Here is a 141,942-nt window from a genome sequence, read left to right on the forward strand (position 1 = left end):
CTTGCTACTAGTTGCCAGACTGAAAGATCAGCCTTTGTCTTCTGTAATTGCTTGAGCAAATGATCAGTAGAGTCATCTTCGTTATCATTTGGTGTGACAACGTTGGTTGGACCATTTTGAGTAGTGCTTTGATATGGACGCCCCGAACGAGTTAGGTGGTCCACATCTTGGTCTTCACCATTTTGGACTATTTCCTTGACTAGGGAGTTTTCAATGAGATACTCGTCTTCGTCATCATCGGCCCATACTCCATTGATTGTAGCTAATTGCCTCATTCTTGTGATCTCGTCCTCCAATCGTGTGATTTGGTCGACTAGTTTATCAACCACGGTGACTATTTCTTGCATAGTAGCATTTTGAGAGAAGGTTAGTGGCGCATGTTCTTTAGGTGTCACATTGGGGTCATGTAAGGTTGTCACCATATTTTCCAATTCCCAAACTTGCCTATCCACACTCTTTGCCCATGTGATGAAGTCGGAAATGGTAGGGGAGATAGTAGAGTAGGACCCTTCATTCTCGATTGCGTGGATTTCATCTTCAAGTGGATAAATGAGGTGTGAAGAATCTAAGGTAGACTCTTCACTTGTGATCACTAGAATTCCAAGAGGATTCTGAGTGTTGTTGGGTTTACCTCCCGGCGGTATTGGTAGTCGACCATCTTCAATCATGTCTTGAAGTACATTCCTCAATTTGTAGCATTTTTCCGTGTCATGCCCCTTACCCCTATGATATTCACAGTACGAGTTCTCATCCCAGAACTTGGATTTCTTTTCGGGCTCGGGAGTAGGTCCTATAGGTTGGAGTTTGCCTTGCTTCATTAACATTTTTAGAGCATTGGAGTAAGTGTCCCCAAGATTTGTGAATTTCCTTGGTGGGCTACTCTTCTTGGATGGCTCGAGGAGGTTAACTTCGTCGGTCTTGCTAGTGGAGCCGTAAGAACGACTTGTTGAGCCTTGATATCCTCGACCTACCGTTTTGGACAAGAGCCCTTTACGGATGTCATCTTCAATCCTTGTTCCTAGTACGGTTAAGTCCTTGAAACTTTTGATGTTTTGATATCTCAAATGGTTGGCATAGATGGGCTTTAGGTTGTCCACGAATTTCTCCACAAGGGTAGCCTCGTCCGGACGTTCAACTAGTTGGGTACTAGTCTTCCTCCACCTACTTAGGAAGTCGGTGAATCCTTCTTTGTCATTTTGGGTAAGAACCTCTAGAGTGCGCATGTTAACTTGGATCTCAGCATTATCCGCGTACTGTTTAGCAAATTCGATCGCGGCATCATCCCAAGTAGCAATCTTCTTGTGTTCTAAAGAGTAGAACCATTGCTTTGGGATGGTGTCAAGAGATGAAGGAAAGATCCTTAAGAACATCTCGGGTTTAATGCCTTTGATAGACATGTAATCCTTAAAAGCACGGATGTGGTTCAATGGGTTTTCATGCCCCTTGAATTTAGGGATATCCGTCATGTTGAAGTTGGTTGGCAATTTGGAATTTACGGCTTCATACTTGCGATTATTTTCCCTATAAATGTCATCCCCTTTTAGATACATCAATTGCTCCTCTAAGTATTGGAGTCTTTTCTCAGCTGCAGTCATACCCATGGGAGGGTTTTCGTCCCTGAAGTCATTCACGAAGTCATCGGCTACTTCACTTTCCCGAGGAGGCAACCTCGTTTCTATGGTGTACATTCGGCCTTCGATTGTATCGAGGCGGTCATACATTTGGTCTTGAGACACTTGGAGTTGAGCTAGCGCGGCTAGGATTCGATCATTACCATCTTGAAGTTGATTGAAGTTCACGTCGCTTGTTTCAGGCATCTTGGAAACTGGATAAGAGATCGGCGATGAATCAAAACACGATCGACCATTCTAACACACTTACTTGAAAAGAAATGTTTTGACTCGTGAAGTGGGTGTGTGCCACTTGTGTTGAGTGCGTTTTGAAGAAATGACAAGATTTGAAAATGTTGGTCCTAGTCAACTATAGTGTAGTTGTAGGAGTGGACTCGAAGTGAGGTTTTGAAATGGGTTTGGGCCCGAATTTTGACTTGACAAATGGACAGAGTTTCGACTCGGTTTTGCGCTAATCATGGGCCTTTTTCGAAATTTACATGTTAAAAGGGATTTTGATTTTACAAAAATCGTCATGGTTTCGTTTAGAAATGGTGATCACGTAAGGTACAAACATTTATACAAGCATTATAACGAGATGCTGAGTGCATTTAAAAGGGTTTTGGTTTAAAGGGTGGGTTGCCATACCGAACAATCAAACCCGAAGTCTGTGGAGAGGCTCGTACCAAACAAGAGTAAGGCCGATTCCTAGTCCATTTCCTCAAGTAGTGAAGGTCCTTGATACAAACATGAGTAAGCATCATGGTATGGATGATGTCAATCGCTATTCATCCTTAGGCCCAAATAAGAATTAGGACCGTCTAGATGGGACGATTGGTCGAATGGGTTGGGTTGGGCCTAGGAAGGCCGAATAAAACGATCTAGGAAGACCGAGTTATGAAAACCGACAATTGTCTTGTACAAACTATTCCCTAACCTTGTTCAAGTTTCACCCTTTTGGCTACACGTAAGTGTATTATCCCCAGCGGAGTCGCCAAACTGTGGACAATGGGCCCACGGGGGCGCTTGGGAAGAACACGCGTTTGCATTTGTGGAGTCGCCACCAATTTTTATGGGAAATTGGAACCGTTCGAATACCTCGTGTCATGTCAAGACACAAAGTAGTGACATGAACACTAAGCAATCGTTACCCTTAGCATTATATGTCTAGAATGACTCTCGTGGATGCCAATGAACACGGATGTTCACAGAGATATGGAGTAAGGGGTGAGGGTACGTATTAGGAAGCTCTTTTGATCGAACACCCAATCCCGCCCGCCTCGATAGCGGCCTCTAATAATGATTAGGGAAGTTATTCGTACTCGATATATCGTCGATTATATGCATGCAATGCAACATCCAAGTTTTGATCCTAGCATGTGAGAATTAGACTAAGTCGGTGAACAATTAATTTATCATGCAATTAATGTCAAAGTAAAGATTTAAGTTCAACTACATGTGAAAACATACAAATGCGATAAATATTACAATAATAGAAAATTACAATAATAAAAATTACAATAATTACATTGGATTTGGTGATTTATGTCGAAAATACCTTTAAAACGGATAATTTGAGAAAAAGAATAAAGGAATGAATTAACGAACAGAAATTAAGGCGATAATACGGATAATAGTTAATTATACGCAAACTAATTAATTAGGTCAAGGCAGAACGGAAGTTCATAGACAGAAATCAACCTGGAACAGACGCAGCATGACTGCGCCCTTTGGAAGAGGCGCAGCAGACGATGCGTCTGTTCCAAGGGTGAGTTCTGGCTGTGAAGCCGGAACTGCAAATCGTTAATATTAATTGGTGAATTTAAGGATTGATTAATATATTTAACTCAGATGGAAGTGATTTAATAGGTTATTTAAATATGAATGAGTCATAAAAGCAATAAAACACGAATGAGACGGATGTAAATGAATTATTTACATGAACGAAAGATTGATTAATGACATGGGTGAAATAAATAAGTTAAATATGACGAATTAATGAAGAATTAATGATGAATATGACAAAAGACAGATGGAAATATATCAAAGATCGAATTCCAGAAACTCAATATGAAAGAATTGAATTTCTACAACCCGGATTGAATTTAATGACGAAAACCCGCAAATATGAATTATTTGGGATTTAATTCGGGAATTAATGATGAATTATATGCGTTAATGATGATAAATAATGTACATGTGAGATTATTACGCTACTACGTCAAAGATTGAAGAACAAACGAAAACAAATAAGAAAACAAGACGGAATTACAGAGGACGAAGGAAGAAGAAAGGAAGCAGGAACTGCGGCAGCCTCACGAAGAGGCGTAGTAGGCACTGCGCTCCTTCGAAGAGGCGCAGCAGTTGCTGCGTCCTTTCTCGACGGTTGTCTTCTGGCAATCCGTAAAAAGAGTTTAAAGCATGGTTTTGTAAATCGGTTTTAATAATACTTTCGACATAAACCTTACATTAGTGATACAATAAGATAAAATACAATAAATAAAGAAGGATTTACACCCTCAGACTTACATGTTTGACGAAACGAGATGAACTAAGTTATCGATTAGTGATGCTCGACTCGAATGCAACGAAAGTGCCCTCGTAAGAGGAAAACGATTAGATTAAATTAAGTTGATTATTGTGGAGTTGGTCAAATTGGTCGGTCATGCAAAACGAGGCTTGTACTCAGAAGGATCCGAGCTTACGTGGTCGAAAGTTCAAGCACGTAGACGCCAAAAAGTAAGAACGTAGACTTACAATGCAAAGGGAGAAGAGAAGGGCGGACACTCGCGTGAGAAATATGAGGAGCGAAGGCTCCTATTTATACTAATCACGTGAAGGAATAGGTGTAATACTCCCTATTTATGAGTCTTGGGGTACTCTATCGAGTAGGCCTTACTCTGTCGAGTAAGGGAGTTTTGCGAAATAAAATAGTTTCTGACCTGTTGGGTACTCGATCGAGTAACTAGGGTACTCGATCGAGTAAGGGGGTACTCGATCGATTAGCCTTGGGTACTCGATCGAGTAGCCATTCTGAGGAGTTTTTCTCGGGTTTTGTTAATTATGCGATTAAGATATATAACCTTCCGTCATTGTTTCTAAATCACTTTTGCAAAACCTAATTTACTGTTTAAGAGAGAAGGCAAGTTTGTTCTTAATCCTAATCGCATTGTTGACAAATCCCGGAGCTAGAGGTGTCGGATTTTATTGTTCTTGGCATCATAGTGTTCCTTGCGTCAAGGGTAAGTCCTACATACCAATTTTATAGCGTTTGGTTGACTTTGTTTAACCCTAATTTTGGGATTTGGGGTTTTTATGATTTGTTAAGGTTAGATTGTGATTATGTGATTATGTGATAGGAGAAGGATTTGTAAAGGAGAGGTTTTGAGACAAATTTGATAGATCGTCGATGATTGTGTTGCTTTCCGGGTAGGATTTCTACTCGCATTAGTCCCATAATGGGATATTGGTGATGTGTTGTATTTGGTTGTTTGATATAATGATTGTCTTGTGTTTGTGGTTGTGATTGCTTTGTTGATGGTTCTCGAGATGCGTTCTCGGGTGAGTGGGGTCACTTGCGGGAGTGACTTCACGCCCTAGTTTCGCCCTTCGTGGAACCCGCCACGGAAGGGGATGTGCACATTAATGGACAGGGTTATCGCTCGGTATGATGAGCGGGGCTTAGGTGGGAACGGGTCCCGGTCCCCCATCGCGGGTAGTCCAAAGTGGACGATCGAGGATTGAGATGATGGGAATTGGTGGTGTGTGTGTGTGACGATTCACCGTTGTCTGTTTATCTTATTGTGACATGTATATTAATTGTGTGATTAATCTTGACCCGTTTAAATGTTTTAAAAACGTGGTGATCCATTCGGGGTGGTGAGCGATTGATTGCGGTATATCTTGGATACGCGTGGGATCTAGTCAGGATGGAGTCATCACATATCGAGTCTTTAGTCTTCCGCCGTGTTTATTAGAAATGATTCCTTTCGATTGGTTTATAGTTTGAGAACAGTTGTATTTTGCTTACAGTTGGTTTTGTAATGTAATCACTTAAACTTATTTAATAAAGTATGTTTCTTCATTGTCTTATGATTATCATGCCTCGGGTAACCGAGATGGTAGCATCCTTATACCTGAGTGGACCTGGTAAGGCACTTGGAGTATGGGGGTGTTACAAATGGTATCAGAGCGACGATCCTGAAACCTGTAACCAATAAATCTAATGAATCTAGGGAGTCAATTAAAATGAACCCGGGGTAAAGGTTGTAGGAGCTAATGCAAAGACTTGGGAGACGTCCTAAAGTCGCGAACTCGCCCTACAATTTTGAACCGGTCACCATGGGATATGTGTCGGGATCGTTAGGTGCATATTGTGTGCAGTGTGTATCTATGTAGTAGTATGTTGCATGAATTGATGATGATGACGTGAATTGTATGTTGATTGATTGTAAAGCATGAAAGTATAATGATTGATACATGTAATTTGGCATGTTATAATTATGTAAGGAAAAGTGTTCTGTTTATATATATATAAAGCGATGCGTAAGTATACATGTTGTTGTTGTCGTTTTGAGTAAGAGTACAGAAAGTTGGGAGTGTGAATTGAACATGTGTTGGGTGAATATGTTGAACGAATGTGGTGGATAAATATGTGGCATGATGGATGAATTAGTGGAAAAAGATAAATAATCGTTGTATGATAATATGATTTATGATTAAGCATGTTATATAATGAAAGTTATTTTATAATGTTATTATGCTAGTAACATGTGAATAGGGGACTTGATGTCATGTATTTGTGATTTTGTTTACGAAAAGTGATAGAATAAAAGCATGTGGGAAGCCATGATTGGCAAGTTAAATGAATTATGTGCATGACAAATGTTATTGTTTGGCTTTTTGTAGGTCGTAACATGTGGTTAGGGATAGTGGTTTTACAAGTATTGAGTCGCTTTTATTCGCTTTGTTGATGTTTAAGTTGTTTGAAAGAGAAAATCGAATAGTTATGTCGTCTGATTACAGCAAAGTTGTCTTTAAACTGTTATAACTTGAGATGCGTAAATGATTTTAATGTGATTCCAATTGGAGGTGATAGCTTGTTCTTTTACGATTCTAACGATAGGTCACACGCCCAAAGCGACCATGAAATGAGTGAGTTATGGCTGTTTCTGGCCTGGACGATGATCTTGAGAAATGCGTAGGTACTCGATCGAGTTGCCTTGGTACTCGATCGAGTAGGGGTACTCGATCGGTCGTCGATTACTCGATCGAGTGTCCCTGGTAATTTGTTTTACGTGCTTCTGATCTTCACCTACTCGATCGAGTAAGTCCCTTACTCGATCGAGTAGGCTATACTCGATCTAGTGACCCCTGTTTTGGGTCATATGCTTATCTTTTGACTTCGTTGCATATTATGTTTAATTCAAAGGCGTTATTTTGCTTCTTTATGCATTGTTTTACATGTATGTTGGTCTTGACGCGTAAGTTACCCAATTTTGTGGTGTAAAGAGTGGCACCTATGATGAGTATGAGTTTGGTGGGGAGGACATGATTTATATGTGTTGGGATTGGTAAGACTTAATTGAGGCATAGAGCATGTTGTGTGAGACGAGATGAGTGACATGATTGTCTGTTGAGTAATGAAAATGTAAGTGAATGTGGGCAAGGCATGATGTAAGTTTAAGGAACGTGAGAATGAAAAGATTGTAAGAAAGGACGTGGATAGTAGCAACCTGAGATGTATAATAAATTATGGAGGGAGATGGCTAGAAATAGTGTTGAGTAAGAACATATGTAATGAAAGGTCGTTTGGAAATAGTGGTATATAGCGAACTTAATGGGACATGTCGCGACGTGGAGTTGCAGGTGGTGACTGAGTTTGGAAATTTGTGTTATCGAGAGACGAAACTACGGTGTGATTTCCTTGGGTAATTAACGGTATTAAATTAATTCTGATTTCTAGAGATGTAAAAAGGGAGATGCAATTGTTTGAACATTAAACGTTGATTCTATGGATAGATTAGTGGCAAGTGTGAGTGAGAGCATAATAAGAGAAGATCCATGGTAAGAAAGAGTGAGATGATGTCGGTAGAAAATAATGGAATTTGAGTTTTGGAGCAACGAAGGGGTAACTGGATTTTTAAAGAGTTAGCTAGAAGAAACAAGGAGTTGAACTATTAATTGGTATTATTGAGTGTAAAGAGAAAAGAGGGATAAAAGTAAGCTAAGGAAAATATTCACCGGAGTTATGTGATATAAAGGTAAGGAATCAACGACATGTGTGATAGTATCACGAGGATGTTAGCTAATGGTTATATAGGAGTTTCAGGACAACATGATTGATAATGAGTTTCGAGGAACTAAGGGAGTAAGAAGTTGGTGGAGTATTGGAACGATACGAGATATTTGGTGGAGAGTTGGATGACAATACAAATAAGATAGTATTGGGAATAATGTTGAGGTAATTTTGTTGATGGGTTTGATATTCGTTGTTTGGGATGTTAACCAAAGATAGGAAATAAATCGTGATGTTTAGAGATGAGTGAAGAGGTTTGATGTCCGGACAGTGGTAGTGTTATGGTTTATGACTAGTGGTTAAGGGTGACGGTATGTTAGAGAGATGGTAATTCTAAAGAGGCTGATTTTGTAGAGACTGAATTGATAAGTATGGTTGTGAGGAAGTATAAGACATAGTCTTGGGAGGTCAAGCTCATAATGAGTGTTAGCTGTATGGTTATGCATGGCAGAAGGTGTTGGGTATGCGAATGGAAGAATGTGATGAGGGGCATGCGAGTTAAGCTCGGGTGACAGGTAACCTTGGTTGAGTGGTAACTTACGTGGTCAGGATTGACTAGTTGGTTGTGATTACGGGTCTATGATATGTGTAAATGTTTGTGTGAGGTTCTGACCTCACAAGAAGTGGTATGGTGTGATAATTATAAAGTTGTTTTATGAATGTTCTGTAATATATATGTTGGACACGGTAATTTAATTGAATGATATCCAAAAAGGTAATAATTTGATTAATTTGACATGGTTAGTTATAATTTTATGTGTATTAATAACACATGTGTATTCCGTGAAATGGTAGAGATGATGTTCATGAGATGCTTATCTGTTTATTCATATAATATGTTGCGTTGTGATTGAGTAAAGTGGATTTGAGTAAGTTTCCTTGTCCGAAAGGTTATTTCCGAGTCAGTATTTATGGAATTGTATGTAGTTGTGATGTCTATCGATGTGGTTGTGGTACCTCGAGTGGTGATCCGGGCACGATATTTAGAGTTGTGATGCGGGTATTTTCGCACTACGGTGTGGCTGTTGGTGGCGGTGTTGTGATGCCGTCACCGGTTGTGGAGGAGTAGGCGGGATGATTATGATTCGAGTTTCGAAAGTATATACCAGTTATACATAGTTTGTTGTTTTGTTTGATGTTGCTCCCTGCGAGTTTCAGTTTCTGCAGATAGACAGTTGTCTTATTTATTGATGTTTTCTTTACCAGGTTAAGTTGGGAATGAGGGTAGAATATGATATGGAATAGAGTTGTATATGTCTTCGTTGTTGTCATGGTATAGTGATATTCTGTTGATGGGACACGGTTGTGAGAGGTTGTTACAGTAATTTTGATCTTGTTCTAAATAAGGCTTTAGTGGACATGATAATGGCAAGTGATCCGTAGAACATGTGTGGTAATGATCTGAAAGCTGCAGGTGGTTCATAATCTTTTGTTGGGGCAGTGAGTGTAGGGTGTTGGGGGAATTAGTGTCATATTAAGTTATGTATGAGTTTTGCGGTAATGAAGGAAAGAACTTGAGGATCTGGAATGAGTGCACGTAACAAGTGTGGATCGTGAGTTATGCTTTTGATGATGGGAGTTTCATATAGTTTATATAGAGAGGTATGTCATGTTGCGGTAATGTGGAAAAGTTGAAGTTTTGGGTTAAGATAAAGATTTTGAGGTATAGGTTAGGTGGTGTGACGAGTGAATTGAAGTATGAGAATTGTTTAAGTAAGAGAGCCTTGGATACATGCATGACGAGTGTTTAGAGTATAGGTGGTTATCTATGACATGTGATGATGATGAGAATAATGGGAAGATATAACTAAGGATATAGTATTAGTAGGTTACGAGGACGTAACATTTATCTTAAGAGGAGTAGGATGCGATAAAAGAGATTTTGATGATTGTTCATATGGTAGTATATTTGGAAGTAGAGTGTTGGTGTAGCATAAGATATGGATTTGTATATGTTGTGGTTGATAGTGTTAAAAGGTCACGGACGTGCTTGTAGTAGTTTGATGTTAGGAATGCGAGAATACTTCGATAGTGTTGACAGTTGGATGATGAGATTATGAGTGTGAGTAAACTTCGAGGACGAAGTTCCTTTTAAGGGTGGTAGAATGTAACATTCCGTTTGATGTCTATGAGTGTCTTGATTTTGGATTTAATAGTGGATGATATTATGGAGCTAGCAGCGTTAGAGGATGGTAGTTGGTTATGTATGGAGTGGGTGTCGTGAGAGATATATATGTGGTGGATACGATATCGTGAGTCATGTTAGGGAAGAAAACATAGTTGGTGGAGTGGGTGTTAAAAGTTCATGTTTTATGTTTGGTCGAGTTTTTGAGTTCTTAGTCACGTTGTTGTGTCTTGATCGAGTTAGTATGTTTGTTTTTATGCATGGGTTGAACTTCGGGGACGAAGTTCTTTTTAAGGAGGGAAGACTGTAATACTCCGTATTTATGAGTCTTGGGGTACTCTATCGAGTAGGCCTTACTCTGTCGAGTAAGGGAGTTTTGCGAAATAAAATAGTTTCGACTGTTGGGTACTCGATCGAGTAACTAGGGTACTCGATCGAGTAAGGGGTACTCGATCGAGTAGCCTTGGGTACTCGATCGAGTAGCCGGTTTACGGGGAGTTTTTCTCGGGTTTTGTTAATTATGCGATTAAGATATATAACCTTCCGTCATTGTTTCTAAATCACTTTTGCAAAACCTAATTTACTGTTTAAGAGAGAAGGCAAGTTTGTTCTTAATCCTAATCGCATTGTTGACAAATCCCGGAGCTAGAGGTGTCGGATTTCATTGTTCTTGGCATCATAGTGTTCCTTGCGTCAAGGGTAAGTCCTACATACCAATTTTATAGCGTTTGGTTGACTTTGTTTAAACCCTAATTTTGGGATTGGGGGTTTTTATGATTTGTTAAGGTTAGATTGTGATTATGTGATTATGTGATAGGAGAAGGATTTGTAAAGGAGAGGTTTTGAGACAAAACCGCTAGATCGTCTGATGATTGTGTTGCTTTCCAGGTAGGATTTCCTACTCAGTATTAGTCCCATAATGGGATATTGGTGATGTGTTGTATTTGGTTGTTTGATATAATGATTGTACTGTGTTTGTGGTTGTGATTGCTGTTGATGGTTCTCGAGATGCGTTCTCGGCTGAGTGGGGTCACTTGCGGGAGTGACTTCACGCCCTAGTTTCGCCCTTCGTGGAACCCGCCACGGAAGGGGATGTGCACATTAATGGACAGGGTTATCGCTCGGTATGATGAGCGAGGCTTAGGTGGGAACGGCTGCGGTCCCCCACTGGCAGGGCTGGTCCAGTGGACAGTCAGGATTGAGATGATGGGAATTGGTGGTGTGTGTGTGTGTGACAGTTCAGCTGTCTGTTTATCTTATTGTGACATGTATATTAATTGTGTGATTAGTACTGACCCCGTTTAAATGTTTTAAAAACTGTGGTGATCCATTCGGGGGTGGTGAGCGATTGATTGGCGGTATATCTTGGATACGCGTGGGATCTAGGCGGGGATGGAGTCATCACATATCGTAGTCTTTAGTCTTCCGCTTGTGTTTATTAGAATGTTCCTTTCGATTGGTTTATAGTTTGAGAACAGTTGTATTTTGCTTACAGTTGGTTTTGTAATGTAATCACTTAAACTTATTTAATAAAGTATGTTTCTTCATTGTCTTATGATTATCATGCCTCGGGTAACCGAGATGGTAGCATCCTTATACCTGAGTGGACCTGGTAAGGCACTTGGAGTATGGGGGTGTTACAATAGGGTTTTCGGAGAAACTTTGGAAGTGAATCTCGAAAAGATATGAAAAAGATACGAAAAATACGCAGAAAAGGACTTGGGAAGAGGCGCGGCAAACATCTGCGTCCCTTGGAAGAGGCGCGGCGGCTGCTTCGCGTCTGTTCCCAGTGGTTTCCTCTGCGGAAGAAAGATTTCCGTGTTTAAGTTATGGAATAACGGGATAATTTGGTTTTCCTTAATATTTTGTATGAATATTACGGGAAATTGTTTACCAAAGATTAAAAGATTGTGAAATATTTATAAAATATGGAATAGAAATATCCGGAACATTCCAGAACATTCTGACTCGGGATTTAACGGTTATCAGGAAATGAAGACGGTTTTAGGCCCGGACTCCAAATGTACTCTAATTACTGTCAAAACGACCGTATCGGCGCATAGATGACATCTAAGAGGTAGACATTAATGTTTGAGCAATCACTTGACGATAAACTTACGAACTGTCACAAATCGTTCCGCGTACCAAACATGCGGCCCAATCATCACCGGGTGGCTTGCGGGAGGTGCAGAAATGAGGTATCTACAATATCGAGATATTGACTAATAATAACGTATTTCCCCTTTAACTTTATTTTTACGTTTTTGTGGAGGGGAACATTATTTACTATCCATATAGCCATGTATGTTGTATTGTTGTGACCTGCTGGTCCGGGTTTGGATAGAGCAAGAGTAACTTTTATATTTTACAGTTTCACGGTATCACAATTATATAATCTTTTTTTTTTTGGCAGCTGTGAAAAAAGAGTTTCACAATTATACAATTATATAATCAACTAGTTTTAAACCCGTGCAAAATTGCACGGGTATGTATTTAGGTCGGTATGAATGTTTTATTAATGAATATTTCTTATTATGTATCAATTGGGCAAATAAACAGATATTGCACAGATATGTATTTAGTTGTATTTCTTATTATTCTGAGAAGATATTTCTGAAAATTATAATTTATATAATAAATTACTCCGTACTAATTAAAAGAGATATGTCTCATATAAAAATATTAAATAAAAAATCCCATTTTAAAATTGGAAACATAAATGTTCATCTACCATTTCTTACACCTATCAAGTCCTTGATCGGTCCCGTTATATGTGTAACCCAACCCGTATACGAATTGACTTGTATGATCGGACTCGAGACCCAAGTATAGACCAACCCATTTGACATATATCCCTAATATTTGTGTTCTTATATGCTTGTTGCTTACCCGTCAAAAATACTCGTAATCTCTATAATCTCTATATCTTTGTGGGTTCAATACATATTGTAAAGAATGACCCAATAACAAATTATGCTCATTACCCCTTAAACTTAGCATTATAGAGCAACCCATTTAATAGCTACAAAACCTAGCTCTTTTGAGTTCTGCCCCCAACAATGCTCTTTAATTGCCCAATCGTCTCTTCATAGTTACACACAAATGCTCTTGAATTAGCATTTTGACTTCAAATCATCCTCTTCAGAACAACTTGAATGGTTATAAGTTATGATAAAATTTAAGCATCTCATCAGTTTTATATTATGATAATGTTGCTTTATTAATTTTGATAATTTCATAGAAATTTAAAATTTTATATGTGGAGTAATATTTATTTTACCTTAATTTCATAGTATTTTATGCATGCGTCTGATATTATGGTAATGTTGCCTATATTAATTTAACAACTAAATATGCTTTGTTTTTAACATATACGGAATTTTCAGATTTTCTTACATTCATTTTTAAAGAATTATTAATACCCCGAATACATTAATATGGTCCATGGGCCCAAGTCTTATATATGGCCTGAATTTGGTAAATGGCCGAACATGCTAATTTAAAAAAAGGCCGATCCACGAAATCGACTCACACAATCCCTAAAAAATCCCTAATCACATGGCCATATAATAGACTCACTCATCAGAGTCATCACCCTCATCCTCACTCAAGCCTATCTTTCCACCTCCATCATCTTCACCCAACTCATTTCCTTCTCTCCCTAACTCTGTCACTTGCTTACAAACCCAATCACAATCACCCATCTACCTAATCCTCACTCAACGTGTCTCATTCTCTCCCTCTCAATCAATTTCAACATCTTCTCATCACATTCTCAACAAATCTCAAAATATCGATATTATAATTGATGAACTCAGATCTAATTGACGTCCTCAAATTGGAAAAAATCGATGAAGGTGAACAAATGGAGTGCGCAAAAAATATAGATCAAGTAGAAGAAGGTACACAAATTGATTTTCACCCTTTTTTAAACAACATGCAAAACAATTTTAGTATATTTTTTTCTACATGCACTGATGTTTTTTGATATTTTTTTAATATTTAAATTGGTTCCTTTTGTTAATTTAATTTATACGAAATTTTGTGATATTTTTTTTTGGCGATTTTAATTATCACAAATGGTGTTTTTATTTTACAAATACGTAGATGTATTCTTTTAACATTCTAATCTTACCATATTTGCAATTTTGGGTCTGACCCGACCCGAACCTCATATATTTTTCTTATTTTCTTAATATTTTATGCAGATAATGAATTATGTAGCTCATTTCTATACTACTATCACAAAGATAAGTATGCTAATATCCTGATTTGAACCTTTTTTGCTATTTTCAAACAAATACAACCTTTTGATCTGAAAATGATATAAATGATACAACCACATGAAAAGTAATCAACGTTTCCAACTTGTTTATAATTTTTATACAGATAATACTGACCGTTCTATTTATCTTAATTTCAGGTCTCTAACTAATAAGCAAAATTGTTATAGTTGTATTTTGATAATTAAGTGTTTTTTTTTAAATTAAGTGCTTGTTTTTTATAGATTGTTGTACTTTGTTTGTAATAATTAATTTCATAAATTTATTGTTTTCGTTCCAAATATATGTAATTCATTTCCGTAGTGTAATGTAATTTATTCTCGTAATTATGTAATTTTATTATTAATTATGTAATTCATTCCGATTATATGTTGTTAATTTCAATTATTCCGTAATTCATTATGTAATTCATTCCCATAATGTAATGTCATTCCTTCTCGTAATTATGTAATTTTATTATTATTTAATTTTGTTTCAAAAATTATGTAATTCAATTTTATTAAGTCCCATTTGTAATTCATTCTGCGTATATGTTATTAATTTTATTTACACGGAATGTATAAAATTATTTCATAATATTAATTCATAGAATTTTTTCATAATATTATTTCATAGAATTTGTTGCAAGACGGAATTTATCGCATGTTTGAAAAGACGAAAATCTGAAGAAATAAATACATTGCACACTAACGGGTCCCACCATAACATGAATTTCCAAAAAAAAAAAAAAAAAAAAAAAGAGGTTGCATTAATGACGTGGCGCGCTGAGGATTGAGTATTGTCTTTTATATTAATATAGATAAGATAGTGGATTTATAGTTATACTTACGGTCTGATCTAATGACGTATTATATGGCTGACGAAATTACGATAAAGGAAATTATGCAATGTCTGGTACTTTGTAGATGCGGGAAATATTGTTCCCTCCATCCTTTTTCAAGTGTGGTGATTTTTTTTGTTTTTTAATTTCACGCGTTTAATACCCATGCGTTTAATAATTGTCCGATTTAGTTTACTAAATAATTTAATCAAATATAATATTACCACACTAAAAACTAACAAAAAAAAGTCTCTTACTTAACTTTAAATTACTCCCGTTCCGGTCCATTTGTTTACCTTTGGTTCTACCACAAAGACTAAGAAAAAAGAGGGGTCATTTGTAAGTGTTGTTATTGAGTGACAACTGACAAATAGATAATAGGTTACTTTTTAGGGTAAATTGATAACTTATACCTTGAATAACTCATTTTTTCAAATCTTATACCTAGGATAACTTTTTTTCAAAACTCATACCAAAAATACTATTTTCCTCCAAAATTGATACCAAAACTTAAAAAAAGACGTAAAATGTCTGTTTTGCCCTTACTAATTAAAGGTAACCACTCTTTCCTCACTCCATTAAAACCATTAACCAAACATTCACCATAACCATCACCACAAACCATCAGCACCACCATTAGTGCCTACGCCGCCCACCCACGATTGTCCTCCTTCCGACGAACCATCCTACTTTCACCCTTAACCTATAACGACCATGTCTTATCTCCTTGCAGTGAAGTTGAAAACGTCGTCATTTTCAATTCATTACATTAAGCTAAACTCATAGATGTAAATCAACTTCAATAAAAGATTGGTCTAATGCATGTGGGTTGCTGTTTTCTGGCACCAAAGCATTGTTGGAGGGCCCACTTGTAGAGTTTTAGGTGTTGGAGGAACAATTTGTCTTCGTATTTGTTTTGGTAGAAATTTACCGGTTATGAATTAATTATGTGAGTGATAGTGATTATTCTTAATGCCAATTATGGTTCAAATGCAACGATAGGAATAACGAAATAAAGACGAATGAAAAGAATGACACAGAGGATTTTTGGTGACGCGGAAAACCCGGTGTGGGAACAACCGCGGGGGGATTCGAAATCCCGCCAACTTTTGCACTATAATCGATGTTAAGCTCTCAAGTAAGGAAATACAATGATTAATTTGCTAAAGAATTCTTGCCAAGTGTAGACGGGATTTTGAGAAATGATATGTTGCTTGAGATGATTTCGAATGCCTTGAGTGTTGCTCTCCTTGTCCTTATATAGTTGCTGGAATCAGAGCTAGGGTTTTTGAGCTGCCTCTGCGTCTGTTGCTAAATACCAGGTCAACCCTCTAAAAAATAGGGGTTTGTTGATTGACTTGGTTGGTGGCCCCATTTTACACGTGAGTTTCTTAGTTTACCCAATTTGTGTTTGTTTTGCTTTCCAATCCCGTGGTCCTCCTTGCGCCATGTCATCAATTCTTTTCTTTTCCCATCTTCCAATGATCGCTTGCCACGTCATAAATAATAAAGGGTATTTTTTATCCCTAACAATTGCTCCCAAATTTCCGTCTCAAATGATTTTAGGCGGGAATTTCTGTTTGCGATGCGGAGAACTGACGAAGTGTTAGCAGTTGGCTCAATCTTGGTAACTTCCCCACTTCATGTCTTCAACCGCCGCATTCAATCCCCCACTTCCCCATAAACTCTTTCTCTCTCTCCTTTATATTACATCCCCTCGGTTTCCCAACTCCCTACTCTATTATTATCTTCATCTCTTTCACCTTCCTCTCTCATAAACTCTCTTCCCTGCCGGCTTCAACAGGTACTTTGTTCTCTTGCCTTCCTTTATTTTTTTTCTTTCATTGCGTCTCATTGCTTCATAATGTCACAAAAAACTGCTTCTTCAACCTCTGTCTCGGAAATTCCGGCGCCGGTCAATCCGTTCCCTTCTGGCGGCGTCCTTTCCTCGAAACACTCATGCGATTCCGACTTCACACCGGAGGATCTTGCTTATATCAAGGAAACATTCGGTTTTTCCGACGACGTGGTGTTTCATATTCCTACCCCGGGCCAAAAAGCCGATTCTGTGAGGGAGGGGTGGATATGCTTGTACGAGTATGCTTTCCGTCTGGGTCTGCGGTTTCCCTTTTCTCCTCTGATTCAGAAGTTTCTGAATCTGAATCATTTGGCCATTTGCCAAGTAGCTTCGTATGCCTGGCGGACTTTGCTTGCTATTGAGGCTATGAATAGCCGCTTTGGCTACGAAATCGGTCTCCCGGACCTTGCACACCTAATTTCGATCAGATCTCTTAGTCGGGGTCAAGTGACCATCCGGGTTCGGGACGGGGAAAAGCGTTGCATTATCTTCCCCGTGAAATCGGATGATAGCAAGTGGTTCACCCGTTTTATTTTTGTGAAAGTAGACACTCTTCCTCCTCCCACCGACTACATCGTCAGCGCTTGGCGGTCAACTAACGGTATTCGCATATCCCAATTTCTGTGTATTTTTTCTTTGATGCTTATATTTCCTTACTTGGTTCTTTGTGCAGATCTGTGCCACTTGCCTTCATCCCCGGACGAAGTTGCGTCTCTTTCCAAGCTATTCGGTCCACCCCCTGAGCATAGGACCTTCCCCAATCTGGTTCAGGATTCTGCTTCTGCGGTGAAGGAGACAGCAGCCGAGGAAAAAGAACACTGTGAATCCATGTCGACTGGTGCGTTGTTCTTTTCTTTTGACTATGTTCTGTCTCTGGGTATTTGATATTTCCGGTTCTGACTTGATTTTCCCTGCTTCCAGGCTCTGCAAAATCCAAAGTTTCGCTGGATGACGTCCTGGCCCTGAGAGAGAAGAAACGTGTCGAGGTTGCCCCCAAGCCTGCTGAGAAGAGAAAATCCACCCCTGCCCCTGGTTCTGGATCTCGTCCCAAGAGAAGATCTGCTGCTGCGGGTCAAGCTAAAGGGCAGATTCCCATCGAAGCCACTCCTCTAGCCGAGAGACCTCCAATTCCTGGGCATGGGCTGTCTGCTTCTGGGGATCCTCCTGTTCCCAGACCTACTCCTGCTTCCGGCCCTTTCCCTAATGCCACGTCTGCTTCTGCTTCAATCCCAGTATCTGGAGCCATTCCTGCTTCTGGAGCTGCTCCGGCTTCTGGGGCTACTTCTACTGCCAAATTTGCTCCTGCTACTGGGGTTGTCGCCTTTACATTTCCAGACGACTTTGGCAAGGCTAAATCTGCGCGTAACCTGGGCTTAATGAACCAGCTGTTGTTTCCTGCCCCCAGGTCTGCGTTGGGGAGTAGAGCTTTGCATGACTTGGTGGATCGTGCAGCTGAGCACTCCTTTGAGGTGAATAGACACTGACTGCTTCAAGCTTTGTCTTTTTCTTCCCTTTTTTTTTTTTAACACTATGCTCTGGCTTGGCAGTCTTTCCAGATGGCTCTATTTCTGCAGGCCAGGAGAAGGTTCCTCTCATGGAAGCAGAGAATGTTGAGCTTCATAAGCAGGCGAAAGCAGCTGAGGAGAGCAAACTCAAAATCCAAGCTGAACTAGATAAGTCCCAGAGTCTGCTGTTGGAGGAGGCTGCTCAGAAGCAGGGGCTGCAGAGCAGTCTTTCTGCCGCTGAAGGACGGATTTCTGGCGCTGAAAAGAATGCCGCTGAGGCTAAGGAACGTGCTGCGGAGGCTAGAAAGTCTGCTGCTGATGCTGAGAAACGTGCCTCAGAAGCTGAGAAACGTGCTTCAGAAGCTGAGAAACGTGCTTCTGATGCGGAGGCTCGTGTTTCTCAGATTCAGGAAAAGAAGGCTTCCGAGGTGCAGGAGTTGAAAGAGAAGAATGCTGAGCTCGGGGAGACTTTGGTCAATGCTTTTTCCTACGCTGCTCTGGAGACGAAGATTAAATGCATAAAGGCGTTCCAGAAGGGAGAGCATTTGGCTTGGGACTTAGGAGCTGAAGAGGAGAGGCTTGCTGGTGATTTCCCTGATGGTTTGAACCTGGATCTGCTAGCCAGCTTGGTAGGAGCTGGTGCTGCTTCTGCTGATGATGATCCAGGTGCTGAGGAAGAGGTGAATTCTCCTGCTCCTGACATTTAGGCAGCTTCTTTTGTGGCTGTGGATCACATTGACATAGATTAGCTTTTCCTGCGTCTGAAAGACTTTTACCATGCTTAGTTAGTTTTTGGCCCTGCGGGGCGTAACATTTCAGTTTTATTTTGAACATTTTGATGTATATTTATCTGGTTCTGGTGCCAGACGTACTTTGCTTTTGAACTTAAGTATTTTCTGGTGGATATATCTTTGTGTCGTACCGTTTCTGGTGCTTTTATTTGTGCATGCACGTCGTTTGTTTGGCCATCGCTGTTTGGTTGCTGGCTAAGGGGTCTAGTATGCCCACTCGTCTAGAGGAGCCAGGCTTGCGTGGGTGCTAATGCATCGCGGGAGGCTGGTTGTCCCGGTTGTACGTGCTTAGCGACGGACACACGCCTTCTGTATTGAATACAGACTCTGCCAGATTAGTTTGCATTTTATTTACTTGGCTATTTGAAAGAAGTAAAAAGGGATTCTATACTTAAAACATTCAAAGTGGTTTTGTAACTTAAAACTTATTAGAATTAAAATACAAATAAGGTTGTTTCAGAACCAGAAATGTTAAATTCATAAATAACATTTAGAACCAGAAAAATACTCATAGTCAGAAAATATTCAGAGCCAGAAAAATATTTAGAGACAGAAAAATATTTAGAGATAGAAAAATATTTAGAGCCAGAAAATATTTAGAGACAGAAAAATATTTAGAGATAGAAAAATATTTAGAGCCAGAAAATATTTAAAGCAATACCTAGAACCTGTCTGAGCTGTATCTGGTAGGCTGAGTACCCAGTTGCTGACCATGCTGGTGACTTAAGTGAAATACTTTTTCAAGTGGGTGATATTCCAGGATCTGGGAACCATTTGCCCTTCCATAGTCATGAGTCGGTAGGCTCCATTTCCAACTGTGCTTTCTACTTGGTATGGCCCCTCCCAGTTGTAGGCGAATTTTCCCTTGCTGGTTCTTGGTATTCTGGAAGACTTTCCTCAGGACCAGATCTCCTACCTGCAGGGTTCTTACTTTTACATTCTTGTTATAGCTTCTAGCCACAGTCTGCCGGTAGAAAGTCATCCTGATCTGGGCGCTGGTTCTGAGTTCGTCTATCGTGTCCAAACTGCTTGCCATTTCCACCTGATTCCGATCTTCTGTTATACACCCATATCTGTGGGTTGGGACCCTACCTTCAGATGGAATGACTGCTTCTGCTCCGAACACCAGGCTGAAGGGAGTTTGTCCCGTTGCAACCTTGGGTGTGGTTACATCGACCAGAGAACCAGAGGTAGCTCTTACGCCCATTTGCCCCAATCTCCTTCAGCTTCTTTTTCAAGTTTTCGACGATAATCTTATTGCTGGATTCAGCTTGTCCGTTGGACTGGGGGTTCCTAGGAGTAGATTTCTGCAACGAGATATTCCACCTAGCACAAAAAGCTTCTGTCTTATTACCAATGAATTGGGACCCATTATCACATATAATCTCAAATGGAATGTCAAACCTGCATATGATATTGCGTTTAATGAAAGATATCACCTGTGTTTTTGTAATCTGGGAGGATGACTCTGCTTCTATCCATTTGGAGAAGTAGTCCGTCATGGCGAGCATATAGACTTTGTTTCCTGGTGCTTTGGGTAGTGGACCCACGATGTCCATTCCCCACTTCATGAAAGGCCATGGCAAGATAACCGATCACGCAGGCTCTGCTGGTGTGGTGCGACGTGGGCGTGCCTCTGACAAGCGTCACATCTTTTTGCGAATTCCATGGCATCTTTGCGCATCGTGGGCAGTATCCCCCTCGTGCCTTATTGGACAGGCTCCTGCCCCCTGCATGGTTTCCACATTCTCCACTGTGGAGAGCATGCAAAACAGCCTGAGACTCTTCCCGATCCAGGCATCTGAGGCAGGGTCCAGCAAGGGATTTCCTGAATAGAACACCATCAATTAGTATGAATTTGGATGCTCTCATTTTGAAGCTCCTTACCTCCTTTTTATCTGTTGGCAGGATATCGTTCTGCAGCCAATCCAGGTATGGTTTCCTCCAGTCTAGAGCATTTTCTTCACTGTTGGTGCTGCACACCATTTCTGCTTCCTGCTGAGATTTTAGTGTTGCTGGCTCCAGCACGTGGACAATTGGTATCGTGGAGATGGTTCCTGCTTTGAAGGTTGCCCCCAGGGTGGCTAGTGCGTCTTCTTCTGCATTCTGATCCCTGTGGATTTGCTTGATATTGAACGTGACAAATCTGATTTTCCGCTCCTTTGATACGTCTAGGTATGCCATCATCCTGGGGTCCCTGGCCTCATAGCAATCATTAACATGGTTAACTATAAGCTTAGAATCACTGCAAACCTAGAGGTGTTTGATTTTTAGATCCGAGAGCCGACCGGACCCGTGGATCGATGCCTCATATTCTGCGTTGTTTGTGGCTTTGAATTCACATCGTACAGCCTGGACTATGAGATCTCCCTGGGGTGACTTGAGGACCAGTCCTACTCCTGCTCCTTTGGCATTGGAAGCTCCGTCCACATGTAGCTCCCATACTTATTCCCCTTTATCTTCTTCCAGACTCAGAATGTCTTATTCTGCCTGGGTCTGGAGAGCTGGTCAGAAGTCAGACACAAAGTCTGCCAGAGCCTGAGACTTTATGGCCGTACGGGGTTCAAACTTCAAATCGTACCCGCTCAAGTGCACGGACCATTTAGCCATCCCCCCTGACAATTCTGGTTTTCTCATGATGGTTTTAAGAGGATAATTAGTTATCACAGAAATTGTATGAGACTCGAAGTAGGGACGCAATTTATAAGATGCAATAACTAGTGCGAGGATAAGTTTTTCTAGTGACGTGTACCTGGTCTCTGCTGGAAGCAGAGAATTACTGACGTAATACACTGGGTGTTGTGATCCTTCCTGCTCTCGTACTAGTACTGCACTGACTGCTGCTTTTGTGACTGATAGATACAGGAATAGTGGCTCTCCTGGCTCTGGTTTCGACAAGAGTGGTGGGGTGCTGAGATAACGTTTCAGCTCCTGAAATGCTCTCTCATGTTCCTCTGTCCACTCGAATCTCTGGCTCTTTCTAAGTACATCATAAAACAAACTGCATCATCCGAGGATCTGGATATGAATCATTTAGGGCGCCACTCTTCCGTCAGTATTTGGACGTCTTTCGGTTTCGTGGTGACTCAGTGCAATGCTCGATTTGTTCGGTGCTTGCCTCTATTCCTCTCGGGTCACCATATATCCCGAGAAATTTTCCATTTGGATACTCCAAAGGTACACTTTGTCGGATTCAGCTTCATTTGATACTTTAAAGAGGGTATTGAAAGTTTCGCAAGATCTTTGTGGTCTTTGTGAAGCTGCTTCGATTTGACGACCATATCGTCTATGTATACTTCCATAGTTTGGCCTATTTGCTCTTTAAACATCATGTTTACCAGCCTCTGGTAGGTGGATCCTGCATTTTTCAGTCCAAAAGGCATGACATTATAACATTAGATACCTCGCTCGGATCTGAATGCTGTCTTTTCTTGGTCACCGGGGTGCGTCTTTATCTGGTTATATCCGCTCTAGGCATCCAGGAATGTCAGCATCTCGTGGCCTGCAGTAGCATCCACCATGGCATCTATGTGGTAGTGGAAATGGATCTTTTGGGCAAGCTTTATTTAGATCCGTGAAATCGACGCAGACCCTCCACTTGTCATTTTTCTTCGGAACCACCACCACATTAGACAGCCATTCTGGATATTTTACTTCTCGAATCTTTCCTGCAGCGAGCAGGTTATCTACTTCCTGGTTTATGACCTGGTTTCTTTCAGAAGCAAACTTTCTTATTTTCTGCTGCACAGGTTTATAGCTTGGATCCACACTTAACTTGTGAATTATCACACTTGGGTCTATCCCTATCATATCATCATGTGACCAAGCAAAGCAATCTATGTTAGTTCTTAATAATCGAACGAGTTCTTCACGAGTGTTACCTTTACATTCAGATCCAATGAGCACAATTTGTTCTGGATGCAGCGCGTCCAGGATGACTTTGTCCAGTTCTGCCTGCTGGGGCTCAATGTACTCGTCCCGATCGCTGGTTCGTAATTGCTATGCGGCGGCAGCCGTTGTTGACTTGAGCCACCTTATAGCAATCCTTAGCTTCTTCCTGGTCCCCACGTATCTCTTGCACCCCCAAGGTGTTGGAAACTTGACACCGGTGGTACGTCGAGGGAATTGCTTTCATCTCGTGGATCCAGGGCCTGCCAAGGATCACACTGTAAGTAGAGGGTCCGTCAATAACCAGATACCTTACCTGCTTGTTTACGCCTCCGGCATAGGTTGGGATGACGATTTCTCCTAGGGAGTGCTTTGTTTCGCCACTGAAACCAACCAAGGGGACCGCCTTCTTTGCAAGATCTTTCTCGGTGAATCCCATGCCCTTGAGTGTCTCCAACATGATCAGGTTGACGAAGCTTCCGGTATCCACCAGGATCTTTCTCACCTCGCAATTTCCTATGGGAAGCGTGATGATTAGGGCATCGTGGTGTTGTTCTGGAGCAGACCCTGCATCTGTTTCGTCAAAGGTGACCGACGGGCGCGGTCTCAGCGGTTAATCCTGCAGGAGCTTTCGGTCTGTCTCCTTTAGTTCTGGGTCGCGTGCCTCTTTCTTGCTGAATACGTCGGCCCACACACTCCGATCCACCGTAATAACATTCACGTTCTAGTGCATTGAGGAGGAGGAGATGGCGGAACCTGATCTGCTGAGTTTACTCTGGTTGTGTTTCTGGGTAGGAGGTGATCCAGGTTCCCTTGATCATAGTGGAATTTGACTTCCTTTCTGAGGGAGTGGCATTCATCACTGTCATGGGTGTTGCTGCCGTGGAATTCACATTTCTTGCCTGTGTCCCTTCTGCTGCTGGGGTTTCCTTCTGGAAGTTTTGGCCATCTGACTCTGCGTCCCAGCTCCTTCAAGGCTTTAAATAGTCCTGCAAGGTTGGTAGTAAAACCATACTCACTCACTTTCGGAGGCAGATCTGCTTCGCTCTTTCCTTCAGAATTTCCAGAAACTCTATTCACGCTTCTGTTGTAGGGTTTGGGTCTTTCACTCTTCTTTTCTCTTTGGAGCTTTTCGGATCTTGGTCCGAATCATAGCCGCTTCCGATCGTGCGAGTCTTCCTCCAACCTCATGACAGCAATTGCCTTTGTCTGTACTTCCTCAAAGGTGGTGCAGGGGTGTTTCGTCAGATCTTTGTAAAGATCTGAATCCTGGTGCAGTCCTCGGCGGAAGGCTTGTATAGCGGTTGCTATATCACACCTTGGGATAGCCACCTTCTCCTTGTTGAACATGTTCAAGTAATCACGGGTGGACTCCTCGAACCCTTGCACTATCCGGTAGAGGTCGCTTGTCTGCTTCTCCGGCTTTACTGCTATTTGCGAATCATGGTTGAAGGCGTTGACTAGGTCGGCGAAACTAGATATGATCTTGTTTGGCGGTAGCCGAACCACCGTAGGGCTGCTCCCTCGACAAGGTAGATCCGAATCCTTTGCACATGCAAGCTTCCTTCAGAGATCCAGTTGCAGTTATCACCATCATTTTTTGTTTGTAGTGGTTGATATGGTCAAGTGGATCCGTGGTTCCATCATAGAGCGTCATGGCTGGAGGCACACATCCTTTAGGAAAAACAATTAGGGCTATGTCATCCACGAATGGGGAGTCTGCGTAGAGTCGTCTCTCGTCTTTCTCCAACGGACGGGATACGCCGGTATCCTATACATCGCTCCCTCGGCTCCTGGTATTCTTTGCTCCCAAATAATTACCCGCTCCAAAGAAGAGGTTAAACAGAGCGGAAAAGAACCGGCCGGTGTACCTCCTAGCCAAGGCGCTCCAGGAAAATTGGCCTGGTGCTTAGGATGATCAGTTCTTGGTGTTGCAGACGATTATGGATCCAGTGCGCCATCTTGGTGTCTGTTTGTAATCCTCGATCCAGGCTCCACTTGGTATCTTTGGTTGCGGGATGGAATTGCTTTGCGTTGATGACAGTCCGGTTGCCATCCCGATGTCCAGTGTGCGGGTACCGAAAAGGGTGGAAGGTCGATCCGATGGGGTGCTAAACAAAGCGTTACCTGTTGTCTACTGCAGACTGGATGGATTATCAAATGATAGGCATCCCAATCCTCTGGGCTCAATTGGTTCGCTGGGTGCTACTTCCGCAAGGTCCAGTCTGGTGACTAGTTCTGACGGAATTGATCGACTCGATCCTCCACCGCTGGTTCTGGTAGGAGCCTCTGGTGCTGATGTTGGCTTGGTTTGAACCGCGGTCACGACTGTGCAATCAGGTTCTGGTTGTCCTTCCTCAGATCTTCAACGGCCTGACGCAGAACATCCATCCCCTGGATCATCACCTGCATCGGGTCAAGCACTGGGGATCCTTTGCTTCTGAGGACTTCTGCACCTGATCCCTCCTGGGTCGGGGCTCTGTATGCAGCTTCACCTCTGTTGGAGCTGCTTTCCCTGCTGGATCTGGACTGACTGGGTGCGCCTGTTGCTTTGGGTACCTGCGGTGGCTTCAGAGGCAGAGGCATGGTTCTGGGAGACATGCTGGCGGGGGTCATCTGACTGGACGCTGGAGATGCACTGACTGGTCCTGCAGATGCAAGAATAGATCCTACTCCATAAGACATGGATGACATGCTCTGGCTGCTGGAAGGATTCGGGCTGGTTCCAGACATTGTGACGGCTGGTTCGGTTTTGCGAGATTTGGCTACAGAAAATGATCACTATGCCCCACGGTGGGCGCCAAACTGTTTTGGTAGAAATTTACCGGTTATGAATTAATTATGTGAGTGATAGTGATTATTCTTAATGCCAATTATGGTTCAAATGCAACGATAGGAATAACGAAATAAAGACGAATGAAAAGAATGACACAGAGGATTTTTGGTGACGCGGAAAACCCGGTGTGGGAACAACCGCGGGGGGAGTCGAAATCCCGCCAACTTTTGCACTATAATCGATGTTAAGCTCTCAAGTAAGGAAATACAATGATTAATTTGCTAAAGAATTCTTGCCAAGTGTAGACGGGATTTTGAGAAATGATATGTTGCTTGAGATGATTTCGAATGCCTTGAGTGTTGCTCTCCTTGTCCTTATATAGTTGCTGGAATCAGAGCTAGGGTTTTTGAGCTGCCTCTGCGTCTGTTGCTAAATACCAGGTCAACCCTCTAAAAAATAGGGGTTTGTTGATTGACTTGGTTGGTGGCCCCATTTTACACGTGAGTTTCTTAGTTTACCCAATTTGTGTTTGTTTTGCTTTCCAATCTCGTGGTCCTCCTTGCGCCATGTCATCAATTCTTTTCTTTTCCCATCTTCCAATGATCGCTTGCCACGTCATAAATAATAAAGGGTATTTTTTATCCCTAACAGTATTTGGTTGAGTTTTTCACCTCATGATTGAGTTGTATTTTAGCTCCCAAATCTTATCCCCTCCCTTCAAAAGTCTCTTATGTTATTAGCCTTTTTTACTAGCTCATACTTCTTCAATCTCTCTTTAGGGAGCAAATCTGGGGAGTTTATTATTGATCTTTCATTTTTTTCAGATTCGGGGTTTGGGGGGTTGTGATGTTCGACGAGTTGGGGGTGAGGCTAGGATGGAGCGGCGGTGGTAGGACAGCTGTTGGGTGGTGGCGCAAGCTTCAGTGGTGGTGCCGGTGGGGGATAGGTGGTTTTTGGTGATGGTTATTGTGGATGTGTGGGTTGGAGGTTTAATGTGGTGGAGAAAGGGTGATTGACTTTTATTAGTAAGGGCAAAACCGTTAATTCATATCATTTTTTGAGATTTGGTATTAAGTTTGGAAGAAAATAAGATTTTTGGTATAAGTTTTGAAAAAAAGTTATCCTAGGTATAAGATTTGAAAAAACGGATTATTCAAGGTATAAGTTATCAATTTACCCTACTTTTTATAAAGTAAACAAATGGATGAGACACCTATAAATTAAACAAGTAAACAAATCACCGAAATGGGTGAATATTACCGTAATACACACAAAGAACAAGATGACTTCCAAGATAAGCATTACATATTTACGTGCATGGGTTTCCTATGCCTCTTGGGGTATAGGATATTGATACGTTAACATTTATGATATTTGAAAACGAAACACAAGCATTTGGTTCATCACAAAAGCATAAAAGTTTCATTTAGATTTTATTGTTGATTTCTGTTATTTTTTGTTTCATAAAAGGTGTGTTCATATTGTTGTGTACTCTGTATATATATGTCTTCTTTATTGGATAAGTTGATAAATTAAGATAGGCGATTGCAAAGAGAGGAAGCCCTAAAAGTATAAGAAATATTCAGGCAAAGAAAGTACATCATAATCAAACTTACGCATAGGTAGAATTATCTTACATACTCTTTTGAAAATGTTGTAATGTACAAGATTTTTACAATTAAATAGAGATTTATTCATCAACAAAAAATATGGAAAGTAAGAGCTCTTTTACACGGAGTACGTACGAAGTATTATATTGCGGAGATTAGAATTAAAGATCAATGCTTTAGATGTAACATAAATTAATTTACAAACGTAATCGATGACCTGAAGCCGCGGATGCAAGAACGAAGTGAAATGTATTTCTTTATAAGGGAAATTTTCTTGGTATGCTTTGTTCGAGTCCTTTAATTTTCTTTGTTACAAAAGCTCCAAATAATAGGCCCGTGCATCGCACGGGCATTAAATCTAGTATATATATAAGATAAACTTGAAAAGATTCTATCTCATACCTCATCACCGCCACATGGCATTATGTTACTCGCAATCAGGGGCGGATCTAGGTGAGAGGCTAGTTGGGCTTCAGCCCAACCTGTTTTTAGGAATAAGAATAAGTTGCATTTCAAAATACTCATTGGTGTAGCTCAATTTATATTGTAATTATCCCAAAATGACTTTGCCATCATTCGCAGCTATGTACTATATGTGCAACTGGAATTATATGGTTTATTTGTCGGTTTTTCATGTCTAACCACCGACATCAACTAGCCCAACCTGCTTCTAAATTCTAGATTCGCCCCTGCTCGCAGTGTATAGAAGATTCTATACACCGAGTGTAACTGTAGCTTTTTTGTTCTACGGTTCTACCACTTGAAATTCAGTCATGATAGAAATGAGACCTAAGTATAAAAAAACGAAATTTGAATCAAATTAAACTCGGCATTGGATTATTACATGCATCTTCTACGGTTCTACCTCTAATCAAACTCTTTAATTAAACACATCTCAATATCACTATGATCACATATTTGAATCTTAATCAAACTCTAATCAGCTCTCAACTAATCGTTAAACATCTATCAATGCCAACAAGTGTTAGACTTCGTATAAAACACACATTACAAACACTATATAAACCCCTTCAATTCCTTCCATAAATCTCACACAAACAAATCCGAAACACGAAGCTAAGAAACAATGAAGGTCAAGAACAACAACCCAAATCCGAAATTGAACCCGAAGCCATATTCATCCCACCATGGTTCCACCCACACCCACATCCATTCCTACACGAACATCACCGTTTCCCATTCCCGCATCCACACCTACACCCACACTTTCACCTACCCGGATTCCCTTTCCCTTACGCAGCTCAACCACCAACCTCACCGTCAACCCCGACCACTGACTCTAACGGCATTGGTGACTTTGACGCACTTGTGAAATTCCCATATCACCCCCACCATATGGCTACCAAAGAACAAAGGGAATGCTTCATGGCGGTCCACGACAAAAAGATGGGAGCTTGTTTACGCGATCTCCACCACTATATAATGACGCATAATATTAAACTTGGTGCACAGTGTTGCGGTGCTCTCGAGAAGATCGAAGATGCTTGTCAACCTCTTGTTAAGCACCCTCTTCCGATTTTGGAGGGGATTATTAGCCATCATTGTTCCGCTGCTGCTCCGTCGCCCTCGAGTTAATTATTATTATAGATGTTCATTATGTTAGGAACTTAGGATAATAATGAGGAGGATATATGTAGTTCAATAGAATAAAGTTGTGCATGCATGAAGCATGTCACTATAGTTTTTGTTTTAGTCTCATCGATATTGTTACTGCGTATAATAAAGATATTATACTCCGTACTTATACGTAGTTCTTTGTACCTCAGTGATCTGCTATGCAACTTTTTAATTTTTACTACTATCATATTTTTGATGGCCTTAATTGTTCCCTATATATCTATTTCCTTATTATTACGTACATGCATAAATGCACAATGGACTATTGGCAAATGGCAAGTGACAACTTGGGTGATGCAACGATATATGCATGCAAATCTGCAATATTAAAAGGTTTTATCTAGATCACGTAATATATTTTTCTTTTTATAGCTTTTGTCAAAAGTGGTTTAAAGTAAACTCGTCTACACCCTCTCAAACTTAATAAATACTCCACGATCGAGTAGCAATTTGATTAAATTTGTGCAAGACCGTTAAATAACATATTCAAAACGTAGTCACGGTGAGGACTCCAATTTTTTATTCAAAACGTTGTCACAATCAGGACTTTAATTTTTTATTCAAAACATTGTCAGAATCAGGACTCTAATTTTTTTTTACGATCCTGCATATATGTATATGCTCAAGATTATCAATGAGACTTGATATTTGATCAATTTAAATTTGTCGAAATCCAATTAGCGTTGACAATAACTAATTCTAACTCTAGAAAAATCCAATACAATAAAGGTACAAATTTCAACCCAACAATTTCTAGAAATTTAATGAAACGTGAATTACTATTCCTACTTTCTAACCTAACAAATTTCAAAAACGATAAATACTCTCTCCAATTTCATATTTTCTTCCCCTTGTTAGTGGGCACGGATATTAAGGAGAATAATAAAATAAGAGTAAAATAGTTGAGTGAGGTTTGGTGATAGGAGAGAGATGAATAATTAGGAGTTAAATAAAGAATTGTGGGTCAAAACATTGAAAAAAGTAATAAAATATGAGTAAAAAAGTTGTGTGGGATTTGGTGATAGGAGAGAGGGATGAATAAAATAATAGTAAAAGTTTACCAAAATAAGAATGGGGGAAAATCTGAATAATCCGTTTTAGGAAATAGTGAAGAAAATATAGAATAGGAGGGAGTATAATGTTATCAACTCAAGTCTCAAACCAATTAATAACCCGAGTAAATAAATAATTGAGACAATTGTTAATTAAAGTTAACCAATTGAAACCGGCTTTATGGCTTCTATTGAGCATTCATGTCCAACTCTTACGAGATGGTTTGAAAGCCGATAGTTTCAACTCACCTCTATCCTTCAAAAGGATGAGATAGGTTAATCCTACCTTAGAGTATCAATCTACTTTTATTACCTTATGAAATCGAAAAGGGGGTGGAGAAGCAGAACTATGGGAAACAAATTAAAAACCGGATCAAGGTAGCCGCGGAATTACCGACAAATCAAAAAGAAAAAATACCCCTGGAAATCAACCGTTGTTCCTGTGTGCCGCGCTTTTTATTTATGTAATCTGCTTCTTCGTCCCTCCCCTAATTTTATTCATACCAATTTCCGAACTCAATCAATCAATTAATCGGCGATGAGATTAGGTCGTCAAAATTACAATCCTCAAAAGCATACGCCACCATCAATTAAGCTAATACTCACAATTTCCTTACTCGCATTCGTCGCCGCCGCCGTCATCGCCGATATCTTCTGGACGACGTCGTCTACAACTACCACCGCTTTACGATACGTCGCCGCTACTTTTCCTACTGTTAATCCAACTCCTCGTCTCGGCATTCCTTTCGCTTATCCTACTTCCGATACTCAGGTCTCACTCCTACTTCTCTTAATTCTAATTTATTTTATTAAATTTTGATTTTATTGTTGTTTGATGATTTCGCGGTGTTCTGCTCTACAATCGTTGTTTATTTGTCTGCGAATTGATCATTTTGTAGTGGTGAAGTTAGCTTGTTATGCTGGAAATCTGTTGTCTTCTGCTATATTACTCCGATACGGTGTTGGAGTGTCGGATACGGTTATTTTTCGTGAAGTTTTCAATTTTTTATTCTAAAATGAGGTGTTGTAGCAATCTTGTTACTCCCTCCGTCCCGTTCAATTGTTGTCCTTTGGTTTTGGCACAAAGACCAAAGAAAGAGGAGAAGGCTAATAACTAAATGACAAGTGAAACAAATTGAATGAGAATTATCAAATTACACATCAAATTCATTCTTAAAATAGAAAGGACAAGAAATGACTAAGACATCCAAAAATGGAAAAGGACAATAAATGACCGGGACAGAGGGAGTAGTTGTTAGCTTGTACTCCGTACTTGCAGTAGCTATTAATGAGATCTTGGCACTTTAAGTAGCGTAGTGCTATTAGTAGGGTGTGTAATGTGATGGTTATGTTTTGTTGGATAGATCTTAGCACTTAAGTAGCGTAGTACTATACTACTATTGATGGGTTGAGATTTGTAATCCTCAGGGATTAAGGGTGTGTTTGGATTAAGAGATCTGGAGGGAAAGGAAAGGGAGGGAGTGTAGGGGATTTCAAATCCCTTGTTTGGTAGCAAGTAAGGTTGGAGGGAAATGGAGGGCCCTCCTCAAAGGCAAATCAAAATCTCTCCACAATAGGCAAGATTTGGAAGGAAATTGTATCCAAACACTCACACCCCATTTCCCCTTCTCTTCCCTTTCCTCCCTTTCTCTTCCCTCCTGCCTCCTCCCCTCCCTTTCCCTCCACTTTTGCTATCCAAACACACCCTAAGGGTGTGTTTGGATAGCAAAAGTGAAGGGAAAGAGAGGGGAGGGAAGAGAAAGGGATGGAAGGGAAGGGGAGGGAGAATGGAGGAGGTTATTTTCTCTCCAAATCTTGCCTTTGTTGGAGAGGAAATAATTTGGCTTGGAGGGGGGAAGTGGAGGGATTCATTTTCCCTCCCCTCAAAATCCCTCCACCTCCATTTTGCTAACCAAACAAAGTATTTATCATCCCTTCCTTTTCCTCCCCTCTCTTTCCCTCCAAATCCTCCTATCCAAACAGACCCTAAGAGTTGAGTCTTGGAGTGTGAAGAAAATGGTTGTTTGAAAGTTCTAGTGATTTTTCTCACGTTTGCCTAGGGCTGATTCCGAGTGGAGTCTATGCGGGTGAAGTTTCTTTTGTAGCAATCTTTATGATTGCTCTGGCTATTAGATGAAAAATTACTCTTTTTTTCACTCTTCCTCCCAAAGTGATTGGTGTCTTCAAGTAGGGTTCATTTGTAAGTAAACTGAACTGACCTCAAATGGCTATCATAACTAAAATTAACGGTACCATCCCATTGGAATCTTTCTAGTTTGATCTTCTTGGTTTTGGGTAATTAGTAATTTTCAATGTTTTCGTACAAGAGGAGTAAAGTAACCAGTCACTCCAGAACAAATTCAAATAATGTGTTTAAGCAACTTTTTTGTATTTAAGATTCTTTAGTATACAACCTCTACAAAAACATTCAACATCCTTATGCTCTCTTATTCAGTTCATGTTTGCCCTCTTTCTTAACATAGAGGGAAAGCAAGACTTCATACCATGTTTTTGTTTCCGCTTCTCCTTCATCAAAAGGAATTCAGTGACATAAATTCATTTTCTAAGGCGTGGGATGGTAAAATCTTTCTCCTCGTACAAGATCACCTTAAAGTCTCTGAGTCATCATATTGAGCCTGTTGAAGCCTAACCTGTCTTGATTTTCAAGGGACTTGAGACATTTAAGATTTATCATAGTCCATGTGATGTTGTCCTTCCGAGCTTGCTTAGATACAATTGTAGGAAGGAAAGGGGGGGGAAGGGGATGGAGAGTAAGGAGAGGGTGGGAGAGAGGGAAATGGATTGGATGAGTTTTCCCTCCAAATCTTTCATATGTTGGGGAGATTTTAATATGCCTTGGAGGACAAAAAATGGATCCCTCCAAGGCTATTTGCTAACAAGACAAGGGAAATTGTTTCCCTGCCCTTTCTTTCCCTCCAAACCCCTTCATCCAAACACGCCCTCTAGGACTATGAATGTACTGATAATGGGTTAGTTTTAATCTAAGGCAAAGATTGATCTTGCTATATGTGGTTGATTTGATCATTGCAGGTAAAGGGTAAAAGTCCTAAAAAATATGATGCTCAAGGGAGAGTGCTTTCTGCGACATTTGCTGACTTGCCAGCACCAAAACTACAGTGGGAAAAGATGCCAACAGCTCCTGTGCCACGTTTAGATGGGGCTGCTATACAAATAAAAGATATTTTCTATGTTTTTGCTGGATATGGTACCATCGATTATGTGAGTCTTTGTTCTATTGCTACTTTCATTCCATTTACTGTAACACCTTGTCATAATTTTATTCTGCATACGCATTTTAGTATATTTCCTACTGGTGTTTGTTGAGAGATTACCATTTTGTTCTCATCATATTCATATACTCTTTGTTGCAACAAATTTATAATAACTAAGCGGCCCTTGGACATTGCTTATGTTTTCAATTCTTCAGAAAACCTTTCATACAAGCTTTTCGATGATAATACATTTGTGAATTGTACAGTTTGCAAGTAGGTACTAAGACCTACGTTGCACATTAGATTTACTAGGTGCTTAATACATTAGACTCCATTAATCCATTTGTAGTTGACACTTCATTTTGTCAAAGTTCAAGTTGCAACTTTCGTAGCAGCTATGGCCCATGAATCATAATAGTACCTTCTTATTTATGAGTACTCCTCATAGCCAAATTTGTAAAACTTTACCTTAAAGTAAGGTCGCGACACCAAAATGTGACCATCAATATAAGAAAGGACCTGAAGATCACGACAACTAATGTTATCGTATTTTATGGTGATATCTGCGTTGTATTGCGGCATAAGGTCACGGTTTCGTCATGTTTAGAAGCTCCTTTCTCTTTATAACAGAAGAATTGGATCCCGAAAAAGCAAAAAAGATGCTGATATAATATGGGGTCTCCTCCCCCTGTGGGATCCATAAGGGTTGTATCAATGTTTCGTTGACACCGCGGTCGAAAACAAGATTTGATACTATGGTGGAGAGTGGCCACATGAATTACACACTAGACATATCTCTCTAGTTTTTTTTTTCTATGGTTGATAATCATCCTTACTTCTTTATTCATTTTTTACAGGTTCATTCTCATGTCGATATTTATAATTTTACAGACAACTCCTGGGTAGGAAAGTTTGATATGCCAAAGAAGATGGCTCATTCTCATTTAGGGATGGCAACAGATGGGAGATATATTTATATAGTCAATGGTCAATATGGTCCGCAATGCAGAGGACCAACTGCTCATACATTTGTGTTGGACACTGAAACTAAGCAGTGGAATGAGCTGCCACCGTTGCCAGTCCCCAGGTAGGCTTTGCAATGAGATATCAGGACTAGTTTTTTTTCTATGGTGTATGTACTTCGAGCGATATTGGCATCGCTTTGTTGAATACCATTGGAATATAACGTTATATAACCTTTTGAGATATGCAGACATCTCAACTTTTTTCTAATTAAATTATTCCTGAATAAATCCTGTATTATAGATTTTGTTTAGTGTAATAAGCTGTACCCGTGATTTAATTCAGGTACGCACCAGCTACCCAGCTTTGGAGAGGAAGGCTCCATGTCATGGGAGGCAGTGGGGTAAATCGATATACGCCCGAACTAGACCATTGGAGCCTGGCAGTGAAAGATGGCAAACCATTGGAAAAGGTGTGGCGATCTGAAGTCCCTATTCCCCGTGGTGGACCTCACAGGTTTGGTTTCTGTTCTTTAGTTATTATCGCATTATCAAATCAACCTATTCCTCTACTTCTCTATACTTCTTAGTTTTCATTCTTACCCTTTCTGTCAGGGCCTGTGTTGTCGCTGATGACAAGCTATTGGTTATTGGCGGCCAGGAGGGCGACTTCATGGCCAAACCCGGGTCACCAATCTTTAAGTGCTCGCGAAGGCATGAGGTGAGTTGATAATGCCTAATGCTTAGATAGAAACTAGTCGAATTCTTAGTTCTCATTCCTACGAGTACTTTCAAGCATAGTCATGTTGAGGATGTTTGCAAATAATATACTCAACTACTCTGTACTTAAGTGTACTCATCATTAGTAAATTTCATAAATGACGGTACAAGTTTGCCATCAAAATAATCAGGGTAGTAATTATTTACTTGGACATATAGGACTAAATACTTAGATCAAATGCGAAAGATGGGTTCTGAACTTCTGAATTCTGATGATGTATAATTTCTACCTTCATAGGTTGTATATGCGGATGTCTATATGCTGGATGGGGATATGAAGTGGAAGAACCTGCCGCCCATGCCAAAGCCTGATTCTCATATAGAGTTTGCTTGGGCTTTAGTAAATAATTCAATCGTTGTTGTTGGAGGCACGACTGACAAACATCCTGTCACCAAAAAGATGATCCTGAATAGAGAGATCTTTCGGTTTGATCTAGACACACAGGTAATTGATACTGCTATTTCTCGGGTTTTCTTGCATAAATAATCTTCTTGTTCTATAACTCGGTTTCAAATGGAGCTCTTAAGATTAAGGCTTGGTGAGCCAGTAGCCTAGTCAGTTCGAGTCATCTTAGTTGCTTTTTGAACACAAGGCACAAGCAGCATTTCCCATTGCTATTTTGTTATCCCCTTTCCTTTACTCCAGTATAATCTAAAGAAGAGCATTGTTGCATAATATTTCATTATGAAGATAACTTCGCACATATTTGTCTGCAAGCAGTCCACCGTGTTTGCATGAGGCGTTCCTTATCTGAACATGCTCTCAAGGCCTCGCCGCCTCAATGCTCCTCGCCCTTAAAAATTATGTTCTATAGCATTGCCAAAAGATGAGATCAATATCATTTTGCTCATATTATTGTTTCATGTCTTGGCTTGTTTCAGAAATGGTCGGTGATCGGTAAACTTCCCTATCGGGTCAAAACAACATTAGTTGGATATTGGAATGGTTGGTTGTACTTCACATCAGGTCAGCGCGACAAAGGGCCGGATGATCCGGCTCCAAGGAAGGTTATTGGGGAAATGTGGAGAACCAAACTGAGCTTCTAGTGTAATTTAATTTCGGGAAATTATTTTTTTTTTAGATAGGCACACGATTATGAGGAAAAAAACTCATTGTACAACTTGCAAAACATTGCTGGATAGAAAATTAGAAACCATAGGAGATAGGAGTTTCAGTTTAAAGGTATTTTACTATTTTGTATTCAATTCTTTGTAATGCCTTCTATCCAGCTTTAATCTGAGCATATCTACTTGTAATATGGCCAAGTCGGCTCACGAGTTAATTTATTTATATTTAGATTTCATTTTTAGAAGTACGGGTACTCGCGAAACTCTTTGAGCTTTCTTTTTTATTCTTTTAAACCATCTCTGCATTTTTCAACAGCAGTTTTACATTTGATGGTCCTTTTTTTTCCGCTGTAAGCGAAAGCATTCGAGCCTCGAGGCAGTGGGTGCAGCTGATACTTTATTATTCTAATCTGAATATCTAATGAATGCAATTGTGCACAGATGTGATTTTCACCTAAAGAGAACCAGTTCCAATTTCATTTTGTAAGTTTATCATAGAACGAGTTCATATTTTAGTTTGCAAGTATTATTATACTTCATCCTTTCGGACAGTTCACAGTACTCGTTTTGGAAAAGTGCAGAGAGAGCGGAACAAAGATAAGCGACTATTACATACTGTGAAAAATACTCCTTCTGTCCCGGTCAATTGTTGTCATTTAGTTTTGGCACAAAGACCAAGGAAATGGGAAATGACCAATTACTAAATGACAAGTGGAACAAATTGAGTATGAATGATCAAATTGCTCATTAAGTTCATTCTTAAAATAGAAAGGACAACAAATGACCGAGACACCCAAAAATGGAAAAAGATAACAAATGACCGGGACGGAGGGAGTATACACCAAAATCAACATCTTCTGACCACCAGAATTAAGCAGGGACCTAAATTTGAGATGGAGCTCGAAACTCATTTGCTGGACTATTAATCTAGCTCAAACCAGATTTACGCCTAACCCGCTGTCGCATATCACAAATCAAGATGTCCATGAGGTTCAGACTGTCTACAAGAAACTAATATATGATTTTTATCACAAATCAAGATGTCCATGAGGGGCCAAAGTTTGTCTACAAAACTAGTTTATGATCTAAACCTATTTTGTACTATAAATAAAAGTTACATAAAACCGAGTATAGCAGAACTCAAGAGAGCATGAGCTACTCTCAACTCTCAAGTCTCTCACAGAATTAAGTTTACACATATGTGTCGGATGCGACAGTACAAATTCACCCGAAAACTTTATTACTAGTGACGCTAGGCGGTCATTCTAGCCACAACACCACAGCAATCACTTATGCACGTTGTATGGCCGACCATTGCTTATTAGCTGTTGTAGGGCAGCCTTGGCTTCTTCCAGAGTTTCGACAACACGCCCTTCTTCAAATGATATCCTTTGTATGTTGAACTGCAAAATTCACACATAAAACTCTTTTTAAGTACACCGAGATAAAAGAGTCAAGGCGAGAATAACAAGGATAGTAAAGTTGAAAAAAAAAAAATTTACCTGTGCACCCTGACGGACTCGTACATCCGTTCCACGACTATCAATTGAAATGAGAGCAGCATCATCCACCTCGATTTCAGTGGATAACAGCTCTCTCAGGGGCTTTGAGAAGATGGCATTGAGTTCCTGAGTGATTGCGTAAGTAAAATGAATTTGTATGTCAGGAAACTTTTTTCGGTAAAGTTAGAACAATGTTGAAATCCCTGTTTTTTTTTTTTCTAGTTTTCTTGCACTTTTAGATCACAAGGCTAGAAAGAAACAAATGAGTAAATTTTACCTTTAAATATTGTTCGCCTCCCTCAAGAGCAATCTTATCCGGGCTTAGGGTCTCAAATTCCTTGACGTCAACCCAGGCAACTGTTCCAAAGCCCCCGATGAAATAGATATCACTGTGGTTACATCATTCAGATCAGAACGCATCAGCCACCAAAGTTTACTATGCATAGCTCATGAGCTGTGAGTTTAAAATTAAGTCCACAAAATGAAAACAAAAGTATAGGCAATCCGAGATAAGATAGCCTAAGTACCAGCGTGTAAAGTTATAATTGCTGCAAAGGAACAATATCGTAATTAAGAAGCGTTCGCTTTTGCTCTCGTAAAATTGAACTAATTTCACTTTAATGCCCTAAGTTTCAATAACTCCACATTGACGACCTTTAAGTTTGAGTTATTTCTCATTTTGGTGATTTAGAAGTTATCTTATAACCAAAATTTTATCCAAATACTTTTTCTGTTCCGATCATTTATTTACCTTTGATTAAAATACCCCTTACAAAGCAGACAATAACAGGGACGGAGTAATTGATTTTTCAAACATTTAAAGTAGCCTTGCAAAATTCTGGGAAAATCACCTTATATTTACTTTAATATTGATGTTCGCACTCCATTTTGTTGGAAAAATGATTATTAACTGAGACGAAAGTTGACTATGTCACTAAGATCATTCAAACTACAGGGCGCTGAAGTGAAAAAGCATTCAAACCATAAGCCACCCAAGTAAAATCAGTGAAACCACACGGCTCCAGAGTTTTTTGTTTTCAAACTAAATGTCATATACCAAGACATGTCAATCTGTCTATTGTCTTTAGTTATACTATGTGTCGTGCCGTATAAGAATATGCAACAAAACGTTATATATGCATATCATAATTGTTCACCCTAAGCGCTCAATTCAAAAGAACCAAGGAATTATTATGGCTAGCATTGTTTAAGCTGAATTAACACTGACAAGTACTTTTGGTTAGTATCAAATAAAGCACCAGCCACTAAAGTCGATTATCTTGACCAAGCAATTCATGTTCCAAACATGATTTTTTAAAGAGTAACACTTTCCGACGGTGTAAATGCGTAATCGCTCTTCATAGCGATGGTTCCTAGTCATTATTGATGCTCCCCTACTCCAAATTACTTCACAACTAAAGTGTTGTTGCAAAGTAAATCTTCGGAGATAAGTGGTACACGCTAACTACGCAAAAGCTACACGGAAAAAAAGTACCTGATATTCTGCATCCTAAAGTAGTAGAAGTTTCCCCACTGTTGAGAAGGCCCTTGTTGATGTTTTCTCATGTATTGCTTATGAGCCCATTCCTGAACGTAAAGATTACAGCAATAGTTATATTGCCTATATAGAATCACAAAAGACGAAAATTCTTAATTACAGTGGACAGGCCCAACTGAATGGTGTGAATATGGAATAGGAACAAGGATAGAAATAAGATGATCGATCGACATTTCATTCTTGTACCAACAAAGCTGTTAGCAAATTTAACAGGTCAAACTGACCAAATGACAACTAAATTAGTCAAAGGGGAAATGATGTAAATGAGGAGAGTAATGCTGTTGTCCAGTTTCCAGACAGACCCAAAAGCTCACTTTAACTTCTGTAAGAAGCCCAACAATACTTTCTTTAACTTTACAGTGAGCAATCATTGAAAATTTGAAATACATTACCTGTTGGTCTTCTGGAAGCGGGTAGACATCACCGAAAATCGTGACTCTTGCATTCGATAGGCCACTCCATCCAGGTATCTATTAATCCTAACAGTCAATTAAAAAACAAAATGGAAAACTTATATCAAACATGTAAAGTGACAAACGAACAAAGGACAAACCTGTACAACAAGTGTACAGCGTGGATCAGCCAACAAATTTCTTGTATGGATAGCCAATGGAGAGAAGGAGAAAATAGGATCTGCATTTGCATAAAAGAAGCGTCATATAACTTCTGCTCAGAACATGGATAGTGATGTCTTGCTTTTTTTTCCTTCCTCAATTTCTTTGTTCGGTTTAGGGTTTTCCAAACATCAAATGTACCAGACATTCAAAGTCAAAATGACTAGGAAAACAAAAAGTTCACATATCCTTTAACTGGCCGCAACAAAACTCAGATAAAAGCAAAAACAAGGTAGGTCAATCACGCGGCAGATCATCTTGAAATCCATTTACTGGTATTCGGCTGATGGAAATTTTTAGTAGGCCCAGGATAGTTGCAATGAACATTTAATAAGCTCCATAATGCAGTCCCAAATTTCTTTGGAGAGGAACCAAAAAACAAAACAAACGAGATATTAACACACTGTGACTTACGTCCCATAGAATCAGGGGCAAAATCCACCAGTGAGCCAAATGGATATCCTTGCCTTCGGTGGTGCATACGGGACATGACGGTGCACAAATGGGCAAACCGGGCCTAAAATTATCAGTCACCAGGAAATAAACCTGATTAGTTAATGTCTTATTATTAGGGTATTATCAAGTTTCATAAATAAAATGACCCATCATTCACCTGTTCCATTAAATTACGAACAGCCAGTGCCGGCCTTGGCAAGCCATGAGCAGAAGTTGCACTCTGAACTCCACCCGAGATTGGTGTCCTGAACAGTCCAGCCCTGGTTCCTCCACCAGATCCTGATGTTGGAATAATTACCTTTGAAGTATCCCCGGGAGTTCTCAAAGGTATTTGATTTTGATTTGAACTAGCCTTCATCATGTGAAAGAAGCCATCATAACAAAGCCGAAGCAGCCATTTGATATATCCGTTCACATACTACATAAGAAAAGCAAAGGTTCTACAGACTTCTACTTCTCATTGGGCATACCAACAGCAACACGGCAAAGATAGACAACATTATTACACGAGCACATCAAGGGTTCCCGCATGGGATAGGGGAGGTTGGAGGTAAGCAACTTTATCTCTAGTTAAAACAAACTGGCTATTCCCGGATGGCCTATTACCAACTTCCAGATGTTTTACCAAAAATGAAAACTGGGTCCAGAATTGCATAAAATGACCACAACGTTGCAATAAAAAGAAGGGCAACCAGTTTAAAGAGTCATTTTGCTTTTCTCCATGATGATCAAAAGTTCAAAATCGATCAGTTATGGTCTTCGATCCATTGAAAATGGAAATTAAATTACATAATGGACTCCAATATGTTACTCCATCAACTCCCTTAAAAAATTCCAAACAAATACCCTTCCCTCACAATCACATCACAGCTACCAAAGTACAGATGTTAATCATGAACATCAGACCATATAATGCTACATCATCCCAACTACCAGTACTTTTCAAGTTTTAACCATAAACTACCCCTAATGATTAGGAGTTCCCCAACACCCGAAAGAACAAAACTTTTGTGCATTTTGCCCCATTTTTGTCCTAACAAATTTTAAAATTTGTAACTTTATGTACTAGTAATATCTTCAAACTATTCCATGGGACAGCATAAACCAAAATTTTCTGGGTCCAACACAGTAAACACATAAAAACTACTTCCTCCGTCTTAATTATCTGTTTACTTTAAGATTCTTTGTGAGCGGTTCTTTAATCAAAGATAAACAAATGATCAGGATCATATGGAAGACTCATTCATATATCAGAAATCATACAGGACTAATTGATTAAACACAAACTACTCCAAATAAATAAAGTTCCCACATACAACATCACACTTAGTCTCCCTTAAGACGGACATATTCCGGTAAAACGGGTCAAGTACTACTACATATCCGGATGAGACAAGAATTTTGCCATTTCCCAAGTATTCTCCTTTTTATCATCTTTTTATTTGACCCGTTACCCGTCTTAAACAAGAATTTGTGTAACAACATTACCTCAGTGCGTCAATGACTCTCGCAAATTGCGAGATAATTAAAAAACAGAAATAAATGAGATAAATGACTACCTCAACAAGAGAAAGAATATCTTCAGAGAATAAACCACGACCATTATCAGACCCAAGATTATCCATTTTCTCATCATCACCAGAAACATTCTTTGAAACAGCAAAAACCCTCGACGACGACCCAGAAATCCCAACTCTTTCAGAACACCATTTAATCGAAGAAAGATTCAAACTTTGATCAAATTTCAATGACCCAATTCGATTACTCGAAACTTTATTAAAAAATTGAGGAATTTGAGCAACTTGGTACAGATTTCCATCAGGGTTTTTTAAGATACATGTAGAATTTGACACCATGGTTAAAGGTTTAGATTTTATACACTGATTAAAAAAGATAGAAGAAAGATTAAGTGAAAAGAGGGATTTTTCTGATTTTTTTTGGTGTACAAGATGGGAAAAAGGAAGAGTATTTATTCTTTGTGATTACTAGTTGTTGTATGGCGCGCTACGCGCGCCATACCCCAAGATATTTATACCAACGTAGTTTGATTTCTTGAGCGTAGCGAGGTCATCAAAGTCACTATAAGAAGTACGTGCATTTGAGACCATTTTTTCTTTGCAATCATCTCTATAAAGGGTTTAAATACAATCTTGGGTCAGAATCATTATCAAAATTTCATTCGGATAATACAATATTACCAACATTTCATTCGGGTAATACAAGATAGATCTCTGTCTATAAAAGATGGATCCGCATTCATTAATGTTGTACCCTGAGGTTCTTTTTTTGAGCGATGTAATTGGAGTAAAAACAAAAGAAATCCCTAGATTTTTACCATGGTAGGGAAAAACTTAGCCTTCAATATCAACAACTATAGGTGAACATGCACATGTCCCATTACAATCCGACATATTGATAACTATGTCATTCCTTGCTTAGTGATTTTACTTGAGTCAAACTATTTCTCAAGCAAGGATGGTCTAGTGACACAATAAGGATGCGTTTATTATATTAAAATAAGAAAAGGATTGAATATATTAAGTCACCAACAAATTTGTCAAATGTGACTACACATCATAAATCGACGTATTTTTTGTACACTATTGTTAACAAAAACAGTTCTAGGACTACTCGTCTCAACTGAAATTATCTTGTTCTCTAACCCAAACAATGGTTGCATTCACTGAGCATCTACGTAATGCTCGAGTTTTGTTTTGCCTCTTTGATACTACTTGTTTTGTACTTGCTATTGTAGTCGTGTATTTCTCGAGGTATTATTCTCCAATGTATTATGACTTTTCTCAAGATATCCTGCATAAAACTTCAAGGATTTTCGAATCAAAAGACATATCCTTACTAATAAGATGATGTACTTGCTCTAATAACAACAACGAAATAAGAGACTATCTTGTAGCAAAACAGAAAAACAACTAACATGTTCCCTCTCAAACCCTTGTTGCTTGAGATCATACAGATTGAAAGAAACTGCATAATCAAAATATGTAGTTTCATTATAAGTTACATAAGGCATATAATAAGTATTGCTCTACTTAGCTAACCCAAACAAGAACGCCCTTACAAGTTTCATGTATGTTCTCGCACATAATTTAACTGTTCTGCCCTTAACTATGTTACTTCACTTTATACTTTGGCTGCGTGTTACGTATTCGATAACTGTTCTGCCCTTAACTATATTACTCCAACATATGCTCATCAAGCACATGAAAAAGCCGATCATTGGAACCGCTAAATTCTCAACCAAGGCCCTCAATCACTCACTAAACCACGTCTTAATTTATAAAAAAAACAGCACTTAGCAAACCTACGACACACACTAATAAATGGAATTGCACACATCTCTCATAGAACGACATTTTTTTCACAAACATCTACTAACATAATTGCACAAACAAAGTAAATCTCAAACAGGTTTAGCCAGAATTGAAAAAAAAGTATCCAAGTGAAGCCAAGTATGCAAAAAAACAAAAATATCCAAGTGGCTAAGGATGCAAAGAAGTGTATACCTCTGGCACTTAAAATCTCTAGTCACTGTATATCTACCAATGCCTGCAAAATGGAAACCAAAATTAGCACTATGCACCATGGTCGAACTCGAAAAAAGAATCCACAACAATTTAGAGCATAAAGCGAAAAAAATGTGACAGTTAGAGCACCCACAGAGACAACGTGTATGCAGTAGAGAAGAAAACTGTTGGAGAGGAACCCAACAATGATTTCTGCACTTTGGTAGCAGCTATATATATAGTCACAGAAAGTTAACAAGACCTTACAGAGTACTGTTGCATTAAAGTACAGTGACCTCACTAACATTACTATCACAAGTATGGATCTTTATTCACCAGAATCTACTATAATGTTCTAAGCTTGACCCACTGCTTTCCACCCCCAAAGAATGTCATGCCTCACTCACATAGTTAACCAACTTAGTAGGAGCTAACCATAATGTCTCACTCAATTACATTTCTTCGATGATTATAAAAAAATTACAACTAATATCATCGTCCACACAAGAATATACTAATACCATTGTCCAAACAAGAATAACACTAACACCACTAATATACTAATACCATTGTCCAAACAAGAATAACACTAACACACTACTGGTCTTGTAATCGGAACAAAGCAAGAACCCATCTTTGGAGTACCCAGACAACAAAGCAGTCCAAGATGAAAGATTTTGTTCCGGCGTTCGTCAAACACTTTGCGATTTTGCGTGCACTACCCATGTCGCCAATTTTCTCACAGAATACGAACATTTTGGTAATTTAAATCCAGGTTTGAATGCAATTAAACAACTTCGTTGAACACGTAGATAATAATAACCCACCGTTTTTTTTACTTGTCACACCAATAATACTCACAAATTCAAAGTGCCCAGATGTTTTATCGCAATAAAAACAATACTACCTTTCAAGAAGAGTAAATATAACAGCATTCAAATCAAATAGTTCATTTATCAGAAAACCATAAAAAGACGATTCAAAAATATTAAGGATTTAAGGACATACTTGCATAGTTGCATTCGAAAGAGATTTAGCAATCAATCAAGTCTTCTCCAAATTTCGATCATCTGCAATCAAACAATCAACACAAAACAACAATCAAACAGTCAACATGAAAGTGTGATTTACGGATCCATAGAAGAAGACTGAGTGGAGAGACGGTATGAAATTGAAAACAGAAAAGGATGCAAAAAAGGAAGGGGGAGAAATAAAGGAAGGTAAGGATAGAAAGGTATGGTGCTACTGTTCATAACGAATAGTGTTCTCCCTTAGGCACAGTGTAATACTACTACCAAAACAACCTCACTTTTTTCTTCTTTGAGACTCAAGTCTATGAGAGTATAAATAAGCTGATGTGATTTGTGTCGACTTTAAAATCAACGATACATCTTGCCATATGATATTTAATTATTTATGAATGAATAAAATTGGGGAAATATTGGATAATGAAATTGAATTAATTGTGAAGAAGGTGAAGAAATGAAATTAAAATTAAGACATATAATTACCCGGTATTTGAGATATTCGAGACAGTAACCAATTGTTAAAAGGACCTGAAAATATATGATAAAAGGGTTTTAATTGAAGGATTCCATACCCAATTTAATAAGATTAACCTCTAACAAATTAAACAAAACCCAACATCAAACAATCAAACCACAAAATTCAATACTTGGTCAAGATCAAACAACAACCCCATAAATTAAATTAACAAATATTGATGGTAAAAAAAATACCTTTCAATTACCGCCATTGATTTCCTTTGTGACATTTAGGTTTTCCTCTTAACTTTTTTTCTAGAAAGAGCCTAAAGAGGTAAAAGAAAGGAGAGAAAGGAAAGCAAGGTTTGTGGTAGGAAGAGTTCAGAGAAAGAAAAGCCGTAGGAAGCCATCGGTCTTAGAAGATAGATTGGGCCAGTTACTTGCATCCAAAGTAGCCCAACCTGATAGTATGAGCCCGCGCGCAAAGGTCCAGTAAAGGGGACGCAAAATGTTACTATTCATTATGAATAGTAACATGCCTTACTCACATTTTAGTAAGGTGTGTAGATGATTATGATAATCTGGAATTTCAAAAAAGGTGGCCGAGAGAATGAATGAATAGTGATTTGGAAGTGAAGAAGTAAAGACTGAAGAGGCCCAGATTTTGGTTGGTTTGGTGTGCACTGTGCAGGGGAAACGGGTAGGGCTGCTGTCATTTGATGATAGCTGGATACTGGATAGTGGATAGGTTTGTTCGTTTCGGATTGAGTTGTTTTTTAGTGGGTTATTTATTTATTGTTGATTAATCTGTGAAGAGAAGAGCTGAACTGAACTGAACTGAAATGAGCTGAAATTAAATCCAAAAGAACAGGACCTAATTTTATGTTTGAGCCGATTTGGGGTGGTTAATTCGGTGAATATTTGGGCTATGTTTCTAAAAGTTAATTGGGTTCGAGTTAAATCGAGTTGTTTTGGTTGTTTCAACTTTGGTTGATTTCGGATGTATATCTTGGTCCAGGTGGGGTTTTGATTGCTTGAGCTAGTTTTGGCCGGTTGTGGTCGTATTTGTTGGACGTATTCACAGAGCTTATCAAAGTAGAATGTAAGAATTCAACTACAATTATCACCAGTATTCCGAATTAATGTTAGAATCCCGAATAATAATTGTTAGCAACTTTGATTGACAATTAATTTCATCATCACTCTTTTATACAAAAGTTTGTACTATTTGTCATTATGATTTACACATTTCTATCCTTTCGCTATCTCCCACACTTTCGTCCCTAATTTAACCGACAATTTCTTCCGACTTCCACAAAACACCTTACAAAATTCCCGCGACAAATCAACTGTAATACATAAGATTATCATGAAACCGTCTCGACCAGTCGACTCCCACCCCAAATAAATTTCTATAATGAGTTATGAGCACTTGACTACACGTCATATTCCCAATTTCTCAAACACTTCACTCTCTATCAGTCTACTCTTCAACGAAGAGGGTTTTGACTTTTACAAAGTCAAACCCCCAATTCAATAACTCATCATCAATGGATTCCCCATACTCCCACCACCGTCACCACCACCACCGTCACAACCACCACCATCATCAACCACCGCCGCAACCACCACCACCATCATCATCCGGTGAACTCCAATTCAGACTCCTATGCCCATCCTCAAAAGCCGGCGGACTCATCGGAAAAGGCGGTTGCGTAATCCGCCACCTCCGCGAAGATACCGGTGCTCGCATTCGTGTTATTGACGATTCTCATTGCGACGAACGTATCATTCTTATCTCCGCCCCTAACCCTAACCCTAACCCTAACCCTAACCCTAACCCTAACCCTAAAGCTAAACCTAGTTCTGGAAATACTGAGTTAGATAGAGAATTGAATTACGGTGATGGGAATTTCACTGTGGCGCAAGGGGCGTTGGTGAAGGTGTTTGAGAGGATAGTGAAGGTGGATGAGGAGAGAAATGAGTTTAATAATAATAATAAGGTGAGTGACGGTGGCGGTGGCGGTGGCGGTGGCGGTGGCGGTACGAGTAATAGTAATAGTAATGGTGATAGTAATGGAGGAGGAGGTGAAGGGAATTATAGTAAGGATAATGTAGTTTGTAGGATGTTGATAGGGAGTAATCAAATTGGGGCATTGTTAGCAAGAGGTGGTAAGGTTTTGGATAAAATTAGTCTTGACAGTTGTGCTCAAATTCGGGTTTTTGGTAGGGATGTTCTTCCTGCTTGCGCTTTACCCGGAGATGACCTCCTTCAGGTATATTGCGTTAGCTCGTCGCTTTGTTTTCTTTGAGTTATTTGTGATTTTGTTGGTTAGTTTTAGTAATGTTACTGCATTGGCACCTCTAGGAGTCTGCATAGCGGGAATTACACTATGTTGTGTGGCTGAATAAGTTATAACTAGTCTTAGGTTAGCGCTTAAAATGGAGGTATCCCTGCCCTCGTGGTTCCTTTGACGCCAAAAAAGTATAATGACTAGTAAGCGTAAGGTTGTTTACGTGGGGATATCCGTGAATACCATGATAGTATGATACCCAGACCACTGGTATAATTTCACTATTAATGGTAACTAGGTTAAGGTTATGTACATTTTGACTTCTTGAGACCCGCATTAGCGGGATCTCAGTTGTTTATTGTTGTTCCACTTGGACTATTTTTTAGAAGATGTGGATGGGAGGGTGGATTTCTCTTAGAATGGTGTACATTTATAGGAGTATGCTTTCGTAGTTTCGTACATGGTTACCGAATTCGCTATAAATACGTCCTTACCAATTCGCGTTTCGCTCTTATAGAATGTGTGTTATATGTATTTTCAGTAAGCAACATGATAGAATTTGCTTTTAACAATTCGCGATTCGTAGGGCACCGAGCGAATTCAGTAACCATGGTTTCGTAGATCAGGACTTAGCTACGTCTCCGGGCAAGTTTTGTATATCAGGGTTGGAAGGAAATGTGATGAGTCTTCTGTTGTAAGATTTAGGCCTTTAGGGTGATGTAATTGTTGATAAAAAGGAAAAAAAATTGTCTTTTGATTGCGAAATTAAAGCTGATTTGGGCATTTAATGGCATTTGGTGGTGATCTTTCTTTACATATTTGTCAACTAATGGCAAATAGTTGCTGGAAGAGTATTGGTTAATTAAGTGAATTGGTTATTTAATGTTAAGATTAGTGGTTATCTGATTCCGAGTAAGGTTTTGGATAAGATTAGTCATGAGATTTGTGCTCAAATTCGGGTTTTTCGTAGGAATTGTCTTCCCGCTTGCGCTTTACCGGGGGATGAGCTCCTTCAGGTATACATATTGCATTAGCTTGTCGCTTTGTTTTTGGAGTAATTTGTGATCTTGTTTGGTTAATTTGGTAGTGTTGGCACATTGGAACCTTTAGGAGTTTGCGCAGTGGAAATTACTCTAGATTGTGTTGCTGAATAAGTAATAACTAGTCTTAGGTTAGCGGTAAAGATGGAGGTATCTCTGCCTTTGTGGTTTCTTTGACGCCAAAAAAGTTATAATGACTAGTAAGCGTAAGGTTGTCTACCTGGGGATATCCATGAATACCATGATACCCTGACCACTGGTATAATTTCAGTATTAGTGGTAACTAGGTTAAGGTTATGTACATTTTGACTTCTTGAGATCCGCATTAGCGGGATCTCAGTTGTTTATTGTTGCTCCATTTGGACTATTTTCTAGAAGATGTGGATGGGAGGGGTGGATATCTCCTAGAATGGTGTACATTTGTAGGAGTATGCTTTCGTATGTTAGGACTTCGCTACGTCCCCGGACAAGCTTTATATGTCAGGGTTGTAAGGAAATGTGACGAGTCTTCTTTGGTAAGATTTAGTGTGGTGTGATTCTAGATAGAAAGAAAAAAAAAGCTTGATTTTTGATTGTGAAATTAAATCTGATTTGGACATTTAATGGCATTTAGTGGTGATCTTTCTTTATATAGTTGTCTACTGATGGCAACGAGTTTCTCGAAGAGTATTGGTTAATTAAGTGAATTGGTTATGTGATGTTAAGATTAGTGGTTATCTGATTTCGGGTATAACCATCTAAGTATTGTTTGCCATCGGAGGGAGTGTTTGGAGAAGATTAGGAAAGGAGGTAAAGAATTATACCGTCATAAAAAGAGAGGAACTTGAAGTGACAATCAATACAACATTGTTGTACTTTATAAGGATGTTTGTTAAATGTGTTCTACAAGGCAAGATGGAATCCAGATCATTGGAAATGTGATAAGATAGTGAAGGCCCTTACCGAGGGAAAGGTTTGAGAACAAGATTGGATACTCGTGTACAGTTTTAAAGAAGACACTTTTGTTGCCTATGGGAGTCGTGCGAAGTGAGAACATCATAAATGGATGTTACTAAAAGGTAGCAGGAATCAATACCAGGGAGATTATGACTTATGAGGGAGTATGTAACGAATTCACACTATATAGGAATGTGGGTTTATGGAGTCTATAAACACTTTGTGACTTACTGTTTTTTTAGCAAAGGTCAGATAGAGGCTCTGTATTACTTTTTATGTGCCTTTGCGACTTCCTTTACGTCGCCTATGGGCCTTTGAGGCATTGAGTGGTTGTTGTTTTGTGGTTACTTTTCCCTAGCTTACTGCCACTTGACTGAGTGATTGCCTTTTCTTTCCATGCAGATAGCGGGCAATTTTCAAGCTGTAAAAAAAGCACTCTTGTTGATATCAAGTTTTCTTCATGAACACTCCATATCTGAACCATGCCAACCAGATTCATTTTCACACAGAGGTTCACATGCATCCGATCATCATTCCAGAGGTTTCTTGACATCTTCAGCTTCTGAAAACATTGCTCCTAACCATAGGATGATACCAGAGGAAGATGTCATGTTTAAATTGCTCTGCCCAGTGGAAAAAACTGGTAATTTGATAGGAAAAGGTGGCTTTGTTATACGGGGGATCGAAAGTGAAACTGGAGCATCCATCAAGATCAATGAATCTATTACGCCAGATTCAGATGAGCGAGTTGTTATCATATCAGCACGAGAGGCATGTGATTATGAATTATAATACTATTTTGCATGCTATATGTTGATTTTTCTTGGATATGTTTGGCTTTAATGCATTGATATAGATGCATTAAAGTGTGGATATTCTTGGAAAGTTCCCAGGCAATATCAAAGAAGAAATAGATGCAAGCTAAATGCTAGGGTTTTTTACATATCAATTTTATATTGCGGCATACATGAAGATTGTTTGATTTATTTAATGATTTGGGAATTGGGATTCATCGATGGTTTTGGTGAGAAAGAACAATTTTTTTTGTGTTAGTCTAGACATTACGTTTTCTAAAAGCAGAAATCATATTGCAGGAATATATCTGCAAAAGTAGGCGTCGGATAATCAAACTACTTTATGTGTTATTCTAAATCAATGGCATCTATTGAAATAATAATATTTTTCTATTATACGGACTTCCACTAATCAACACTGTTTTTCATACTCAGTTTCACTCTTTGAACATTTACAGAGTGTAGACTTAAAGCGATCACCTGCTCAGGATGCTGTCATGCGTGTGCATAATAGAATTGCCGAAATTGGATTTGAACCAGGTACTCCAGTTGTTGCTAGGCTCCTTGTGCCTAAACAACAAATAGGTTGTTTAATGGGTAAGGGAGGCTTCATCATCAATGAAATGAGAAGATTCACTGGTGCCGGTATAAAAATTTTTGGCAGGGACCAAGGGCCCAAGTTTAATACTTTCAAGGATGAACTGGTGCAGGTAAATATGCTGATGGTTTATAAAAGATTTAGTTTCATTATCTTGGGGTGGTCAAGGGCCTCAAGTCTGAGCACCTCGCCTTTTTTATAGCTTGGACGAGGGTTTTTTGGTGGCCTTTTTTTTCATAAAACCTAGTTACAATCAAATAGAGCGAAGCGGCTCATTAAAGTGGTTGCGCATTTTTCAATGTGTAGTAGTCATTTCATGCAATTGCCGATGGAAGGCTGTACCCCCCACCCTTCCTAGATCTCTGTCATACCACGGGAGGTGTTGCAGTAATGTTTTTGTCACAGTCTTCGAAATTCTACTTACATTATGGGTTGGTTCTTTTCATAAATTGCCTTTCGAATTAGAATGCATCCTTTGAAATGTCCTCCACTCTCCCCTCATACGGAGCTTGTAAAAGGATCTAAAAAGTATTCCCACACGCATATTCTACAGGTCATTGGCAACGTTCAGTCAGTACAGGATGCTTTATTTCAGATTACGAGTAGGATCCGAGAGATTTTATTTCCTCCAAGGCAACACCTTATCCAAGAGCTGCCGCCCCCATCAGTTCATCCTAGACATGATCAGCTTTCCCCTGGTCATTATCACTCGCCTGTTGGATTGAATCATGGGTATGAGTCTTTTAGACAAGGGCCAACTCATCCATCTCCACTTTCACAAGGTATAGAAAGAATTGGTGGAACTAATAGCGAACAAGACCGCTATCATTACAGTGGTGATAGAGCACCTATGCCTCCTTATGCCTCTGAACGACCACCTTCTCCCAACTCTTGGTATTCCCAGGTTGGTTACCTGCTCCTTCTAGTTTGAGGTTGAGTCAACATTTGTTTAAACTAAGCTACTTTTTTGTAAATAAGTTCTTATGCTTGGCTAATATTCGTTTTTCAGGCAGGCAACAATGGACACCCTGGCAGATTTTCAGATGCTGAGCCGGGGATTTCTGGGGTAACTACAAGTAATAGCCAAAGGTAATTGCTATGTTTCTAGCTCTAATTAAGCGTACTGTCGTGAGAAGAATAGGAACATCCATATGTCAACCATTTCTTTAGTTTGACGTTGCTTTAATGATTCGACGAGTCCCTATTATCGTGTTTTGTATTGTGAGCGAGTAAAGAAAAATGGTTCACTAAATTGGTGCACATTTTGTTTGTTTATTGTGAAGTGTCCTTCAATGCAATTCACTACGCAATTTCCACTATGAGTCGTCTTTTGCTATATTCATTTTACTATCCTATATTATGCATGATAGGAAGCTAGCAATATCAATGAAAGTGTAGAATTCGATGATTCTGTATCTTTCTTTTCAAATGTTGGTCAATTCCTCTTGTATTTATTTTTCCTTATTTTTGTCTGATGATACAGTGCTCAGATGCAGACGGCGACAACTGTGGAAATTGTAGTTCCAAATATATTGCTACCTCATGTTTATGGCGAAAACAGAATAAACCTTAGTCATTTAACACATGTGAGTTCTTAGTTGAATCCCAGTACATATAAGTTATGTTACTTTGACTCTTCACTTACGGGATTACACCTTTGTTTGGAATATTGGTATAGAATCCGACAATCCGTACCCAAGCCTTACCAATCAAAGACTTCTTGAAGAGCGAAAGAGGGATGTCTGTGTATAAAAGTAGAGAGTGTTTATGAAGCATTTAATAGGACATTAAAAATAAATTTAAGCCTAATTTCTCAAACATCAGTCTATTTCACTTAAAAAAAAAAATCTCGATATCCCAAATTTATATATATTTATTTTGATTTTTTAAGTAGACGTGTTTCAGAGCCCATACATCATTTTAGGATTTGAGTTCCGTGTCTGAAAACTTGAGTTATGTAAAGTCAGACACTTGGATATGTGCTTGTGTCTACCACTCTACCATAAGTTTTCAGATCCGATGAACATAATTCGGTAGTCCTTGCTCTAATGGGACTATTGGAGTAATAGTCACCAGACTTTACTATTTTCGTTATAAATCTGTAACCTGTTGGCCTTTGTGTTTTTTTTTGGATCCAGTTATCTGGAGCAAATGTAGTTGTTCATGATCCAAAGCCTGGGGAGAGCGAGGGCCGAGTAGTATTATCAGGAACTCCGGCTCAGTTGCACACTGGTCAATGCCTTGTTCAAGCCTTCATTTTCTGCGGCCAGCCTTTTTGACGAAAACTGCAACTAACAACGGCTAGAAGGCAAGATGTACATTTATAGATATTGTCTATAGTTGTAAATTACTCCGGCTTTCCATCTAATTGTAAACCAAAGATCCATCCATGAGGTCACCTACATTTTTCATGGGTATATCTTTTGGCTTAAGCTTTTTTTTGTTACTTCCGAGATGAGATGTTGGATTTGGGGAAGCTTTCTTTGTTTGACGTGTTGTGGTATTAACTATCGAGCTTAGTAAACTCTTGACTCGTCCCAAAGAGCTTGATGGGGCACTTTTTATTGGGTGGTTTTAGGGATAGTATTGGTTGAAGTAGCTTAGGATGATCTTATAGTTATTTGTTGTTCATGGGAAAGCACATGGTCATGGATGTCTGGATAGTACTGTTTCTGAACAGATCTGTTGGGTCTTTGAGCTCGTTTAATTCAGGTTGTAAATATACGATCTGTTTTATTTTCAGATGTGCTCAACTGTTCTTTAGTTGGATTTTATTTCGAGATGACCAAAATATTTTTCATAATGAGCTATAAGAATCAAATGATATTTACTACATTATATTGGATTGTTGATGCTAAAAAAAAAAAAAAAAAAAAATGGTACTTCTTATGTAGTAGCTGAAGGTAAATGGCAAATTTTGTGATAATTGTCAAACTACTTGGATTTAAATGTTGTAGAAGTTATTGTGTGTTTGACCTAGTTTGTAAAAGTCTTTTTGGACTCAAATACTTTTTGGCCAAACACATGGTTTTCTAAAAGTTAAACAAAAATTCTCAAAAACTAAAAATCCATATTTTTGCCCATAAAAATAGAAGCAGCTATTTGTTGTTTCTGCTTTTGAAAAACACTTTTGAAAAATTAAACTTGAAAAACAAAAACTCATTTTTGAGAATTAAGGCCAAACATGCTCTAAATAGAAAAACACATACTTGTAGTCTACTATGTTATATGTTGATAATATTTTGTTTTTCTCTAAAAATATGAAGTCTCCGATGTCTTAAGATAACCGTAAAATGAAGAATAATTCGTCAATGATGAAAACAATTTTCCCTATCATACTTGAAGTTGGTAAAAGATTATATTTGAGTCTAATGATTCATCAACATTACCGACTGAACTTGATAGTAATAAACCCTAAACTGAACTTAAATGGTAATAAGCTTAGTTATCCGTTCAACATTGATAATTTATCAACAACGTGAAAGTAAAACGGATTAGATGCGAATTGCTATTCACTATTCTCTTTTATATCTTTTCTTCTACATTCTCCTCTAATAACCTGTTAAAATATAATATATTTCACCTTATTCACTTGTCATCCGACCCCACTTGATATATATTAACTTAATCGATTGTGAGAGGGTAAAGGGAAAATGTGGAAGAAAAGGTAGGAGGGAGAAGGTACATAGCATTCCTCAAATGAGATTTTAGGACTTATAAAATTGATTCATCAACATTACCGACTGAGATCTGATAGATATGATGGCTTCTTGAGTTAATATAATAATATTCGTTTTAATTAATCAGTTTTGAAAGAAGACAAATTCCAAAATTGTCAAAACAACCAGCCTTTTGTCTCCATCATTCATCTACTTTTAATTAAAATATTTTTTCACAAAAAATATAAAAAATAAATAAATAGTTAAGACAATTAATCGAAAATATCCCGATTTGAAAGAGACCTAACTTGTGTTTTGCAAAGTACAAACTTTGACATAAAGAACATGTACAACCACATAGTACAAAATACCATCCAAATTCCATATAGGATAATTTTACCAAAATCAACCAAAAAAGGAACTACATTGGCCTTGGCCATATGAAATCAATAAAAGGTGGATTGAAATATTGAATATGGCAAATAATTGGAAATTATATTCAAAGACAGAAAAACCAATCCACTTTCTACATTTACTCCAATAAATCTCGTTCATTTATCTCCATCATTTCCCCTAATTTAATCCAATTTAATCCAAAATCACAATTGAACATCTTCCCAGAAAGCAATCCCTAATTTCATTCCCTTTTTCCTCACTTCTCTCTTCCACCCCATTTCCACCAATCTAAAAAAACCCAATTCAATTCAAGGAAAACCCACCTTTTTTGTATTCTTAATTCACCTTAATTGTACTTAATTCATCCTTAAATTTCCCTTTTTACCCAAACCCTAATCACCCAATTCATTCATCTTTATTTAGGTGCGTATTTATTTGTATTTTATGTATTGTTTTTGCTAAATGCAAGCTTTTTGCTACTTGGATTCAGTTCATATTTGAATTTGATTGATTTAGTGATTGTAGTTCTGTTTTTTTATACCCAATTGAATTTGATTGAATTTATGTTGTATTGTGTTAACAGATTCGTGTAGGAGTGTAAAAGATTGAACCTTTAGTGTTAGAAAACTGTGGTAGTCAAGGAAGATTGGGAAAAAGCTGGGTTCTTGTTTGATTTTTGTGGGTGGTTGTAAATCGATGTGATTGTTAGTGTGCTTTCGGAACTCGTAGAAGGGTTTAGGGCATTGAATGTACATGATACCGGTGTTTTCGTGTTGGAAAGGATAGTTCTTTTGTGTGTAGAGAGTGTTCCTAGTGTTAATAAAGGGGGTGTGGTTGAGTTGTAAGTATGGATGATTTACATGGGAGAGATGGACAAATGCATATGGCGGAGGCGGAGGAACATATGCATGTGCATTATATGCATGATCAGAATCATGGGATTCACCATATGAGCAATGGGGATGGAATAGAGGATGAACAAGATGATGGTGTTACGGGTGCGAATGGTGCCATGGATAATGAACTACAAAGTGAGCATGGGCATGTGAGTGATAACCATGCTGGGATGATGATCCCTAGTGGTGATAATGATCAGCTGACCCTTTCTTTTCAGGGTCAGGTTTATGTGTTTGATTCTGTCTCACCGGAGAAGGTTAGTCTTCATTCCCGTCACTGTTAATTATTTTCAGTAAGGCTTGATTCAAGTTCTTTTTGCTGTTTGCATATTTGACATTTGAATTTTTATGAACTCATAGGCCATAGCTTGTATATTAATATTAAAATTTTTTGCTCAATTTAAGAATTGATTTAATTTAGAAAATGCAATATACAAGCATCACTAACTCTTTTGTATGCGTAGGACGGACCTTGTCTAATCTGTACTACGTTGCTAGAACATTCAACAACATAGATACCCCAAGTGTGTTAGCTTATGGAATACATCAGTTACTGAATTAAGGGGGCGTTTGGTATGAGACGAGGTAAGGGAATGGAATCAAGAAAAGGAAAGGGTTACCCTTAGAGGCTTAGATTAATTGTGTTGTTTAGTTGTTAATAGGAAAGGAAATGATTGAAGGTTAACCAAAATTAACCACCACATAGAACCACCAAGTCCGACCCCACACACCACCAGAGCTCGAAACCACCACCACTAATACACACCCGTTATACTGCCCACGACACCGGCAACACCGCCATTGCCGCCGGCACACCTGCACGTGGCCACCCCTTCCCCAGCGGCTACATAAAAAATTGACGCTCAGTCCTCATAACCACCACCCTCAACACTTGAAAAACCCTCCCCCACCCCCGAAATCCACAGATCTGGTGGTTTTAAGGGCGGGGGAGGGGATTTCGGGGGTGGGGGGAGGGTTTTTCAAGTGTTGAGGGTGGTGACTACAAGGGTTGCTGTGAGGAGTCGAAGATGTGCTCGGTAGAGATGTAGGATGCCGGTGCTGCCAGTGGTGCCGGTGGATTGAGTTTTCATTGATGTTGGTGATGCTTGGGGTGGCTGTGTGGTGGATGTCGGTGGTGGTTGGTGGTTAGGGTGAGGGAATGAGGAAAGGGTATCCCAAACCCTTGGGGGTGGGTGAATCAAGGGTAATCCAATACTGAAATTGGGGAAAGGGAATGACATTTTGGGGTAAACAAACAACATGTAAGGAAATGGACATTTTCCACTCTCTTTCCCTTTCCTGAACCCCTCCAACCAAACTTCCCCTAAGGGGATTTGGGGGCTTTAATCTGTTTCTTTGATGAAAAAATTATCTTTGAGGAATCTTTTGGTCAATGGGGTTGCTGGCGAAGGACCTTTTAGTAAAGCAGTGTCTGAAGACAGCCTGTAACAAGTTTCTGGCTTGCGCTAGTACCTCACCAGAAATATTGATAAAATGGGCTGTCGAGCGACTATGGTTAGCGGAGCCTTACACGAATAGGTTTATTTAGGGTTTCGTCGCTGTCATTCTTGTCTCCTCTTCTCAATCTTTCTAGGTTTCTGTGCATGTCTGTCATTGCCTTAGTCACTATACGATACTTTATTAGGAGTCTTTGTTAGAATTGTTTTTGACTTAGCATACTCATGATGAAGATTGACAATTTATTTTATCTTTTGGTGCCTTATTCCATGGCTCGAAATACTCTCAAGCCTCGTCTATTATTTTATGCAGGTTCAAGCAGTACTGCTTTTGTTAGGTGCTCGTGAAGTACCTACTAGCGTTCCTAGTGTACCATTGACCTCTTCACATACTAATAGGGTAAACTTGGTTGTATAAATTTTGTAAGTGTTGATCTATATGTTTCTTAGTCCTTAGATCTTCTTGCTTATTGATTTTTGAATCAGGGGGTGGCTGCCACACCGCCAAAGTTCAATGTTCCACAAAGATTGGCTTCACTACTTAGGTTCCGCGAAAAGCGAAAAGAGCGAAATTTTGACAAAAAAATCCGATACACTGTTCGCAAAGAGGTTGCACTTAGGTATTTATGTCCCCATGGATCTTTGTCTCCCCTCTTCCATTTTTCTGCTGTATATGACTCTATGTTAACTTCTCAATTTAGTTTATTCTTTGTTCAATTCATTACATTTTTTTTCGTCACCTTTGTTGGTAAATGTGGCAATGTTGCCAGTGCTTTCCAATCAAAAGTTGAAGGTGTCTTTGTTATTTTGCCAAAGGGTGTCTGATTTCATATACCTCTTTTCATACTCCAGAATGCAGCGTAACAAGGGTCAATTTACTTCTTCAAAACCTGGTAATGATGACTCCTCATCCGCAGTCACAAGTTGGGAGTCTAACCAGAGCTGGGGACCTGATGGATCTGTAGCGCCTCTACAAGAAGTTTGGTGAGTATCCTTTGTACTGCCGACCGTCGTGATGTAGTAATTTGTCAATGCTGTTTTCCATCCATCCTGACTAACTTGTCCTCAGTTCACATTGTATGTCAAACGATGTTGACTTTGCTAGATATTATCTCATAACTTCTGATATTTTTAACTTTTTTTTAAAATAATAATGAAATTAGTTGTCTTAATATATCCTTAACAAGACAAATTTTTCATTTTATACATATGGAGACATTACTAGTCAAAGTTAACATCTTTGACTACCACAGTCAAATGAGGATAGTAAATTAGGGATGGTGGTAGTATCGTGTATTACGTGTAGTGCTCATCTTAACCAGGCTGCATATTTAGTCATCCAAGGTGTTGCTGTTGACATGGGAGACAAGTTTGATTTCAGTGATCCACTGTAATGTGATTTATTTAACTCCTTATTTGGCACGAAATTATATGCACCAATTTGAGGCTTGAAATTACAATTATCCTTAGCTTGATTTGTAAAGCCAGGTGCAAGTTTATTTATTACCTTTTGCAATATGTTTGTCAGTTGCCGACATTGTGGCATCAATGAAAAATCCACACCGATGATGCGCCGCGGACCTGAAGGACCGAGGACACTGTGTAATGCTTGTGGACTTATGTGGGCAAACAAGGTATTGGCCTTCTTGACCTTTGTTTCTGTTAACGCATGCATAAAATTAAAACTCAAAAAAACTTTCTTAGCCTCAATTTTTTGTCTCAGTTTTGCCAGTTCTGTGCATGAATGTTGACAAAAGTGCAACTTTCTTAATCCAGGTATATTCGTTTATTAGTTGATTTCTGACCATCTGACTCGCATTTTGAGAATTTTCAGGGAACTCTACGAGACCTCTCAAAAGCCGCAATGCCTGCCGGACAGATCGTTCCTTTGTCCCGGAACGAGGAGGTAACCTAGTGCACTGCTGAACTTTTATTTTAGCTCATTGGTTTCTTATGGAAATTTGAACAAGCTAATCCACCGTAGTTGGCATCGTCCTATACTAACTTTGATGCAATAATTGAAAGTTGAGATTGTCATGAAACGGTCCCTTTCTAATTTTTTGGTTGAAAATAAAACTAAAAAATTGGCTGTTGATTGACCTGAAAATCGTCTAAATATCTCATTAATCATGGTTAATCTCTAATTTAATTTTTGTTTAGTGTTAATTGGACCAAGAAACTTATTTATAATTAGTATGAGATTGTTTTCCCGAAAAATGCTAAACTTCTGAATTATTCAGATAGCTTGTAGTCAGCTTGCAAACTGTGATTAATTGGAAGATACCAGAAATTTTTGTTATTTTTTTTTTCCATTCTAAAAACCTCCTCTGATTAAGACGCTTCCTGGTGTCCTTCATTATGCTCTGATACAAAAGCAAAATGGAAACTTGGACGCTAACCAAATAGTTGGAGTTGCTGGAAATGTGAGTGATTCCTCGTGAAAGTGTACGTCCTATGCCGTGATTGCAGTTGAGGTCGACGATAGAACTGCAGTCGATTACTGATCACAGATTCCCATTCAATGGGTCTTTACAGTTGGGTCACATGTATTTTTTAGTCATGTATTTTTTTAGTCTTGGATGAGTTGTTGGAGACACTGAGATTAATTTGTAATCGTGCGTTCTCCTCATGCAACCCTTCTGTTTGATTAACGTCTTTTGTATGAGAAAATTTCAGTCTTTGACGCAAATCTGCTGTACTTCTACTAGGGCCTTTCGTTCCATGGTAGATCACACGATTATAGTAGTAGCTTGATTTTCCTTTAGTTGTTTTTGTATTTTCGATTAGGGGCAACTAAAATCGGGCATTATGTCTCATATGTATTGAAATCTTGCCTATAAATGAGCTTTTGTTTGTGTTTTAGATCAGACAGGTTTTTGTTTGTCATTGCCAGCTACCTTCTTTGCCCCACTTGGCCGACAAACACCCAATTCCAACCCTCTGTCAGCCTCTCAATGTCATGGTCCGGTACTTTTACCAAAACGTCAAGTGCACCATTGTCGTTTCTCTAGGTAAGAGTGCACGCTTTAAAGGGTTGAGCACTCATGAGGGATTGTGCACTAGCACTCTATCTCCGGTCTAGAGACGATGTGTATCGGAACCCTAGTCATGAACTCATGATCATCACAGTTGACACACGAAAACAATGAAACTAAGCAATACGATTATTGAAAAGAAGGGTTTTTTTGTCGAACACAACCTTTAAAAAACTTTTTTTCCAGACACAACCTTTAAAAAAAAAGTTTGTGAAACACAACCTTTAATAATTTTTTTTTTGTTAAACACGACATTTTAACTAGAGTTTGAACACTTGCAACGGGGTGACTTTCAGTCGATATTTGAGATAGAAAACGAGGTCGATTTGAGGTGTTTTTAGACTCGTTGGAAAGGTGGGAGTACAAGCTTTCCAGACATTATCAATACGCGGTGATAGGTGGCCTTATACGGGGTTTATTAATTATTAGTGTGTAAAGTAAGGTTGGTCAAGGAGTGAATTGGTGTTTTTCTGATTTGTTTTTCTCTCCAATTCACTCATTGACTAACCTTACTTTACACACCAATAGACCCCACATAAAGCCACCTATCACCACCGTATTGGTAACCATTGGAAAGCTTGTACTTCCACCTTTCCAAAGAGTCTAAGCACACCTCAAATCGAACTCGTTTGCTACCTTAAATATCGACTTAAAGTCACCCTATTGCAAGTGGTTAAATTCTGGCCAAAATGTCGTGTTTTACAAAAAAAAAATTATTAAAGGTTGTGTTTTACAAAAAAAAAAAATTAAAGGTGGTGTTTGGAAAAATAAGTTTTTTAAAAGTTGTGTTTGACAAAAAATTCTTGAAAAGAAATAATGAAGATTAACAAAGCTTGAGATGAGAAACAATTTCCTTCCAAAGAGACTTATTTGATAGTACAAGCCTAGTACGAGAAAATACTGATTGTGCAGAATCGCAATATGTTCCCTCCGGACCTAAGATAGAGTACTAGTGGTTCGAAAAGTGAGGACTCTCCACCGTCTAGTCTACTACGAGTAGTCTACTACTGTACTCGGGTCTGCTGATAGGCTATCGCACACCTATGCAAAGATAATATTTATACCCTAAACAACAAATGAATGTAGTACTTAGGGGCCGAACCTAAAGGAGACGGGAATTATTAATTAATTGTTATGGATTGAATTTTACCTTGAAGTCGGTTATCGTTTGAATTGGTTTGTTGATTTGTTTGATGATTAGAAAATAATAAACTAAATGATAAAAGGAGTCTAGGGAAGTCGGGTCACACATGCAAATTATGTAAATGCTTAAATTAAACATAGAAGTTGATAAAACGTTAATTGTTTAGGCTTAGAGACACCCACCTTACGATATTAGTGTCAACCATAGACCGGGTCCTAGAGAAACTCTCGTCCATGACTAGGTCGTCCTACTACGCATGCTTAGTCTAATTCAATTCCGTGCCTCTCGACTTTAGAACGAATGAACAAACTTAATCAATGAATAAGGCCTTTAAACAAAGATTAAACATTAAGATGCAAACATGTGATAGAAACAATTATACAATATTAACTTATCCTTATTTTGACATTTACATATTACTTAATCATGCACGACTTCCTTTATTCCCTAGACAAATGTAACTACTCAAACATGATGAAAATGTAAACTACACTAATGATAATTAAAATGATAAACATAATGGAAATGTAAATAGAAATTACCGTGCAATATGAAAATGAGCTAGAAATGGAAGAACAATGCTTGTAATGAAATAACTTGAAATAAGACTTTGGAATATAACTTGAATGGAAATTGTATTGAAATGTTTATAACAAAAATTAAATCTAAACTAAGCTAAGCTAATAACTAAACTAATCTAACTACTAAACTTAGAGAGAATTCTGAGAAATTGTGTATGTGTATAGTGTGTCTAGATGTTGAAGTTTACACCCTTTATATAGGAAATAAGAGGTGAAATTTAGAGCAAATACAAGGGGTCAACCCCAAATATTTTCTCTTAATTACTTGAGTAATTGCCTAGAGAATCTCATGTTGGCCATCAACTCCTTAATTGCACAATTAGCATCCAAAGAGCATCTTAAGATGAGCATCCAAGACATTTTCCCATCTTCTTCTACTTGGGCTTTAACACTTGATTTTATACTTGGGCCATTTCTTGACTTGTGTTGTGCATTTCTCAAATTAATCCACCACATTTGCTCATGCAAGTCCATGCTTTACTTCATTGTTGGTCCATTCTTCTCTTCATCTTAGCTTTGTATCTTATTGCTTGTAAATATGTGGAATTAAGCTCCTTAAAGTTTAAGTACCTACAAAATATGATAGAACGTGCAAATGCAACTAGAAATACAATATTAGCTCAAAATCACTAAGGTTAGTGGCCTTAGTGCATAATGTCAAATATATTAAAACTAAAAGAAGGAGATAAAGTCTATATAAAATGGACTTATCAGGGACGCACAAATCTTCAACTAATACTCAACTCTAGAGATACTCTCTCGTATTAGAGGTAGTCCCAACCGGTCTTGCGGATAAACTCTCATGGTTTCATGTACCTTGTTTAGTAAAAGTACACAACAATATTGGGTCACTTGTCTCTTCAAGAAGTAATCAGATCTCGACATATAATTTCCCGATCAACATGTCTTTCATGCTTCTCTCTCGATAATGACGAATATTGGATGTCCATGTCATCGTCCCGGAGACCTCATAGCTCTTGAAAGATGATCACCCTAATGCCGCTTCACCTAGTCTCGAACAAGGCTCGCCCTAGCTTAAAAGCAGCCCGTTGAGCAAAAGAAGATCCAGAAAGTGTCTCTAATATTTAGTTGTTGAAGACGTTCTTAAGTATTTGTAATTTTTTTGTTTTATTTATTACATCGGGTAAAACGGAATGAGATCCCGTTACTCACTTACTCCTAATGTAGAGAATGTAAGTCTACAATGGAAGAAATAATTTGTGTAGCGGATTTTCGACCATTTTCATGTTGGCAAAGACGAATTGTTATAACATCTCAACTCTCATTTCTACTACACAAAAAACAAAATATTTTATCTTTAATTTTGTTACTAAAGGGGTGTTTGGTTCAACTCATAAAGGTATGAGGTATGGGTTTGGAATGAGCCAAACCCATACCAAGTGTTTGTTTGGCAAAAATAGGGGTTTCATACCCATACCTCAAACCCATGAGGTATGGGTTTCTCATACCCAAGGGGGGAGATGGGTATGAGATTGATACCCATGGGTATCAAGTAATAAAACCAAAAAACATGAAAAAAATTTAAATGGAACATTTTAAATGAATTTTTTTTACATTTATTTGATTAACTCTTTATTTTCGTGATTTTTTGGTATCAAAAATAATTATTTTCAATGTTGTATTTTAGATTTTTTTAACTTTGGTGAAGTTCGATCTCATTCCACCCGAAATTGAAACAAACACATGGTATGAGGAATCAAGTTCCAAACCCATACCATCCGGTATGATTCCTGATTCCAAACCCATACCCACGTGCGAACCAAACACCCCCTAACATTCCAACTCTCATTAACTAACTTTTTTTACGGACATTAATTAATTAACTAACTTTTTACTTTTCGTAATTACTTTTTCACATATTTGTTTCACCCATGAGGGTAAAAACGCCGAGATCATGGTACGATACGTAATCGAAACGGCACCAACCCTAATCTCATTTTCCCCTAAATTGATCCAATAAAACTATACTGATTTGTCAATTCGGATCATTCTTATCCAATTTGAGTACATATTATCAAAATTAGCATCATTTTTGGGAATTTTTCTATTACATTTCTCTTTTTGATGTTAAAAAACGTTAAAAATGGCGAGAAATAGATCATCATCGAATTCTTTTAGATATTTAAATCCAGCGTATTATTTTCGGCGACCGAAACGTCTGGCATTGTTGTTTATTTTGTTCATCGTTGTAACTTTGCTTGTTTGGGATCGCCAAACTATTGTTAGAGACTATGAGGTTGCATTTCTTTACCCAATTCCGATCATTTGTTTATGTTTTTCTTATTTAGGGTATTAGTCATTTCTTTATGTTTCCGTTTTATGTCACATTTTGTTTTGAGGCGTAACGCCTCTAATTTTATTAGTCTTTGTGCCAAAAGCAAACCTAAATGCATTTATATTCATTTGTTGGGTGGAACATGATTGTTGAATTGTATATCGATTTATATAGATGTATGACATTTATAAGATCAAGGTTGTGTTGTGAATTATTGAGGTAGGTGATAGTTGTATCTGAAGCTAGTTGAAAGCTAGGACGTTGTTGTTGGGTGGTGTTTCGTAACAGCGAAATTGCTGAATTGAGGAAAATGTAAGTTGAATTGATGAAGGAATGTGTTGGGATTTTAAAAGAGAGTGGGATTTTGTATTTGAACTTTGATGATGGTGATTGAAGTTCAACTCATTGACCGTTTGATTCGTATATTGAGAAGTGGGTAATGGGTATTAAGCTGTGCAGTTTATTAGTTTTTGATCCTATTGACTGAGTACAGTTATTAGCGCGTTTAGGCGGGATTTTGTTTTGTTTTGGACACTACATGTGGCTGATGTGTCATAGTTGAATTTGTTCTAGTAAAGGTTAATGCTTTCGAGGAACTGATTGGAGATTGAGGAGGATCACCAAGGTTTGGCGATATGGCGTGGGACGTGGGTATGCATCGTGGAAAGTGGAACCCTTTATGCTTTGTGGAGAATGTTTTTAATCTACTCAAAATTACTTTGAGGCTGAGCCTTAAATCCTTTGTTGTGCATATAGTTTTTTTAATGAGGAGTGCCTTCTCAAGACCGCTGAATAGTTGTGTGAGGATAGGGTACTGTCATGTGCAGGGAATAGATGTTACTTTGGAAGGGTTCTAATGTGCCATTGCCGAGAGGTTATTGGCTTGGCACATGGCTGCTATAAATGTAACCGATTTATAAGGATGTACTGTTCTTGCCAGGGTTCATTTTTGTATCTGGCTCATCCCATTAAATCTTGATTTGAGAGTTGTTCTCATAAGCGATCGTTGCAGACTGATCTTGGTTGTTGCACCTTGAGTGCAGTAGATTCCGCCTCATAAATCGGTCCCCATTGCCTTCAAAATTTTGACAAGTCAACCGCGATGCATGTTATCGGTGACATTTGATATCATGATCTGGCCGGGTTTTTGTATGATTAGTTTCCACTTTTTAGGGCTCCTATTGTTGTTTACTTGGTATATTGAGTTTTAAGTATTTGCTCCAATATGTTAAGCATTGTGGTGCTCATTAAATTATTTTTATTTGCAGCTTTATGAGGATAGATGTTAAAGTTTCTGATTTCAATGTGTAGAGTATTGCTAAAAATTAAGTTTAAGAGTATGTGTTAAGGGAAGACCTATCGAGAATAGCAGTTTTTGTAGCTGGAGTAAGGACAATCCAGTTTGGTGATTTGTATGTGAATGCTCAATCTTATGACTGTTTCTATAGAACGTAAATGTTAGTTATTTGTTTTCTGTTACCCAGAATTATCAGCATGCCATAAAAAAAGACTAGTACTGTCGTGGTTAGCCTTTGTTCATCAACACTTTTGAGTTTTCTTCGGCTTTAACTTGAACCTTCAGAATTTTTTTTGTCTTACTAACTGTACGTATACACACCTTTTTAGGATTTATTACATGCTTTTTGAAGAAATGATTCCTTGCCTCCATGCAGGATGAGTTGGCAAGATTACTAGCAGACGTCAATCGATTGCAAGAGGAGGTAAATAGTTCCCATGCGTTGTCTTTGTTCTGCATCTGCTATTAATTGGCTGACTGCCTTACCATGTTTATGATTGTTGCTCACTTCTGCACTTTATTTTTTAGAAGAAAAATGATTTTGTTCCTTCTCATGCTCATCCTTGTAAACTATGTGACGGAGTCAGCCCAGATGTGTGTCCAAGTGTCGAACCTTGCTAGTTTATGAAAAATTCTCTTGTTTTTTATCTCGTACGACCATACTAGAGGTTATATGAAGATTTGGAGTAACTTAGATGGTAAAGCGTCGGAGCTTAGGCGGCAACTCTGCAAGTGTAGTGTGCACTAGGAAAGAAAAAAATTGTCCCAATTTTCTTGTATAACAATTAGAATTTTTAAGTCTTCAATTACTCTAATTTTTATTTGTATAGAATTTCTCTTTTCTATAAGCTAGCCATTGATATTTTTCTTTTCATTTGCCTTATCTTGTCAAAGCTTGAAGGATTAAAAAGTGATCGAGGCATGAATAATGGAAACTCAGAAAGTAAGGTTGTCTCAGAGGATCCTATTACAGTTGAGCGGAGACAGAAAGTTAAAGAGGCCATGCTTCATGCTTGGAGTTCTTATGAGAAATATGCTTGGGGGCAAGACGAACTTCAGGTATTTCTGGATGTTTGATTTGATAATGAACCACAAAAAAATATAGTTGAACGTTTGAACTATGAAAGTAACATTTAGTCTCAGTGTCTTGATGAAAATGTGTGTTTTAAAGCTTTATTGACAATGTCTTGGACTCTTGGTTAATAACTAAATAGAGTGAAAGACACACGATGGAGGAGATTTTGATATGTGTTTGTGTTGACTAATTTTTGAGCTATTTCTTGACTTTTATGATGCTTTTCCCTGTCGTTAGTGTCATAATTATGTGTTGTGGTTTTATTTTTCTCCACAGCCTCAGACGAAGGATGGCTCCAATAGCTTCGGTGGTCTTGGAGCAACACTTATTGATTCACTGGATACACTGTATATAATGGGCCTAGATGAACAGTTTCAGAGAGCAAGAGAGTGAGTTTTGGTTTATTTATTTATTTATTTTTCTCTGCCTCTTATTGATGTCTTGTTGAGTAACTTTTTTAGTGTTCTGTGGCACACAGGCACTACGTGTGCGATGAGTTGTGTTTGTCAACGAACTTTGTCTTGAAATCATGTGTCTAGATGATGGTAATTTTTGATGGAAAATAAAGGAGAACCCCATGTTTTTCTCGTATATTGCAGCAGAAATTCTGCTCCTGATATCTTCTTGTTCGTGTCCAGTAAAGTGTAGAAGAGAACAAGAATTTGGCTAATAATTTATGCTCAGTCCTTGTACATTTGGGGAAACCTATTATCCTTACTGCAGGATTTATTGTTGTGTGTTCCTTTAAGGTGTAACTGTACAAAGATATTATTACTAGAGATCTTTCGTTTGTGTGAGTTGCAATTCTTTTTAGCTAATTATTGTAAGAACAGTTAATTCTGTATTTTCATCAAGTCTGGAAGATTTGACTTTAGAGGTTTAAGTGACTGAAGGAACAGAGCTGTTTTTATTTATGTATTTGTTTGTTTTGTGTATAGTTGTGTTTACTGATTTTTGGCAATCCTCTATTTATTTTGTGACATTGAAATATTATCTAAAGCTTACAGGAGGGAAAATACTTTTCTGCTTATGCGTAAGTGTGCTTTTGAGAGTTTTCAGATGTTGATTTTATTCGCTAAATGATTGTGATGCTGAATTTTTTAGCTGCCTATCTCTTAGTTTATGAGTAACTTTGTTGGTCATTAATATATAATAATGTATTGCTCAGCTTGAATTAGGGTTCACTATGATGCGTGTATGTTACCCTCTTCAGCAGCAAACCAAATCAGCATATTGTTGTAACTTTAACAATCCCACTTCCTGCGCACCCACTTGTGTTTGTGTACCTATGTTTTTGAAAGTATTCGATTCTGTTCTGGTTACTGCCATTTGCTTTGGGCCACTGTGATCAGTAAGGGTATCTTATTTACCATTTACCTTCGTTGGCGTTTCTGATCTGTTTCCGTTGTCTTTTTTGTCGTTTATTTTGACTTTATTGTGCTGTCGTATAAATGTTGGTATTTGCTCCCTATATTTCTCAGCTCACTGACTTGAATCATTTTGCTGCAGTTGGGTCGCCAATTCATTGGATTTCAACAAAGATTATGATGCTAGTGTCTTTGAGACAACCATAAGGTTGCTTTATAAGGTTTATCGTCAGTTTTAGTCAGTGTTTCTTGAGCTTAATTTTCTGAACTTTCTTAATTTTGAGACTAATTTGCTGTTTGCATTTTAACAGAGTTGTTGGTGGACTTCTGAGTGCATATGATCTTTCTAATGACAAGATTTTCCTTGAAAAAGCCCGAGATATTGCGGATAGATTGCTTCCTGCATGGAATACATCTACTGGTATACCATACAATATTATTAATCTGGCTAATGGAGGACCACACAATCCTAGGTGGACAAGGGTAAGCTGTTGAATCATAGTCCATCATACCACAAACTTAGTCAGGTTTAGATTTTTTCGAAACCTGGATGTGATCTTAAGCCCTGTGTTCATTCCTACTCCATGTAGGGTGACAGCATTTTGGCAGATGCAGGCACAGAGCAACTTGAGTTCATAGCACTATCTCAGAGAACAGGGGACCCAAAGTACCAGCAGAAGGTAAAAAATTGTTTCATATAGTCGGGCACGGTGAAAGAACCAAGGCTGTTGACATTTTATTTCATATATATACACAGGTGGAAAACGTTATATTTGTGCTCAATGCGACATTTCCTGCTGATGGTCTGCTGCCTATTTATATAAATCCAAACAGTGGGTCAAAACGCTCAACTATAACTTTTGGTGCTATGGGTGACAGGTAAAAGTTGGTTAGTTCTCTTTGAAGCTTAAACTGGCATTTAGACCTTCGATATTTTACAGTAGTAAACAGCTTATGGTTGGGTTTATAACTAAACAAATAATTCTTGCAGCTTTTATGAATATCTACTCAAAGTATGGATACAAGGGAACAAAACTTCAGCTGTGAAATTTTACAGGTGAGCAATCACTTTTCCCATGTAGATCAAGAATATCTCTTTGATAAACGAAGCAGGTTGGATATTTCTCTTACAAAATAGTGAATGCGAGTTTAAGGTGGTTTTTGTCTTAAATGCTTCGATCACCTATTGGCTTATGAAAGTGCTGGTTGTGCTAAAAGACGTTTCTGCACGTGTATTGCAGTTGGTGGGAAAGAATTATCGTCTAACAATTGTTAGACCACTTCGATTATAGTCTGATTAATGCCAAAATTCTGTTATTTTCATACTCCCTCCAAATTTTAATTTTCTTCCCATTTGACTTTTTGGTCAAGATTTTGATATTTTGACCATAAATATCTTAAAAACTATAATGAATTGTCATATGTTGCTAATATATATTTACATTTACCATTTTAAAGTCTTTCAAAAAATATTTTCAAAACGATAAAATTAACATACAAATGCATAAAAAACTTGGTCAAAGTAACACATTGAAGACTGTGTAGTCAGATGGGAAATTGGATGGAGTACTTTATTTTAGATCCATCATATTTTTAGATGTGAAATATGTGGTACTCTTTGGTGTTTTTTATTTCCAAAATTTCAAAATCAGCAGCGTTAACCTTTACTCCATGGACTAGCGTGGGCTACTTCCTGTGCGACTCTTTTGTATTTTTTGCTCAACCCATTTGCATTTGCCACAATCAATATTGTTTGAAATGAACCTGAATACATCCCTTTTGAAGCAACTTCTTATAATGTTCTTGTGCTTGTGACCGTATTGGAAACAGAGAAATGTGGGAGACTTCAATGAAAGGATTGTCATCTTTAGTTCGGAGAACAACACCCTCGTCTTTCACATATATTTGTGAGAAAAGTGGGAATTTTTTCTATGACAAGGTAATTTATGGTGCTGCAACACAATTTTAATTATCACTAATTCTAAATCTGCTTAGGTTTATCCTAAATTTGGATGTGTAGATGGATGAGTTAGCATGCTTTGCTCCTGGAATGCTAGCTTTAGGATCATCTGGTTATGGCCCTGAAGAATCAGAGAAATTTATGTCGCTTGCTGAAGAGGTATTTTCAAACCTTTTTGGACGCAAGCAAAGTTCAACTATTTACTTTTGTAGACTCTTTCAACGGCATAAATGTTTATTGACTTCTTACAAAGATTTTGAAATGTGAAAAATTACCTGGCAATGTTTATCAATTAAGTTGATTGTTTAGATATATCAAAGCTATACCCTTCGGGGAAGTTTGGTGGTAAACCGTCAAAGCTTCTCAACAACAAATTGATTATCAAATAAGGGCATGTTATTAAAATATCCAATTGCATTTTAGATGGTGATCCACCGATCGCCCTTCACTTCTGATGTCAATTATGATACTCAAATGAGTTTTCAAAATCTGTCAGCAAGCATTAAACTGCCTCTGATCTCCCTTTACAAGCAAAACAAATGTTACCTTTCTCTCCTTCAAAAAGAAAACCGAGTGTTTTGGTGGATAACTTATGTCTCTTGTTGACTTGCCCTTTTTCGGATGAAGCTGGCCTGGACATGCTACAATTTCTATCAGTTAACACCAACTAAGCTAGCAGGGGAGAATTATTTTTTCCGTTCTGGACAGGTGAGAATCCTTTTCTTAGGGTGCATTATAGTTGGGAGTATATTCTGTTGTCTTATTCACTTAGGACACATGTTCAGGACATGTCTGTGGGGACATCTTGGAACATTCTGAGACCAGAGACGGTGGAATCACTGTTTTACCTGTGGCGTCTAACTGGAAATAAGACATACCAAGAATGGGGCTGGAACATATTTCAAGCATTCGAGAAAAACTCGCGGATAGAGTCTGGCTATGTGGGCCTCAAGGATGTAAGTTGCAAATCTCAAAAGCTCCTTCTGATTTCATACTACGAGTTTTTTTTTTTTTTAATGTTTTTTGACATGGTTTGTTTGAGGAAATCCCAAGACTCGGTATTCTTTGACTCTAGATTATGAAGCAAAATAGCTTTACTAAACTGGCTACACAGCTACACTTCTTTCTACTGTGAAATTTTGATGCAATTATCTTTACGGGTCATCCAGAGAAAGTCTCTCTTGAGTTTTTAACATTAGGAAAAGGTTGCATACATCCGACCCCCTTACATCACCATTTGCAGGGCCCTCAAGGGACTGAGGTAATGCGATTGTTTATGTTGTAAAAAATATTACCTTAATATTAGATATCTTGGATTTACGCTTTGGCAAACATCAACTGACTATTGTGAGTCCTCAACCTGGTAATGCTGTGGTCAGGTAAATACTGGTGTCAAGGACAATCTGATGCAAAGCTTCTTCCTGGCAGAAACCTTAAAATATTTCTTTCTCCTCTTTTCACCCCCGTCAGTCATTCCCCTAGATGAATGGGTTTTCAACACGGAAGCTCATCCGCTGAGAATCGTAACACGGTATGCTAGTGGGGAGCAGCATTATAGACCCGTTATACGGCAACGCGCTAGGAAAGAAGGGCGGAATGAACATCATACAATACGCAATTTTGATCACTTTAGATCATTTGGGTAGACGCTGATACCAAGTTCAGATTCCTTTTCCATCTCGCTTTGGAATCGACAATGTAGTCTGATAGATTGTTCCGGACACGGGATTAGGTCTTAACATCCTAATTCGGAGGTCCTGGAACCATTGTATTACCACATTTTGCTTCTCATGAGCTTCTATATCATCTTATAGGTGTGTAAAGTATATCATGTAGAAATCCAGCTTTATTGTTCAGTGTAGTTTCATGAGTATGTATAATTGTATATATACTCTAAATAGTACATTTTTTGGATAATTTGTATAGTTCAGTTATTGAAATGAAGAATGTGAGAATCGGGATACTATCCAGCTTTATTGTTCAGTGTAGTTTCATGAGTTATATGTGATTCATGTGAATGAGTTACATAGACACGATTGATGCTGACATGATTTGAAATTTTGAACCATCCCTAGTAGAAGATATTTGTCCTTTTGAAACAGCCGACATCCCAAGAGTCAAATTTTGGGTTTTTATTTTGTTTGTCTTATTCATTTGGTCCACACCTGGACGAGCTTACCGTTAACCAAACATAAAAACTTTTTTTTAGTACCTATTTCAAAGTTACAACCCTATCCAACCAATACTCTATTTATTCCTGTTAATAGTTATCCATTTCACAAAATCTCATTGAAGACAGGCGATGACGGATACCGTTTTCTCTCACAAAATACCCATTGAGAGGTGAGTGGGAAGCACATAGGGGTGCCCCACCTTATCCCCTCTCCCCTTTTGTGAGAAGTCTTTAGCTTGTGACGGGATTAGCCATTTATCCTTGTTTAAAATTCTTCTCACATATTTCAAACGATAACTATTGATTGGGATAGAAGGTAGATGAACTCATGTATTTTTAATATGGATCACTATTAAAGATCAACCGATAAGTGATTGTTCTAGCTTTACTATAGATCTTGGAATTGGCCCTAGAATGCAATAATGTTAAAACTTGCGAGATAGAGCTTTGCTCGCTTTAGTGGTCCAACCCGACCCGAAATCGGACTAACTCGGATGGTCTACACTAGACCTGACAACATTAAACCCGATGCGAATAACCCAACCAGTACCTGACTCGACACCAAACTGCGGACCCGACCTGAATTGAGCCCACCCTATATGATTCAATCCGAATGTTTATTGTTGAAAACTGGCCGTTATCCATAAATAACTAGATAATAACCTACCCAAAATAATCCGAATTAAGTCAACCTAAACCCAAACCGATTGGCCAATTTATCATGTCTAGTCTACCCTAAGAACTAATAAAGATATATATAAACCTTGATTATGATTGGCCAAAGATCCTACACTAAAAACTTAGATGAAACAAAAGAGAAAGAGAAGAGTGAAAAGGGAGGGAAGAATATCATTTCCTATCATCATCATCATATCATAGAAACTTCTATTCATTCATTCCTCCAAACCCTTCTTCCATACTTCAACCTTCAACATTCAAACTCTCTCTTAATCCCTACAAAATGCCACTATAACCCACCATACTAATCGATATCAATATCGACATTAATCAATCAATCAATCAATATATCTCAATTAATCGAAATTAATATGCGAAAATGTATAGAAGAGAGGTAATTCGAACCTCTCAATTACTCTCTTTTCTTCCTAAACATCGTCTTCCTAATTCATCTTTTTCTCCTACTTTCTTCAATCGCAATGATTCTCAAGACTCTACTACACCCACTAAATCATCTACTCCACCCACTAAATCAATTGAACAATTAGGGTTTTCAATTCCTACTAATTCCACTTTTTCAGCTAAAAGGGTTTCTCTTTTTTCACCCCTTTTGCTTGATTTTACTCCCCAACACTCCCCTTTTCACCGCAGTAAGTAATTTCTTTAGTTACCTTTTTTATTCTTTGTGACGGGTATTTTAATTAAAGTTAAAACAAATGATTGAGACGAATATCTTTGATTATGGAGGTACTTGCTAATAAGTAGTTGTTTTGTTTAATGCCCCTCCGTCTCAATCATTTGTTTACCGGTTTAATTCTTTGTGACGGGTATTTTAGTTAAACTTTAATTACTTATTGGTTTGTCTAATTTTTAGTTTTATTTTATTATTAAAAATGATGGGTTTCAGGTTTTTTTACTAGAGCTAAGGAAGTTAAACAGATTGAAGTTAGTGATCAACACAGGTATTTTATCCACTCACTTTTAATTATTCCATTCGTCCCAATCATTTGCTTACATTTTGCTTTTTAATTCTTTGTGAGGAGTATTTTAATTATAATTAAACAAATGCTTGGGACGGAGTGAGTATTGTATTTAATGTTGTTAATGCTAGTAGTGTTTTTGTATTATTGTGCTATTTTCAATGGTGGGTGTAGTAGTAATTGTGGTGGATAATCGAAATCACAAAAACTTAAATAAGACTGTTGCACGGTATATTAATGGCCCGTTCTATGTTATACACCTCGTTTGTTGGTAGCAATTGTAACTGGTGGCGGAACCAAGAATTGTAGTTATAGGGGAACTATTAACGGAATAAGGTAAACTAGAAAAAGTGTTAAGTTTTACATTGCTCGGAGGGTGACTGGCCCTGCTAATCCCCTAGTTCGGCCACTGGTCTTACATTTGTCATGGTATTCACTGTCATATGTCGTAATCTGTTTATGAGGCCTCTGTCAACTTGGAAGTTCTAGTATAGTCCTATAGTTTCAGAATGAATTTCATTTGTTGTCACTAATTGAAATCTATTGTTAAACAATGGTGTCGTAGTCAACGTGCTGTTACAACTGCATTATGGTGCAATTTTCTTGTCTTTTCGCTCAAGATTGGTGTCTGGTTTGCAACCTCTAGCCACGTAATGCTGGCTGAAGCCATACATTCTATTGCAGATTTTGCTAATCAGGTACTTCTCAGTGCCTGTGTTCCGGCAGCTACTTTTTATTTGTTTTCTTTTTGAAGGTTCTTAGCACTGAAATTGACTCTATCTATTATTCAGTGCAGAGTGACTAATTCTTCTTCACATTGTAGGCGCTTCTTGCATATGGTTTGAGTAGCTCAAGGCGTGGCCCAGATGCTATTCATCCGTACGTATTTCTTTGAAACATACTCTATTATTGTTACGTGCATGACTCCATCTACTTCCCGTTCCCTCGTCACCAACCCTTCAAAAATTGTTTAAGTAGATGGTGAGCTACCACTAATGGAGGAATTTACTGTATGTTCTAGGAACTACTTGTAGTTAACTACTGTCACTCTCATTCTGTATAGCACTATACAGGCCCAAGGAACTTATATACGTTGTAGTGTAACTAATACTTGTACTTCTACTCTTTATGTTCCTGTTGTTCATATTTTTTGTAGGAAAGATTATTTAACCGGTAGTGTATCTAATACTTGAGTTTTATCAAAATTCTTAATTTGGATGTTGAATTCGTAAATTGGATATGGAAGGTACTTTTCTTTGCTAATACGTCAATCTAGTTCAGTACATAAGGAATGAAAAATAGTACGAGTAAAATATAATCCGTTCTTTGTGCTCTGCCTTTGTGAGGAGAATGACGTGTTCACATATTGTAACTGTATTTTGATTTCGCCATCAGTGAGAATGAATCAGGAAATCTATAGTTCTTTCCATTAAGAATATAGGCGATTACTATTGTCTTTTTGGTGACTGAAAGGATAGTAGTATGAAAACCAAACAGACATTTTTGTGTGTGTTTGGGACAATAGTGCCCATGGCCTAAAATTGCTGAAGTGGGCTGAATTCAGAAACGGTGACTATGCAGTATAGTCGCTGTGAAAGGGCAGAATATGATAATGGTAGTAGCTGAAATATGAAAAAATTTCTATGTTTAGAATGAATTGATTATTTGAGCATTTGAGGATATGCTTCCTAAACCACCTCTCTTGTTGCTTTGATTATTATGGAGAATATTTTTTTTTTCACTGAAACCAATTGCTTTGTGCTTTTATAGCTATGGCTACTCTAAGGAACGATTTGTCTGGTCCTTGATATCTGCTGTTGGTATATTCTGCATCGGGTCTGGTGCAACCATAGTTCATGGATTTCAACATTTGTGGACTTCACAGGTAATCTAAGTAATTATTGTTTCTTAGAGACAATTAAAGTTCATGTCTAAGACACAATTGAAGTCTCTAATCTACTCTGTGTCTTCTTCAGCCACCTGAACATATTAAATATGCAGCTCTTGTGATTGGTGGTTCCTTTTTCATTGAAGGTCGAGTCTCTTCACGGATGTTTCTATTCATTATAACTATCATTAAAGGTACTCTGTTTATATGAAACTTGCGATTTTTCAGGTGCTTCGCTTTTTGTTGCAATTGATGCTGTTAGGAAAGGTGCTGCTGCTGAGGGAATGAAACTTAAAGACTACATTTGGCGAGGACACGATCCAACTGCTGTCGCTGTCATGACCGAGGTATTTATTTTAACTAATTACAATTACACAATTGAAGTCCTGGCTTCAGAGATCCATTGCAATGCTATTGCTGTTATTGACTCCCAATATATTAATTCTCTCATATTTTGATATTACATATCTCTTACAACTTTACAACTTACACCAAAACCAACAAAAAATGGAAAAAAAAAAGGTTTATACTATTCTAGATCCTTCTCTTGTTTCCATGTGCTCAGTCACATATTCCAACTTGCAGGATGGTGCTGCAGTCACTGGCCTTGCTATTGCTGGTGCATCACTACTCGCAGTGCATCTCACTGGCAATCCTATTTACGATCCCATTGGTTCTATTGTTGTGGGCAACCTTCTTGGAATGGTGAGCATTACTTTCTGGGTGTATGGAAGTTTATTTATGCTTGAAGTTGATTTCTATTTATGACATTATTGGTTTGTATATCAGGGTATAACCTCACATAGTTGCTTATCAAATTCGTCAACTGCTCCTTTCTACATTTACGACGCTTCTGTTTTTGATACCCTTCATTAGTGCATTATTGCGTAAGTTGCTTCATAAACTTAGAATCTTAGGCGGGCATGCATTTCTAGGTTGCATTTTGAAGAGGTAACAGGACTTCTCTTTTACATTGCACTTGGTAATAATGATGGCCCTTTTTAATTTATTCAAGCTTTATTTAATTTGAATGCGAACGGGTAACAGTGGCAAGTATCTAGTTAAGTTTATTGACTTTTTGTACACAGCATCATGTTTTTAGAGTGTGTATTGGATTAAGCAAATTGCATAGGACGCTGTAGAGCAATCACACAGCCATTGGCAAAAGAAGCTAGCACATGGCACACATAGAGTATTGTGGACCTGAGCAGATCAAATCGTGTCTGGTTCGTGTCCGATGGCAACTTTAAATGGGCCATTATCTTCCCAATCCTAACCTAACCCAATTACCTAAACATGTCAATTATCTCAAATCTAAACCAGACCGATGTATTCAACCCTTTTACTGTAAAGCAGTTCAGTTTTAACCTCCTTAACCCATACAACCCAACTAACCCTGTATAACTCATCGACCCAAAAATGGCGAATGGTATATTTTTTTAAAAGGTTAGGTAGGCTATCAAGGCAACTCATCCCAGTTATGACCCATTTAAATGAGTGGGTTATTCGTGTCAGGTTCGTGTCGAAAGACCTCAACCCTAACCCCCACAGATATAAACTTCTTGTCGTGTTCATATCAGTCCAACTACTTAAATGGGTTATAATGTCTTAACATCAACCTGCTAATTTGTGTTAGGTTTGTGTCATGTTTTCGTGTTGGGTCAATGATTGCCATTTGCCACCTCTTGCCGGTTCTAGTGTGCTGCAGCAACTTAAGGTTTTTACAACTTTAAGAATCTTTGGTAGGACTGATTATTTATATGTTGACAGAAGTGGAAGTATCAAACCTTAATAATGAAATTAATCGATCTGATCATCTGCTTGGCAATATCATCATTATGTTTCGTCATCTTAGAAGTGCTGTGTTAGTGTTTAATTCTTGATTACATCAGTTGTTATTTAGATAGTTCTTTGTTGCTGTTAGACATTATGACGCCCTACCATGGAGCCACAGGCCATGTAGGGGGGAAGACATGTTGCGCTAGTTGAAATCTTGTTGGAATGTGCCTAAGTTTACGATTTTGGCTGGAGATAACTTTCTTACTACTATTTTCTCTCCCTTTTGGGATGGGTGTATTTGCAGGTGGCCATATTCCTTATCCAAAGGAACAGACATGCTTTGATTGGTAGGGCAATTGATGATCAAGATATGCAGAAGGTCATGGAGTTTTTGAAGAATGATCCTGTATGTCTTACTAATTTTCTATCATGGGCAGTTCAGTTGCCGTGCATTTGTCATTTGACAGTCTCATTATAGTGCATCTCCTTTAAAGTTTAAACATTGTGTGTCCTTAATCTCTTTCAGGTTGTAGATTCATTGTATGACTGCAAAAGTGAGGTGATTGGCCCTGGTTTCTTCAGATTTAAGGCAGAAATTGGTAATTTGATCCTTCATTTTATGTTGAAGTAATTTCGTGGAACTCGTTATCTTTGTTGCCAGTGATAGAAGGGAAATTTCTTTTCTGGATTGCTGCCAGGCCTTATTCAATTTTATATAGTGCCCTGTTTCCCGTTTTCTCTCTTGTTTGTGTGTATACAAATCCTCTTCAATTTTCTCATCCATATTATCTTATGTTAAAAAAAATTAAGCAAGTATTATTGTACAAGGGCTTGCCTTGTACGGACTACGGAGTACCAGTGAGGTTCTTTTTGGCATTTCTTTGTTGTAATTCTTGGCACAGTTTTCTTATGGATCAACCGATTATAGTCTTTCCATGTGGAACATAAGGTAAGGTTACGAGTGCGCGGTCATAGCCTCATAGGCAAAGTTTTTGAGGCTATTGATTAATGTTGCTATTGTGAAACTAGCATTCTATTTCTATGTCCGAGAGTCTATCTATTGAGATATTTGCTGGTAGTCTCATTGTATTCGACATTACCCTAGTTGTCAGTTATGTTTTTATAGTTTTTTATTTAAATCTATTACTGTAAAAGCTGTCCGGTTAACGTGTTGCTTTGTGACCGTGAGGTCACGGGTTCAAGTCCTTGGAGCGGCCTCTTGCCAAAATGGCAAGGGAAGGCTTGCCCCAATTACACCCTTGTGGTGGGATCTTTCCCCGGACCCTTGCCTAGTGGGGACGCCATTGTGCACCGGGCTGCCCTTTTACTGTAAAAGCTGTTTGATGAAAGCCGTTTGAGTGACCCATTTTTTTTATCAATTAGCATGCTCAATACTCAGTTGAACTTAGTAATATGAACTAAACATGCAAAAATGTTGATTCAACAGATTTCAATGGTGTAGTCCTTGTCCAGAATTATATTAACCGAGCTGGACGTGGAGAGTGGGCTAAACAGGTTATTTGAAGTTCTTTATATTCACTCTTAATTCCCCGATTCCTTCATACTGGTCTTTCGTCTTTTTTTTTTTCACATTTTTTTGTCTCCTTAAATCTCTAATATGGTGCTAAATTCTATTCCTCCGAACTGTGCAGTTCAAGGATGCTGCAAAAGGGGATGATGATGAAGAACTGATGAGGGTTATGTCCAATTACGGTATGCCATAACTTATGTATCTTTTGCAATCTATACAACCAGTCAACCATACCGGTCCATTCCTAATGGAACCAAAAACTCCTATTTCTGTTGACTTTGGAATACAAGATAAAACAAAAATGACTCACTAAATTGTTTGCGGTTTTTCTATTATGATGAAGTAGCATTTGGTCAATGTAATTTTCTATGCAATTTCATTGGTTTTGAATTCTTCAATCTTCACAACCTGGTAGGTCCGACCTCTCGAGACTAGGGCTAGAGTCTAGATACAGTAGAATTTGGGGAAATTCACCCATTGTCATCCCTAGAAATAGCCTAACTGACGGTTTATGGCAGGTGAAGAAGTCGTGACAGCCTTAGGAAGCGAAGTCGACAGGCTAGAAAGGGAGATCCAGACACTCGTTCCTGGAATTAGACATGTCGATATTGAGGCTCATAACCCAATTACTCCTCCTTGACATATTGATCCACTGATTAGGGTACATACGCGTGATATTTATTGTTTTGCTTCGCTCTGGCTGAGTGCTTCTTTATACACTTACCGTATCTCAATCCATTTTCCAATCTTTCGGATATGTACATAACTTGCTGCCGGAGCAAATTACTATCCTAATACTGTTTTTTACTCGTTTACACTGTTCATCTCGTCCTCAATTATACTCGGTAGGATTTTGTTTAAGCAAAAAAGTTACTGTATTTGTATTAGGATTTTTTGAATTTTATTGACAGGTATGTTAGTCGAAAAACTACGCGGTTTAATGCAAATTAAATCGTAGAACTTTTATGTCACGGTTTAATCTTGGTGGTTGTGTCGCAAGTCTCAAATATGTGGCCGTGTAACTTGGGATTTTTTTTTTTTTTTTTTTTTTTAATTTTACAATCAAGTTAACGAGTTTTACAATTTACTTGGAAAATATTTATGATTATGGTGGTGATGAAAGTTCCCCACTTTTGTTTTATGGCATGCTTAGTGGCGTGTTTGTTGTGAGTTTGTCAATGACAGCATGGATTGTCTTTTTTTTATTTTTTTTATTTAATCCGTTTTAAGTTTAAGGCGGACACGTTTGCCTCAAACAAGAAGTGTAAAATAGTTTTATTTTAATTCCTTTTAGCGTAGACAATTTTATTGAAGTCTTTGTGATCGTCAGTCATAGTGAGTAATTTCCTTGTAGTGAGGGAGACGTTACTGGGTAGAAACTAAAGAGGGTAAGTGTCTTAATTGATCGGTCTAGTCGTCTTTGCGGATTTTCCCTGTCCATAACTCATTACCAGTGAAAATTTCAAACATCTATCTAGGTGCCAACATATGGTAGGTAATCAACGTTTCTGTCGAAATGGACCCGGAAAATCGACTGTGTTTTTCTTCTTTGTTTTTTCAATTCTTTACTGATAGTAAATAATTAATTCATTTTAAAAATGTTATGTTACCGAACTTTCACTAAAAAAATATGTCAAAAGTAAAACGATGTGATGTAAATGAAATGAGAAGAAGATATAAAAGAGAAGGTCGATAACATAACTCTCCGCGTACATGCATGATGCATGCATGAATCATGATGAAAGGAACGTTACGCCGGGAATTTCTCGGAAACTTCATGCAGCATTAGTCAGTCTCCCTCACTAGAGTCACTGCTACTACTGCTTACAGTCTATTAAACATCAATGTTTCCTCCGTTTCATTTGATTGTATACGCGGGAAGTAAAATTATCGCTATATGCAAACTTAATCCAATCCGACATGAAAATAATTCAGAGAAGAGAGCAACAATTTTCGGTTACTTCACTAATTTTAGATGAACACAATTTACTAATCATTTTCGATTTAATTATTACCATATAATAATTATTTTCCAAATGTGGGTAAAACTCCATTTTTTACGTGAACTATCTACCCTAACTTTTCTCTTAATCATTCAATTTTACGCATTTTTTACCTTTCATGGTGTTTCTTTTTTTTCCCTTTTTTTTTGTTTTTGTTTTTATGATGATCCGTTTATTTTTTACATATTCCCAAATAATAAAAATAGTAATAGTATCATTTAATTATTTTTTTTTTCCGTTTTATTTTCCTTTTGTTTTTGTGGGGAGGTTTTGTTTAGTAGGAGTTTGTTAGCTCCTTAATTTTTTTTGGTTTCCCCCCCAAAAACAAGAGAGTGTCTTTGGTGTCATTTCTCCTTAATCTCGTGTTTTCGAGGGTGTTTGTGTTTGTGTTTTAATCGAATTTAATTAAAGAAAGAAAGAAGAAGAAAGTTTAATTAATTAAGGAAGGAATTATTTAAATTTTTTATAATGACGTCGGATGGTCAGAAGGAGGTGACGGCCTCGTCACCACCACCGGAAAAATCTGACCTGGAGGCCGGTACTACAAATGGGGTTACCGCTGAACAACGAGAACATAACACTAATAATAATAATAATCATAATCATGATCATGACGAGGAGGACGAGGAGTACGAGGATGACCCTTTTGATATTGCCAATACTAAGAATGCTCCTGTTGAATCTCTCAAACGTTGGAGGGTATGATTTTGATTTTACATGTTTTGTTTTACTTTTCGCAAATTCCTGTATAAAACCGTCTTACAATGATATGTATGGAATGCAAGTAACAAGGTTAGTTTAGAAACATTAAGTGACTAAAAAAAATATTCTTTTTTGATTGCAGCAAGCAGCTCTTGTGCTCAATGCATCCAGACGGTTTCGTTATACACTTGACCTAAAGAAGGATGACGAGCGAGAGCAGAGGAGGAGGATGATAAGAGCCCATGCTCAAGTTGTGAGAGTAAGTATTTGAATTATAACCTGATTTCGCCATTGACATTTTTTTTTTTTTTTTTTTGCTAAATGGGATTTCAATTTTCTGACTGTTATTTCTTCTGGTTGTTTATTAGGCTGCAATGCTCTTCAAATTGGCTGGGGAACGAGATATAGGTAACGACTGGATCCTGTGTTTTGCGGTCTACAGCATTCCTTTGTTCTGAGTTACTGTCCTACATGACTTTCCAAAAATGTTCTGAGTTACTGTCAATTTCGGTCTTCCTAAACGGAATGCAGAACATTCATTCTGAATTAGATGTTTGTTAGCGTAGCTGATATAGTCATTCAAATCCCGCCAACATCAAAACTGTCATTGTAACTTCTGTACTTCTGTTTAATCTACAGGAGTATTGGGTCCTTCAATATCACTTCCAAGATCAACGGGTGACTTTGGAATCGGAGTTGAACAGCTTACCGCAATGACCAGGGATAATAACTCTACTGCTTTGGAGCAATATGGCGGTGTAAGTAACTAACTCATCATGGTTTCTCCCTTAACTACCACCTAGTACTGTTATGTTAATGGACTTTGGAGCATTTTGAATTTCAGGTAAAAGGGTTAGAAGGTATGATTAGTACGAACTTAGAGACCGGAGTTCCTGGAGAGGAAGACGATATTGCAAAGCGAAGAGACACGTTTGGATCAAATACATACCCTACAAAAAAGGGAAAGAGTTTCCTGGTATACAGCCTGTTTATATCACGGAAGCAAATTCAAATTCTCGGCTTCCTCAAAAAACTTACTGACTGTTAATGATTTGTTGTTTTGCAGTCTTTTCTGTGGGAATCTTGGCAAGATTTGACCCTTATCATCTTAATCATAGCTGCAATTGTTTCTCTAGTATTAGGGATAAAAACTGAGGTAAGTTCGGCTTATGGTACTTCTTTTGTCAAAAACATTTTTTTGTTGCTGTTGGTTGCTGATGATCTCACATTAAGACGAATAAGTTGATTTGAAATCTCACTATCGACCTCTTGGCCTAAAAAAAGTGATATTTCCCGCGCAGTGTCATACTTGTTTGTTTCTAGGCCGGTTTTCTTAAGATTAGTACGATTCTGATATCTGACCTATCTATATGTTCTGTGATCTATGGAGAGTTGAACTTTGCGCAGTAGAGTCGTGATCATATATTATTTAGGTCTTTCTCAAATTTCGGTTTTGTATACTGAGGTTCTGAATTTGGAATTCTTGTGCAGGGTCTTGCAGAAGGATGGTATGACGGTGGAAGCATTGTCTTTGCTGTATTGCTTGTCATTCTTGTTACAGGTAAGACTGTAAGATTATCTAATAACAGTGAGTCTTGTATGAGACGGTTGCACTCACAGCTGGTCTTACATGTGATCTTTAGTTTGTCTATAATAGTTAGTTTCATTCTGATGTTAACCTAAATTCAATTCTGTGATAGCCATCAGTGATTATCGACAATCCCTGCAGTTTCAAAATTTGAATGAAGAAAAACGGAATATACAACTAGAGGTGCATGACTCTCACCAGACCTCATTATAAACTTATCCTTTTTTCTTTGGCTTTTCTCATTTTTACACATTGAAAATTGTCGATGCAGGTGATCAGAGGTGGCAGAAGAGAGAAGATCTCTATCTACGACATTGTTGTTGGAGATGTTGTTCCTCTTAAAATTGGAGATCAAGTATACATACATACCGCTTGTGCTCATTTTTTTTTAAATACTGATGCAGTGTTTGTGTAAAGTGATTATTTTTCCGTTCCTCAGGTTCCTGCCGATGGGCTCTTCGTTTCTGGTCACGCCCTATCCATTGATGAATCAAGCATGACTGGAGAGAGCAAGATTGTAAGCCTGTCATTTACGCTTATTCTTTAAAAAAAATAGTTTTTTGGTTATCAAGTGACAATTGACGAATGATATATTTCTTTCGACAGGTTCACAAGGATAAGAAATCACCCTTTCTTTTGGCTGGATGTAAAGTAGCCGATGGCTTTGGAATTATGCTGGTGCGTATCTCTCCTGTGTTTCATGTTCTAATGCTCTAGAGTAGACCGTCAAATTCTGACCTGACCCGTTATTCAATGAGCATGAACTTCAGAATCGGTATTGCTTTCACTTTTTTTCATGCTGAGCACTGAGCAGTACTTTTTATCATTTGTAGGTAACAAGTGTTGGAATTAATACCGAGTGGGGATTGCTCATGGCCAGTATCTCTGAGGATACGGGTGAAGAAACCCCCTTACAGGTTCCAAACTGACCTCCCTTCCTCTAATTCTTCTTCTATAACATACACGCTTAAGTAATACGCCTATTACAACTGCGTTTAATAGGTCCGCTTGAATGGGGTTGCAACTTTCATTGGTATAGTTGGACTCACTGTTGCCATTGCTGTTCTGGCCGTCTTGTTGCTCCGGTAAGTTTCAGTAGCTTTATTACTCTGACATCTCATACTGCTGACATGGCTATAACACTGTTAAATCATGGTTCTTGCAGATACTTTACTGGTCATACAAAGAATGCCGAAGGTGTGGTTGAGTTTGTCCGTGGGAAAACTAGTATTAGTCAAGCCATAGATGGAGTGATAGAAATCTTTACAATTGCAGTAAGTTTGATTATTCTAATTTCTAAGCTTATAACAACCAAACTTTTTTTTTCACTTGTGTTGCTCGAGTTCTTGATCAACTTTTGCATGACTTCAGGTCACTATAGTGGTGGTTGCGGTACCTGAAGGGCTTCCGTTGGCAGTTACCTTAACGTAATAAGTCTTGTTTATGCTCTCACTAAAATTTCCAAAGCTTTAAGTTTCTGAAATTCCCGAAAAATCTCTTTGCATCTCAGTTTTCAGTTGTTGATTTTTCGACAGGCTAGCCTACTCTATGCGCAAAATGATGGCAGATAAAGCCTTGGTATGTACCTCTATTTTTTTGTCCTCTATGCTTGTTTTAGATTTGGTTCCCTGATTGAAATTCAATTTCTATCGCCAGAATAAAACACTCGTTTACATTTGCAGGTTCGCAGACTTTCAGCTTGTGAAACTATGGGATCTGCGACTACTATATGTAGCGACAAAACTGGAACTCTGACCCTGAATCAGGTGAATAAAATGTACTTGCTCATGAGGGCTTCTTTCTGTGATAATATTAACATAGGTTTCTAAACATACAGCTGATTTGTTTTTATAGATGACTGTTGTCGATGCATATGCTGGTAAAAAGAAGTTGAGTCCGCCAAGCGATACAAGCCAGATGACAGCAGAACATTCTGCTCTTGTTATTGAAGGTGTTGCAGTCAATACCACTGGTAGTGTTTTTGTCCCTAAGGTATATGTTATGTTTCTTCATTACCATTCCTCTCTTATTTCTCAGAAATTCATGTATATTTGCACGGTTTGATATTGCGTATTGTTCCTCTTTGACAGAATGGCGGTGAAACAGAAGTTTCAGGTTCTCCAACTGAGAAGGCTATCTTATCCTGGGGAGTCCAGGTATCCTTTCTGTATTAATCTCAGATTTTGTTCTGATTCCTGTTTTTTTTTTCCGCTTTTTCTTAATTTTACAATTCTTGTCCTGCAGCTGGGCATGAAGTTCGAGACTGTGAGGTCTGAAGCCATTACTCTCCATGTTTCACCTTTCAATTCAGAGAAAAAGAGAGGTGGAGTTGCATTGCAGCTGGTAACTTTTCCCTCTGTCCGTGACATTGAAGCTTAAAATTGATTTCGTGTAATCTTTTATTCACTCTTTTGTTTACTCTTGAAATTACCGCAGTCCAACTCAGATGTTCATATTCACTGGAAGGGAGCAGCTGAAATGGTCCTTGCTTCATGTACACAATTCCTTGACGCCGATGGTTCTGTCAAGTCTATCGAGAATGACAAGGTAACAATTAATCCTATGTAACCTCGTAAGTCTTTTAACTTTTACTAAGATGACTGTTTTAGTCGAGAATGAGAAATCGTATGTTCTGTTAAGTACTCTTCTTTTAGGGCTGTTTTTGTAGCTTTAACAGCTTGCTGATCCGTCTTTCTAGTAGAGACTTTCATTTTTGATTTTTCTGTAAGCCGACATTCACTTATTTTTTCTTCTGCAGGCATACTTCAGAGGTGTCATTGATGATATGGCAGCGAAAAGTTTGCGGTGTGTTGCATTGGCCTATAAACCATTCAACAGAAATGATGTTCCAAATACCAATGAGGAAGCGCTAGCAGAATGGGTTCTACCGGAAGATAACCTGGTTTTGCTTGCCATTGTTGGTATCAAGGTATTATCCATAGTAGTCCCACTTCAAGATCTAGATACCCTTCTGTTTCTTCGATACCTTTAAATTGCCTTTCTGAAAAAGTATGAGAAAGTATGATTCAATGAAAAAACCTAGTGGAACAACATTTTGCATAAGGCTGTCTACATTTGTGTCCCACCACATCCGAGGAGGAAACGAGTTAATAAGTGACGTATGCAATGCTTGTGTAGGATCCTTGCCGACCTGGTGTAGATGAAGCTGTCAGACTTTGTGCAGCAGCTGGTGTGAAGGTATTTTGAGAAATTTCATGTTAAATGAGTCGGTTAACAAAATTAATTTGTCTTGAGATTACAATTAACTTCAAAGCGAAAATTACAGGTTCGTATGGTCACTGGAGACAATATTCAGACAGCAAGAGCAATTGCAACAGAATGTGGAATTCTTGCTCCAGGTGCTGATACCTCAGAACCCACTGTAATTGAAGGGAAAACGTTCCGTGCACTTTCTGAGCAAGAAAGAGAGGAAGTTGCCAAAAAAATAACGGTATGTCAGATTGGTTTTTTGGAACTATTGGAAGTAAACGTGTCAAAATCGACCTCTTTTGGGGTGTCAAGCACGCGTAAGGAATCCTCAGGCCACCTACATGGCTAACTGGCTATGTGTGTATCAGAGAATCTAACATTGGTGATTGATTGCCTACAGGTTATGGGAAGGTCATCTCCGAATGATAAATTGTTGCTTGTGCAAGCTCTACGAAAGGCGGGTGAAGTCGTGGCTGTTACTGGTGATGGCACTAATGATGCTCCTGCTCTTCATGAGGTCTTATTTTGGTCCTAAACTAAATTTTACACGTACAATTGATTCCCGGTTACCTGGTATCTAAGGTTTTTAGTGCCTTGTAATGTTAACTATTGTTGTTACCTTTGTACTTTAGGCTGATATTGGTCTTTCCATGGGCATTTCCGGAACAGAAGTCGCTAAAGAAAGCTCTGATATCATTATCTTGGATGATAACTTTGCATCTGTTGTGAAGGTAGCTTTCATGTTTTCCCTCATTTTACAATATGGTGCTGAAAACACAAAGAGACGGTTTTTGAATGATCATGGTGAAGTTGCATTGGAGCCCTAAAATCCCACCTTGTAATAAGCGCAGACAGTTTACTGGCTTATTCTGCTATAATGCATCTTATCCCAAAACCAGAGGACATTGATAACGGAATAACAATGGATGTATACTTTCAGGTTGTGCGATGGGGACGTTCAGTGTACGCAAATATTCAGAAATTCATACAGTTTCAGCTGACAGTAAATGTAGCTGCACTTATTATTAATGTCGTTGCTGCAGTTTCATCTGGAAGTATTCCTCTTAATGCAGTGCAGGTATAAACTCTTGTTTTTTGCTGTTACTCTTTGGTTTAAGGCTCTCTCCCTTCTCTAATGATTGATTTATCCTCTCCCAGCTTCTGTGGGTTAATCTCATCATGGATACCCTTGGAGCCCTCGCTTTAGCCACTGAACCCCCAACTAACCAGCTTATGCGTAGAGCTCCGGTTGGCAGAAGGTTAGTTTTGAACCTCCCCTATTAGACCATCTTTCCGTAACTCAAAAATATTATGAAGACTTCCTAGGTTTCAAAATAAAATTGTTGAAAGCAAACTCTTCTATTGTGACCGGATCATCTTATATAAGTTTTCGCGCAGAAAAGTAATGATCAATGTTGTTGTTGTTGCCGATTTGTATGATCAGGGAACCTCTTGTAACTAACATCATGTGGAGGAATCTGCTAGTACAGGTAAAGATTCTGTTCATCTGGTTTTCAGAATAATTTCGATGAAATTTACAGATTTTTAAAAATCATATTCCAATTTTCCGCTTTGGTTTGCAGGCAATATATCAAGTCACTGTCCTCCTCCTCTTCAACTTTGGTGGCAGCAGTTTCGCTCTCTTACAAGAAGGCAACTTGGAACATCAGAATAAGTTGAAGAACACTTTGATCTTCAACGCATTCGTTATTTGTCAGATATTCAACGAGTTCAACGCCAGAAAGCCAGAAGAATTGAACGTTTTCAAAGGCGTAACACAAAATAAACTCTTCATGGGAATAATTGCAGTCACAGTTGTGCTTCAGGTTCTTCCTTATCCTTTCTTACCATCGTATCCCTGTGTTTTTTGTTAGTTTTCTGCATTGTTCCTAAAAAACAACCGTCTTTCTTCAACAGATTGTCATTATCGAGTTCCTTGGGAAATTCACATCAACCGTTAGACTGAACTGGCAGCTATGGCTTCTTTCGATTGGCATTGGCTTGTTCAGGTTAGTATAAACATTCTCCTTATTCGTTTTTTTTTTTTTTTTTTTTTTTTTTTGTCTCGACCATTTGCACATTCTATGCAGCAGTTTGTCAAAAAGACGTTTCGTTTGGCATTGGCTTGTACAGAGGTGCAGTAATGCATCTGAACTTTCCTGCAATACTGATGTATTTCTTCTGTTTATTTCAACAGTTGGCCTCTTGCTCTCGTCGGGAAGTTCATACCAGTTCCAAAGACACCCTTGTCCAGAATGCTCAAAAAATCATTCCAAAGATGTAAACTTTCGCGTAATAATGCATGAATGAATAGCTTTGGCATCTATGGTTGGTTGCAGTAAAAATTTAGGAGGAAGACCACCCCTTCAGCAATTCTGACTAGTAAGATTGGTGTGTACTTAATTATTGATTTATCTGTAAAGAGACCGATAAATTAGTAACATTCCTTCAAGTGTAAATGCGAACTGATATATTGTAATAACTATTTAATTTACAATGTCCTTTCCCTTTTTGTTTTTACCAAGAGGATTACTCCGATTTCAGATTGTCGATATTTTTCTTCTGAATGAGTTTTTCCATTCAGTTAAAATCTGTTTAACAGCAGCATCAGCAGTCATACACTATAATACACAAACTCTACAGCAAGTGTCTGAAAGGCGAAGCCATGCTTTGGCACAAAAGGTCCCAACTTTTGTACTCCTGAACATAATATACAACATAATCCGGGAAAAACTCCGAAAATTGGTGGAACCATACTTTGGTACAAGGAATCCCAACTTTTATATTCAAGAACATAATATACAACATAATTTGGGAAGAACTAGGGCAACTAATGTCGCGGTTCCCTGCTTTCTGAACATAAACTGGGATAATTCTGCATAATCATAATTATAGTTTCTTAAGAGTTACATAATGAAAAACGAAGGATGAGATGCAACCAAGACGACTTTGATATAACACAAACCACACTCGAAAAAATATACTACAAATGGAATCAAAGTATCAAACTGAGGATGTCTAAATCACACTGTCTATAACAAAAATAAGACTAATACAAATTCAAAACTATATTAACACCTGTATCTCTAAATAGCTTGTCGCCGTAACGTTTGCTCAGGCAAGCTGTACTGAATCCAAGTATACTTCAATAAATCATTAAACTTTCAACTTTTCTCCAGGATAGTTTGATTTTACCTGTGATGTGGATCTGAATGCACTGAAGATGGTTCTCTATGGAATATTAACAAAAACACGAATACGCCAGGTGGTTCTTCTTGGTGATGTAATCAGATATGAACTGATCAGGAGAAGCAGAAGAACTGGAAGTGTCGGTCGGGACTAGTATCTGAGTCTTGCCGGACGAGATCCGCTTCCCAACGACATTGTCGTAGAACAGGCCAGAAATGGCTGGTACAAAAACGTCGCTTTCTGAACACATGTAGAAATCAATAACATCTTCTAACATTGGTGCTTCTGAATCAAGGAATTGATCCTTCTTATCCGTAGGCATTATCCCCTCCTGCAGTGGCAGACAGAAGATGTTCGAAAATTTGTAAGTCGTTACTATATAAAATTACTATTAGTAACGTTAACACCAAAATTGGGTAAAATTCAGAAAAGAAAAAAAAGGGCGCCGTGGACTCATGGCCCCTATGTCACTGCACATGGATCTAACATTGCTCTCCTACAATGGTTGCACGACGCATTAAGATGCCAACATTGATCTTCGGTTTTTGATAGAAACTTGTAATATGTGAGACTATCATGAACTCTTCCACAGTTCCATATTCTGGACTGAGATCTCAATTGCTATATCAATACCAGGTAAATTTTATAGTGATACTGATACGGGTCTGTTGAAGGGGAGCCTTGGCGCACCGGTTAAGGTGTTGCTTTGTGACCGTGAGGTCACGGGTTCAAGTCCTTGGAGCGGCCTCTTGCCAAAATGGCAAGGGAAGGCTTTCCCCAATTACACCCTTGTGATGAGACCCTTCCCCGGACCCTCGCCTAGCGGGGACGCTATCGTGCACCGGGCTGCCCTTTTTTACTGATACGGGTCTGTTGGACCTGCTAGGCAACTTAAATGCACTACAACGTCATTTACAAAAAAAATAAAGTTATACTATATACTTAATACTCCTATAATTCTCAGCTTAGAACACTGTCATTCTAATCTGTTTTCTTAACGCACGAATTTCTTCACGCTCACGTTCCTGTGATATTACATATTACCGTCGTGTCTCAAAGACTCCTGCATGTGACTCATATTGACCAAGGGGTAATAACTACTAATATTAGCTTGGAAAAAACTTAAACCTTGCGACGATCAAGTTAGATACATTATATATCTATGTAGCAATGCATCTCCTTGACCTCCGAAAATAGTACTCCATAAAAAAAACGGAAATTTCCCATGGTACCCTCGAAGTTTGGCAGATTACACATGGTACCCCTCATTTTAAGTTTCTACATATGGTACCCCTGTATTTACCGTTTTCTTTCCCAGAATGCCCTTTGCCAAAGTTCCGTCATCACTCCGTTACTCCTCTGCCTAATAACCCTCTTTTTTTGTTATTTAATACACTAATACTACATTAATATATCTTAATCCCTAAACCAATTATCACCATCTTCTTCAAAATTACCAAAAAGCAACCTCTTTTACCCACCACCATACCAATCACCTTCATCATCATCTTAACTGCCAACAGCTTCCCGCCCTCGCTGAGCACTGCACCACCACCAAGTCGACGCCACCGTGCCACCACCACCAAGCCGTCGACGCCAAACCAGTCCACAACCCACAATTGTCGCCTCTCTCCCCTTTTCCTCCTCTCCCATTCTGTACTCCTTCCACACGACAACACCGTGATCACCATCGCACAACCTTCACCAACGCACAACCTCCTCCTCCCCTTTCTTTTTCCACCGTCGTCGACACTCCTGGAGTTCAGGCGACCATCGTCGGTGCAACTCGTCGTCACCCTTTATTATGAAAAAAAAAAATAGATCTGAGGATTGTTGATGGTTGGAAGAGACAAGGTGGAGAATGGGCGGCTGGTGATGTCGCCGCCTTTCTACTATTTTCTGGTGTGATTTTTTTCAGATTTGGATTTTTTTTAGTGTGGTGATTGTTATTGTGTGAGTTGGTGGTGATTTTATTGTTGGCGGCTGATGGTGGTGGTTATTGTTGGTGTGGGTAGTGGTGATCAAAGATGATGTTGATGGTTGATATAATGGTGGCCTGGTGGACTGGTTTGGCGAAGTCGCCTGAGTATGGTGGGGGTGGGGTGGGGGAGTGATGGTTGGGATTTAGATATTGAAGTTAGTTTATTGTATAAATTAATGATTTATGTCTTATTAGTGTATTAAATAACCAAAAAAAGGGGTCATTAGTTAGAGGACTAACGGAATGATGACGGAAATTGGGCAAGGGGCATTTTGGGAAAGAAAAAGGTAAATATAGGGGTATCATATGTAGAAACTTAAAATGAGGGGTACCATGTGTAATCTGCCAAAGTTCGAGGGTACCATGGGAAAAAACCGTAAAAAAAAAGACAGACACTGCCGCAAGTTAGGCAACCAGAAAAAAAAAACGGAAATTACCCATAGTACCCCTGAATTTTGTCAGATTTCTCATGGTACCCCTACTTTTAAGAATATGTCCATGGCACCCTTGAGGTTTCATTTTTGTGCCCGTGGTACCCCTTAATGTAACGACCGTTAACTAGGCGTTAAATTTTGATGACGTGGCAATAACTAATAAATTAAAAATTAAAAATAAATATGAAAAAAAAAAAATTTGAACATTTCCCATGGTACCCCTATGTTTTATATATTTTTCCCCATATATCCCTAAGGTGTAAAATTTTTTCCATGGTACCCTTGAGTCATTAATATATGGTTTTAATGTTCATGTCTTCCCTAAGATCAATTTTAATTTACGTTACTCCACATATATAGACCCCATGAAATCATTTAAGTACCTCATGACATTATTTGAGAGTGAGTGAAGGCCAGAAGAAACAGCCAATAATAAATTTGATGTGCAAACACCTTAGTCAAATATTCACAATAGCATTCGTGCATTAGTCTTCGCTTGAAACTATCATAACTCACCTATCTCTTGAAATTAACATGTCCAACCTATACCATTTTAAAGCTTCATATTTTAGCTTTCACCTCCAATAAGAACTCTACATATTAAAGTTTGAGTAGTAGCAGGTCATGTGTGAAACGTTCAGCATTCAGCCATGTAACAGCAACATTGAGGCTACATATCTCTTTGCTTGAGTGAACTATTTTTTCCCACAATGCACCAAATGAAACCTAATTGAGTTATCTTTTATTTTTAATTTGAATCACATATTATAGGCCTCTAGATTGTGAGATATAGTTGTTTCTTTGTTGACAGGTCAAAGGGAAATGCAAAAATTCATTTTGCCTACTCAACTTATAATGCATATATTTGGACTTGTAGAGCAGCTACGAACGTGATTCAGAAACTAGTGTTTGGCTAACATCTCAAGCTTGCTAGTCACGTAAATATCATGAAAAATTAGTTAGTAAAACTTGAGATATGAAGCTTGAAAATCAGGCTTGTTGTATTGAACATTCTAAATGCTCAAAAGTTTATATTAATGACTTAAGGGTACCGTGGGAAAATTTTTACACCTTAGGGATATCTAGGGAAAAATGTATAAAATATAGGGGTATCATGGGAAATGTTCAAATTTTTATTTTTATTTCAAATTTATTATTAATTTTTAATTTATTAATTATTGCCACGTCATCAAAATTTAACTTCTAGTTAACGGTCGTTACATTAAGGGGTACCATGGGCATAAAAATGAAACCTCAGGGGTACCATGGACATATTATTAAAAGAAGGGGTACCATGGGAAATCTGACAAAATTCAGGGGTACCATGGGAAATTTCCGAAAAAAAATATTAAGGAAAAGAATAGCAAATGTTATTGAGGAAATGTATACCTTTGTGTAAGCTTTGGGGAAGAGCTCCTTCAGTTCACTAAGACTATTGTTCCATCTGGGTTGAGTCAAATAGATTGTGGTATCCTTGCCATACCCAACTTTTCTTAAAAATACAGCAACTTCTCTAGCATCAAAACAACTTTTCGATCCATCACTAGTAGGCTCTAGGCAACCCTTCTTCTCTAAAGCATCGACCCTCAAATCCACTGCTATGAAGCGACCATCCGACTTCCGGCTCAAAGTTCGTAGACGTTCAACCATCGAGTTCACAACTCCACGGACTTCAGATTGCAACTCTAATGATCCGAACATTGCCATGCAAGCAACTGAATCAATCTCACTTTTGACATTATTCGTCTTTTTCATATTTATCGACGGGAAAGATGTGGCTAGCCTAATATTGCCCTTTTTCTGAAACTGTGGCTTAATAATTTCAGCAATATGGTCTTTCGTAACACGAGCTGGAACCTTCACAACTGCAAGGTTTTTTGCTGATATTTTTGTAGATGGTTCCTTTACTACCCTAACCACTCCATCCAAGCTTTTGATAAACTTTTGAGCATCATAAACATCTTCGAAATCCCTGCGAGTGAAAACGATGTTAAGAATTGAGTAATTGTAGAGAATGTAACTAATCTCATTCCTACACAAAACATCTATTAAGCGACATAAATCCTTGATAATTATAGATCAGAATGGCGATTCAGCTAAACACTGACGGTGCACTCTCGTCCTCTCAAATCGCAATTTATGTAGTCAAAGTAAATTGTGACAAAGATAGTCAGGCTGATAATATGTTTCTAAATAAGCACTCTGTATCTCATTAAAGTGTTTAGAGTAGTTCCAGACAAGTATCATGTCTACACACCAAATATACGACATACTGATGTAACGAAGCTTTCCGTTCATTTGATATGATGCTTCTAACCCTAGATGTGTAGTGTGAATTTAGCATCACTTAATAATGTAAAGGAAAGAAAGCATTTAAAATGCAGCCAAAAGCCAACTCTGCGATTCCTAAGAAAGACGCTGGCATACAGTCGTGTATACTAATGCCAGTTAGAGTGCAAATTCCATGGAACAGTATGTTGGGAAAATAAAGCATCATAAGGTTTGATTACTGACTTCTTGTCCCCAAGTTTACTTCCCCTGATGTCAGGAAGTACAAGAGTTGCACCAATGCTTCTCGCAACTACCACCGCATCAGCAATCTGTGTCAAAAGAGTTGTAGAGATAAAGCTTAAAACTCAATCACATGTTTGACAAATAGTACTGTGAATAGACAGCAAGTCTCATTGAAGACATGCATCCTGCTTTTGTCTTATCTACCCACTTGGGTATTACTTGACCCGTCTTCAGCTTGTGACGGATATGCCCGTCTTCAATGAGACTTGTTGATCACCACAAATTCTCATTGAAGACGAGCATATCTATCACAAGCTGAAGACGGGTCAAGTAATACCCAAGTGGAGAGATATGCTCGTCTTCAATGCGAATTTGTGGTGAATAGAGCATGATGTTTTCCTTCCAAATCTCTCTTATGTTGGACGGACTTTACCTTTGCTCAAAGGAGGGAAAAGTGGTTCTATCTATTTCCCTCTAACCCAACTATCTAAACAAAGGAAGTCAGTGTACACAACCTGACAACCTCCCTCTCTGTAAGCAACACATAGAGGTCGTGTCCAGATCGACTCAAAATGAAAATTGCATCGAGACACATCACAATAAAAAGAAGCGCGGTAAATTTAACCATGGCCTATAGTTAAGCGTTTGACTAGGTACCTGTGAGACATGGTATTCTGGACCATCAGTCAAGGAAAAGGTAAGATATCCCTCAGATTGATCAGATTTTGCTGTAAGACGGAACATGAAACATGTTAATAACCACATTGCACCAAAAAGGACAAGATGCAAGAAAAAACAAGTTTAGAATTAATACTTGGTTTAGTCCAACAAGGTTTAAGTTTAGGAGCATCATCTCCCCATAGTCCACTAGTATCAACAAGATCATCAATCTGTTCTTCGAACTTGGATCCTTCAAATGGGTCTTTCTGGGTTATTGCCATCTTCACCTTCATGATCCAAAAAAACATTTTTAGAAAAAAAAAATTAAAAGAAAAAACTGCAGAAGATGTTAATAATTTACAGTAATCAATCTTAAATTTCAAGTTTCAAGATGCAAATTTCCAGGTTATGATCATGGGATACCCAATTTGATCTACTATAAGTCAAATAGACAACAACTAAGTGCATCAAGAGCTCCTTCAAATTGCGAGGCAATAAGGGTCGGATGTATGCAGTCTTACCCACTGTCAGCAACACAAACAGACTGTTTCCGAATTACCCAAAACACATAAACACATGAGAACCATTTCAGAAATACAGAATGATCAGATTATTAAAAACCCATGAAAAGAACCCTCAATTTGCGAGTCAAAAGGGGTCGGATGTACGCAACCTTACCCCAGTATTAGCAACACAAAGCGGCAATTTCCGAATGACAAAAAATGCAAAAAATGATCAGAAACACAGAAAAAACAGAACCCAGTGCATCAAGGGCTCCTGCAGATTGTCAGTATTAGCAACACAAAGAGACTGTTTCCGAACAACCCAAAACACAGAATGATCAGAAAAAAACAAACCCATTACAGAAAAATGAAAACCCACCTGAGAATTAGAACTAAAATGCTCTCTTTTAATCATATGAGCAAGCATAACAAACATAGTAACAGTAAGAAAACCAGCAAGTATTTGTCTTGGATCAGCAATTATACTTGATACCCATTTTCCTGCTTTTAATCCCCAATTTGTTCTTGGCTTTTCTTTCTTCTTATCTCTACCATTATGTTCTCTCTCAGATCTCTGCATCATTTCTTACAGAAGAAAATTCTGAATGCAATGCAATACAATACAGATGAAATACTAACAGTTTAATGAAAATAATTGTGATAATTATTAAGAAAGATTGTTTCTTTATATGAAATGATAGCAGATATCAACAGAAATTAAGGTTGTTGTTGTTGATTAGTAAGTTGGAAAATTAAGAAAACGTTGAATTGAATGGTGAGAAAGTGAGAATGAAGTCAGAGTAGACAGCTTTGGCTTTATTTGTTATAGCCGCCGACAGTCTCTTTGTGATTGTGATTTACTGCCTAATTACTACACTTTTGGTATAATTACAGACATAATTAGTTAATTACTGTTTTTGCTACTTTTTGCTTTGAATATTTCTGAATTTCGGATCTCTTTTTTACGATTAGTAGAAGTTGAACTGAACTGAGCTGAATTGAGTTGGATGGAGCTGAAAAAACGAGTTAATTTGTGGAGAGATGAGTTGAACTTAATGGAGCTCCAGTGAAAGTTAATTTGTCAAGAAATGAGTTGAGTTGAATTGATTGGAAGATTTGGAATTGAAGTGAACTGAATAGAACTTAATTGAACTAAAATGAGCTAAAATTAAGCCAGAAAGAACATAGTCTTAAAGTTCTGCCTCGGTTTATAGTTACACTTGCTTTTTTATGTGTTTTAGTCAATAGTTTACACTTTTTTTTATAGTAAATAAACCAACACATGTGTGTGAGAAGTGAGGACTGAGGACCATTACATTTCCTCCACATTTTAAGTTGTTTTTTAATTTTGTTAATAATTGTACTCATGCCTCTCTCACAAAAATTCTACCGTCCTCCCGGAGGACGGTACTCCTCACACACAAATACAATCCACCTAAGTGGAATATTATAATGGCTTGTGTGTAAGGAGTACCATGGTAGAATTACTCCATCTCTCATCCCCCCTACTACTAAGAGAATAAAAATTCTCAAAAGTTTTCCCTCCAAACTCCACCTACTTATATAAGGAAAGAAATAAATTTTTTCCATTAAACTATAATTTTTTTCTTAAAGCATGACTCTTTTTATTAAATTCTAAATTATAATTATATAATGTTTTAATCAAAATAAAATAAAAAGAGTATAAAATTATAAAATACAAAATCGTTAATTTTTTTTCGAAAATGATTTATTGCATACTTAAACTGTATAAAACAATAAAATAATATTATTAGCTACGTGAAAAAACTCATTAAGATAATTTAAGCAAAGTTATAAAAAAAAATCATTAACTTTATGTTAAAAAGAAAAACATGGCATACTACATTTTTTTTTCTCATATTAAAATACAATTAGGTGAAATATAAAAATTTGAAGGTATAAAATTTGGAATGAATCCTCCTAGGAGTATATACTAAGAGAATAAAATTCTTCCCAATTTTCCTCCAAAAGGTATTAAGCTAAATAAGAAAACAAAAATACTTCTTTCTTTAAATTATTATCATTTCATCAAAATATAACCTTTTAATCAAATAATAGTATTTTCTTTTAAAATCTTAATCATAATATTTTAATTAAAGAAGATAAATTTACTATAATTTTATAAACTGTAAATTTCTAAATTTTTGTTATGTATTATTATATATGAGAGAATGACTTGACACATTTTGTATAAAACAAAATATTAAACTGATATTATTAGCTTCGTCACAAAAAAAATAAAAAAATCATTAACATAATTTGAGAAAATTTATTATTTGTAATCATTAGTTTTATATTAAAGAAAAAAATCATTAAACATATTTTATAACTTTACTAAATTCTCTTTGATTAGTTCATAGTTCATTTTTTTCTCATATCGAAATACAATTGGGTATATGAAAAATATGAAAAATTAATAATGTATCAATTTAAAATATTTAAACAATAACTAAAAACAAAACTTCTATATATACCACAAATGTGCGGGATTTACACTATTAAATACCAATAGTATAATTGTTACATTCTCTAATATCCCTATCTAAAAAACCGCGCATTTGCGCGGGATCTATGCTAGTTACCTTAATAAGCGTGTATAAAATAATAAACTATCTAGTGGAGCGGAGGGAGTATCATTTACAGTATTTTTAGACATTTATATAAATTTTAGTTGATTAGTTTTAATGAGTACATTAAAATATCATTTTTTTTTTAGAAATTTTACAAGTATATAAGTAATACCCGGAGTAGAATTAACGACATTAGCATTGGCAAATGTCCAAAAGACAAATGGCAATAAATGACCGGGATGGAGGAGTATTACTCTGTGGGTTTGAATCCTTTGTTATTTATTCTAATTTGGGTGTTTTGATCATTTCCTTCCTTTTTTTAATGAAAGAGAATAATTATTCGTTAATAAAACGTTTTAAGACACCTACAAAAGACATTCATAATTGAAAACAAATATAATAGAAACCGAAGAAAAAGAATTCTCTTGTAAACTAATGATCTCAAGCCATGATCTAACAATTCGACACGTTCGCGTATAACTATCCTTATGGAGCTTTTGAGGGGATCCTTCATTTGATTCATTATATATCTTCTACTAATTTCAAAGATCATTGACAAATTTGGGCATGATTGAGCGAAAGATTGGTTTCAACAATATGATGATGGCGGCATTTCTAGTAATTGTGCTTGGGAGTATGGGGTGGAGTTTATGATGTGTGATGTCATTATTGGCGAGAGTTAAAGAAATTTTAATGTATTGTTCTCCACTATCAGAGTAAATTTTTTATTTATTTATAAATTAAAATTTTTTTAAACAAGTTTTTGAAAACGAGTGAAAATTTGAGTTATATCAGACTTATTTTTGAGAGGGTGAAACAAAATAATTTGGTAAAGTGATCTACAAAAATAAGATAGTATTTAAAATTATCATGAGAGTAATAAGCAGGTGAAGTTCAAACATCGGTAAATAATAATTCAAGCGGTGCAAAAGACTTTAATGAGGTTTGTGAAAAATTATAACTTATGGCTCTTGCTTATTATATCGCAAGAGTTACAATTTGAAAAAGAATGGAGAATATTTAAATTATAAGTGTTTCTTAAACAAGAAATGATGTCAAAGATGACCGGGTGATAGGTGAGATAGATACACTTATACGGTGGAAGGAGTCCATTCATATGTGCCAATACTGTTGATGGTGCCCCAAATAAGAACCCGGTACATCTGCAAGTCCTTAACAAGAAAAGAAGTGGGAGAAAAAAAAAGTAAGCGTTATTATCTTTGCAAAATTGAGAGATGGAAATATTGTTGCGAGAAATTTGAGGGACACATAAAACATTTTTGAAAAGCAATTTATTATAATGAATAGAAAAGGTAAAAGAGCCCATGTGAGTGTTCGGAATACCAATATCATCGCCAATAATTATATTGTCCGGACCATCGTATGGTTTGTGAAGAACATGGTTTTCAATATCGTTAGTGAGATGATGAGTTGCACTAGTGTCAAGTAGTCATGGGTTAGAAGAGGTAACGATTTGGTGGTGGTGTGTTGTGTGGACTTGAGTACGAGTCGGGGGAGTTATGGTGGCGGTGGGAGGTGGGAAGATGAACGAGAGGCAAGCATTCGAAAGCAACAATATTGACACTTACCTTTAAAAGGGTATGGACTGAAGGTTTTGGGGGCGGTTGTTGGACTTGGGACGGTATGATACCGGGTTGGCAGAGGTTGGATTAAGAGCGGGTTAATTGAGGGACCATACATTGTTCTTACCAATATTGATTAGTTCGAAATATTTAAAATTTTGATTAGTAAATCTAAAGGGAAAATGTAGGTTTCATATATTGTTCTTACTTTTTTAATGATCCTAAACATATAGAAAAAAACATAAAATATCTGAGTTGAGTCTCAATCATAGCTCATGCCCCATAACAAGTATAGGTTGAAGATATTTGGTTTAAATCTAAGTGCACTAATAATTTTCATATTTTTTAGACATGTTCTTTTGAACTTAATGTCAAATCAATTTAGTTTCAATTTATGTCTATTGAGTTTCCCACTTAAATGCAAACAGTTAAATTCAGTTCAAAAAATTGAAGTATAAAATAAGTTATACTAGTCACGATTTTACCATCCATAAAAAAAGTAACATCCATTGTATAAGCACAATTTAAGTGTGTAATATTAACAACTAAATAGGTTCGTCCGTATAATCACGACCCGTGATTGCCCTAAGCCGAATTTTAATCATCTTAAAGCAAGCTGTCGTGAATTGCAGAAAAGCCCTTTTGATTGCGCGGAAATAGTAACTGAACCACTTAACTTGGGCCAATTGTGAGATTAAGCTCTATAAGGCCTTGTTCTTTTGGACTGAAACTAATCTGATCTGAACTGAACTGAACTTATAGGATCTGAACTGAACTGAACTTATAGAATCTGAACTGAACTGAACTTATAGGATCTGAACTGAACTTATAGGATCTCGAATCAATCGAATCGAACTTATAGGATCTCGAATCGAACTTAAATTAAGTGAGGTATAGGATCTCGAATCCCAACTTATAAGATCCGAATCAATCGAATCGAACTTATAAGATCTCGAATCGAATCGAACTTATAGGATCTCGAATCGAATCGAACTTATAGGATCTCGAATCGAATCGAATCGAACTTATAGGATCTGAAGTGAACTTAAATTAAGTGACTTTAAGTCCAAAAGAACAGGGCCTAAGTCCCATAAATTACATATGTTGTAATTTGGATCCTTTAACTTGGTAATTGTGAGATTAAGCTCTATAAGTTATATGTAGTAATTTGGTCCCATAAAGTTGACCAAAAGTGAAATCAAACCCAATTTCCAATTTCAACCTAAACTATAATAAAATATTTATATATCTAAGCTCATCATAAACTAAAAAAATTATTACAATTATAAAAATTTGTAACTAATTTATTAACATAATTTTAAGAATATATATTTATTAGTTTATTCCAATTTTAATAAATAAATCTATATAAATGTGAGAATACTTTATACAAAAATCCAATTTTATGTAATTCATGCAAGTAAGTTTTATTAAATGTAAAATACAACATGCAAATTTTGTAAATTTATAATAAACGTTATTATGGGTTAATAAATTGTATAACTGAATATACAACAACTCTCCTATATGACCGTCCTATAGCATAGGACTGACCCAAAATGAGAAAAGACCAAAGATAATATTTAATATAATATTTATTTTAATTTTAGTTTAACAACACGACATTGTATGATAAAAACTAACCTATTTAAATATACAAGTTATTAATATAAAATTCTAGTTTATCAAAATAATTTTTTTGTATAAGTATATTAACTAATTTTTTGCGAGTTTTGGTCATTTGATTGAAAAAGAGACTTATAAGTTAATTATTTGGGGTTTTGGGTTATGGGCTGGTCTTATGTTATAAGACAGTCTTATAGAACAATTTGTGCTGAATATAATATGATTTTTTTATTGCGAATCTTGTGATTTTGGTTGAAAAGTAAAAAATTGGGTTTAATTTCACTTCTAGTCAAATTTATTATAAGACTTAACCAGTATAGATCTCGCATGCATGCGCGGTATATAGAACTTTTACATTTTAATGCAGTATTTGTAGAACTTAAATTGATGCGTTATTAATTCCATATTTCACCCTTTTTATTTTTATTTGAAAAAAAGTGGAAATCTTATTAAGAGAATTGAGTGAAGTCATAAAATGTGTATTTAATGATATTTTTTTTACCGCAAAACTAATGATTTTAAATTATAACTCTTCTTAAATAATTTTGATGAATTTTTTGTTAGTAATTTATAACTTTTAGATTTATACCAATTTTGTTTTATTTTAATTAGACAAATATAATTTAGAGTTTATGAAAAATTATAGTAATAGTGATTAAAAGATTAAAGAATTATATGTTAATAAAAATAATAATAACTTATTAAAATGTAAAGTATAAGAAGTTTTATTCTCTTGGTATATAAGAGACTACAACAGAGTACATTAATCTCACAATTGTTCAAAATCCTCTATTTACTAAAAGAATAGGTGAAACTAGGAATTTTCCCGCTCAAATCACCCTCAACTACAAATTGGGCCTTAATAGCAAATAGGTTTGGTTATTCTCAAATATTGGGCTTAAATTTTTGTTTATTTTATACAAATGTTGCCCTACTTTATAATTCTTATTTCTCAATATTTGTAGAGAAATATATTACACTTAAAATACTTCAGACTATCATGTATTTTACGCATGCTATATTTCATAATATATGCCAGTTTGTATGATTATTATATATTTTACTCATATTATTATTATCACATTTTAACCATAAATATATTTTAATTATTATATTAAAGAATTTTCTCCATCACAATTATCATCGAATTCTTTGAAACATACATCGCCAAAGTGGCGAAATACTAATTAGTGTAATTTTATAAAATACGAAAATCTCCCTAAAATACAACACCAAATACACAATATTTATTAAAATTAGTAAATGTAATGATATTTTGATTTTTTGTATGTAAAATTGTCCTTAAGTTTTCCCTTTTCTATCTTAATAATTAATAGAACACATCAATATTGTAGACTTTAACAGTAAGTTTAAAGTGTAATTATTAATAATGCTAGTTTCTCTAGATATATTAAAATCTAAAATACCGTGCATTTGCACGGAATCTAAACAAGTAAAAGAGTAAATCACTACTTTCACCCTTTTAATGGGACGAAAATATTCATTAAACTCATTTTAACTGGACGAAAATCATCTATTACAACCTTTTTCTAATTAGCTTATTATCATGTTAGAAAATCCGATATAATAATACAAATGCCTAATGGCCTAATCACTCCCTTGATAACCAGTTAACAAACCCGCGGGTTAATATAACGTACACGAGATCTGTGACGGGGAAAAAAAATTAAAAAAATTAGAATCCCTAGAAATCGAATTTTACCATAAATTTCTCATTTTCCGTTCATGTGATTTGAATTCATATCGTTTCGATCATAATTCCGTCATTTCGATCTTTGTTCATCCCACCATTGGTCCTCAGGTTTGTTTCTCTCGTTTCGCCGATCATTTTGATTCATAAATCGTACATTTCTGCTTAAATTTCGGTGGTTGTGTTCGATTTTAGTGTTTATGTTGAGATTTGTTGGAAATTGTTAGATCTAATTGGAATTAGCTTCAATTTATCGTGTTAATAGTTTATTTTGTGCTATTTTGATGTAATGATTTGATTTCGCATTGTGATTTGAGTAATGTGATTGAATTTAGGTTTAAATTTGGTGCATTTTGATGTTTAGATGGTGAAATAATTGAATAGTTAGTGATTTTTGTATTTTGTTGTGTTTGATCAGATAAGAAGTACTCCGTAGTTGAAATAATGGAGAAAACATGTACATTGTTGGTGCATTTTGATAAGGGAACCCCGGCATTAGCGAATGAAATCAAAGAGGCGTTGGAGGGGAACGATGTTCCTGCGAAAGTAGAGGCAATGAAGAAGGCAATTATGCTTTTATTGAATGGTGAGACGATTCCACAGTTGTTTATTACTATTATTCGATATGTTTTGCCTTCTGAAGACCATACGATTCAGAAATTGTTGTTGCTTTACTTGGAAATGATTGACAAGACTGATTCTAGAGGAAAAGTGCTCCCTGAAATGATATTGATTTGTCAAAACCTACTAAATAACTTGCAACACTCGAATGAGTATCTCCGGGGTGTGACACTTAGGTTTTTGTGTCGGTTGAATGAGAGCGAGATTATTGAGCCTTTAATCCCGTCTGTGTTGAGTAATTTGGAGCATAGACACCCTTTTGTTAGAAGAAATGCTATACTTGCTGTCATGTCGATTTATAAGCTTCCTCAGGGGGAACAACTTTTGGGAGATGCTCCTGAGACTATTGAGAAGCTGCTCTCTACAGAACAAGATCCGTCGGCTAAGAGGAATGCTTTCCTCATGCTGTATACATGCGCCCAAGAGAGGGCGATTAGTTACCTTTTCACTAATGTCGATCGGATCTTGGATTGGGGCGAGCAACTTCAGATGGTGGTCTTGGAGTTGATTAAAAAGGTGTGCAGGACAAATAAGCATGAGAAGGGGAAGTATATGAAGGTCATTCTATCTTTGCTCGATGCCCCCTCGACTGCTGTTATTTATGAGTGTGCCGGGACATTAGTTTCACTCTCATCTGCTCCGACAGCTATTAGGGGAGCTGCTGAGACTTATTGCAAGTTGTTGCAGTCCCAAAGTGACAACAATGTCAAGCTTATAGTGCTTGATCGGCTCCAAGAGCTGAAATCTTCGCACAAGGAGATCATGGTTGATATGATTATGGATATCCTTCGTGCTCTTGCTAGTCCCAATCCCGATGTCAAGAGGAAGACCCTTGACATTGCTCTTGAGTTGATTACCCCTAGGAATGTAGATGAAGTGGTTCTCAACTTGAAGAAGGAAGTTGTGAAGACTCAAAGTGCGGATCATGAGAAGAATGGAGAATACAGGCAGATGCTTGTTCAGGCAATTCACACGTGTGCAATGAAATTCCCTGAGGTAGCTAGCAATGTTGTGCATGTGCTAATGGATTTTCTGGGGGACACAAATGTTGCTTCTGCAATGGATGTTGTGGTCTTTGTTCGTGAGATAATCGAGACTAACCCCAAATTGCGAGTCTCTATTATAACCAGGCTTCTGGATACCTTCTATCAAATCCGCTGCTGAGTTTGCTCTTGTGCTTTGTGGATTATTGGTGAGTACTGCCTTTCACTCTCTGAAGTTGAGAGTGGGATTGCAACTATTAAGCAATGCCTTGGAGACCTTCCATTTTACACACTTAGTGAAGAAGGAGAGGCCCAAGAGGCTCCAAAGGCTAATCTGCCAGCCAGTGCAGGAACAGTTTCTTCGAGGAGGCCTGTAGTTCTTGCTGATGGTACCTACGCCACCCAAAGTGCAGCCTTAGAAACTGCCATGTCACCACCTACCCTTGTTCAAGGGTCCTTGGCTTCTCAAGGAAATCTGCGATCACTGCTGCTCTCGGGTGACTTCTTCCTTGGTGCTGTTGTTGCATGCACTTTGACAAAGCTTGTTCTGAGGCTAGAAGAGGTTCAGCCATCCAGGGCTGAAGTGAACACCGCAGCAGCTCAAGCGTTGTTGTATATGGTTTCCATGATTCAGCTTGGTCAATCCCCTGTCCTTCCACACCCTATTGACAACGATGCTTACGATAGAATCGTACTTTGCATCAGACTTCTATTCAACACTGGGAATGCAGCTAGAAAGATTTGGCTTCATTCATGCAGGGAAAGCTTTGTTAACATGCTTGCTGACAAGCAATTCCGTGAAACTGTGGAGAGGAAGGCAAAGGCTCAGATCTCTCACGCACAGCCTGACGATCTTATCGATTTCTATCATTTAAAGAGCAGGAAGGTTAGTGGGCATTCAAATGTTCAGATCTGTGTTATTATTGTCTAATAGTACTGTTATGATGTTGATTTTGTCTTGATGCCTTTATGATTTGAGAATGACTGTTGCTAAGGGCTTACTCCTGTATATGGGAGTAATAGCCCCCCTATCACCGGTTTTTTTCCACCCTCCACTACCACCACCGTTTTCTTTCCTTTTGTTTTGAGCTCTATTCCTTGGTAACAATTATGCCCATCCCCAAGCAAATCTTCTTACCTTTTTCTGAAAACTTTCCGGCTACCTAATATGATGAAGGACTATTATTAGTTAATTTGTGACACTGGCAGCAAATCTTCTTACCTTTTTCTGAAAACTTAACGTTGTTTGCCTTCATAACAACCCTGTGTTTATTTTTTTTTCTTTTTCTTTTTCTTTTTCCTTTTTCAAAAGGGTAGATTTATATATGAGTGGGGATAGTTGTCTTTCATTTCCATATTTTTTTTGTTTTTCTTCAACCGAGGGCTTTTGATGTATTATTTTTGTCGTAGATGATTATAGCTCCGTGTTTATCTTTAGCTTTTTGATGCTTGTCAATTATTATAGAGAATGGTTGTTCATGTGACATTTGCTACTCCATCCCTCTAAATGGGCATGATGATGTGATATTGTATTTTAATTTTTCCTTCTTAGGGTATGAGCCAGCTGGAATTGGAAGACGAGGTTCAAGATGACCTGAAACGTGCTACGGGAGAGTTTACCAAGGACAATGATGATGCTAATAAGCTCAATCGTATTCTTCAGCTGACAGGATTCAGTGATCCTGTTTATGCTGAAGCGTACGTGACAGTTCATCATTATGACATTGTACTTGACGTTACTGTCATCAATAGAACAAAAGAAACCCTGCAGAACTTATGCTTGGAATTGGCAACCATGGGTGACCTGAAACTTGTGGAGCGTCCACAAAACTATACTCTGGCACCTGAGTCAAGCAAACAAATCAAGGCAAATATTAAGGTCTCCTCTACTGAAACAGGAGTTATATTTGGAAATATTGTCTATGAGACTTCAAATGTGCTCGAACGCAATGTTGTTGTCCTCAATGATATTCACATTGACATAATGGACTACATCTCTCCTGCCTCATGTACTGATGTGGCATTTAGAACTATGTGGGCTGAGTTTGAATGGGAAAACAAGGTACGCGATTTTAGTTTGTACCCCTTGGAACATATTCTCAATGTTGTCGTCAATGATATTATTAGTTAGTATCGAGAGGCCTTGAGGCATTAGGGTTATGTTGTTGTTGTAGTATATTGTGCATACCCCATCTTTTCTAACTCTTGATTTTTCTTCTAGGTCGCTGTCAATACCGTAATCCAAAACGAGAAGGAATTTCTAGACCACATCATCAACTCAACCAACATGAAATGTTTGACGCCACCGTAAGTTCTTTACTCTTCCTGTTTTTTTAAGATGACATGTTCCATTTTGCGACACACTTGCAGAGGCCTAAGATTCTGTATAATCAGCCTCTCATTTCATTCTTGGTTAATTCGTAGATCGGCCCTGGAGGGTGAGTGTGGATTCCTTGCAGCAAACCTTTACGCTAAAAGTGTATTCGGAGAGGATGCTTTGGTGAATGTGAGCATCGAGAAGCAGACAGACGGAAAGCTGAGTGGGTACATCAGAATAAGGGGTAAAACACAAGGCATTGCCCTAAGTCTCGGGGACAAGATCACTCTTAAACAGAAAGGAGCTGTTTAAGTAACTTCCTGTCTTCTATCCTTGTGAATCAATCAGAGTTTCCCTATTCCTGCTTCAGAGTTCATTCATTTTTTGATCATAACATCCCTATATGCGCCCTGTGAAAAGTCTCCGACTTCACTCACTATTGAATTTGTATTCCCTCTTCAGGTTAGTTTAAGGCGGATTTTGTTATCTGAAAGTCTTGAGATATCCTTTCCCCATCTTTTCCTCGGTCTAGCTTCTTACCGACGAATATTTGTATAATTTAGACATCTTTGCCTGAGGTTGTATGAATAGCTTTTTGATTGTTTTTTGTTATCCAATTTTTCCAATTCATTGACTGATTTGACTCGCTGTTCGTGGTGTATACATTTATACATATAATGAATGCTGCAGCTTGAATCAAATTTTCTTGAATATTTACGTTAATTATGGGATATTAGTTCAACAATTTTGAATGTATACAACTATCTTATAGGAGACTTACTACCTATTGGTTTGAAAATGGGAGTAAGATTGTACTCCCTCGACCTCCAATTCATTCTAAACTATACAAAAAATGTTACGGAGAACAAGAGTTAGCTCGAGTGGTAAGAGTTCTCTTACCTTAATCATGAAGTTTGGGGTTTGATTCTCACCTACTACATAGTAGTAGTAATAATTAGACCTGGAAAAACGGGTCAATCGGCTCAGGCCATGTCAGGTTAGTTTAGGTCTCTCACTGATTTCAAGTTAATTCGGGTCGGGTCGGTCATTTCGGGTTTCAGGTTTACTGGTCGGGTCGAGTTACTTCGGGTCGGGTCATTTTCGGGGCAATGAATAAAAGAGAAACGCCATTTCAAGTCTTTTCAGCTCAATTAGGGTTATATTTTGTCAGGTCATTTTCGGGTTTGGTGTATTCAGATTGGGTCATTTTTGGGTCGGGTGAGTTACGAGTCAAGAAAACTCGGGTCATGTTCGGGTCGGCTCGGGTGAATTCAGGTTTCAAGTCACATTCGGGTGATGTAGTTCAGGTTAATTTCGGGTCTCGGGTCAAGCCTTTTCGGGTCGGGTTGCTTTTGTCAAGTCTAGTAATAACGAATGTAATAAAAGTAACAGTACCAACAACAAAAGAAGGTATATATGAACAATTAACTAACCAATCGATTTAAGTAAAATATTAATAGCAGTGTAGTGAATTTGTCTCATAATTTATTTAATCGTAATTTTAAGATCACAAAATCTCATTTGTGACGGCACGTATCCGTCACTTTGGAGTGACGGATACCATTTTCCCTCAGAAATGACCCAAATAGAGGAGAGAGGGAAGCACATGGGGTGCCCCCACCTTGTCCTCCTATCCGTTTTGTGAGTGACATTATCCGTCACTTGCTCCGACCCGTCTTCAGCAAGACTAATTGTTTTAAGATATGTTATAGAAAAAATCTATTAATGATAAATTTATAAATTATGCAACTTTAAAGTCGTTTTATTTAATTGAAAATAATTTTTCATAGAGGTAGTCTAGGCGGGATCGGACACCAATACTAGTCTGTCTTAAATAATAAAACGGGTCAAATAAATGGATGAGGTAAAAAGTAGAATGATTATGCAAATAACAAATATTTATCTCATCTAAACTATACTCTGTATAACTTTATTAGCTAGTATTTAACTCGTTTTACCTTTAGGACGGATGTAACCGTCTTGAATAACTAAAGAATAATCACGAATGAGAAAGAGTCGGTGTAGAGCAGTAGAGTTGGGAAGAAGAGAATATGCTTGGGTAGACAAACCAAAGATTCACAGATCACCTTCCGTCATTCGCTGCTGACTGATCTCCTGTTATCACTGTCCCACAATAGACTACTCTTTAAAGCTCATTATCCTCCCATGTTCTTCTTGCAATCTTGCCTATAAGTTTCCCATGACTAGATTGGACAGTTATTTTGCTAATCGTTAATAACTTTCTTTTAGTCTTCTCATTTTATTTGACCTGTCTTAAGGTTAAGAATTAAGACGAATATATCCATCTTCACTGAACAAAGATACATCGAGCAAAGCTGGACACCAATACTAGTTAAGTTGATAACTTAGTTGTGACCGTTATAATTCATAAGTTTATGACCGTCACAGACAAGAATTTGTGCTAGAATAATTACTTATTTAATGCACCACCCTTTGGGTCCTCACTTAAGTCACTACCTGCCGACACAGTAGACTGCATAGTAATCATTGTTTCAAAGGGTCATTTGTTTACTATTTATCTTTACTATAATTACTAATTAATGCCCACTATACAATACTTAACTCCATAATTACTAAAATGAGATGGAGACACAACTACCACCGATCTAATCTTGCCATAAACAAATCTACCAAAAACTTTTTTGTCAATGAATTGAACTACTATGTTGAATCCTCGACACGATCTTACTATTAACAGATATCAATTAGCGTAGTTGGTAAAGTTATTAACTTATAAAAGGTGGTACTCAATGCTCACAAGTAGAGGTGGACTTTGGTGCGGGTCAGCCCAACCCGCCCAACCGGGTCAACATTCCCATCAGCCTGCTGACCCGGACCTGCCCAGCCTGCCCCTATACCCGGGCCAGTCCCGGCCTCCCTTTACCCCAGCCCACACTACTCAAACCTGCCTAACCCGCCTGGCCCATCTCTTTTTCCCCCAATTTTCCCAACCGGGCCGGTTTAAGGCCCTCACTTCCCAGCCCGGCCCATCCCCAGCCCACACACCCTCAGCCCGTGGTGTGGGCTCGGGCTCCTTCCCCACCAACCCGGCCCGCAATGACCCGGCCCACAGTCTACCTCTACTCATAACTCATAAGTCATAACCTGGGTTCAAACCCCGTCAGCAAAATAAAAATTAAAAAAAAAAATACTATTATTGTAAGACGGTATTATACAAGAATTTGCAAAAGTAAAGAATGATCTAGGAAATGTATATAGTTTTATCACCTAAACTACTATTGCAATCAAACCTTCTTACAACAGGAATAGTTGAAAGTAGTATGAGTGACATTGTATAATAATTATATAAACGGTTTTTCTAATCGTGTGCACTTAGAAAAACCGATAAATAAAAGAGTAAATCTATGTGAATAAAAACTATTAAATACAAAAAAATAATACATATACATATAGGAAGAAATGAATGTCAGAGGAATTATAATTGTTCATCAGAATTTTCGACCGATAGCTCAGCTCATCTGTTCACCAATCAAATCGAGGCCGACAAGGAGAAAAGTAATACCTTGGAATAACAGGAAGTAGAAATGCACACCTTGTGCAGATAACAGGCTTCTTAGAGATGCAGTAAGTAATAAGAAAGCCAATGTCAGTTCTTTCCTGTAAATTTTATTCATTTTTTTCTTGGCGGGTTTTGGAGGAATTTCTTGTTGCTCCTTTAACTTGTTCAGCTCAAAAAGACCGCTATCAGAAGCACCACGGGTTAGTTGTTGGGTTTGAGCCATTGCCTTTGTTTCTCGTTCTTCTAAGGCAAATAGGTCGGTCTCTGAGGACCGACCTGCTTTTTTGGTGACAATCCATTCGTAAGAGCTGCCTAATTGGAATAACCCGGAAATCATTGCATTGAATTTAGTCACAGACATTGTGTTCTCGAAAAGAAGGTAGGGGACGATGAAGGGAAATGATCCTGGTGAAGGAAGTACGTTTAAGAACGACATGAAAATGGGTATGTAGCATATAACCCATATTGGTAGCTCGGCTTCAGGAACAAACATGGTTAACGGAAGAATGATGCAGAATAATGTGAAGGAATAGAATGGAAGGATTAGCTTTCTGAGGAGGAAGAACAGTAGGATTAGGTTTGATTTCTTCCAGAATGAAATCTGCAGAAATTATGGCAGAAAACTCATTAACTATAAACCCTATATAATATGCATTTGACGGGACGAACTGAAATTATCTTGCAGTAGACAAAAGTGAAAAATGAGTTTACCTTAGAAGTTATGATTGCTGGTAAACATAAACGAAAGAGCTGCATTGGGCCAGAATGCCAGCGATGTTGCTGTTTTCTGTATGCTTCATATGATTCCGGAACTTCACATATAACCTGCAAGACTTCAGATATCAAAAAAGTATCTAACCTTCTATTGTTCTTTTTTTTTTGTGCATGTAAAGAGGCACAAGGGCAGTGCTAATGGTGACTGGTTTTGAACTCGTATTACCCAGCTCAGTGGCGTAGCCACATATATGGTTGTGGGGTCTTAAGACCCCACAGCTTTTCGACAATTGATGTTTTTAATCAATTAAACTTGTCCGTTTTGAAATTTTTATGTCTTTAAGACCCCATAATAAGAAATGATTAACAATTACATTAAAATAGACCCGACAGGTAAAAGATTCTGGCTCCACCATTGACCAAGCTGGTAATTTTACAAGTTTACCAGCTAAACTAGCCGAAATGTGAACCCAACCATGTATTGTGTCAATAAGAGATTTTGTTCTCTTCAACTCAAATTCTCTAATCTGAATTGAATCGATTATAACTTTAGCTTATTTAAATTAAATTCAATTTAGGATAGCTAAATCAGTAATGCTTGTACTAACAAATTAACTTAACTGAATGAATATTTCGGAGTTGACCAGTACCCAACTGAAGCGAAATTATTGAAATCTCAGTTGAACTGATCTTATTGTTGTTTTTAGATGGGAAGAACAGGACCTCGCAGATTACGGGAATTTATAATGGTGTTTCCAATCCCATGATAAAGAGATCATATATGCATACTAGAGAGTAGAGATTATTGAACCATGATCAGCAAAAAACGGACTTACCCTAACATCGTTGAGGTAGATGAACTTCCAGCCATTGAGATGAGCGCGGACAGCAATGTCCATATCCTCAACAGTAGTCCTCTCAAGCCACCCACCAGAATCCTCCAAAGCTTTGATTCTCCAAACACCAGCAGTTCCATTAAACCCGAAAAAGTTCAGAAACATCCCATTAACCTGCTGTTCTACCTCAAAGTGAAAGCAAAGGTTGACGTTTTGAAGCCTCGTCAGCAAATTCTCGTCTTTGTTCACAAAAGACCACCTGGCTTGAACCAATCCAAGATTTGGATTATCCTGCAAAGCACCAACCAAAACACATGTTAAAAAGTTTTCTCCTTTTAGAGACAGTATTTTTGTCTTCTGCAGTTGACATTTACCCAAAAACTGAAAATGTCGCGAATTGTAATGAATTTGAGAGTAATTACAAGGAATAACCTTGAAATGTGGGACAGTTAGCTTAAGGAAATCAGGATTGGGCTGAAAATCAGCATCAAAGATGGCAACAAATTCATAATCTTTGACATAATCACAATTCATTGCAGACTTGAGATTCCCAGCTTTGTAACCTGTTCTGACAACGCGATGTCGATAAATAATGTTGATACCCTTTTGGTTCCACTTAGAGACTTCACTCTTAATCAACCATTGGATACTCTCATCATCAGAATCATCTAAAACTTGTATCAAAATTCTATCTTTTGGCCAATCAAGTTGACAAACAGCTGATATTGATGTTTCATACACCTATTATTAAGCATTACCAAAAACCAATCTATATCAGGAATCGGTTTCACATGTAAGATCGTCTCATATTCCATTTACGCGATATTCAAATTGCTAAACATAACACACAAAATTCTGTCTTTTGGCCAATCAAGTTGACAAACAGCTGATATTGATGTTTCATACACCTATTATTAAGCATCACAAAAACCAATCTAAATCAGAAATCGGCTTCACATGTAAGATCGTCTCATATTCATTTACGCGATATTCAAAACACTAAACATAACAGATAAAATTCTGTCTTTTGGCCAATCAAGTTGACAAACAGCTGATATTGATGTTTCATACACCTATCATTAAGCATCACAAAAACCAATCTATATCAGGAACCGGCTTCACATGTAAGATCGTCTCATATTCATTTACGCGATATTCAAATTGCTAAACATAACACACAAAATTCTGTCTTTTGGCCAATCAAGTTGACAAACAGCTGATATTGATGTTTCATACACCTATTATTAAGCATCACAAAAACCAATCTAAATCAGAAATCGGCTTCACATGTAAGATCGTCTCATATTCATTTACGCGATATTCAAAACACTAAACATAACAGATAAAATTCTGTCTTTTGGCCAATCAAGTTGACAAACAGCTGATATTGATGTTTCATACACCTATCATTAAGCATCACAAAAACCAATCTATATCAGGAACCGGCTTCACATGTAAGATCGTCTCATATTCATTTACGCGATATTCAAATTGCTAAACATAACACACAAAATTCTGTCTTTTGGCCAATCAAGTTGACAAACAGCTGATATTGATGTTTCATACACCTATTATTAAGCATCACAAGACCAATCTAAATCAGCATTCACATGTAAGATCGTCTCATATTCATTTACGCGATACTCAAATCACTAAACATAACACATAATAAAACTGCAATACAGAATTAAGATCAATTACCTCTCTTTCATTACACATTGGAATCTGAACCAAAACCATAGGATAATTGCATCCAGGGCTTTCAGAATCATTAGACTTAAACGGTTCGCCTTCAAACCGAGGCTTAATCTTCCTCAACTTAATCCAAAAACACCCCAAACAAAGCACCAATCTATCAAGGGACTGGATCAAGAACAAAACAACACAAAAGTTTGAAAGAGACTGAATCCAAGGAGCAATAAAACCGGCTCTAAACCCGACCCAACCGACATAAACCTCATGAAACCAGCTTTCAATCTCAACAGTTTGAAAATAATGCCACCCATTGAGATGAGCAACCAACTCAAAGCATAAGAATGCAAGAGTAGTGATCAAAAACCCTAGAATTATTCGAAATAATAATCTTCCTTTACTAGATTTATCATTCTCCATAGTAACACCTTGCCTAAAAATCAACCTTTGTTTTATAGTTCCAAGTAATGACCAAAGACCATTACCAAGCCAAGCTAGACAACCAGCTGCTCTATGAGCTCTAAGCATTAAAACCCATGTAAATTGTTTTGCATTTTTACCTCTATCTTTATCCATAGGCCTTAATGGTGAATAAGGTGACTCAATTTCAACAAGTGAGTAATTTGGATTCTCCATTTTTACTATAACTGGAGTTCCTACATTTTTTGTTTCTTTTACCCACCATTTGCTCATCTTGAGACCGTCCTAAGTTAAGACGGCACTCAGAACCGATTTAAATAAGGTAAAAATAAAATGAGGGTCTTAATTTTAAGACGGTTTTAAGTTAAGACCTATTGTTTGCTCATATCAACACAAAGAATTACAGTTTCTGTGCAATACTGCAGGAAAACAGAAAGTGTTCTGTAAACCCGATGCAGGAAGAGTCTCACCCAACAACGATAACAGTAAGGAAAAACACAATAACAATTGAAATCTATGGAAACTCTTCAATGTGAGTGATACCCAGATGATTAAAATCAGAGAAAAACACTAGAAATCAATAAAAATTAAAAAAAAATATGAAAAAAATAACCTCAAATTCAGTGATTTCACACTGAAATGCAGTAAAAGATGCAGTAGGAAAAACTGAAAAAGGACAATAATATAAGAGAGAGAAAGATCAATAGAAAGAGAAAGCTAATAAATCTGTCAAAGCTTCAAGAATAATGGACTATAAAGAGAAGGGAAATCTACCAACATGGAAATTACCAGCATATAAATTAAAAAATATATTAAAACAGGAAAGTAACATGAAAAACAAAATGTTTTTTTACTTTAGGAAAAAGATGATGTGATTAGTCAACTAATTTCTTAAATAATCATATTCTAATAAATTCTTAGTTTAACACCTTTTTTGTTTTGTTTTGCTTGATTTTGTTAATTAAATGATTGTTTAAGGTTTTAAGAAGATTGACTAATGACTAGACACTAGATCTAGAATGAGATGCACAAAAAAGAATAATGCTCTTTCAAGTTATAGCGGTTATTGCGTGTGACTGTTGTATGATGCGGATGACAAAAAATGACCAACCGTATGAAAACAACGATCATTTTATGTTATAAAAGGACTCTATGTGAAAACTGGTTACTTTATGTAATAAAAAGATGGTCACTTTTTCCCGCAAAAAAAAATGGTCACTTTTTAATATAAAGATGATCACTTTTTAACATAAGTGGTCTACGCATTCGATGTTTTAATATTCCCCGTCTCGTTCAGTTGTTATTCTTTGATTTTAGCACAAAAACCAAAAAAAAAAGGGAAGTCAATTACTAAATGACAAGTAGACCAAATGTGTAAATGATCAAATATTCAAATTGTTCATCAAGTTCATTCTTAAAATAAAAAGGATATCAATTGGAAATATCTTAAAATAGAATAGGACAACAAATAACCGGAACAAGGAAGTAAATTGTTTCAAGTTCAATAACTGTTAGAATACGTAAATATTATTGTTAATATTTAGTCAAAGTGTATATTTGCATTCCTTGTTTATAGTCACTAGTTTAGGTATGTTTAGATACACATCCTTGTAATTAGGAAAGTTTAGTATCCTAGTTTGTATATATTCCAATGCCTTTACGTTCCAAAGGCAAGCACAATAATAATAACATCTTTCATGGTATCAGAGCCAGTGTGACCGAAGGTCACGGGTTCAAATCCTGACAACCTCAAAACCCCTCAAAAAAACTCGAAGTGGAAACCCAAAGACACTGACGGGAGCGGTGACAACCAACCACTCTTCAAGCCCAACGGGCATTTGAGTGAGGGAGCGTAATAGGAATATTTATAATAGTTGGGCCTCAACCATCACCTTAAAGTTTTGGTTGAGATGGATCACGTATGTCTCCTACGCAAATCTCTTTACGGACTCAAACAGGCACCACGGGCCTGGTACACCCGTTTTGCATCTTATGTACGCACTCTTGGTTTTGTGCACAGTAAGTGCGACCATTCCTTGTTCATTTATCGTGACAAAGCAGGTGGTTTAGCCTACATATTACTTTATGTTGATGATATACTTCTCACAGCTTCATCCGAACAACTTCGCATTTCTATTATGGACTTTCTTGGTAAGGAATTTGCTATGAAAGACCTTGGTCCCTTGAGTTATTTTCTAGGGGTTGCAGTCACTCGGAATGATCACGGGATTCATTTGTCTCAACATAAATATGCGGCTGAAATCGTAGAACGTGCAGGTATGACAAATTGCAAACCATCTCCTACTCCAGTTGACACGAAAGGGAAGCTTAGTTCTACTTCAAGCACACCATTTCGTGATCCGACCCTCTATAGGAGCTTGGCAGGTGCGTTACAATACCTCACCTTCACTCGTCCCGATATCTCTTATGCGGTTCAACAAATATGTTTATTTATGCATAATCCTATGGATGTCCACATGAATGCATTGAAGCGCATTATCCGATATGTTCAAGGAACTTTAAGTCATGGTTTATGGTTAACTCCGTCCAAACCTACGACTCTCACTACTTACACGGACTCAGATTGGGCCGGCTGCCCAGATACTCGCCGCTCAACAAGCGGGTACTGTGTCTTTTTAGGCGATAATTTGGTCTCTTGGGCTTCAAAACGGCAACCAACAATTTCCCGTTCTAGTGCTGAAGCTGAATATCGCGGCGTAGCTAATGTGGTCTCCGAATCGTGTTGGCTACGTAACCTTTTACTTGAACTTCATCATCCCCTACGCAAGGCGACTATTGTTTATTGCGACAATGTGAGTGCTATTTATCTTGCTAGCAATCCCGTCCAACATCAACGTACTAAGCATATCGAAATTGATATCCATTTTGTTCGGGAAAAAGTCTCTCGAGGCGACGTCCGAGTGCATCATGTACCTACACGGTCACAAATGGCTGACATTTTCACGAAAGGACTGCCCTCGGTATTGTTTGAAGATTTTCGCAATAGTCTTAGCATCCGCCTTCCTCCCGCTAAGACTAAGGGGGAGTGTTAGAATACGTAAATATTATTGTTAATATTTAGTCAAAGTGTATATTTGCATTCCTTGTTTATAGTCACTAGTTTAGGTATGTTTAGATACACATCCTTGTAATTAGGAAAGTTTAGTATCCTAGTTTGTATATATTCCAATGCCTTTACGTTCCAAAGGCAAGCACAATAATAATAACATCTTTCAATAACAACTCATGTACATGTAGTTTTGACAATGGCTGTTGCTAATTTTTTTTGTTTTTCTGACAATTGCTGTTTTAAGGCAGGTATTGGAGGAATAAATAAGGAGTGCAAAGAGGCAAAAGAGCCATGTGAGAAACAAGGAGTAAAAACAAAGTTTTTAAAAATGAAGCTACATAGCAACCATGATGTATACACTCCTGTTCTATTGAACTTAAAAATCAGTTTTTTTTTAAGTTCGGTTGATTTTATAAGTTCAGTTTAGAAAATGTATATCTTTAAGCTGAGCTGAATGGAGCTTAAATAAGAGTTAATTTGTAAAGAGATGAATTGAACGAAATTGATCAACTGAACTGAACTGAACAAATTTTAATATGTTACGGCGTATAATTTTAGTCATTTTATGACTTTATTGAGTTTTAATTTCTGGAAATTAAAAGAGTCCACAACTTAGGCCCAAGAGGGTTCCACTCTAAAACCAATTGGTGATAGAGGGAGTAGCCCCTTGCCTTATAAGGTGATAATTCTTCTCCTCTTTTATCAATGTGGGACAATACTCACATGTGGAACTTTGGGTTTCTTCACAATGACATATGTTGAAATTTCACTCTGAGAGTTTTTTGCGGTTCCTGAGATCGAACTTTGAACCTTAAGAGTTATTAGACTCTGAGACCATCTAAGAAGATAAACTCAACCAATAATTATGTTTTTTATGCTTACTCGTGTTGTTTTTGGCGATCAATTACGTATTTATTGAAAAATAGACAACACAAGTTATTGATTTGCACTATAGCCGGCAACAAATAGATAATTTGTTATCATCAATCATATTCTATGAGATCAAGGACCATGGGTCCATGCCCCATCGTTGATTTGATAGTGAGAGTATGAAATAACCGATGAATTTCCATGTTATTGTCTTCATGATATCAAAACATCGGCCTATTTAACTTATACAACCATTAACATATCGCGATAATACTCTTGATTTTATATTTTAAACTGAGTAATATTTTCGAAGTCATCTTATACTTGGTAACTTGTTTAACGCCTATATAAATATTGTCTTTTGTTGGAATATAAAATCAATCTAAGAACTTTAAGTATCAGTTTAATCTTTTGGTTGAGATGTTTCTTGACATTTTCTTAACTCAATTTTTCTTAAAGACATACAAGTCAACATCATACATTTATCAGAACTTCTTGTTTACCTCGACAATATCCATCTTAATTAAACTTAAAACGGATCAAGTATGATAGATGAGATAAAAAGATGATGTATATGACTAACAAAATATTTGTTATATATCACATATACAAGTAAATTATATTTGCTCGTTTTTACCTTAAACGAATATTACTGTCCTAGAAGAGACTTACTCCGTATTATTTAATATTTATCACCAATAGCCATAAATATATGTTATATATATTGCGAGTTTAAATGTACATGGCAGTATGGCACAGAGAATAAGAGTTAGCTCGAGTGGTAAGATTGTAAGAACTCTCTTACTCCAATTATGAAATTAGGGGTTTGATTTTTATCCGCGACATAATCGCTCATTTGAACCAAAAAAAGAAAGTACATAGCACAAAACATTATTACATGGAAAAAAATGAAAGTATGTGCGCAAATTCTTATTTCAGACGGGCTATTTTTTGTCTGAAAGAAGACGGATTAAATGTAACTATTTTACAATAAAATGTTACTATTTTATGATAAAATATTACCTTCATTTTCAGGGTAAAAAATAACAATTTTATTTACAACATTTTACCATTAAATAGTTACCTTTAATTAAAAAATGGTGACATTTTCTGCTCCGAAAATAATACCGTAACTTGTTGATATAATATTATAATGTAACTATGTAAGTAATTAAATGCAGAAGTTTCCCACCGACACCACAGGCTCACGTTCTTCATACATACTCCAACTTTGCTAGTCCTTTTTTATTGTGTGTATGGTGGGCCGTGGGCCAGCTTGTCAACCCTAAATGGGTTTAAAACACACGTGGACTCCATGGGTTGTGTTTTATTTTGTTTATTTACTTCCATTTTACCACATTTTCTCAGTTTTCTCTTAAAAAGACTATTTATTTATTTATTATAAATGCTCATGAGAGTATTTTTTTAAGGGCAATGATAAATACAACCTTAAACTGTATTTAAGAAGTTAAAAGAGAAAATAAATACTTAATATATGCATTAATTGCATTGCCGAATGTGTAATTTAATTATTAATTCTAAAATTAATAAAAAATAAATACTTAAATACAACTCTAAGAGGTGTATTTATCATTATCTTTTTTTTTTTTTTAAATTAATTTCTTATCAAAAAGTGGTAACTAAAAGTCTCTTATGTATGTTGGCTCGGTTAGGCAATACATCTTAAGTACCTTTTTTGACCGAAATAGTTTTTAAACAAAAATTTCAGGTAACTTATACTCCCTCATATTCCGAATAACTGTCCCATTTGGACAATGACACGAAAATTAAGGAATGAAGTTAAAATAATGAAAAGTATTGTATATGGGTAAGAATATAGGAGTTAAATAATGAAAAGTATTGAATATGATGGTTTAGGGGTGGTTGGGGTGGTAAATAAAGAAAAGAGCCAAGGGTAGGAAGGTCAAAAAACATGTCCAAATATGGCAAATGGGACAGTTATGTAAATCGACGAAAATGGCAAATGGGACAGTTATTCGGAATAGGAGGGAGTACTCCATAGTTAAGATTTCAAGTACTTGATCCTAATTTATATTCTTGTTTTACCCCTTCAATCTATAATACTATTAAATAATTATTATATCTTTTTATATCATTTCATCAAAATAAACTATTTTTTCCGGTTAGCTTGTCAAACATATTTTTATATAATCAGTTATCTTATCTCCTCCTAATTTCCAGCTCCTATTTTTCAATTTTCAGGTTTCAGCTAATTTTACCAAACAGATTCTGAGTCAATTATTTTTCACATTTAACTTTGAAAATTACTGAACAATTAGTCTCACTATAGACGAATATATCCGTCTAAAGTGAAAGATGAGTCAAATATGTTTAAAGTGGTGACATTTTTGAGTCCCACCATACAACTTTTTGCTTATCTTATGGTTAAAGTGGATGAATATTTGACCCGTCTATAACTATAGACGAATATGGAGAATTTGTGATTACTGAAAGGATTGTTGTGCTACTTTGTGTTTAGCAGTTTAGGTCTTTCAAAAAAGGATACTTTATGTTCCTCTTCTACAAAGCAGAACAACGTGCATGTCTTTCTTAGTTAGTACATACACAAAATTATTGATTTATTTGGTAAATTAAAAGTTTCAATTTTGGTTATCATTTAAATCCGCAAAGATATTATAGGTTGGATTTCATTCAACCTAGTATCCTTACCTTTAAAAAAAAAAAAACAAAAAAAAATGCATGTCATTCAGTGAAATGAGGTTAGAGGGAAAATACGGGTCATGATTAAAAAATGTAACGAAACTAGACCTACTAAAATTTAATCCGATTTGTAATTCTGACTCATTAACCTGTTTTATTTAGGATCAAGATCCGTAAATCTTGATTAACCCTAATTCAACATAACCCGTTAATTTAGAGTTGAAACCCCGCTAACCTGTTGGTCCCAAGATAAACTAAGAATTTTATTAAAGATATTATTAAGTTTAATATTTTAATTTACAAAAACAATTAAAAAATCAATTTTATATAACTTTTATATTATTTAATAATAAAATAATTAATTTTTGTAAATGCTTAATATTAGAGGTGGCAATTATTGACACGACTCGAAAACACGACACGAACCCGACACGAAATTAGCGGGTTAGGGTCAAGACGTTGTGACCCATTTATGTAATTGGGTTGACACGGACACGACACGAAAATTAAATGGGTCGGGTTAGGGTTGAACGCTTTTGACACGAACCCGACACGAATAACCCGCTTATTTAAAAGTGTCAATAATCCACCCAAACAACTTAAAAATATGTATTTTCATTCCTCAATTGTGGGATTATAGGCTTATTAAGTTTGGTTTATTTTATTAGTTTATTGGGTTAAACGGGTTAAGTAGGTTAAAAATGACCCGCTAAAAGATAAATGGGTTAAACATGACCTGCGAAAAGATAAATGGGTTAAACATGACCTGTGGAAAGATAAATGGGTTAAACAAGTCGGGTTGGGTTATAGAAAAATTAAATGGGTTGGGTTAGGGTTGAGACAAATGACTCGTTTATGTAATTGTGTCGGGTTAGGGTTGGGGTAGTGGTGACCCGTTTAAAGTTAACACGAACACGACACGACCTGATCTGTTTGTCAGGTCTACTTAATATATGTACAGTACATAATACGTATAATTATAATACTTATACCTCATACTTTTATGAGTTGAAACAAACACCTCCTCAATAAAGTTTAGGGGTACAACCGTACAAGTAAGATTTCTGAAAAAAGCTAGGGTACGGTTGAGAAAATCCCTATTATATACTCCCTTCAATTTCCTAATATCTTCCCGTTTATTTTGGGCACAAAAAATAAGAGAGGGAAAGAAAGAGAAATAAAGTATTGATAAATATTGTAAATTGTAAAGATTATAGGAGAAAAAAAATAATAAAGAATAAATATTGAATAAAATAATGGATAAAATAGTGGGAGTTGTTGATTTTTATGAGAGAGAAAATAATAAAATAATGAATAAAAGTTAACAAAAAAAAGAGTAATTTAAAAATTACTCCCTTATATGTTTCAGTTTCCTAAAATTACTCCCTTATATGTTTTTTTTTTTAAATTACTCCCTTAAGTTTACCTCAGGCCAAAAATTGCTACCATTTTCCGATTCGGTGAGTATTTCCGTCGCTTTTTGAATTTTCGCTCAATTCCTCTAAAATCATGACGAAAATGCCCTTATAATTCCTTCACCTTATATTATATGCCTTCATTCATAACACTTGCTCTATTTCTCAATCGATTCAAAACTCAATTTCCCTATCTTCATCAAACAAGTACTCAAGTTCTCAATCTTATTGTGCAATAAATCTTGGAGTTTCCATTTTCAAGGTTAGTATATCTTCATCTTTAGAACATAAACAATGAAACAATTACAATGAATTTCCATTTCATTAATGAACAATAAACAGGTAAAAAGTAAAAATCAATTAACAATTAACATACCTCATTACTTCCCGGATTCATTGTTGTCGCCTGCTTCAAGTGCTCTCCTACTAATCTTCAATTTAAGGTTAAGAATATTTGAGAGGTTTAATTGAACATTGTATGTTCAATTAGTTGGGAGATGAATTGGGGATGCGTTTTCTGGGTTTTGAATTGAATTCGATTTAGGGTTTTGAAGAGGGAATTTGGGGGTTTCAATTGATAAAGGCTCAGGTGAATGAAAACGTTGTGGATGAATTGGGGATAAGTTAACTGAAGGGCAATTTTGTCCATTCACTCACTTTTTCACCTTAAAACTGAAAATGGTAGCAATTTTTGGCCTGAGGTAAACTTAAGGGAGTAATTTAAAAAAAAAAACATATAAGGGAGTAATTTTAGGAAACTGAAACATATAAGGGAGTAATTTTTAAATTACTCCAAAAAAAATAAAGGAAAGAGGGAATATAATTAAAAATCAAAATTGTTTGAAAAAGGAAAGAAGGAAGTTAATAGGAAATTAGAGGGAGTATATATATTGATCTAAAATTCTTTTGAAACCCTAATTTCTTAAACCCCTCTCTTCGAGTTTATCTATCTTCATCTTCTAACAATGGCGGACGTTGGAGTTGAATTCGAAGAACTAAACTTGGAAGATATCGGCGTTGAGTGTTTCACGATATCTTGCGGTCCCCGAGATAAATTCCTCCACATATTAGCTCTCTTAAAGTTTGATCTGGTTCTGAAAAAAGTGCTGCTATTTACAAATACAATTGACATGGGATTTACACTGAAGCTGTTTTTGAAAAAGTTTGGAATCCGTTCAGCTTTTCTGTTTACTGAGTTACCTCAAAATTCACGCCTACATATCATTCAGGATTTCAATTCTGGATTATTTGATTGCTTGATTGCAATTACCGATGACGCAATTAGAGACATTGATTTCAAGAATGTGTGTACAGTTATAAACCTTGACATGCCTTTAACTGTTACAGGATACATAAATGGTATTGGACGCGAAAGACGAGTATCTAATGCGAGAACATTAATTTTTCTTGTCTCATCAGATGAGATGGAAGCTTTTGGAGAACTGAAATCTACATTTGCTCCTTTTCCTTCACTGACGAGGAGGATGGTTGAGTCGTTAAGATATCAAGCAGAGGATATAGAAAGAACCGTGAGAGGAGGTGATGTACGCAGGGCGCGGGCAGAGGCTATACATGGAACCAAATTCGAGGATATACTCGGAACTGATACTGAAGACGAGACTTTGCATATACAATTTATATCCAAGTAGGGGTGTAATAGTTCGAACTCGATGGGATTATTTAAAGCCATGGTTAACCGATACAGATGCTACCGTTTAGTGTGTGTCCGCTGTCCGTTTAGAATCCTAATTACTAGATTTCATGCCCGTGCAGCGCAGGAGTTACTAAATAATGTTTTGTTTTTAAGCGAGTTCAAAATTACGCGTAATAGAGTTTGTAAGAATTTTATTACAGTATTACTTATTAATTAGTCGTTATACATTATTATATTGAGTACTCTGTTTACACAAACCCTACTACAAAAACAACCACCATCGTATTTTTGCCGCCAGGCGGAGATGACTCTCATCTCTTCCATCTCCGATAGGCTTAATAATTAGCTTAATTACTATTTATTTTTCTCCATTTTCTTTTTTTCTATCCTACACTCTCTCTTACCATGATCTTGAAAATTCATAAACCAAATTTTACTTAACTATCTCAAAGCTTCAACTTTGGTTCCATAAACTATGGCATAATTTTCTCTCAAATTATGCCATAGTTTTTGGCTTTTCCTCAAATTCGTCTCTCTCAACAAATATTCGTCTTGTCTTCTATAAAAGTCATGATCTAACGATCAAATTTGGATCCCTATAACACCGTACAAATTTTACGATGCAAATTTATTTCCCATTATCTTTAAGTCTCACTCTATGCCGCGTATTTGGCAAATTTATGAATTATTTTGTGTTTCTCTCCGACTCTTTCAAGTCCAAAATTTCTCTATTTTCCTCCCTTGTCACTATGGCAGAATTAAGACTCCTACGTACCACTCGTCTACGTCTTGCGACTTCTCGCGGATCAGCATTGCAGTCCCGTCTTATTCTTCTCAAGACTGTCCTTCCCCGGAACATTGCGGTCACGTCTTCTTCTTCTCAATAAGATTGTCCTTCCTCTCCGGTCGTCCATTTTGCGGGGGCGTATAAGGAATATCATATTATCGTAATAATAGAAATCACAATATGGTAATATTGTGATAGTCTTAGAATAAGAAATTGACTTTAGATATTATATTAGTTATATTTTTTTATATTATGTCAAATATATCTTGGAGATATATTCTAATTAGATATATTCATTTCTCCTATCACCAAACCCCACCTAACTTTTACTCTTATTTTATTTATCCTCTCTCTTATCACCATACCCCCACATAACTCACAATTCGTTATTTAATTCCCAATTATTCATTCTTCTCTCCAATTCACAAACCCCACCATCTTTATTTATTCATTCTTTAACTCCCTCCTTAATTCTTATGCCCCAAAACAAAGGGAAGAAAACACCGAATTGGAGGGAGTATATAAGCAACATTTTGTCATCAATAATATTCAAATCAATCGTTCATTCAATCATATATTCTCTACAATACTTACCCTGACTCAAAAATTTTAAATCAATCAGAATTATTGCCAAATTTGAATGAGACCCTTAATCCAATCTAACTTAACCTAAGCTTTTTTGACCTGCAGTTTAAAACCAACCAACCCAAAAATAATCTTAATAATTAAAAATAACTCGAGTCGACAAAAATGCTACTTTGAAGTTACACTTTTTAGTTTTATCTAATTAAAACAAAGAGATGATTATCAAACTAATTTATAAATAGGTAATTCATCACTCACCCTAAAATAACCTGACTCGTCAAAATAATACACCCGACCCGAAATAGACACGGAATCTTAAGTGACCCATCCTAACTCGAACTAATTAACCTTAATATGAGATGGTTCCCTACAAAGATGGTAAGATTAATATGCATGGCCATGGCTAGTTAGTTTCCGTGAGTCATGGTGGGATCTTGTCAACATGAGGATGTATCGTAATCTAAGACGAAACATGTGCTTACACTTATGGCCACAATTTTGTTTCAAGTACTCCTACCTACCTTGTCTTTCGTATAATACAATGCACCAGTGTATCTTACTATTGTTCGTACTATTCTCATTATGCCTCGAGCTGTTACTAGTTTACTACAGCACTATAGCGACCTTTGTAAAACTACTTGACTATACTCTCTATACTTGTTTTATATACTCCGTACGGAACTTTATTTAACATGGGTGGGGGTAGGAGTAGTAGAGGTGGCAATCGGGTCGGTTACGGGTTGAGTCAAAGCGGGTCGGGTCATATCGGGTTCGGGTTGTGACGGGTTAGCGACGGTCGGGTCGGTTACGGTTCATGTCGGGTCATCTTCGGGTCGGGTCAGTATCGGGTCAGATTATAAGCATATATTTTCTCATATGTATTTAGTTTTAGATGGGCAAATTTATGTTTAAATAACGTGTAGGTGTATTAATTGTAATTTTAAGTGAAAATAATTAAGATTAATGTCAATTTGGTCTTATTTATACCATTATTAAGCTAATTCATTATCGGGTCATCTATCGGGTTGAGTTAATATCGGGTCACGGGTCGGGTCGGGTCGGTTCAGGTCGGGTTCGGGTTGGAAAAAATAAGGATGTTATCGGTTATTGAGTCGGGTTGGATCGGGTCGGGTCGGTTTCGGGTCACCCAATTTTCGGGTTGTATCGGGTCGGGTTTCGGGCGGGTCGGGTCGGGTTCCTCGGGTCGGGTCAGCTTTTGCCAGCTCTAGGTAGGACTTTGGAGTTTGTTTAACTACTTCTGGATCATACGAATGCGTGGTACGGTGGATCACGTCACCACACAAACAAGCACCATAAACCTTAATATATCTCAACATGATTTTGGATCGGCTAACATGAATCATCATCACAACCTTAGATTCGAAAAGAAAACGGAAACAGTTGAATTGAAATCATAACCGTTAGAACTATAATGTTGAATCGAAACATTAGCTCGAATAAGGGGAGTATTCAGTATTGTAGTACATAAATCGGACACGCTTGTCGTCTTGTAAGACATTTTTAAGCACGACTACTACTCATATAAGAAAAGCGCTCAGCAGTAAGGAATTCGTTTATAGTAATAACTAGTTTTGAAACTCGTGCACTGCATGGGTGGTAACGAAACGTATCATTAAATGTAAGAACTTACTTATTTTCTTATTTATTAGGAGTAAATAACTAAATTTTAGAAAATTATACTTTCTCACATGTTTGATAAGTTTATATTAGGATTATATATCTTTTATATTGTCTTATTATTTAGGCCCAATATCTAATATCCACTACATGTATCTTATATAAGCCAGTTAAGGCCAAATGATCAACACACACGATTACAACGCTTAACATGGTATCAGGTTCAGGATATCAACCAAAACCCTAAAAAAAACCCTTTCACAACGAAGATCCTTTCAGCAGCCACCATGGCCGGTGAGTCGGTGACGATGATGTTGTTCCCCCTCCCAAAATCGATTCTCAATCCCCATATTATCTCGGTTCCAACGCTGGTCCCGAGGTTAAGATCTCCAATGTCGTTTTACGACGCCACAATTACGATGACTGGAAAAATTCTATGCGAATGTCTTTGAAATCGCGCCGAAAATTCGGTTTCATTGATGGCACTATCAAAAAACCTACTGATCTTGTTCTGCTTGAAAATTGGGAAGTTGTGCACTGTACTATTGTGCAGTGGATTCACAACACCATTGATGAGTCTCTTCTTGAAACGATCTCTTATGTCGAAGACGCCTTTGTTTTATGGAATGATCTTGCTGCGCAATTCTCGGTTGTCGACGGTACAGTGATTCACAATCTGAAAACTCAACTTAAAAATTGTGTTCAAACCAAAGGTATGGACGTTACTACTTATTATGGTAAACTTAAATCGCTTTGGGATTCGCTTGTTGTTCATGAACCTCCTTTTGCTTGCAAATGTGGAGATTGTAAATGTAATATTGGACCCGATGCTATTAAACGCCTTGATAATGAACGTCTCCATCAGTTTTTTATGGGACTTGATTCAACTTTATATGGTAAAATTCGATCCCAGCAGTTTCAATTGGAACCCCTACCCTCTTTAAATCGTGCTTATCATGCTGTGCTTCAAGAGGAGCGCCTTCGTTCTTCCGTTTCACCCGCGGTGGATGCGGCTGATGTCGTGGCCTTTGCAATGCCTCGGCAGTCCTCTGATTGGCGTGGGAAGCAGGACCAAGGGCGTGGAGGGGATAGAGTTCCGTATTGTCAGTATTGTGATACTCGTGGCCATGAAGTTTCGAGTTGTTATATTAAATCCCAGCGGTTCCCGGAGTGGTGGGGTGATCGCCCACGCACTCTTGAAGAATTGCGTCGTGCTCGGGCTGCTAGGCGCAATCGTGGCTCTACCAGTGGCCCTTCGTCCTCTTCGTCCTCTGCTGGACCGACGAGTGGGGCTTCGGGCAGTGGTAAGGAGCAGGTCGTGAAGGCTAATATGGTTACTTCCGGAGTTTCTACCAATTCTGTTCTTGTTTCCGACCGTTTAAGTGGTATGACTTCTTGGATCATAGATACTGGGGCTTCCAATCACGTTACTGGTGATATTTCTTGCTTGTTGGATTGTCAGTCGATCTCACCTCGACCCGTTGGTCTCCCAAATGGGCAACGAGTTGAGTCCACGGTTATGGGTTCGGTCTATATTAATGCTACTCTTACTCTTAGCCGTGTTCTCTATGTCCCTAGTCTCACCTGTAATTTATTATCCGTACCACAATTAGCCTCTGATCATGATTTTATTTTTGAATTTGCTAAGACTTCATGTTTGATACAGGACCGTTCTTTGAAGACGACGATTGGGAGTGGTGAGCTACGGGATGGATTGTATTGGATAAGTGCGTGTGCTCCTTCAACGGGTATTCATCAAGTAAGTGCTCTAGGACCTCGTGACCTTTGGCACCGTCGTCTTGGGCACCCATCTGATCAAGTTGTCAAGACTATTTCTTTGCTAGCAAGTTTAATTTCAATAAGGACTGGTTTTGTGATGTTTGTCATTTGTCAAAACAACATCGTCATAGTTTTCACAATAATGAGCAACGTGCTTTGAATATTTTTGATCTCGTACATTGTGATTTATGGGGACCGTATCGTATCCCGTCCTCTTGTGGTGCGAAATATTTTTTGACAATTGTCGATGATTTTTCCCGGGCAACTTGGGTTTATTTACTGCTTGATAAAACAGAGGTGACGGACATGTTCATGAATTTTATTCATATGGTTTCTACTCAATTTTCTAAAACCCTTAAAGTCGTCCAAAGTGACAATGGTACAGAATTTAATTGTCTTGCGGGTTATTTCTTTGCTCACGGTATTAAGTTTCAAAATTATGTTGCTTAATTTTATTTTTAGTACTTTGCTTTTTTCCTCAGTTTTTAAATTATGAGAGGTAAAATCTAAAAAGTGGATGTAAAATTATTGTAGATTTCATAACCTGGTTATTTATGCAATATACATTTAATTTTACTCATTATTATACACTTTCTTGTCATATTACCCATCTTCTTTATTCTTCTCTCAATTTCTACCTTCTCTCTCATTTTTTCTCAGACCCACCATTGCCTGGACGTCATCACTGACCGACTACCTCGAAACCCATCCGCAGACCCTCCACCATAGTGGTGACCACACCCAAGAAAAACGCGTACCCATCCCCGCCCCACCACCCGTGGCGGGTACAAGTTTCCAAAACCATCCTCGCCCCAACGGGTGGAAATATAAAACCTTACCCGCTCCGCTTACCCATTAAACCGCTACACCATAATTTTATTCGATAAATTTTTTCATAAAAGTTCGTTTAATCATATTAATTTCCATTTTTTTGAATTTATCTTTATAATTTTTTTTTCCGCCAAATAAGTTAGTAAAAAGTTTAATAAAATACTTCGTAGTTATTATTAAACATTATATCTTAATCATAACTAAATAAGATTTATAAAATTATCATAATCCTACTAGTTTTTTTTGTAATGATTGGCGGGTAGGCGGGTATTAGGTGAGTAAAATGCAAAATCCATTCCCGCCCCATAACCCATGGCGGGTACAAGCCAAAGCTCTACCCATCCCTGCCCCAACTGGGGCGGGTGCGGGGCGGTACCCACTTGTACCCGACCCGCTAACATCCCTATCTACAAGTAAGTTTTCTGAAAAAAGCTAGGGTAGGGTTCAGAAAATCCCTATGATATATATTGATCGAAAATCCTATTGAAACCCTAATTTCTTAAACCCCTCTCTTCGACTTTATCTATCTTCATCTTCTAACAATGGCGGACGTTGAAGTTGAATTCGAAGAACTAAACTTGGAAGATATCGGCGTTGAGTGTTTCACGATATCTTGCGGTCCCCGAGAAAAATTCCTCCACATATTAGCTCTCTTAGACTTGGATCTTGTTCTGAAAAAGGTGGTGCTATTTATAAATACAATTGACATGGGATTTACACTGAAGCTCTTTTTGGAAAGGTTTGGAATCAGTTCAGCTTTTCTGTTTCCTGAGTTACCTCAAAATTCACGCCTTCATATCATTGAGGAGTTCAATTCTGGATTATTTGATTGTTTGATTGCAATTACCGATGATGTAATTACGGGGATTGATTTCAAGAATGTGTGTACAGTTATAAACCTTGACATGCCTTCAACTGCTGCAGGTTACATAAATGGTATCAGACGCGAAAGACGAGTATCTAATACGAGAACATTAATTTTTCTTGTCTCGCCAGATGAGATGGAAGCTTTTGGAGAACTGAAACTTACCAGAAGCGGAGGAGTAGGGTTTATTGCTCCTTTTCCGTCACTGACGAGGAGGATGGTTGAGTTGTTAAGATATCAAGCAGAGGATATAGAAAGTACCGTGACAGGAGTTGATGTACGCAGGGCGCGGGCAGAGGCTATACACGGAACCAAATTCGAGGATATACTCGGAACTGAAACTGAAACTGAAACTGAAGACGAGATTTTGACTATACGATTTATATCCAAGTAGGGCTGTACAAGTTCGAACTCGGATTATTTAAAGCCATGGTGAACCGATACAGACACTACCGTTTAGTGTGTGTCCGTTTAGAATCCTAGTTACTAGATTTCATGTTCGTGCATGCACTACACGGTTTACTAAATAATGTTTTGTTTTTAAGTGAGTTCAAAATTATGCCTAATAGAGTTTGTAAGAATTTAATATTTTACTTATTAATTAGTTTTTTTTTTTTGATAATCTAATAAAACTAGGGTGTTGATTTTCGCAGTACACATTTTACTCAGTACATTTTGACAATTTTACCCCTCTCATTTCCTCCCCTAATTTTACCTCTCATCTCCTTTCTCCTCTCTCCTCCTCCCATTGAACAAGTGTCCTACACTAAATGATTCAGTACTACATCTAGGAAAACAAAATTAAACCAAAACATATTGCTGTATTCTATTGAGAAAAAAATGAAATCAAATGTATAATGTAGTACTGCATCCAAAGAAAATGAAATCAAATTCACAAAATTGTACTGCATAGTACATTTTCAATAAAAAAGGGAAGATGTACACAGTACGTCCCCCACCCACCACCATCCTACCCAGCCTACTACCCCCAAGTCGCTGTCCGTAGATCCTTCGACGTTAATGCACTGGTATCAATCCAATCCAAACACTGGCTTCATCCCCCTCGACCATCAGTGCCATCCACGAAGCCCTCGCAAACCTCACGCCGTCGACCGACTACTTGCTCATCAACCATAACTATAATTTACAAATCAAATATATGCTTCAATTAAATTGGGATCTATAATAGAATTTTTTTGATAGATTTTTGGGTTTGTAGAGTTGGAATTAGAGAGAATTTGATTAACACTCATTTTTATCAAAAGGGCATATTAATGAAAAATATTGTGCAAAAAGTACTGTATTGAGTAAAATGTGTACTGCGAAAATAAATTACGTAAAACTAGATTAATCATTTAACATAGGACCAACCTTTCTCATATTTTTTTTGGCCGTCTTCCCATATATTCTAAATGGCTTTGCATACATCATGACAATTGCTCTTCCCTACGTTTTAGGCACAAATTTGCAATTTCTCGCAATTTTCTTATTTACTTGTTCTCACAACAATTTTGCAATTGGGATTCTCTTCATTTATGCCTCTCTTCATTTCCTTCCATTTCTTATTAACGTTCAAGATTTCGTTTTAAAACGATCCAACGGTTGATTGTTTGATGAGTTGGAAGATGAATAATGATTTAATATTGCTGTATTAAAGGAAATGGAAGAAAATGAAGAGAGAAGTAAAAGGAGGGGATCCATACTCGCAATTTTGCTAGCTGTTTGGCTTTGCAGCCTGGCTCATGTCTCAAGAGACTACATTCTCCTACTCTCTTGCCCCGTAATTCACTACTGGGGTTTTATCCCTATTTTGTATCTTTTCTATTATCTCGTAACTCATTTATAAATTAGGCTTTGTTTTTTTGGACTGAAATTGTCTGAACTTAACTTAACTTAATGGAGCTGAACTGAACTGAACGGAACTACAATAAAAATAAAAAGATAATAATAATAATAATAATAATAATAATAATAATAATAATAATATAATAATATAATAATAATAATAATAATAATAAATAAATATATTAAATATAAATAAAATATTAATAATAATAAGGATAAGGATAATAGTAATATAATAAATATTAAAAAGAAATATTAATATAATAATAATAGTAAAATTAATTAATATAATAACAATGATAACAATAAGAATATAAAATAAAAATAGTAATATTAATATTAATGTTGAATAAACTAATTTGAACTGAACTGATCTGATCTGATCTGATCTGAACTAAACTGAATGGAGTTGAACTGAACTAAACTAAACTAAACTTGTTAGAACTGAAATTAAGTTAAAAAGAATAGGGCTTTACTTCGTCTCCCTATCTCAAGTTTATTAATTCACTTCACATATAAATTTTTTCCCAAAAAGGTGTCAAATATATCTTGGAGATTTTCTATTAGTTTTAATTTTCTATATTATGTCAAAATATATCTTGGAGATATATTCTAATTAGATTATATTTCTAATTATCGTATCTTGTAATTACTATATAAGCACCCCTTTGTCATCAATAATAATATTCAAGTCATCATTCATTCAATCATATATTCTACAATACTAACCCCGACTCAAATTTTTTAAATTAATCAGAATTATTGCCTAATAGGAATATTTATAATAGTTGCGCCTTAACCATCACCTTAAGGTTTTGGTTGAAATGGTTTATCTATCATTGCCAAATTTGAATGAGACTACGAATTCGAAGGAGACCCTTAATCCAATCTAACTTGATCTAAGATTTGTTGACTTGTAGTTTGAAACCACCTAACCCAAAAATAATCTTACTAATTAAAAATAACTCGAGTTGACAAAAATGCTACTTTGAAGTTACACTTAGCGTTATCTATATTAAAATAAAGAGACGATTATCAAACTCATTTATAAATAGGTAATTCATCACTTACCCTAAAATAACCTGACTCGCCAAAAAAATATACCCAACCCAAAATAGACACGAAATCTTAAATGACCCATCTTAACTCGAACTAAACTTTACGTGAGATCGTTCCCTACAAAGATGGTAAGATTAATATGCATGGCCATGGCTAGTTAGTTTCGTGAGTCATGGTGGGCTCTTGTCAACATGAGGATGTATCGTAATCTAAGACGAAACATGTGCTTAGACTTATGGCCACAATTTTGTTTCAAGTACTCCTACCAACCTCGTCTTTCGTATAATACAGTTATACAGCAGTGTATCTTACTGTTGGACCATATATTGTTCGTACTATTCTCATTATGCCTTGAGCTGTTACTAACTTACTACAACAGTACAACACTATAGATAGCGACCGTTGTAAAACAACTTTACGTCTTTACCATAATATATTCACCATGATTTAGGATCGGTTAATGATGGAGTTAAATGTGTCGTGTCTAATTATGTCTATTAGGTTGTTTATTTAAGTTTTGAGATCAAGTTATGCACTAATATTGGACATGCACCGGCCTATTCTGTTTCCTTGTAGCTTTGGTCATAATGAGCTTTACCTTGTGTTGTTCATCTCATACGACAAATTCAAGCATCCATATCAATGAGTCGAGATGAAGATTTCGTTTTGCATCAACCAGGATATGAAGCTCGCACTAACCAAGCAATGACAAGTGAAGACGGGAAAGCAAAGGACCAAGCTAATGATCAGATTTTGGTGACGAAGTCCAGTCAAAAGCGCAGCCTGCGCCAATTTGCGCAGCCTGCGCCACTTCCAGGATCCTGCGCACTCTTAATTAAACACGGGCTTAACTTAACATTCCGTGTTTGGGCTTTCATGAGACGATTTTAATAAAAAAAAATTAATTTAAACAAATTAAACATTAAAAACAGTATGTATAAAACAAAACATTACGCAAAAAAAAAAATTACAACGAAATTTAGATATAATTTAAAATAATAAATTTTAAACAAAATTTAAATATAAGAAAAAAGAAAAGGTATTATATGAAAAAATATTAATTGAAAAAAAAATTAAAAAAAAAAATCAACGCAAATAATGTATTTTCGTAAATATATAAACATACATATAAGGAATAATCATACCGTATAAAGAAATTAATACAGTACGTATATTAAACCATAGCGTATACAGGACTGTGTACGTATATTAGAGGTATACATAAATATACGAAATATTAAGGGGTCGTTTGGTTCAACAAGTTGGAATGGAATGAAGTTTGATAGTATAGTAGTATGAGGTTTTAAATCCATACTCGCCTAATCTTGTTTGGTTCACCATAAATTATGGAAGGGAGAAATGGAGTTTGAATCCAAGGTAGGAGGGTGGGTATGAGATTCCAAGGGGTTGGGGTGGTGTTAGAATCCATTGGGTATCTAACTCCATTCCAAATCACCCCAACCAAACACTAAAATGGATTGAATCCATTCCAATCCATTCCAAAAGCTCCAACCAAACACCCCCTAAAGGTATACATAAATACTAAAAATAATAAAAGGGATTAGTAATAAATAAGAGTTAAATAAAAATTAGGAGAGAAGTTTTTTTTAATTAATAAAATATATGGCAAAACCGAGAACATTAATTAGGGGGGTAATTAATGAAGGAATCAAGAGATTAATTAGATTAAATCAGATTCTTTGAGTTGGACAAGTAGCGCGTTATTATTGGTGGTGTATGAGAGTCACCTTTCTTAGTGAGCGGTCTTTAAACTTCCGTATCCTTCTATAAACAAGAAAACAAATGTCCATAAGCCCATATAATTATGCCCTAAATAAGGGCATTAGTGGAGGAAAATGTGGAGAGCAGAAAGCCCTAATGAGTCATGACAACTGATTTGAATAGAGCATGGAGACTTGAAACAAATGGGCTGACATTTCTATAGATTCTGGAAGTAAACACATGGCCCGTCCTAAAAATGTAGTCCATATATATTTGTGTTAAGTTCTTACACCTTATTTGACGGACCTGGCAAAGCTAACTCGACACAATAGCTCGACCTACAATCTGAATTGAATCGACCTAATTGTTTATCATCACATACTAACCGTTATGCCCAAATAACTTGGCAACAACCAATTAGAAAATGTTCAATTATCCAAATTTGTCAAATTTGAAACGATCCCATCCAAACTGAACCGGGTCTAACTGCTTGTTTACCAAGCCACACCTTATGATCTGACTAATAAATTACAAATAACCATCATGTATTTGCGTATTTTTACAAATAACCACCATATATTTGCTTATTTACAAATAACTTCAGACTTTAACGTATATTCCTCAATCACATCGTATATTTGAACCGATACTCGTTTTTCATATTTTCCAACTCATTAATGAAAAATTTACGCGGAATACCGATATTACCTCCACTTACTTACATTCACTAACTTTACCCAAACATAACATATCTCATATTCACCGTATATTTTATTTTGGTGTTATTGATGAAGTATTTTCTAGTATCTTGTTAAATACATCTATTCTAGCAAGATTCTTATACCAAGTCATATATATATTGGGAAAAAATATAATGAAAAATCAGAATATTAAATGACTTATACAGAATAGATTCACAATATATTACTCAATTCGTACCGGTGAATAGTTATTTATTTCTGTTTTGGTGTTTCAGTGAATCCCCTATTTACTAAATGAATAGGCAAGCTCACAACTTTTCCCTCCAAAAAGCATCTTTCTAAATAAGGTAACTAATAACACTTATGTATACATTAACTAAGTAAGGTAACTAATAATCATAATAATTTATTTTTTTCATTAACATATTATCTTTTCATTAAAATTAATTTTTTCATCAAATTATATTTTTTTGACTAAACTCTAAACTCTAATCTTTAAATTAAAATATTTTAATTAAAAAATTATATCAAACTACTCCCTCCTATCCACCCTTTTTTTCCCCTTTGAAGTGGGCACGGAGATTAAGGGTGGGGAGTATAATATTGGTAAAAATATGAGTGGGGTTTGGTAATTGGAGAGAGGTATGAATAATAATGATTAAATATTAATAAAGGAAATGGGTGGGGTTTGGTTATTGGAGAGAGGTAGGGATAATTAGAATTAAATATTAATAAAGTATATAGTGGGGTTTGATGAGTGGAAAGAGGTAAGAGTATAATATTAATAAAAACTTTCTCAAAAAGGAAAGGGGAAGAAAACCTGAATAATCCGTTTTAGGAAATAAGGAAGAAAAGAGTGGATAGGAGGGAGTATGATTTATTAAATATTTTACTGATTCTATTATTTAAAAATGATTTGACTCATATACTATATGTACTCCATATAAAAGAAAATTATAAACCGCTTTAATTACTTTCGAGACAAAAAAAATGAGAAAATTTATAAATTGGAATCATTAACTTTGCGTTATAAAAAAAGAGATTATTTACAAAAATAAATTTCAACATGTAACTCAAAAATTTATAAGCCGTGTATAGTATTTAATGAACGGGGTCTAACCTAATTAAGTAATATAAAAATAAAAGTTCTCTAAATACCGCGCATTTATTGCGCGGGATCTAAACTAGTAATTATCTATTTACTTATTTGGTCATCTTTTGTGGGCATCTTTCATATACAGGTGGAGTTATAGGTTTTGTGCGGTGCAAATTCACCCATTTCTCTTTACTTAATCTTTGTGCAAAAAACAATAGATAACTATAGATCGAGACGGGGAGTAGATGAAAGTATATGTATATATAGCCTTAATTTATATATATAACCCTTAATTTTAAGTGTGTAATGGTCTAATAACATAGGTTAATCCCAAAATAAAGTGAGAATTAAACATTGAATAGTTTATTAAACACCATAATTTTTATAATAAACGATTTTCTTATAAATTCATTTTCAAATGCATTTATAAAGTGAAAATTAAACATTGAATGTACGGATATTTATTTTTTCAATTAGTTTTTTGTTACACATTTCACATGACTTGTGTGTAAAATGGATTCCCAATTTTTCGCTAATATAACACATATATTCCATAAATGTTAAAAAATACGTAGCTATTACAAAAAAAATCAACTTTTACAGTATACGACCACTAGAGTGGTACTTTTGTAATACGGTTTACACAAGTATTTATCTTTATTTTTTAACTCTAAAAAAAATTAAGTTTATTGAGTGAGCTACACAAATTCACTCACTCATTACAGATTTATAGAAGTTAAATATAATTAGCATCATAATCTAACTAAAATTAACTAAAAATCTTAAATCATACTAAAATCTCATTAATTTCCTTAATAATTTTCATTAAATGTTGTCTCCTTCATCAATACACCCTTCCATGGCGGATTAACATCCAAACAACAAACCCTAAAATCACTCCACATCCTAAAAATCAACAAAAAACCGCGATTACACAATGTGGAGATCACCGCATCTTTGTCAAGCATTAGCAATGGCGGTTCGCCGACCTCCGACACCGACGACGGCGAGATTTCTGACTTCGCCGGCGAACTCCGACAAAAATTTGCCGGAAACAGCAGTGAAGGCGGTGGCGGAGGAGATGTCGTTAGAAGAAGTGAAGAAGGTGATGAGATTAGTGGATGTTGAGGCGTTGAAGAGGAAACTTGCTGGTGAAGGTAAGGAAGTGATCGGCTATGGCGAACTGTTGAAAGCTTGTGAAGGTGTAGGCGTTGCTAGATCCGTTGGCGAAGCGGCGAAACTTGCGAAAGTTTTGGATGAAGCTGGTGTTGTTATGTTGTTTCGTGATAAAGTTTATCTTCATCCTCATAAGGTATAATTTCATTTGTAGGAATTGTTTTTTTTTTTTTTTGCCTTTTTCGTTAGAGGTAAGGTCCGTACATTTGATGAATTGATCAGAAGTATGTTACAGTAGAGTAATTTGATTGATTTGTAGTTTTGTGTGTTTTATTTCGGTTTTTGTTGAGATTCGTTAGAGGTAAGGTCGCGTACATTTGATGATTTGATTGATCAGAAGTATGTTAGGATAATTTGATATGTAATTTTGCTTTCGGTTTATTGTCGAAATTAAGTAGAGGTAAGATTGCGTACATTTGATGATTTCGCTAGAATTATGTTAGTATAATGTTGTTTATTGCTTTATAGCCTTTGAATATTCAGTCGCGTATTTTGAGAAATGTGGAGAATGTAGCAGAATGGAGGATTGGAGGAATTGTTTGGTAGGTTGTGGTTATGGTTCAGTTGAAGGTTGGATATTACATGTGTAAGTTGTTACTCCAATTTAGGGAATGGGAATATGTAAAGAATCATAAGTGTAATTGATTGGTTAGGATGTGAAGGTAGGGAATTTGGTTGTAGACATTACAGTACATTTGTATTATCTTTGGAGGACTTGAATTGGAATTGCATAGATTCGAGATCTATGCATATATGACTATATGAGTGGTAGATTTAGTTTAATCGTTGTAGTATTTGGTTGTCGCTTTCAGCTACAGTGAAACGATAGTTGTGATTTTTGTTTTTGTTAATGTAAGGAGACTGAAGGGTAATTTTACAGAGTTCGTCTTTTCCAGAATATTTGATTTCGAGTTGGTTGGAAGATTCCAGATTTATGCATATCAGAGTGGTAGATTTAGTTTAGTCATTGTAGTATTTGAGGGTCACTTTCAGCTACACAGTGAAATGAAAAGTGGACATAAATATGTGCTAGTCAAGGGTTAAGAACTCTTGTCAGAGACGATTAGTTTGCTTGATGATGTCATTAATGGAGTAACTGGACTGCTGCTTTAAAATTTATAATTGTAATGACGATTGAGGATTTGCGTTAGTAAAAAGTTAAACCATCAACCTCCTTAATCGACTGTTCTTTGGTGGTAGTTACCTGGGTTGCAGTAAAGACTTTTTTTTTTGGAGAAAAGTTGCAGCAAAGACTTAAACTTGATGATTTTTAGTTTTAGTCAAAACAAGATTCTGATGATTTATCTCAGTTTGTTAGAAGTATATGGAAAGGATTAAAAGTTTATTTGGTTAATGGATGTAAAAAAAAAAAATCCGCGTTCTCTCTAATTGTTAGTTAGCTCTTATAAAAACCAAAGCATGATCTTAATAAGGATCTCATGCTTGCATTGTCGATTTCCTTATGCAATTTGGTAAATCCTGGGATGTGTGAAGTCTAATACGAGTACTTCGTATCAAACACTCAATTTTGTGCTGGTAATAAACCATTGGAAATGTTGTATCTGTGCCTGGCGGAATGTGTAGTGATCGGGAAAGAAACTGTAGTAATGCCATCAAGTCTACTGTCAAATGATGAAATGTGGTTAATCATCACATTTTCAAGGTATGGAGAAAGATAACTTACATATAGATGTGGCAAACTCTAGAAATGAATTAATTGTCTGCCAAAGAAGGTAGAAATTCATATAGTCATCAGCCTCACTGAAGCTGAAGTGGACTATGATGTATAGTGTGATATAGAATCAAAAATCTACATGTAAATTACTGTAAGTCTAGAACTTTGGTGGTGTATTCCTTTATATATTGTGGTCTATTCCCTATGCGTTTTGTTTAATATTTGGGGTTTTCTAAATATAAGTGTTAACAATAAGTCTCTCGATTCATGAGAATGCAATCATCACTGCCGAAAGTTACCCCAATGCTTCAAGGGATCCTACAATAGCAAGGTAGGTGTGGCTGGATATATGCAACCTTACCTGTGAATGTAAGAGAGTGGATGTTTCCAGATGACCTATTAAGAAAACTGTGTCGACTTTGCTCTGCTTGACTGATGCTTCACAAATCACGATAAAGATGTGCAGCCAGTTTATAGCGTCATTTTGATGTATTTTGTTAATCAGGAAGCAGTAATAATAAATTTTGGGCTACATAGGAAATGAAAACTTAGTTATCATAACGCTCCATATTACCTAAAGTGCCCGTGGCAGACACTCAATTCATGAACATGGGTATGACACTTGGACACTTCATTTTAGGACAAGATAACTGAGATTTTTTTTCCTAAATAGTAGAGTCAACACTCGGATAGGCTCATAGGCACCCATGTTGGATACTTCCAAGTCTTAAGTTCTTAACCGTGTATGAACGACATAGTATCTTCCTATAAAGTTAGACTTGGTGGTTTCTCACTCGCTTTATACCCAGGTGGTTGAACTGGTTGCAAATTCGGTTCCACTGGCCTTGACACCTGAAGATGATCCTAGAAGAGAAGAGCTGATGCGGCTGCAAGAGAAAAAGGAAGAGATAGACAGGCAGGCACATAAGCAGGTTCGTTTTATACTGTGGTCTGGTCTGGGGGTTGCTGTAATGCAGGTTGGACTTTTCTTCCGCCTTACATTCTGGGAATTCTCTTGGGATGTAATGGAGCCTATCGCGTTTTTTACAACAGCCTCAGGTTTAGTCATTGGTTATGCCTACTTTATGATGACCTCAAAAGATCCGAGTTATCAAGACTTGATGAAGACAATCTTCCTGTCAAGACAGCGGAAGTTGTTCAAGAAGTATAGTTTTGACATCAGTAGATTTAAGGAGTTGAGAGATAAATGCAAGTGCCCTCTTGACAAGAAGCATCTCAATGAGAACTCGGTACTGAAGGATACATAATGTATGTCTCTCTCTCTCAAATCTATTTAATAAGTCCGAATCCAATACCTTTTTATGTTGACTACAAACCGCTTGCCTGCTATATTACTCTTGACTGTTCTAATTACATAACGTACCTGTGTCCCACACTTGACCCTCGGAATTGGAGTTAGACACTTCAGTTTAGGCCACGGACATTTTTCCCATAAAATAGCCAAGTCAACATGCCTGTGTCAGATAGTTTTAGCCTTAACCAGGTCTAAGTAACATAGATTGCATGATCCCTAATTTATGTTGATAGATGATGACGGCGTCTTTCATGGACAGGTTGGCGTCCATTCCTCGGAATCAGAAGACGATGGAGTTATTAAATTTGGGTTGACTAGTTATAAGGCCCCAAATTCTCTTCCTGATTCTTATTTTGCTTCTTTGGTCACTTGACTCGTTACTACGGAGTATTATTTAGTGCTAGCTAACTATACGGCCTTATCTGGAAGACCTTAGCCAGTCTCTTCTTTTTTTCCCTTCACGGAGAGA

General features: G+C 37.1%; 14 protein-coding genes across 19 annotated transcripts in view; 11 read left to right on the top strand and 3 right to left on the bottom strand.

The window, feature by feature from the left end:
* Positions 1–30,694: 30,694 nt before the first annotated feature.
* LOC141591582 (kelch repeat-containing protein At3g27220-like) lies at positions 30,695–36,543 on the top strand. The gene is made up of 7 exons (XM_074411962.1): positions 30,695–31,026; positions 33,306–33,494; positions 34,345–34,574; positions 34,796–34,966; positions 35,065–35,170; positions 35,468–35,674; positions 36,112–36,543. Exons 1-7 carry the CDS (start codon positions 30,793–30,795, stop codon positions 36,274–36,276), a joined length of 1,302 nt encoding a protein of 433 aa, XP_074268063.1. The 5' UTR covers positions 30,695–30,792; the 3' UTR covers positions 36,277–36,543.
* Positions 36,544–37,309: 766 nt separating this feature from the next.
* LOC141591583 (uncharacterized) lies at positions 37,310–42,406 on the bottom strand. 2 transcript variants are annotated; one of them, XM_074411963.1, is made up of 9 exons: positions 41,987–42,406; positions 40,585–40,779; positions 40,386–40,488; positions 39,911–39,990; positions 39,750–39,827; positions 39,295–39,386; positions 38,077–38,188; positions 37,800–37,925; positions 37,310–37,700 (listed from the first exon to the last, which is right to left on the bottom strand). In XM_074411963.1, exons 1-9 carry the CDS (start codon positions 42,281–42,283, stop codon positions 37,584–37,586), a joined length of 1,200 nt encoding a protein of 399 aa, XP_074268064.1. In that variant the 5' UTR covers positions 42,284–42,406; the 3' UTR covers positions 37,310–37,583. The 2 variants fall into 2 exon arrangements, with proteins under 2 accessions (XP_074268064.1, XP_074268065.1); XM_074411964.1 differs by having other exon boundaries at positions 40,585–40,845; positions 41,987–42,333.
* Positions 42,407–46,835: 4,429 nt separating this feature from the next.
* On the top strand, positions 46,836–53,839 carry LOC141591584 (RNA-binding KH domain-containing protein RCF3). The gene is made up of 7 exons (XM_074411965.1): positions 46,836–47,711; positions 50,108–50,476; positions 50,958–51,209; positions 51,651–52,001; positions 52,107–52,186; positions 52,581–52,683; positions 53,236–53,839. Exons 1-7 carry the CDS (start codon positions 46,986–46,988, stop codon positions 53,374–53,376), a joined length of 2,022 nt encoding a protein of 673 aa, XP_074268066.1. The 5' UTR covers positions 46,836–46,985; the 3' UTR covers positions 53,377–53,839.
* A 1,401-nt stretch (positions 53,840–55,240) lies between these two features.
* LOC141591585 (GATA transcription factor 28-like) lies at positions 55,241–60,194 on the top strand. 2 transcript variants are annotated; one of them, XM_074411966.1, is made up of 8 exons: positions 55,241–55,575; positions 55,736–56,305; positions 57,819–57,905; positions 57,992–58,125; positions 58,358–58,489; positions 59,034–59,139; positions 59,340–59,411; positions 59,881–60,194. In XM_074411966.1, the coding sequence occupies exons 2-8, from the start codon at positions 56,000–56,002 to the stop codon at positions 59,944–59,946; spliced, it is 903 nt and encodes a 300-aa protein (XP_074268067.1). In that variant the 5' UTR covers positions 55,241–55,575; positions 55,736–55,999; the 3' UTR covers positions 59,947–60,194. The 2 variants fall into 2 exon arrangements, 1 of the variants encoding a protein (XP_074268067.1); XR_012520933.1 differs by having other exon boundaries at positions 55,278–55,575; positions 59,229–59,411.
* A 4,012-nt stretch (positions 60,195–64,206) lies between these two features.
* Positions 64,207–72,200, top strand: LOC141591586 (mannosyl-oligosaccharide 1,2-alpha-mannosidase MNS1-like). Of its 2 annotated transcripts, none has more exons than XM_074411968.1 (14): positions 64,207–64,522; positions 66,188–66,282; positions 66,753–66,917; positions 67,210–67,322; positions 68,443–68,508; positions 68,612–68,783; positions 68,891–68,980; positions 69,058–69,179; positions 69,292–69,357; positions 70,131–70,239; positions 70,321–70,419; positions 70,888–70,968; positions 71,046–71,216; positions 71,640–72,200. In XM_074411968.1, the coding sequence occupies exons 2-14, from the start codon at positions 66,229–66,231 to the stop codon at positions 71,904–71,906; spliced, it is 1,575 nt and encodes a 524-aa protein (XP_074268069.1). In that variant the 5' UTR covers positions 64,207–64,522; positions 66,188–66,228; the 3' UTR covers positions 71,907–72,200. The 2 variants fall into 2 exon arrangements, with proteins under 2 accessions (XP_074268069.1, XP_074268068.1); XM_074411967.1 differs by having other exon boundaries at positions 64,232–64,522; positions 66,235–66,282.
* A 1,016-nt stretch (positions 72,201–73,216) lies between these two features.
* LOC141591587 (metal tolerance protein C4-like) lies at positions 73,217–80,101 on the top strand. The gene is made up of 13 exons (XM_074411969.1): positions 73,217–73,761; positions 74,019–74,073; positions 74,657–74,789; positions 74,915–74,970; positions 75,862–75,976; positions 76,068–76,125; positions 76,208–76,326; positions 76,565–76,684; positions 78,063–78,164; positions 78,285–78,357; positions 79,206–79,273; positions 79,411–79,471; positions 79,808–80,101. The coding sequence occupies exons 1-13, from the start codon at positions 73,491–73,493 to the stop codon at positions 79,927–79,929; spliced, it is 1,353 nt and encodes a 450-aa protein (XP_074268070.1). The 5' UTR covers positions 73,217–73,490; the 3' UTR covers positions 79,930–80,101.
* Positions 80,102–80,601: 500 nt separating this feature from the next.
* On the top strand, positions 80,602–89,316 carry LOC141591591 (calcium-transporting ATPase 9, plasma membrane-type-like). Its single transcript, XM_074411974.1, has 32 exons — positions 80,602–81,991; positions 82,137–82,253; positions 82,363–82,402; positions 82,634–82,752; positions 82,839–82,970; positions 83,061–83,150; positions 83,486–83,555; positions 83,695–83,765; positions 83,854–83,937; positions 84,022–84,099; positions 84,189–84,260; positions 84,416–84,499; positions 84,585–84,667; positions 84,748–84,856; positions 84,954–85,009; positions 85,118–85,160; positions 85,265–85,348; positions 85,437–85,574; positions 85,673–85,738; positions 85,827–85,925; positions 86,019–86,129; positions 86,341–86,511; positions 86,721–86,780; positions 86,869–87,033; positions 87,193–87,309; positions 87,425–87,523; positions 87,733–87,870; positions 87,951–88,051; positions 88,237–88,282; positions 88,376–88,618; positions 88,710–88,801; positions 88,990–89,316. Exons 1-32 carry the CDS (start codon positions 81,761–81,763, stop codon positions 89,096–89,098), a joined length of 3,318 nt encoding a protein of 1,105 aa, XP_074268075.1. The 5' UTR covers positions 80,602–81,760; the 3' UTR covers positions 89,099–89,316.
* A 346-nt stretch (positions 89,317–89,662) lies between these two features.
* Positions 89,663–96,885, bottom strand: LOC141591588 (protein MANNAN SYNTHESIS-RELATED 1-like). The gene is made up of 6 exons (XM_074411970.1): positions 96,453–96,885; positions 95,725–95,857; positions 95,568–95,638; positions 94,911–94,996; positions 93,786–94,368; positions 89,663–90,312 (listed from the first exon to the last, which is right to left on the bottom strand). The coding sequence occupies exons 1-6, from the start codon at positions 96,654–96,656 to the stop codon at positions 90,034–90,036; spliced, it is 1,356 nt and encodes a 451-aa protein (XP_074268071.1). The 5' UTR covers positions 96,657–96,885; the 3' UTR covers positions 89,663–90,033.
* Positions 96,886–103,434: 6,549 nt separating this feature from the next.
* On the top strand, positions 103,435–108,140 carry LOC141591589 (coatomer subunit beta-1-like). 2 transcript variants are annotated; one of them, XM_074411972.1, is made up of 5 exons: positions 103,435–103,695; positions 104,003–106,074; positions 106,741–107,250; positions 107,410–107,495; positions 107,613–108,140. In XM_074411972.1, exons 2-5 carry the CDS (start codon positions 105,616–105,618, stop codon positions 107,815–107,817), a joined length of 1,260 nt encoding a protein of 419 aa, XP_074268073.1. In that variant the 5' UTR covers positions 103,435–103,695; positions 104,003–105,615; the 3' UTR covers positions 107,818–108,140. The 2 variants fall into 2 exon arrangements, with proteins under 2 accessions (XP_074268073.1, XP_074268072.1); XM_074411971.1 differs by lacking the exons at positions 106,741–107,250; positions 107,410–107,495; positions 107,613–108,140 and having other exon boundaries at positions 103,484–103,695.
* A 2,602-nt stretch (positions 108,141–110,742) lies between these two features.
* On the bottom strand, positions 110,743–115,734 carry LOC141591590 (putative xyloglucan glycosyltransferase 5). The gene is made up of 5 exons (XM_074411973.1): positions 114,298–115,734; positions 113,029–113,337; positions 112,597–112,887; positions 111,758–111,871; positions 110,743–111,647 (listed from the first exon to the last, which is right to left on the bottom strand). The coding sequence occupies exons 1-5, from the start codon at positions 114,979–114,981 to the stop codon at positions 110,997–110,999; spliced, it is 2,049 nt and encodes a 682-aa protein (XP_074268074.1). The 5' UTR covers positions 114,982–115,734; the 3' UTR covers positions 110,743–110,996.
* Positions 115,735–123,710: 7,976 nt separating this feature from the next.
* Positions 123,711–124,394, top strand: LOC141589668 (DEAD-box ATP-dependent RNA helicase 16-like). The gene has a single exon (XM_074410300.1). The coding sequence runs from the start codon at positions 123,711–123,713 to the stop codon at positions 124,392–124,394; it is 684 nt and encodes a 227-aa protein (XP_074266401.1).
* A 3,457-nt stretch (positions 124,395–127,851) lies between these two features.
* Positions 127,852–129,348, top strand: LOC141589669 (uncharacterized). The gene has a single exon (XM_074410301.1). It carries the CDS (start codon positions 127,852–127,854, stop codon positions 129,346–129,348), a length of 1,497 nt encoding a protein of 498 aa, XP_074266402.1.
* Positions 129,349–130,561: 1,213 nt separating this feature from the next.
* LOC141589670 (DEAD-box ATP-dependent RNA helicase 16-like) lies at positions 130,562–131,278 on the top strand. The gene has a single exon (XM_074410302.1). The coding sequence runs from the start codon at positions 130,562–130,564 to the stop codon at positions 131,276–131,278; it is 717 nt and encodes a 238-aa protein (XP_074266403.1).
* Positions 131,279–138,011: 6,733 nt separating this feature from the next.
* The window catches only part of LOC141591592 (calcium uniporter protein 5, mitochondrial-like), a 4,062-nt gene continuing 131 nt past the window's right edge, over positions 138,012–141,942 (top strand). The window contains exons 1-3 of one of the 2 annotated variants that reach the window (XM_074411975.1): positions 138,012–138,619; positions 140,968–141,427; positions 141,733–141,942. The exon at positions 141,733–141,942 is cut by the window's right edge and continues 131 nt beyond it. In XM_074411975.1, coding sequence (XP_074268076.1) covers positions 138,245–138,619; positions 140,968–141,426 — 834 coding nt within the window. In that variant the 5' untranslated portion in view covers positions 138,012–138,244 and the 3' untranslated portion in view covers position 141,427; positions 141,733–141,942. Of the gene's footprint in view, positions 138,620–140,967; positions 141,428–141,732 lie in introns of those variants that run through there. The other variant, XM_074411976.1, reaches the window with a different exon arrangement.

The sequence above is a fragment of the Silene latifolia genome, chromosome 7 (genome assembly GCF_048544455.1).
Source record: "Silene latifolia isolate original U9 population chromosome 7, ASM4854445v1, whole genome shotgun sequence".
In the NCBI taxonomy this organism is placed as follows: Eukaryota; Viridiplantae; Streptophyta; class Magnoliopsida; order Caryophyllales; family Caryophyllaceae; genus Silene; species Silene latifolia.

Coding starts and splice junctions, on each gene's coding strand:
- LOC141591590 (XM_074411973.1), bottom strand. CDS start 114,981: ATGAGCAAATGGTGGGTAAAAGAAACAAAAAATGTAGGAACTCCAGTT. Junction 112,888..113,028: donor TAACTGTCCCACATTTCAAG/GTTATTCCTTGT, acceptor GGTGCTTTGCAG/GATAATCCAAATCTTGGATT. Junction 111,872..112,596: donor TCTACCTCAACGATGTTAGG/GTAAGTCCGTTT, acceptor GAAGTCTTGCAG/GTTATATGTGAAGTTCCGGA.
- LOC141589668 (XM_074410300.1), top strand. CDS start 123,711: ATGGCGGACGTTGGAGTTGAATTCGAAGAACTAAACTTGGAAGATATC.
- LOC141591587 (XM_074411969.1), top strand. CDS start 73,491: ATGTATAGAAGAGAGGTAATTCGAACCTCTCAATTACTCTCTTTTCTT. Junction 76,126..76,207: donor TGGTTCCTTTTTCATTGAAG/GTCGAGTCTCTT, acceptor GCGATTTTTCAG/GTGCTTCGCTTTTTGTTGCA. Junction 78,358..79,205: donor CAGATTTAAGGCAGAAATTG/GTAATTTGATCC, acceptor TTGATTCAACAG/ATTTCAATGGTGTAGTCCTT.
- LOC141591591 (XM_074411974.1), top strand. CDS start 81,761: ATGACGTCGGATGGTCAGAAGGAGGTGACGGCCTCGTCACCACCACCG. Junction 84,857..84,953: donor TAGAAATCTTTACAATTGCA/GTAAGTTTGATT, acceptor GCATGACTTCAG/GTCACTATAGTGGTGGTTGC. Junction 85,010..85,117: donor CCGTTGGCAGTTACCTTAAC/GTAATAAGTCTT, acceptor ATTTTTCGACAG/GCTAGCCTACTCTATGCGCA.
- LOC141591583 (XM_074411964.1), bottom strand. CDS start 42,283: ATGGTGTCAAATTCTACATGTATCTTAAAAAACCCTGATGGAAATCTG. Junction 39,387..39,749: donor CGCTTCCAGAAGACCAACAG/GTAATGTATTTC, acceptor CTTTACGTTCAG/GAATGGGCTCATAAGCAATA. Junction 37,926..38,076: donor GAGGCGAACAATATTTAAAG/GTAAAATTTACT, acceptor GCAATCACTCAG/GAACTCAATGCCATCTTCTC.
- LOC141589669 (XM_074410301.1), top strand. CDS start 127,852: ATGTCTTTGAAATCGCGCCGAAAATTCGGTTTCATTGATGGCACTATC.
- LOC141591585 (XM_074411966.1), top strand. CDS start 56,000: ATGGATGATTTACATGGGAGAGATGGACAAATGCATATGGCGGAGGCG. Junction 56,306..57,818: donor ATTCTGTCTCACCGGAGAAG/GTTAGTCTTCAT, acceptor TATTTTATGCAG/GTTCAAGCAGTACTGCTTTT. Junction 59,140..59,339: donor GACTTATGTGGGCAAACAAG/GTATTGGCCTTC, acceptor GAGAATTTTCAG/GGAACTCTACGAGACCTCTC.
- LOC141591586 (XM_074411967.1), top strand. CDS start 64,370: ATGGCGAGAAATAGATCATCATCGAATTCTTTTAGATATTTAAATCCA. Junction 68,784..68,890: donor ACAATCCTAGGTGGACAAGG/GTAAGCTGTTGA, acceptor TACTCCATGTAG/GGTGACAGCATTTTGGCAGA. Junction 71,217..71,639: donor GCTATGTGGGCCTCAAGGAT/GTAAGTTGCAAA, acceptor TGCTGTGGTCAG/GTAAATACTGGTGTCAAGGA.
- LOC141589670 (XM_074410302.1), top strand. CDS start 130,562: ATGGCGGACGTTGAAGTTGAATTCGAAGAACTAAACTTGGAAGATATC.
- LOC141591588 (XM_074411970.1), bottom strand. CDS start 96,656: ATGATGCAGAGATCTGAGAGAGAACATAATGGTAGAGATAAGAAGAAA. Junction 95,639..95,724: donor ACCTTGTTGGACTAAACCAA/GTATTAATTCTA, acceptor TCCGTCTTACAG/CAAAATCTGATCAATCTGAG. Junction 94,997..95,567: donor CAGAATACCATGTCTCACAG/GTACCTAGTCAA, acceptor CTTTTGACACAG/ATTGCTGATGCGGTGGTAGT.
- LOC141591589 (XM_074411971.1), top strand. CDS start 104,029: ATGGAGAAAACATGTACATTGTTGGTGCATTTTGATAAGGGAACCCCG.
- LOC141591582 (XM_074411962.1), top strand. CDS start 30,793: ATGAGATTAGGTCGTCAAAATTACAATCCTCAAAAGCATACGCCACCA. Junction 34,575..34,795: donor CCACCGTTGCCAGTCCCCAG/GTAGGCTTTGCA, acceptor GATTTAATTCAG/GTACGCACCAGCTACCCAGC. Junction 34,967..35,064: donor CCCCGTGGTGGACCTCACAG/GTTTGGTTTCTG, acceptor CCTTTCTGTCAG/GGCCTGTGTTGTCGCTGATG.
- LOC141591584 (XM_074411965.1), top strand. CDS start 46,986: ATGGATTCCCCATACTCCCACCACCGTCACCACCACCACCGTCACAAC. Junction 50,477..50,957: donor TTATCATATCAGCACGAGAG/GCATGTGATTAT, acceptor GAACATTTACAG/AGTGTAGACTTAAAGCGATC. Junction 52,187..52,580: donor ACTACAAGTAATAGCCAAAG/GTAATTGCTATG, acceptor CTGATGATACAG/TGCTCAGATGCAGACGGCGA.